General features: G+C 39.6%; 3 protein-coding genes across 4 annotated transcripts; all 3 read left to right on the top strand.

Moving 5' to 3' along the window:
- Positions 1 to 10,817: 10,817 nt before the first annotated feature.
- Positions 10,818 to 15,745, top strand: htatip2 (HIV-1 Tat interactive protein 2). Its single transcript, XM_023815960.2, has 6 exons — positions 10,818 to 11,062; positions 11,395 to 11,584; positions 12,620 to 12,727; positions 14,223 to 14,360; positions 14,479 to 14,540; positions 14,741 to 15,745. Exons 1-6 carry the CDS (start codon positions 10,947 to 10,949, stop codon positions 14,952 to 14,954), a joined length of 828 nt encoding a protein of 275 aa, XP_023671728.1. The 5' UTR covers positions 10,818 to 10,946; the 3' UTR covers positions 14,955 to 15,745.
- Positions 15,746 to 20,369: 4,624 nt separating this feature from the next.
- On the top strand, positions 20,370 to 91,083 carry prmt3 (protein arginine methyltransferase 3). Its single transcript, XM_023818817.2, has 16 exons — positions 20,370 to 20,478; positions 20,769 to 20,892; positions 21,795 to 21,877; positions 21,968 to 22,017; positions 23,300 to 23,405; positions 23,500 to 23,659; positions 24,413 to 24,575; positions 40,961 to 41,026; positions 41,442 to 41,563; positions 48,595 to 48,694; positions 67,136 to 67,214; positions 75,616 to 75,803; positions 77,112 to 77,198; positions 81,714 to 81,764; positions 81,967 to 82,054; positions 90,621 to 91,083. Exons 1-16 carry the CDS (start codon positions 20,436 to 20,438, stop codon positions 90,728 to 90,730), a joined length of 1,620 nt encoding a protein of 539 aa, XP_023674585.2. The 5' UTR covers positions 20,370 to 20,435; the 3' UTR covers positions 90,731 to 91,083.
- Positions 91,084 to 93,521: 2,438 nt separating this feature from the next.
- On the top strand, positions 93,522 to 113,187 carry slc6a5 (solute carrier family 6 member 5). 2 transcript variants are annotated; one of them, XM_023819160.2, is made up of 16 exons: positions 93,522 to 93,795; positions 94,755 to 95,237; positions 96,180 to 96,324; positions 97,296 to 97,427; positions 97,640 to 97,813; positions 98,555 to 98,702; positions 99,044 to 99,176; positions 99,608 to 99,742; positions 100,322 to 100,425; positions 101,324 to 101,448; positions 101,749 to 101,861; positions 102,741 to 102,872; positions 103,932 to 104,031; positions 104,178 to 104,278; positions 105,136 to 105,303; positions 109,659 to 113,187. In XM_023819160.2, the coding sequence occupies exons 1-16, from the start codon at positions 93,793 to 93,795 to the stop codon at positions 109,815 to 109,817; spliced, it is 2,355 nt and encodes a 784-aa protein (XP_023674928.1). In that variant the 5' UTR covers positions 93,522 to 93,792; the 3' UTR covers positions 109,818 to 113,187. The 2 variants fall into 2 exon arrangements, with proteins under 2 accessions (XP_023674928.1, XP_023674938.1); XM_023819170.2 differs by lacking the exon at positions 93,522 to 93,795 and adding an exon at positions 94,269 to 94,570.
- The last annotated feature ends 8,709 nt before the right edge of the window (positions 113,188 to 121,896 follow it).

The raw sequence follows: 121,896 nt of genomic DNA, 5'->3' as shown, positions 1-121,896 counted from the left end.
ATCACACATGCTGGGACAGAAATATCATAGTTTACTCCAGCTGTACAAATAACAAAATGCATTGCTATTAAGATTATGCGGTCTCAGGGAAAGCCTTCCCATAATTCCTTTCTCTTTATGCTGAATCTAAAACATTTCAATTTTCCTTTAAGTAGCTTTCGGCACATCTGATGCCTGGATTCCAAAAGCAGAGAATTAATAAAATAAGAAAGAGGCTTCCAAGGTGTTTATAAATTTCAATTATCTCTTGCTTTCGGGCCACAGATTGAGTGTGGTCTGATTGGACTGCCCCTTAAGTAGCACTTGAAACTTTTACTGCATTTTTTGCAACAGTGTCCACCCTCCTAAGTCTTGGAGGCATTTTCTTTGTAGTAGAATCTACTTAGCTTGGTAAGTATACAGAGGTGCTGAGGGTTAGGTCCTGGGACAAAGACATATCCCCCCACTTTTACAAAAGTAGTAGGGCCCAAAGAAGGAACAAAATTGGAAAACTGAGCTGCCCGACTCCTGAGCAAACAGACCAAGCTAATGGATCAGCCATCTTCTCCACCCCTCCAATTACCCAGATCCAGTAGGAAGAATATGGTTGCATTGGTTCACACCAATTCTAATTCTTTTAATCCCTTACACACATATAAACCTCACATTCACTAACATTACTTCATTACACAGCCACCCAGGCAGTGCAAGTGGAGGAATGAAGCCTGCCAGCTGTGAAAACCTGCATCCTTCAGGTCTTAATAAGCTAATGAGGAATATGCAAATGCTGGGGGCTTATGGGATTACTACTTGTCTGACAGCAGTCCACCCCACCGTGATAGCGCACTAATACAGGTGTTAGTAAACCGGCATTAAGCATTGACTCATTTAGGCCTATTCATACTGTGATTGTCCTCTCAACACTGCCATTTGTAACTGCTTTTGCACACCAGTAGGGAGGCTGGTTTGTGCTGTGGTGGGTCTGCCACGACCCCATTCCAGTTCCCCTGGACCAGTCCTGCTTGGATCCATTTTAATGAAGCTCCTAGGGGTTTCTACTGGGCAGATGCCAGGTGCCATGCTGACCAAGCCCTCTCTGCATTCTGTGCCCTGCTCTCATTTCCAGTGACATATAACGGACTTATTCTTGTTAAATATGCTTTAACTATTCCCTAATTTATGTCTTTTTGTCTTTTGTAAAAAATTTAATTGACCATAAATTATTATCACATTAATACCATATGTTATGCCATAAAACTATAATATTGTCCATATGTCATAAATGTCAACTTACTGGATTGCAAAATATATGTACTGTAGAGTGTAAGTAATGTAACACGCAAAAGTAATGGTCAGTTCGGTTATTTAAAATGTATTAATATTTGCAACTAGGATAAAAAGAAACCTTTACACTGTTCCCAGAAAGCAACAAAAGGATGATTTAAAACAGCAAAAATCACAATAAAGTTGCAGGAATAACCAACTACAAATATTGATTAAGATGCTTTTATGTGCAGAGTGTCCCATTCGACACAGAAGAGAAACAGACTTTCTTTCACTCTTTCCTGGGAAAATTACTGCTCTCGTTTGCATGTCCTGTCATTTTTCCAAGTTGCATTTTTCTGACTACACAGCTCGGTACCTATGCTATCACATGAAAATGAAATTTTAAGAACACAAAAAGGATTACACTGCAAATGGTATTAGTCCTGCTGCACAGTTAGAATTGTAGGGCAGGGCATTACGAAAATCTTGCTTTTAAAATCCCATCATGTTAATAGGTGCTGTGCACACTAGTGAGAGCTGCCTCAGATTTCACACACCACACTATGCAATTATACACAGGCAGTGGAGAAGATAACAACCTTACGTCATGACAGTGTGGAAGGTATAGACTATCTACAAGAAGCTACCGAGAAATCCCTAAGGAAGTCATTTAAATATTTTAGAATATAATTGAGTGGTCAACCACAAGTGCAATCTACACCAAAGCACCACTGGGTTGAAGTTCAAATCCCACTTTGATGTGCTTTTATTCATTTTGGATAACGTCATAGAAGAGCTGGTAAGACATTTGTTTCTTATTTTAGCATTACCTTATCTGTCCTGTGTCCCCAAAACATGATTTTCTATTACGTGTAACTCAAGATCTATGAGCGTATAGTTCTACATGCTAAATAGTTGTCATCGAAAGTGTCAAGTTATGAGATACAACCATTTTACAACTGTAACCAATTAATTTCCACATAGAAGAAGTCTAAAGCAATTAATAAGAACATAAATGTATTTCATTTATGAAAACAATGCAAGTTAATCCACTGTAGTGTCCCATATTCTGATCACTGGGATTATCTCTGGCTTCTCTGGTTGATTGTTCAGGGTAAAGCATCACAGGAGCATGATAATAAAGGCAATTGAATAAGCGTTTTGGAAAACAGAGGGATGAATAATGTATAATAATTAGAACAATTGATGGGTTTTTCACCTTTCTAATGTATTTAGGACCGATTGAAAATTAACTGAGAAAAATATCAAAGATGTCAGATTTGTATATACCTTCCTATTTTCCAAACCAAATAGATAATTTGGGTTTAGTTAGGAATTTACTTCAATTACAGACTAGACTGACATAAAGTAATTTTATCCACAAGAAAGACTTGTTGATCAGTGGGACCAAACACAGCACAATAAATCAACACCTGGTTATACATACTCCAGGACTTCTAAATACAATAACCATGATAATATGCTTATCTATTTTGTTTTTATTATCTAGCAATAAATAAGTGTAATACTAATACCTCTGGTCAACAAATATTTTTTCACAGAACAATAAAGGGTGTCTTTTATGTGTTTTTAATGCTGATTTAAGAATTGCAGCTTTAAGACTTTACAGAATGGTGCAAAGTGTTGTAAGTTTGTTTTGCCAGAGTTCACAGGCTGTAATATGTTCAGACTTTTTGAGACAGGATCCTGCTGTCTCTCTGATATGGAAACATGATGTCAAGGTAAGTGGAATCCCAGTATGCTTGCTGACTTCTGCTGGACCCTTAACAGGGATGTTCCTGAGGCCCAGTATAGCAGAAAATTGTACACTAATAACTTTTAGATGAGTCACTCAAAATCCTTGTGTGATAGGGAAACTCCAATTAGATATTTGAATTCAGCAAAAATAATACTGTAATACTAACCTATTTTTATCTGTGTGACAAAAACAAAGTAAGCATTTGTTGACAAGTGTACATATATTGATAAACTGACAGGATTAATTAAAAGCTGACTTAGTGAATTGTTGATGTGTTGATTAATTACCTCCAGTACTTAGATGTCCCAAATCATCGCAAAATACCAAACTGGAACCAGGAATGTTTGTTTTGACTGATATGCAAAAGTATACTGACATTTGTCAAATTTTTCATCAGAAATTTAACTGCATAGATTTAACAAGGAGTCTGTTGAGTGTGTGTGTTTGTATGTGTATATGTGGGTATATGAGTATTTAACCATTGTGTGGCACATGTGGTGCAGAATTGAAACAGAGATTATATCAAAGCAGAAGTGAATGATGAAAATTCTACTGTGTGAGCAAACATGGAGTCCTGAATGGTGATTCAGGTTTGCCATTTGCAAAGAAATGGATGGTCTCACCGAGTTGACTGCATAAAGGGAATGACCGGGTGGACAGATGTGCCACACATTATGTTATTAATAGTTATACCTGCTGAGAAGTTCTTTTAGTAAGGCATATGCCCATAAAGAGCCTGAGTAATCTGTTTGTTGTTTAAGGAGTCTATTGTTCTAACTTGGTGCCAGACTACAAAGCAGGTCTCATTGCTGCTTAACAGTAGGCTTTGCCAAAAAGCTCATTTGACCTGGATTAATAGTTGGGAAGGTCTTTCTCCAACTGTGCTGGTTTTTGATCTGATCTGTCTTAAACAAAAACAGTTAGGAAGGAAGTGTCCTTCAAAATCTTTCAATGAGCTGTATTGTTTTACAAACTCCCTTTTTCTCCGGTTTAATTTAGTAAAAGGATAGGTTCTCTTTTATTCCCTTTAATGAGAAAGCTAAATTCCCCAGTCACCAGTAGATGGTCATTTTAACTTACACCCTGAACCACAGCGTTATATGTTAACACATTGAATCATACAATTTGGCCAATTATGCCTTAGTGTCCTGCCGCAATTATACAATATGACGACAATATTTGAAAAATTACTCAAAAGGGACAACTGCCAATGTTAACTAAATGCAAATGGAATGGGTCACAATCAAGGCTACAAAAAGTCACGTGATATATTCTTTTCTTCTCTTTTTGATGCCAGTGCCCAGATGACTGGGGAAAGATAGGTATTAATGACATATCATTGGACAATCAAACTGTATTTGACAGTTGCTTTTGATGGCAAGAGACCAGGCTTAATTGAGCAAATACAAACAATAGGATCAGCTGTGTGGAATCTCACCCAAGGGGCTTAAGGTTCCCCAGTCTGTCTCCTCTCACCTACAATGTCCATGAATGTGACAGTAATTCTGCCATTAGGAAACAATGACCAGCAGATTGTCCTGTCAGACTCAATTAATTGCCATCATTAGCATCAGATTTTTAAGGTAACAGTGTGGCCCGCTTCAGTCAGTAAAACGACATGGAGTGGAAACGCTGTATCTGTGTAACAGTAGCATTCAAAAGCTGAAGGGAACAGGGAATAATCTTAATTATTAATAATCTTTTTGTTATAACTATTTAAATTCAGTACTTAAAAATGTTAACATGTTCTGTATAATTAAACTGCATTATGTATACATGGATAATGTTGTTTCAGTTGACCTACTGTTGTTTTTTTTTTTTTTTTTTAATAAATGGTGATATTAGAGTAACAACTAATTAGCTAGTTGTGTGTAAGAAGCCTTTTTAGAAATTCAAATCACACAAGGTTCTTTTGGAGACTGAATTAACCACCCTATGACAGTATATTAAAAATCACCCAAATTGCTATTTATTAGAAAACCAATATTGTCTGACATTTTGAGACAAGTGTATTAGAAAAGAATGAAACATAAAGTAACCGGAAATCCAATCTGGTTTTAAACAGAAGCCATCCATATCCTGGCTGATCAATGAATGACAATGAATCAACATGTGCAACTGACAGAAACTCAACGTCAGCCCCTTACCCGCTGCTGGCTGCAATTAATACCTACTGCTAAGAACAATGAGGCGACATTTCCTTTTCATAGAGGGGCAATTAGAGTCTTCTCTGTCAGCAGCTCCAAAGATCAAGGCTTGGGACGTAGGAAGCTGTCAGTCAGCCTATGTTGAACGAAATTGACGATCTAAATTAATAAGCTAAAGACGGCTTTTTTCTATCTTCATTTTATCGTGTCAGAATTTATAGGCAAGTATAGTCATCGAATAGATGATTTTCCTTTACATGATTTTAGGCGTTACTAACTTAAGGTGCATGACTGGTTTATATGGAGATCAAATTTATCTGTAGATTAGACAGATTTCAGATTTACTTTTCAGCACCCCTTATTAGTTCAAAAGGACAAAGGGATATAAACTTAATTTATATTTTTTGTATTTTTTACGGGATCACAACACAAGAATTAATGAAAAGTACAAAAACTTGCCTGCCTTTGAAAATATAATTGTGCGCTAATTTTATTTGATGCTATTAAAATAATCGATTAATCATAGAAACAAAATAACAGTTCTATCGGCTATGTTTCAATACCGGGCTGCGTTCAGGCGCTGCGATATTTTAGGACTGAGCTGTTTGACTGCAGGGACAACGACGACCTCTGCTGTAAAACACGAGCTACAAACGCGATTAAGCCTGGAATATCATCAAACATGACACCGAATCCTTGTACATTAAAACCATTTGCCTACACACACCAGAAGCTTGTATCACAAAACTGGTTTAACAAACTCAGGGTTAGTACATAAGTTTCATCTTAAGAAAACCAAATAAATTCAATCCGAGATAAACAATATCACAACGCTGACTATCAGCAATCCACGTCGAGTCAGGTATTCTTACTGAAACCATGATTACTTCTCAAGCAAGTGCATACAAAGGCGTAAAATCAGCCAATCGCTTAAGCATGGATCGCAACAGGGCTGTGTACTTCGCTGTAGCGGAATTATTATAGTAAAAAGCGAAGAGTTATGAAGTACAATAACGGCGAACAGCGATATCGAGGCGTCACACAGCGGGCGGGGGACGGGGGACGCGGGGTGGTGGGGTGCTCGGTAACATTTGCCGACTCGGGGATGGGGGATTCTATGTTTTTCTTGCGAATTTTGCCGTGCACGTTATCAAAAGAGGCACTCAGCAGAATTTTCCAGCGTAAATGCGTACGTATATAGGCTGTTTGTCGTTAAGAAAATGCCAATAATTTTATTGATTTCCAAACAAGTACGTTAGCGTAATTACTCTTAGTCATGTTCATTCCTTTTTGTTATTCAGTATTAAATGAACTTGTCACCCTTCAAAAACCATTCAATATTTCTTTATCCATCACGCACAAATACATATGTTTATACTGATATCTTTGTGGGAAGGGAACTCTCTATTCATTTGTATGGACACAACCCTAGCTATCCCCAGCTATAGCAAGCTTATTAACGCATATCTAGCCCTAGCCTTAAACATTAGCAACCAAAGCAGAGCACTTTTTGATGGCATTCATGGATCTTAATAAAACTTTTTATTGTGGGAACCCTCAAGCTAAATTAATAGATTTTACACATTTGTGTAAAACCTGTGGTAACCCCCCCCCCCCCCCCCCCCCACACACACACACACACAAACACTTACAGTGTGGGTATGTGACTAGGGAAGACAACAGACTTGTTGACATATTTTTGGAGAAACATAATCTGGGGGTATTGTCCATATGCATATGCACAAGATGTCTGGGATTTCTGGGTTTTTCAAAACTGTCGTTCAGTTTGTTGTTCAACATGCCATAAGATCAAACTTGTTTGGGAGCAGGTTTGTCTAATGTAAACAGGAGTGGTAAAAATAAGTAGAAGGTATAAGTATAATATGATATAAGGCAAGCACTTCGGTATCTTGGGGGGGGCAGAGAGGGCTAGTGCTCCCTGATTAAGGTGTGCGGTGAGCAGGGAAATTTGCGAACTGTGTTGGATTCTGGCCCTCCAGGTTCAGAACTGGGGAACCCTGATGTATATAGTATTTGGGAAGTAAGAAGAGCGTTCTGAAGCGTATTTCATGTGATCATCAAGATCCTTTGGCATATATGGACAAATTGTCTTTTGAGAGTCACTGCTTTGGTTGAGATGAAATAATATACATTGGCAATTTACTATCCAAACTAGGTGATTTCGTCTTATCCATAACAGTGGTTAGGTTCTGTGTTCTCATCTGACATGTCACATGGGTCCCCATCCTGCTGCTGGGGCACTGGTAGAACTGTCAGGATATTCCCTGAGACCCCCACCACAGAAAAACACCAATGATGAAACACTTACACACATAGAGCATAAACATGTGCTATGACCTTCCTTTACGTGACAGGAATTGACCACTGCGGCATCTTGCCAGTGGCTCTGAGGATGAGCTTCCCCTTCTGTGCCCCTTAAATTGGGCCAATGGGCATTTTGCTGGATGGGCAGCTGGAGTGAAATCTGCCACAGCTGGCCCTCCCCAGTTTTTTTAAGCTCAGCCTTCTTCCAGTTTGCTTTAAAAGGAAAGGAAATTAATTGACCTGTAGCTAATACTATTCATATTTAGGTTAGTAGTAATACATACCAGTTTGAAGAATATTTTGTGTTTCACTTGAACTTGTCCCCAGGTCCTTGCTGTGCTGGTACTTATGGTGAATATGACGGAAAAAATGATTAATATAGGCAGTGGAAATGCTACGGTTGATAAAGAGATAAAAATTTCCCACTGTGGCCCTATCAAATCTGGCATTCCCTATATCCAATTGGTGAATTCTCTCCTGCCCTTTCACTACCTTAGCTACTGTGTGGTGAGCATACTGGCACAGAATGGATGCTGTCGCATTATCAAAGTGGGTGCTGCACAGTGGTGGTGGTTCCCCAATGGTTCTGTAAAGGGCTTTGGGTATCTGGAAAAAGCACAATATAAATGTAACTTTCATTCATCCTCAGTTATTCTCTATTTTGCCCCTGTAGCCTCTGGGATAGGCTCCAGACGCTTATGAACCTGAATTGGACAAGAGGGTACAGAAAATGAATGAATACTCAGACTTCAGCCAACTCAATCCCCAAAGGTGTAATCAGTGTTTCTGGAACCTGTTAATTATGTTTATATTATTTTGGGCTCATTTAAGTTGGAGTTATGGTTTAAACCCTAACTCATTTTCAGGAATACCTGCAGAACATGTTAGGCATGTAGGATGAGTTACTGTGGTGATGTACTCCACTAAGAAGTAAGCCAGTGTTGTGATATCAGAAACCCAGAGTTACTCTACTTAGCCTCACAACCAAAAAACAAAAACATGTTTAAAAAACATGCTTTTAATGTTGCCATTGTTAGTCTAGAAGAAATCCTCCATAAAGCCAGAATGAAAGTCTTTCTGTCTTTTTTAATCATAATTTCAATGTTGACATGTAAAGTCCCTAGGATGTTTTAAACCAGTTTATATCACATCTTTTGAACTCAGTTTGAACATACATTTATATTCCATTATGAATAATACAAATAACTTGTATTTCTATTGAATATTAATGTATGCATTGCTTTATAAAGCCTTCAGTCTGTTGTACATGTATTGAAAACTACTAATATACAAAGCATGACAGAAAAAAATTACAGCAAAAATCGTTTGTATGTAATTTTACCGTTTATATCCTTCCATTCATTGACGTTCAAATACAACAACAACAACAGTAACACATTATGGTGGGGCATGGCGCAAGTGGGGAAAAGATGACGATCCACGGAATGGTTCCAAGACAGAAAGGGGTTTATTAAAGATACAGAACACAGGGATAAACTACAAAATAAAGAGTCCACCAGGGGTCCAATGCAACACTAATAAAACTGAACATGAGGCAGGGAGCAAAGACAGGGAAACTACAAACACGAACAGGGGATGGTTATCATGAATCAAACAACATGGGGAAACAGCCACAATGAACCAACAAGGAACAGAACAAAAGTAGGTGCTTAAATACACCACTAACCGGACATAACGCTGGACAGGAACTATAAGGAACTGTAACTGAAAAATGCACACTTACAGACCATAAAATAATAAATGTTAAAAAAACAACAACAACTAGTTGAGGGTGGCCTCTGGTCAGCCTTGAATCCACAACAAAAAGGGGAGTGGGAACAGTGGCCAACCACTTCACCCAATAAGTCACGTGGTCCAAGAAACAAGCAAACATACTAGAAACAAGGGGCTACAAGAGAGAGGAGGGTACAGGACGGCCAATCGGTGAAGTGAACCGAAGGACAGGGATGGACGGGTGCTGAAAGTGACACAACAACAATTTAAATTTCAACTACTTATAAAATAAGTGGTAACAGAAAAATTATTATAGAAAAATATGTGTCACTCCCTTAACTTTTTCGTTAGGTCCGTTCCCACTGCCGTTGCACAGCTCAGGACTGAAACTTTTAGCTAAGATAGTAATTTACTAGTAGTGTGAGGCTCATGGCTTCTATACTTATTGTTTATTTATTTATTTAATTAGTTATTATTATTAACTAGTTCAAACTACAGTATAGAAACCATGAGCCTGGGGATACGAGAAATTTTCAAATGGCTGTTGCTGCATTGCATCACTGACTATTTGCATAAATGGTCTGCGTAAATGGTCACATGGTCTTGTCTATTTCAAACTACAGTAACCAATATGGAGCTGGTCTCTCCATTGCTGCTATAACAGTTGCCACTCTTCTAGGAAGTCTCTTCTCAAGCTTATGGAGTGTGTCTTTGGGAATTTTTGCCCATTTATCCAGAACAGCATTTGTGAGGTCCGGCACTGATGTTGGACGTAGCTACATACAAAAGTAGATAAGTTAACTTTAGTTAGCTAGCTACCCACAAATGCCAAAGCCAGTTTCAGTTGTTTGAATAAAGAATGAATACTCTAGCTAAAAAGATTCATGATTTCTTTTACAACTAGTCAGTTTGGAAAGGGTGGTATTGAGGAGTTAATAATCAGTTGTGTGCTACTATCAATTTCAACTTCTTTTTGAGTCACATTAAAACTAGCTAGAAAATTTTATCCGTAGTTAATGTTAAACCTTTGAATGACACTCAATTTCCACCAATGACAAATCAAAAGCAGCAAAAACAGCGCAGACCAATAAAATCACTACTTGTATGAATTAACATGTTACTGGCTGAATGTTACTGTTAGCTTTAATTCATTGTTTGTCACATTAAGCAAATACTTTAGGGTAAAACCCCCGCCAGCTTAATTTTTCCTTTAATAATCTGTTTTGTATGTCTGCAGACGTACAAAATATATTATGGCCAGATACTTAAAGGTCTACAGACATTGAAAATGTCTTGGCCAGACTAAGAAACTTGAGCAGCTTTTCACATCCCAAATACGTTCAGAAAGAGTTGAGGACCAACGGACGTGATGTAGACCTGATATGAGTGTCTCTGTTATGTTATACAGTATGTTTGCTGCTAAGTTATTCAGCTAAGCAAGAAATCCTGCTTCGTGATACAGGTCCCAGACCGGTCGAAGCCCACATGGCGCCGAGGGCAAGCTTAATCTCCGGCGCCCCCCGTCTGAGACAAAGTGAAACAAATAATAATATTTATTAATGTAGTAGTAGTAGTAGTAGCAGTACTTGTTGTTGTCGTCATCATCACGGCGACACAACCCTAAAAATAAGGCACCGTGCACGGCTGCCAAGTTGCGCACACTCGTTCGATTTTGAAACCGGAAGTCAACGTACACTTGTGCGCTGTTATGAGTAAAATACCTTTTACGACTTGTTATGACGTTCCTCTTATGCAAATGTGGTAAAACCGTGGGCTTTTTGAGCAGCATACTGGTTCTGATAGCAGTCGTTTTGCACTATTTGGCGTATCCAGAGACTGTAGCGTGTCCAAGGTAAGTAAGGGTGACACACACCGGCGTCGTCAAGCTGTGCACGGACAAACGTAGCCGCGGCCAGACTCGTTTTGAGGCACTTTTCTAAACACCATGTCCGTAGTCGAAATTTAATTTTGATCACAATGTCCGTAAAAATTTGTCATGGTGTTGAACCCTGGTGTAGTCGACACGATCATTTAAAACCAGGCTGTGTAATCGTGGATAGAAAGCCAAGCCTCTAACCTTTGCGTCGTGTTTTAAATTGTTTTCAGTCATAGACAAACCCTTATTAATTTTGGTTTCGGTCTAAATAAACAAAAACTAAAAATATAAAAATACATCTGTACTAGAATGGCGAGTAATATGAGGACGTTGGAGGAGGCTTTCCGGGAGAAGAATAAAACCTGTTTCGTCTTGGGCGCCTCCGGGGAAACGGGCAAGCAGCTGCTGAAAGAGCTTGTGGATCGAAAGATCTTTTCCAAGATTACCCTGATAGGGAGACGACAGCTGACCTTTGAGGACAAAGCTCATGAAAGCGTGGTAAGTCAGATACATGCCATGTCAATGTCCCTGTTAAGCCTGTGGACAGCCTACAAAGCGATCTGGCCACATTTATGGCAGGGATGTTTGAGTGTATGGCACATCTGGCTGACGTCAGTGTGTCCTCAAACCCGGAACATTCTTTGTTAATGCGTTTTTTATCGTGTGTGCAAAGCACAGATCAGATCAGCCACCCAGAGGGAAATCGGTTAAGAGCGTGTCCTTATTTATCCTTTCAGAAAACCTACTCCATTTATTTAAAAAAAATGTTTTGCATCTTTAGTTAAGTCATTTAAACTATATGTTTGTGTTTGTGTGTGTGTGTGTGTGTGTATACACACATACAGGGTGGACCAGTATTTTACAGTACTGATTGGAAAGTGTTTAGTCTCTTAGGTGTTCGGAATGTCCTTCTTCAACATTGATCAATTCCTGGAGCCTTTCCCTGTTACTGTGAGACACTTTAGCACACAAATTCAGGTTATCATCAATGTCCACAAGTACTTGCAAGATGAACTTCTTCAGTTCATCCACTGTGTGGGGCTTCTTCTTAACCTTTTCCTTTACTACGCCCCAAAAAAAGTCCATGGATGTCAGGCTGGGTGAACATATTGGCCAGTCAATGCTGCCAGATTGTTGGATCCAATGCTGTGGAAATGTGTTGTCAAGGTAGCTAATGTGTGTCACAGTATCGGGGACCAGCTCCGGGAATGTATCAGTATCGACGGAGGACATTTTGAATGTCTAAGTGAGATTGAACATGATCGAATACTTTAAAATAAAAACTGTATACCTACTTCTAAAAATAACTTTGTAAAATAAAAACTTTACTTTGTAAACTAGAACCTTTACCTTGTAAAATAAAAGCTGTATACCTACTTTTGGCCCACCGTGTGTATATGTGTGTGTGTGTGTGTGTGTGTATATATATATATATTACATATATTAAATATATACATATTTGCAATTAAAGAAAATTAAAGGGTAAATTAAATTTGCTAATTAAGTTCCACTATGTTTACATTTTTTTTACAGATCCAGGAAGTTGTAGATTTTGAGAACCTAGATAATTTTGCTTCAGCGTTTCAGGGTCACGATGTAGGATTCTGCTGCCTGGGAACCACTAAAGCCAAGTCAGGGGCTGTAAGTTCAACTAACATTTTACATTTTATAAGCCAACATGTTAAAAAAATGTTATCACACCGGATTCTACAGAAATCACTAATAGTCTGCAAAGCATCTACTCATTTATTTAATAGTTGCATCTTTATCAAATTATAAAATGATTTGTAAATGAATTTATTTTCAAAAAACAACTCAAAGGCTTATTTTACTTCTTGCTTTGTTAGTATTGTTTTTTTTAACCTAAGACGGATTTTATATTTAAAAATGTGTAATTTCCAAGAATGTGAAATACCCTTAAGTGTTTCAAGTGTTTGCTTTGGAAGCAAATATGCAGTTCATAAGTTTTTGTCAGCTTTGAGGCTACTCTTTTGCCTCAGCATCATCAGCGGAAACTTTGATTGAAAGGGCCTCCTTTTGACTAGGGGTCTAACTGCTATTTGAGCCTAGTCTCCCTTGACTGTTTGGGTACATTTCTCTGAGAAAAAGGATGTTGTGTCAACATTTCAACACTTCTCCCCCATGAACCGCCATTGTGTGTTGGAACCTGGGAAGAATATTACAGCCAGTGTATTTGAAGTTCCACAGTGCTTCAGAATAGATTCGCATACAAACTCACGCTCTTTAGAATTTACTATTGCTGTGGGTTGGGGGGGGGGGAGGGGGCACAAGACAGTCATTGTAGCTCTTTTTAAATCTCCCCTTTAACCTCTTAAAAGCTGTGGAAATTCCAGCACTTGGAAGATGTGAAGTTTCTTGAGGGGGATTCAAGTCTATTTGTTGCTCATAAAACAATATTTAGGGTGATGAGGGGCAGTGTATGTGTCACCTCAGTGAATGGGTCACATTGTTGCAAGGTGATGGGTCTAGCGTGGGGCTGTGGGGTGGTAGCGTGGGTCCCTGTGTACTAGGGAGGGGCTGTCAGTTGTTAGCAGGAATGGTGAATAATGGGGCTTTCCAGCGTCCGATGCTTGGGTTAGCATAGGGCCGATTTAACTGCATAATCGGATTGAAAGCGAGCCATGGTATTTATGTCAGTTCGCATTTCATCAGATGCTGGCTGTGAATTGGAGTCGATGGTACAGAGGGCTAATCCAGAACTAAAGCCAAAATAATTAATGGCTTGATCTAATCCACTCTTCATTCTGTGGACTGTGAATAACATTAAAATGAGGCGAGAGGCAGTTACCAACGTATCAAAATTTTAAATGCACCAATTGGAGCCTCTGCTGAATCCTGGATATTATTTAGGGGGGAAAAGTCAGACATATAAAGATGTTTATTTTTTGAGCTGAGTTGCAGGCAAGAAGACATTTTGGTAATTTAGTAGGGTCTGGGCTAGTGTTTTAAATTTTTGAAAATATGTGTTACATATGCATTAATCCTTTCAGTGTTTCTAAAATGTACCACACTTTCTATCTTCCTCAGTCATGTAATGCATTCTGTAAAGCGGACTTAAAACCGGGACCTCTTGTAACAGTAAATTAAATGGTATCATTTTACCACATGGGTACAGGATGGTTTTGTTCGAGTCGACCACGACTACGTGTTAAAATCAGCACAGCTGGCCAAGGCTGGTGGCTGTTCCCATTTCATCCTGGAGTCTTCCGCACGAGCTGACAAAACGAGTGCCTTCCTTTACACGAGAGTCAAGGTAAACTCCTTACAGCATACAAGCAGTAATCCTTCTGAAAATATTATTATGCCTTAATGTCAAATATCTAGTAATTATATGATGCTTCAGCATGTAGATTTAATGTGTTTGTTTCCAGGGTGAAGTGGAAGCAGATATTGAGGAATTGAAATTTGAAAGGTACTCCATCTTCAGACCTGCGTAAGTATTCCTTACTTTCCTAAATAAATATTCAACAATCTAAGTTTAAGGGCCAATGAAATTACTGCAGGAGATGCTTTCTGCATCATTTCTTATTTCCTATTCCACACTAGTGTGCACCCTAGATTTCTCCAAGAACATTTCAGACAGTGCAAGTCCTACCATATTTTGCCTTGATCTGATGATGTTTATTCCCTCAGAGTGCTTTTGGTTGATCGCCAGGAGTCCCGACCAGCAGAGTGGCTTGCCAGAAAGTTCTTTGGCGGATTCTCCTACGTTTCCCCCGGTTTTATGTCCATACCCATTAAGTATGTGGCCAAAGCTATGGTGGCCAACACACTCAGTGAGGAAGGAAAAAGCGTGGAGATTCTTGAGAACAAGGATATCTACAAGCTAGGAAAATGTGCAGAATAATGAAATGATTGCATTCAGTACAAGTAAAACTTTTGGTGATTTTTCTGTAAATGTAATTGCATGGAAAAGGTAATATAAAAGAGTGGACAACAAATGGAATCAACACTAAAAACGTTTCTTGATCTTTTAAAATGAATTACTCAAATTATGAGTAATTGGAAGTTATGTAAAAAGAACCAGGTTCCTGCACATTTGCTTGATCAACTTGAAAAACCTTTATTGTATATAAGGCATATTATTATTGTTATCGTGACTTTGTTGTTATAATAATTTTATATAATAACTTTGTTGTTATAATAATTTTTCTGTTTCCCTGTACCCACCAACCCACCTTCTGTGGATGCCCGCTACATAGCTTTTACACATTATAATGGCCATGGTTGCATAGTTATAAGGTGCAAATATAGGTAGTAGCCAGTCAGGTTCCTCCAGCTGGGGCATCGAACCTCACATGGGATCAGATGGGAGTGGTTCAAATGATGAATGTATTTCATTGTGTGGATTGAGACATATCTGTAACAGATATTTTATATTGTGACATTTTTAACATAAGGGAAATTAAGGGAAATTAAAGTCTAAATGAACTTTTTTGGCATATTACTGATATAATTGTTCATTTAATATACTTTTTGTTTGTACCATTTAAAGTACATTTAATAATTGCAGCCTAGTACATAATAAGCTGCACCTGTTTTCAAGCCCATAAACCAAAGATAATTAACTGTCATTTGTATTATGCTTTTGTCAATGTACCAGGACTTTGAATACAAAATGAAGCTCACATCACATGATAGACTTTTACTGAATGATCTATTACAAAAACTAATCATCAGTTAGAAACACGACAAGGTCATTATTGCTGTTATCATTGATCTGAGTCTAAGGTGTCTGAAAGCTGTTTTTTGGTGCTGTTGGAAATGACAAGTGTCACTGACAACTTTTTATTATTATTTTTTGCACACGATACATAACTCATTTATATTTACCAGATGCCTATATCCAAAAAGGCTTACAGCAGAACAGAGTTATTTCAACTAATTTAAACCCCCTGGTGGGGCATGAAGGAATTGCAGGAGGGTGCTGGTTGGAGGGAGGCCTATTTTGAAATGCCAGTCTTTAGAAAAAATAATAGGAACATGTTTTATGCATGTACACATTATTTGATGCTAACAAATATTAAAGTAATTGCATTTTATTTAATTGTGTGTTTTGACCCTGTCAAAAAAGTTTGAATACCACTGTAGTTGAGGAAAGAGGTACAATTTATGTGGGTTTTCTGTGTTTTGCACCCCTGACCTCAGCACTGTTGACACAATGCTCTATCTATTACGCTAAACGAGAGCTGCTGATGCAATAATAAATCATGTTTTAGTTTAATGTGCTCACAAAATACTCAGTGGAGGTCAAGATTGCACAGCTTAAAACTACAAGACAGATCGCGTCTGGTGTTGGTTCAAAACCAGACACAGCATTTACTTTTCAATACAGAACAATTGCACAATGCAGGTTAATCCTTACATTTTCTGAAATACATAATTGCACAGCTACACTATTTTGCAGAATAAATAACCGAACAAAGAAAGAATGTTCTTATTTACAGTGTATACATGGGATTAGCTACAATCAACAAGAACAATGCTTATAAATCAAAGTATTTTTAACTTGGCGTTTTCATTTAGAGCAGGGGTGTCCAAACATTTTTTAAAAGGGATCAAATTTGATTAAGTGAAAATACCGAAGAACCAACTACTCAGATTTGTTATAACATATGGGTTAAAATGAGGTAAAACATATTTATCAATACATTTCATTTAATATATTGTGATGTCCTACTGGCCAAGGCATGGTAAAGAGAAGAGGCTTATACAGTATTCTGAAAAGAAAATGCCCTTTTATTCACAATCCTGAGAAGGATGCAGCACAACTGACAAGCAAAAGTGGCTGCTGCAGATAAAAGGGGGAAACCAGAGAGGTCATACATCAAAGGGCTGGTCTCACAGTGGTTATGTACAGGGAGAACGGACACTTGAGGAAAAGGTAAGGACCGGGTAGACTCGCAGGTAAGTTGCATCACTTTTTTAGGGATACGGTACAACTATTTACAATAACGACAATAATTACAATAATAAGACAGGGCTCTTTACAGACTTGGAGTGGAGCATGCTGGGATGTGCAAATTTGCTACCACTCTGTTCTGCCACTGCTTATGCTTCGGGCCACTTAGTAAAGTAGTCCATGGCCATGAGCTCGTAATGCTTGCCGGAGGAGGTGGATGGGGATGAGCTGAGGACGTCCACACCAACACGCTCCATGGAACTGCCGACCTCATGGGCTACAGTGCGGCTTGGCAGCAGTCAAGGGGGCTTTTGTGGACTGTGCAGGCATCACAGCAATGAACATATAGCTCCATGCCCAAGTGACAGCCAGATTAGTAGAACCACACCTATGCAGGATTTTGCAACTCCAGAGGTTCATGCGCACAACCCAGCACTGTCTCCTTCAGTGGCTCCAAAGTACAGCAGTCTGTCATGGAGGGCCAGGCTGCTGTCAGCCCGCTGGCACTCCGTCCACCGGACCTCCTCCTGTGATGGCATCCAGGATCAAGGAAGCCATTGAGTTCATCCTCCATTGAAGCACCCAGGGCCTCAACTAGAGGGAGTGGTCCAGGTTGTGAGAGCTACTGAAGGACTTTGCTGACATTTCTGTGGCCCATGACGAGGACTGCATGCACAGCAACTTAGTCTGTCATGACATCATCAGGCATGTGGTGGTTCTGTGTTGACTACTGCAGGCTAAATGTTGTAACCAAGATGAACTGATATCCCTGCCACTGGACACCCTAATCAGTTCATGGTGGTTTTGTTTGATTTCAGTCATCACCAGAGGCAGACATCTCAGGTCCAGAAAGTAAAAATCCAGACCAAGATTTTGTTTCAACCAACCAGTTGAGTACTCTGTGACTCTTTATACTCAACTGGTTGGTTGAAACAAAATCCTGGTCTGGACCTGAAATGTCCACCTCTGGTCATCACACATACTTAATTTGGAATAATAATACAACTACAGAAATAAATCACTGTTTTATTGCTCATGGTTCGACCATGGAATTTTGTCTGTTATATTACTGCCAAATTAGGTGCTTTCACAATGAATTTCCAGAACCTGGTCCCGGTAAACAAGTCCCTGGGTATTCTTGACCAGGGACTTTGGCAGCTCCTGGCCACTTTGCTGTGTTGCTTTCTCATCACACAACAGGAATTTGGACCTTAATTCTAAATAAGCAGGGGGGATGCAAAAAGTTCATAGGCTAAACTTTGCACGTCATTTCATACGAAACTACACCAACGCACCAAAAACAATGAGAGGATAAATATGTTTATGAGTTTTAAATCTGCCAAGCAGATCGATTTTTAGTTTTCCACAGAATTAAAACAATGTAACATTATCCTGGAGAAAAGTACATTGGTTAGCAATCAAATTTTCCAATGCAAAAATATGGAGAGGCAAGCAAAAAATGTGTTAATGATGCATTAAGTGTAATTAGGGTAAAAAAAAATCCATTTGCTTAATTTTTACTCTGCTACATATATTTCTCTTCATTTCTGTGTAACTTCCAAGTGGTCAACCATTCAGTAAGCAATGGCTGTAAGCACCTCCGCAGTAGTTCATGGTTGAACGAAAAGTACGGAGACTGGAGTAAGTGGTATGGGCGTTTACATACCGGGTTCTCTGGTTTGAATCAGTTATTGTGTTTGTAAACTTGTAGCGTTTCCCACTCGGTTCGGATTGCATCCATACAGAGAAAAACCAAACCGTAGCAACAACATGAGAACATTCATGCTTATTAGTCAGATGTGTGTGTGGCGAGAGCAAGACAGTAAATACAGGAAGAAGGTTCTGTATCCTGGGCTATGCAGTTGGACATGTCTCAATTTTATGTACTGTTGCATCAGTGATTTTTTCCCTTTCACAGGGCACTGTTCAATCGACGGGTCAAATCCTCTCTCCTTCAGCTGTTGACTAAACATTTTAAAAAGTTTTTAAGTGTTGCGTTTAGGAGATGACAAATGTAATCATCTGCCCAGATTTCAAGAAGGCAACATACCTTGCTGCTAGACCAAGTAAGGCCTCACTTCATATCTCCGCTTAGCTGCTGCTACTGGTATGCAAAAGAATCCGGCTGCAGAACACTAGGCAACCTCCGTTAGGAGGACCTTGTGTTCTGCAGCCAGACCCTTCCTCGGCCGCATCCCAGAATGCAAAGCACTCCTGGCTCCTTGTTTAGCTCAAACTCTTAGAGTGCACCTGGAAGTCAAGTCCAATTTTGGTCGGCTCGCGTTCACACCCTCTCAAGGGTCTCAGTACGGTTCTTTTGGTCTGCACCCGAGTGTGATTACTGTGTTCACACCTGCCCAAACAAATAACACAATAGGGGAAATTAAAAGTGCTGGTACGAAAACCCTATAAAAAGGGTTCCACAACTCTTGTTGGGCCGAGTACCTGTGGTGTGAACACGATAAAAAGTCTCTGGTTCCAGAAAAAGGTACTGGTGGTGTAAAAGGGCTTATATTTTTTCAGAAATTTAAGGCACCAGTCACACCTAAAGAATGTGTTGTAGTTTGTAAAGAATTGTCATCTGACATTATCTCTGAACACATTATTATTGGAGATATTGATATTTGGAACAAACTGTAGAGTAAAAGGCACAACAGACAGAATTGCTTTGAACTGCGTTACGCCCCCTGCAGCAAAGTTCTTTTGGTCTGATGTCCAGGTGGGAAGTACTTGTTGTATTCTAAAAAAATATTGTATTATTAATAAACTAAAAGAAGTTTCCTTCAAGATTTTACATCAAATTTACCCTGTTAAAGAGGTTTTGTACAAATTTAAGTTAAACATTTAATATACCTGTGTTTTTGGCAATTCAGATAGGGAAACAATATTTAATTTGCTTTTTCACTGTGATCAGTCAAATTTATTTTGGAATGATATGCTAAACTTTGTAAACAGAAATCTGGTACTAATGTAAAGATTGATATATTTAATGTGATGCTGTACTTTGTGTTTCATCGGCTGGATAATGATAACAAATGTAATTAAACTCTTAATCATTCTTGCCATATTCTACATCCACAAAGTGAAATAGTCGACTCTAAACCTTGCTTCAATCGACTGATAAATATGGAACTTTAATATTTATCGAATATGTGAAGAACCAAAAAAGTTTCAAACCTTTTAACGTTAAAGGAACGACATTTTATTTGAAATCTAAAGATTAGTCATGCTGAACGGATTGCATACTCCTCCTCTGTTTTTGACTTTAAAATATTTGTATGACAATTGTGAATACAGTACCTCTTTGTTTGAAATAAATTTCCCGGGGGGAAAAAAACTTCCATAAAGAAAGTTATCACTGTTCAGATGACACAGCGACCTCATGTGGTCAAAACGTAATCGTGTAATGTTATACATGACCCGGAAATGAACGTATTAACGGAAGGAGGTATCATGGCGCAGTACACAGGTACACGTGAAATATTGAATGAATCTTAGCGTTTTCATTTTTTTTGTTGATGCAGAATAAAATATAAAAAATCTAGTAGTAAGCGGCATGTGACGGATAGTTCAGCGTATAAGTTGCAACACATGGGTATCTCAGTTAAGATCCATAAATCGGTTGCCTTTTACTGTAACTCGTTAATATTTTCATAATTGCGGACCAGAAACACGAAGTATTCCAAGTGGTTTAGTTGCATTATGTGTATATGTGTTCTTAGATAGTTTCACATTGTTGCACGTGCTTCTTTTTAAAAGAGGGCAGTGCTTCGGCTGCAGACGAAGTGCCAGATCTGTCAGATAGCGACGATGACGATGACCAGTGGCAGTGCATGGACGAGGATCCTAACAATGTGACCATCACATGCTTGTTTTGTGATCGGTAAGCATCTGCAAACTAAACTTCAGAGGGTTTGCCTCGCAGTAATTTGCTGTTGTAATTGTTATAGTTTATAACAATTTGATAAAGTAATATAGGGCAATTTTTAAACTACACTGGAGTTTCCACAACTTACACAACCACAGTGCTGTAGAATACATCCCCTGTGAATCTGCATCTTAAGGTTATCTACATTAGTGTAAAATGGAATTAAAATGTTTGGATTAGATTTTAGAAAAACACATTGAACATGATGTATGTAAATGCAGTCATGAAAAAGAGATTGTACACGCCATATTATTTCCACGCTGTTCTGGATTTCTGTTACCTTCTGCAGTTTAGCAACATTATTAACCATTAAACCAATAATTCACTCCATACAAAAAACACAGCATGTAGCATAATAATAATAATAATAAACTTAATTATTAAGGTATGTAAAATATATGTAAAAGAAACTGACTCATTATAGCAAATGTGCCCAAATAAGTCCAAAGTTTTGGGTACAAATGAACATATATCCTTTCGGTAACTGTGCATTTCTGAACTCAGTTCACAACAAATACAAACAAAATTATGGCCGATAAAACTGGTTGTGTTACCACCTGTTGCATGAGCAATATCTTTGCAGAGTTTGCAAATTGCAGTAGACTGGTCCATGTTAGATTTCACAAATATAAACCATTTCCATGCAATCAAAATAGAACCCTTTTTGGAACCAATTCTTCCTCAGCAGCCATGCTGCACAGTGCAGTATCTGTAGCAATCTGAAGGTATATAAAGTTTTTCTTAGCATGATAGGTGCTTGCTGTTTTGTTCTATTTGAAATACCCACTAGTAACTTAAAGTGGTTGACAGATGTATGTTCTTGTCTTGTATGTGTTGTGTGTTCTGTTGTTTTTTAGGTTACTGTATTCTGTACAAGAGACATTCTTGCACTGTCAATCCAACCATCATGTGGACATTCCAAGTTATGTAAAGAGACACAGTACGTTTTTTAATCATTGACAAATACTGTCTGAGTTCAAGGATGCTGAAATTATGAACACATTATTTTAACTATTAAATGTCTTTGCAGAACTGGATGACTATGGCTATATAAAGCTCATAAACTACATACGATCCGCAGTAAGTATTTGCTGTGATGGAGAAAAAGATTTGGACTTTATGCACTGTATGGAACTATCTAATATCTTGAAGACATTAATATTTATTTATTGTTAGTGAATGCTGTATTTATGTCCTCTAAAGCCTTTTAAAATGTCATGCAAAATTCCATACATTTAGTCTGTAAAATTCAAAAAGGAATTTTTGAAAAAATAATGTTTAAGCCCTTTCAGTGCTGTGAGCTTAACGGCCGCCTCACAGGATGAAAAAATAGTCATTGTGATGAAGTTATAAGGCTGACATGGTGGTAAAGTGTAGATAAGTTGTCCTCAGAGTGTACAAATTTCACATGTTGATTGGAGTACCGTGGATCTAGGCAGTGCTATGACAGTGTGACCCACAGAGCTATGCGAACCTCTTACTGCTGAGTTGAGGCACTTGTATAATTTCTTTTGGCTGCTTTTTTCCAAGAAAGTTGGCTCTTCTAATTAAGCCTCAGAATTTTTATTATCCACTCTGTGGGCTACCCAGAACTGTGGAACCTGTCAGCAGGTATGTTGTATACCTGTTTGCCTTGGGTGTCCACCCTGGGAAAGATCTTTTCTGATCATCTGTTAAAAGCCACATGCATTTGTCACACTGTCCTCATGCACGATTAATGCATGATACATTAAATATTTACAAAGGAGTCACTGGAAATGGGATTTATTATTGCTATTGAGTCATTCTATTTCAATTCAACAAATGGCCTTTGCATCACAATTTTAGGTTTTTATGAAATTTGGCATATGAATTAACTATACCTATCCATTCTTTATTATTATTTTATTAATTTCCCTTTGAGATATAGCATCTGTTCTACATCACAGGTAGCAAAGAAATGATAATTCAGAATGTTGTTTTATTAACTGTAAGTCTGTAACTGTAACTTTTTTACAATTACAGCTACATGACTGAGCTGGAGCTTGTTGGAAAGTTCAGAATGACTACTTTTGCATAAATCTGTTACTTTGTTCAGGGTCAAAGTTCTTGTGAACTGCATTTTTTACACTACATTTGGCCATTAAAAACAGTGAGGTGCTTGGAGTAACAAGTCAGAATTTTATAATGGAAAAACATGTGTACTTTATGTGAACTACTTGTATATAAAAGTTGGTGCTGTCCATGAGATAAATACCCCCAAAGTGCACGTTATTTTTTAATGCTATTTTTGAGCCTCAAAACAAAGCCTTTAGATGTAGCTTAGTAAGGACCCTCAGTATGATTGATATTTAAGTTGACTCTCTGAGTGTGTCACCCATAGAAATGCAGTGCAGATGTGCTGCTTAGTTTGCCTGAAGATTCTCCTCCGTGGGATAACGACGGCTACATGAGACCAGCACTGCAGGATGACCCACTGCTTCAGATCGGTATGTGGTGTCCCTCCGGATGCCGACTGCCTGGCTGCATAGCGCCCCGCTCCGCATCACTCCACCTTGGCTTGTGTGCCGTTTGCCTTTGCAGACATCGAGGAGCTCTATGGGCTGGATGTGGACACTGAGGACCCGGACCCGGACCCTAACCCTGCCGCTGCCCTCCTCCACAGAGCCCAGTGTGCGGAAGAGAGAGCAGGTCGCACAGAGGAGGCCCTGACCAGGGCCCTAGAGGATCTTCACAGGCTGAAGTCAGTGTGCCGTCCTCTGGCTGTGCCAGCGTAGCCATAGCTCAGCAGCACGGTTTAGAAAGCCTGCCCCCTCCTTAATGGCATCAGTATTTATACACTTATGGAGATTGGAAAAGTGCAGGGGGACTTTACAAGCCAAGGTTAACATTTGTAAAATGTACGTGTTACTGTGGTTTCTAATAATGGGTCAAACTGTTACGCGGATAAGGTTCACTGTTATCTGTTTCAGTTTAAAGAAATATTACCTAATTGCACAACAAAAGTTTGTATTTTGGGAACTTCGCTCCTTATAAACTTTGTGACCTTTATTTTGTTCCTCAGTAATATTTATAATTGTCTTCCCCATTATTTATTGTTTTATGTCTGTATGCTTCAATTGCAGTAGTAAAGTTAGCAAACGTAAAGTAACCCGTAACTAAAAATCAGGGAGTATTCGTTACTTCTGGACAGGAGTAGTTTCATGTAGTGCTATATTAACCCCATGAAGTCTGAATATTTACTAGTATATTGCAAATATTGAGATATATTCTATATAAGTAGTAAGCTAGCTATATATGATATGCTTTTATGAGCTAGTTCATTGTGATGGTTTAGTCCAGTATGTTCTTTCTCCAGTGTCCAGCAGAGGGCACTCTAATGTTCAGTCTGGGGGTTCTGGTGGGAAAAATGGGGGGGAGTACCACTGCAATAGTAGCTCCCTCCTTGTGGGGCACTGTCCATTGCCTTAGGGATGTGTTTTGGATCTCCTTGCAGAGTCCTGGTGCAGAGCTTAGTGCTGAATGTGGATTCCGGCCGGGGCCCAGGGGCGGCCCCGGGGTCCTCGTCCACTGGACCCGTTGCTGAGTTGCGGGAGGACGAGGACGAGGCCTACTTCATCTCCTACGGTCACTATGGGATCCATGAGGAAATGCTGAAGGTGAGGGCTACACCGCAGAGTTGCAGGGAGCCAGTCATGGGTGACACAGTACTCCCTGGGCATCACTGCCCCCCAGTGGCAGTGCAGGGAGCTGTCTCTGCTGTGAAGAGCACGGTGTACTGAATTGGTTGTGTGTAGGCACTGCAGCGCATTCTGTGCCGCTGCCCATGCGGTGCAGTGCGTCAGGACGATGTCCGCCACGTCACCGCCGGCCATCGCATCGTTTGGTGGCCTGCCATGAGTGTGGAGCACCTTTGCAGGGCCTCCTCGGATGGACGTCAGTGTGTCACACACGGCTTGCCGTTGACGCACAGAGCCTGTACTGCAGTTTTAACCCTTTGCACTCCCCACTCCCTCATTGGCTCTTTGGCTACGTGACGCAGTCTTTATGGTGGTGCTTTGGTTTTATGTGCTGCCAGTCAGCTTCTCAGTAACATCTGCCGCAAAGTCGCTGAAAGTGATGAAATAAAAACGCTGTTTGATGTGTTTCCTGCCCAGTTTTATCAGTAATATAGTAATAGTAATAAGAGGGCTGTCACTATCGAGTATATTGATAATTGAGTCATCTATTGATTTGACGATTGAATAATTGTTTATATATAATATATACATATATAAAATTTTAAATTTATATGTTATTTCAAATGGTGTAAGGCAGGAGCCAACCTGGGACAGGGTAGCGGCCCATTATTATTATTAGTGCATAATAAAACATAAATACATACATACGTACGTACATACGAGTGCTCATACGCTCAGCCTCTCACTCACTCATACAGTCAATTGAGGCTCTCCGCTTAAGTTGCTTGTTTGTGAACTTTGGGAGGAAAGCGGCAGACCTGGTGTACTGTACATCCGCACGCACACAGGAAGAACATGAAAACCAGACAGCGGTACCCACTACACCAACATACTGCTCTCAGTCGTATACCTGCACGATATGCAAGGGTAATATAAATCGTCACATCACAAGGACTACGATAGTCATTGTTGCTTTGTCATAGGAAACGAAACTTAGCAAGCTTTGCAGTTTTACTAATGGTTACTTTTCAACATTGTCTAGTATACGTTTCAAAAAATCTGTCTAAAGTTAACTGCCTCTGCTTTGGAATGAGCTCTGCATGTGCTCTCAGAGACAAGCGTAATCATTCTTGCCGTTGCTGTTGGACTCACTCGTATATAGTGCGGCACGTTTGTGAGAAATTTAACAAAACTTACTAAGGAATAGAAAAGTGAACAATAGTTGGTCACCAAAAGACATTCATCTTCCTCTGTATGGAAATTCCATTGAGATTATATTAAGTAAAAGCAAGTGATTTGTCGGCACTGCTTTGTGTCTGTTGGCACAACTTGCAGTAACATCACTAGCTTAGTTGGCAGAAATTTAGTTAAGAAACTGTATTTGGTCACTATTCATTTTGAGTAAATTTTCAGCTCTTCCTTTTGCTTTATAAATATCGCAGTTTTTATGGCATAAATTTCGAATATTGCACTGTGAACTTCTTATAGCATAGTTCAGCCCTACTCAATATCACAATGTGTTCACAAAAATTATTATATGGTTATTATGTACTGTATAATGTAATATTATGTGGCTAAGCCTTAATTTTAGTTGAGATTATCTTGAGATACAGGAATTGTAGACAGTAAATAATTCCTAATGCATTTATAGTAAAGTAATAACAAAGACAAGCTAGTCAGCTACAAGAGGCTGATTAGTACATAGTTTGTTGTTCTTTATGGCTAACCTCCCATTATTGGAGGAGTTCCTCAAACCTGAAAGTCTTCTGAAAGTTTGCAATTCCACGTTTAACGTGAAGTGTTTCCACCTAACTGAGGTTCTCACTCTTTATTTGGATCCTCATCTCCCTTCTGCTACATTGCTGAGTAATCCAGAAGGCAAATTTGAATCGGTGCATTTTTAAAATTGAGAAATCGAGTTTAATTGAGTAATCTTGACAGCTCTAATTTATAAACACACGTTTTTTGGTGGACTTTTTTACTTTAATTTCTTTCGGAGTGCTCCATTTGAATTGTCTGTTCTTTTGGGTTATGTTGGGGTGTTTTTGCTTTTGACCCATTCAAAGTAGCATGTGAAAATATGTGAGATATTCAACTGCCTGTTACTGATGACTTGAGCTGCACTCCCTGGGAATGTGCTGGCATGGGCCTGATACTGTGTAATTAACAGGGGAGCAGAGCCACAGGCTTTGATTGGTGGATTAATTACTGGAGTCACTCTCTGGCTCAGTTATGCTCGGCTAGTGCGGCTACTGTATGTGTGTGTGATCTGTGATCTCTGTGAATGAAAATGGTGCTGTGTGTGTGCGTCAGCTTCTGGACCCAAATGGTGGTCTGATCAGAGGAAGTTCTGGCAGTAAGTCAAAATCCTGCTTTGTGTGTAAATGGAATCCTCAATGTCCTTTAAATTAATGACAAGGAACCTCGAATCGCTATTAAGAAATTTCAGATGTGTCTGGCCAATAATCGGAGACGTCACTGCATTGATGGAGAGGCGCAAGTGCAGTTGAATGTATCACTGCTGTGAAATCTACAGTGCATTTTTATTTATACACTCATTTTACAAGAGTTAATGTAGCTTATTATTCCGTGTGTACTGAGGAACTGTCCTTGACCCTTTGCAGTTTCCTGCATGTAGGAAGCCTCTCAGTTGACTCTCTGAAATGATCAGTAGTCTGCTGTAGCCCTTGCTACTGGGTGTTGTGGGTCATCATTGCTTCATGATTTTACAGGGCAGTGGCGTCGTCGGCTGGTGGCTTGGATCCTGCGTTTATTGCTTTTTTATGACTTGTAACTCAAGATAGCTTATCCGTTCAAAAAAGTAATTTTCCGGAAATGTCTCCGTTGCTGAGCACTAATTATGTTTTAAGTGGCCCATGCACAATATAGAACATAAGAAGGCAAAGGAATTAATAGTCACCCCACCCCCACCGCTCCCCCCCCCCCCCCCACCTGACTGGGAGTTTTTGCAGATAAATTACAAGCTTTTACGCGTCAGGTCACAGCTCAACGTTGCTGCTTTCCACAAAACTGTGGATTGCTGAGACGTCGTTTGTTTTTCTATGTCCTGGTTAAGCAAGATAACGGGTTGCAGTAGGATGGGAAGGGAAGGAGGCCCTAGTGATATGCGTCCTGGTGGAAGCGTTATTCCTGCCATTCACCCTTCTCCCTGCTGATGTCTTTTTGAATTCCACAGATTCTGGGAGCAGTTCAGTATTGCCACTGCAGATGCTTTGCTTGTTAGGACTATTTGATGGATATTTTTCAAATGTTGGAGAGGTATTGTATAGGTGACAAATTACAACTGATGAAATTTTGAGAAAAATCACAATCCAAAATTAAAGCAGCGCCACATAGTGATACCAAAAAAGGGTAGTTTTGACACTTGATCCCATTAAAACCATGACTTGGGAGAATCGATGGATCTTTTTCAAATTTTGCAGAGGCAGTGATTGGGTGCTGAACTGGAACTGCTTAAATATTTAGACAGATCACTCCAAAATTGAAGCAACACTGCTTAGTGGTAGCAAAAGGAATTGTGAAAACAGACATTGTGAGTATGACAAGTCAAAAATGTATTTGATGGATCTTATTCCTGCTTCACAAAAACTATGAATGAAGATCTACGCCTGATTTCATTTTCAGGCGAATGGCTCAAAACTATAGCAGCAGTGCTGCGTGGGAGCAAGGGAATGACATAGCAGTTGTAGAATACACTTGGTCTTGTAAACACAATAACTCTAAAAGTATTTTACAGATCTTTTTCCACATTGTGATGTGGCGCATGACTGTATTTTTCTAATACCGTGATATTTTCGTTTGGTCGAAATTTGTCAAGATTATAACTAACAACATCTAACGTCGGTATCGCTACCAAGCGTCGGAAAAGGACAGTTGCTCCTGAGCTTTGCTCGGTCGCCAGTCGGGGCCGGGAGGACATTTTCCACTTTTTTCCCGCTCCGGCAGTAGCCTGCTGTGAGGGGGTTTTTGTGGTTTTTCGACCTCCCAAGAGCAACTTCGATTTCGCCTTGTTTTTAGTTCATACTTGGTTCAGGCAGAAGTTCTTCTGGTAAGTAGTAGTAAGTTTATCAGGTTTAAAATTTTTAATAAAATAATAATTAAGTTCCGTTTTAACACAAGTAATAACTTATTTTAGTGTACTCCGCACGTTACTGCATTTATTGTTACGCAAATTAATCTTTATAGTTAAATACACTATATAAATTTACTGGGCTGGGAGTACGGGGTCATAGTGAGTTAGTTAATTATGGGGCCAGCTCAGTGTTGCGTTTGCAAGATGTTTGCCCTTCTGGACGTTAGTGTCCAGTCGGACTTCATCTGCGAGCGATGTAAGCTAGTGGACTCACTCATGGTCAAGGTTCGCGACCTTGAGGAGCAACTGGCTCGCATCCAATGCAACAGTGAGTTAGATGAGCTAGTTGATACGCCGTTTAGGGAGACGGTGTGTACGCCACTAACGGGGGGGAGGGAGAATGAAGAGCAGAGAGGTCGAGAGAGCTGGGTGACCGTAGGTCGTAGACGCAGGAAAAGGCGTACACACGTTACAGAGGCGGCATCACCTGAGGTGTCTGTGTCTAACAGGTTTCAGGTGCTTCCAGCTTTAGAGCCGGAAGGGACTGGGGAAGCAGGTGGGCCCTTGGGCACTGAGGAGCCCCCTCCCCCCAGAAAGAGGGAGGTTGTGGTAGTGGGGGATTCAATTATTAGGGGAGTAGACAGTTATGTGTGCACGCGTGATAGAGGGTCCCGTACGGTGTCTTGCCTGCCTGGTGCCCAGGTAGGAGACCTTCCAGATCGTGTGGACAAGCTTTTGGCCCCAGCTGGGGTGGATCCAGTTGTCGTGGTGCATGTTGGCACCAACGACATAGGCAAGGGTAGAAGGGCTGTTCTGCAGGATAAATTTATAGAAGTCGCCAATAAGCTTAGAAGCAGAACGTCCATGGTGGTATTTTCCGAAATACTCCCCGTGCCACGCGCAAGTGAGGCTAAGTTAGCTGAGATAAGGAGATTAAATGCGTGGCTAAAAGGATGGTGTAGGAAAGAGGGGTTTAGGTTTATGGGGCACTGGAGGACCTTCTGGAACAGGTGGGACCTGTTCAAGCCGGATGGGTTGCATCTGAACCGGAGGGGAACCAGTGTACTGGGAAGGCGTATTTGTAGAGTAGTTGAGGAATGTTTAAACTAGGGACTGGGGGGGCAGGGAGGTTAGTTAAGTATGTAACTGGGGGGAAACGGAAAGCCCAAAAAAATCATATAAGTAGGCACTGTAATAAGCCTACCCTTTGTTGTCTGTATTTAAACGCCAGGAGTATTAGGAATAAAATTCATGATTTAGAGGCTCTTATCTCATTGGACTCTTATGATATTATAGCAATAACTGAAACGTGGTTGAGTGATAAGGATGGACAAGAATATAATATGGATGGTTACACATTGTTCCGTAAAGACCGTATAGGTAAGAAGGGAGGTGGTGTTGCAGTATATGTAAAGGAAATCTTGCAGGCAAGGGAGCTTACTGATATAAGTAAAAGTACGGAAGCTATATGGGTAAAATTAGATGCTACAAACTCAAATAGCCTAATTGTCGGTGTTTGTTACAGAGCACCCAATGTAGCTGCTGAGGAAAGCAGATTGTTATACAGTGATATTAGGATTATGAGCAATAAAAATGATGTGGTAGTTATGGGTGATTTTAATCTACCGGGGATACAGTGGGACATTGTTGCTGGCTCTTCTGAAAATGAACTTGAGATGGTGGAATTAGTACAGGATTGTTTTTTTACTCAGTTTGTTAACACCCCTACCAGGGGAGATGCCATTCTTGATCTTGTTTTGTCTAATAACCAGGACAGGATTGGTAAATTAGATGTTTTAGAACCACTTGACAGTAGCGATCATAACATGGTTAAATTTGAGGTTAAGTTTAGTGCCCGAAGAGCAAAGTCCAAATCAAAAATATATAATGTTAGGAAGGCTAACTTCAATTGTATGAGATTAAAACTAGAAACCGTTAACTGGATGGAGTTAAATAACAAAACTGTTGAAGAGGCATGGGAATTTTTTAAAAGCACATTATTGCAAGTACAAGAGGACTTCATACCTGTTTCTAGCAAGAATAAATCTAGGAAATTGCAACCTAGGTGGTTTAATAGGGACATAAAGTATAAAGTAAGGAGGAAAAGGGCTTTGTTCCAGAGATGGAAAATAACTGATGATGACATAATAAAGCAAGAGTATCTAAATCTACAGGCTGAATTAAAAAATGACATTAGACGAGCTAAAAGGAATGTCGAAAGGAAGATCGCATTGGAGGCTAAGGATGACGTTAAAAGTTTCTTCCAGTATTTTAACTCTAAAAGAGCTCTAAAAGCTGAAATTACTAATCTGCAGGATAGTAAGGGTCTTATAATTGAAAACGACATTGACATAGTAAATGAGTTCAATGATAGTTTTGCACGGGTATTCACTGTCGAGGACACTAGTAACTTACCAGTTCTTATTACTAATTCAACATCGTCTATAACTAATATATATATAACTGAAGCTGATGTTTTGCAAAGCCTAGCTAAGCTCAAAATAAATAAATCACAGGGCCCTGATGGCATCTTACCTATAGTGTTAAAAGAGATGAGGGATATTATTTGCCGACCCTTAACATTACTGTTTCAAAAATCCTTATCTGAAGGTGTGGTACCTTCTGATTGGAAGCATGCCAACATAACGCCCATTTTCAAAAAAGGGGATAGAAGTAATTTGTCAAACTATAGGCCAATCAGTCTAACTTGTATAACTGGTAAAGTTATGGAGGCTATAATCAAAGAGAAAATGGTAGATTACCTGGACTCAAATAACATTTTGAGGGATAGCCAGCATGGATTTAGGAGAGGTAGATCCTGTTTAACAAATCTGTTGGAGTTTTTTGAGGAAGCTACTCAGGTAGTTGATGATAAGAAGGCCTATGATGTCATCTATTTAGATTTCCAAAAGGCTTTTGATGTTGTTCCCCACAAGAGGCTCTCACTTAAACTCAAAGCGACAGGTATTTTAGGAACTGTAGCGACTTGGATTGATAACTGGTTAACGGATAGGAAGCAGCGAGTAGTTATAAGAGGCTCGATGTCACAGTGGGCCTGCGTTCATAGTGGGGTACCGCAGGGTTCAATTTTAGGACCACTTTTGTTCCTAATTTACATAAATGATATAGACACCAATATATACAGTAAACTGGTGAAATTTGCAGATGACACCAAGGTGGGTGGTGTAGCAGATACTGAACTAGCGGCTCAGCAGCTACAGCGGGATCTTAATTTAATTAGTGACTGGGCTGACACCTGGCAGATGAAATTTAACATAGACAAATGTAAGGTACTCCATGTAGGGAGCAGAAATATAAAGTACAGGTATTTTATGGGACCTACTGAAATAAAGGTAGCTGATTATGAGAAAGACCTTGGTGTGTATGTTGATGCTTCCATGTCTCATTCTCGCCAGTGTGGGGAAGCAATAAAAAAGGCCAATAGGATGTTGGGGTACATCTCCAGGTGTGTGGAGTTTAAGTCAAGGGAGGTAATGCTAAGATTATACAATTCCTTGGTGAGACCTCACCTAGAATATTGTGTACAGGTTTGGTCACCATATCTTAAAAAGGACATAGCGGCCTTAGAAAAGGTGCAGCGTAGGGCCACAAGAATGATTCCTGGTCTTAGAGGAATGTCATACGAGGAAAGGTTATTTGAGCTAAATCTGTTCAGCCTCAAGCAAAGGAGACTGAGGGGGGACATGATCCAGGTCTATAAGATTCTAACAGGTTTGGATGCTGTTCAACCGAATAGTTACTTCAGCATTAGTTCAAATACAAGAACTCGTGGCCATAGGTGGAAATTAGCGGGAGAACATTTCAAACTGGATTTAAGGAAGCACTTCTTTACACAGCGTGTAGTCAGAGTATGGAATAGTCTTCCTGATAACGTAGTGCAAGCTGAATCCTTGGGTTCCTTTAAATCAGAGCTAGATAAGATTTTAACAACTCTGAGCTATTAGTTAAGTTCTCCCCAAGCGAGCTCGATGGGCCGAATGGCCTCCTCTCGTTTGTATAGTTCTTATGTTCTTATGTTCTTATGTTCTAAGAGTGAACTCCCATGACGCACTCCCATGACGCACTCCCATGACACACTCCCATGACGCACTCCCGTGTATATACTGTGAATAAGAACTTTTATTTTGTGTTCAGTTTTTTGTATTCCCGGGATACAAGGTTATACGTATGGTTTTAGCACCAGTATTTTGCCAGCTCTACTGCAGAGGCTTTAGAATGTAAGGCAATAGGTTAAAAAGTGTTTGATGGATTTTAAAAAAAACTTTATACCAGCATTGTATTGGTGAGAAATTAAGACTGAGACAAATCAACCCAAAAATGAAGCAGCGCCACGTAGTGGTAGCAAAAAGGGCAGTTTTGATACTTTTAATGGAACTTTTTCAAACTTTGCAGAGGCATTCTTTGGGGGATGAATGGGAACTGATACCTTGTGAATATGAAAAAAGTCAAAAAGTATTTGATGGTTTATATTAACATATTGGCCTGAATATAAGACAACCTCAAGTATAAGATGACTCTCCCACCTTTTTTTGACTATTTTTAGAAAAAAAAAAGGTTTTGGAATACCAAATCTTATCTTTATAAAGAACAATAATTGGTAACGCTTTACATTAAGTGCACCTTCATAATGCATTCATACAATGTTTGTTATTAATGTATATTACAGCTATTAAGGGATGTTAGGATGTTAAGGTATACATACATGATGTTTATGAATACTTAATGAATACATTATGAAGGTGTACTGAACGTTTTATGAATGCAACGTAAAAGCATTATGAAGGTGCAGTTAATGTAAAGCATTACCCAATAATTTTATTTGACAAGAACACATTAACCAGTTAACCAGCAACCACAGCAACGACAGGCAATCAGATTATAATAAGTGTATTGAAGAGCAAACATTCCAAAAAGCAAATGTTTTATGGGGGGGGGGGGGCAGTAGATAATGAATATTACAAACTCCACAACCCTTGAGGGTGCTGAATGCTTCCGATGCAGCAAACCCACATAAAGAGGATAAAAAAAATTGTATTGCTGAGAACAGTTGAGCTACATTAATAAATGATATGACGGCTCTTTTAAAATCAATGTTACTATCTATATTAACAGCCACTTTTGATTTAATACTAGCAGAGGCACAGCCAGGGAAGCCAATAATTTACATGACACTGAGGGATACGCGATAAACGCACGCATTGCCTGGGACGCCGGCTCTCACGCATCTGCTGTGACACTCAGGTTTCTTAACTCTCACGCTCACACAAGAGATCTTATGGCAAACCTATATTGCAGTAAGTCAAAACACTTGTTACAAAATATCATATTTGGTCCCATCTGTTCCCTTTTTTGACGTCTTATATTCGGGGTCTAGACATCACTTTTTCAGTTGTGTTTTGAGGAAAAAAAACCCTGTCTTATATTTGGGTCAACACCTTATTTGGTGAAGATCTATGCCTTTCATTTTCAGACAAAAGGCCCAAAACTATGAAAGCTTGTTTCCGCCACATTAACAAAAGACTTTGATTCATTTCAGCTTCATTTCTCACAATTCATGCCTTATTTATCAGAATTTTGACTATTTAATGCAATGCTGACTTTTTTTCCCTCATAATTGTGACTTTTTTCTTGTAATTCTCACTTATTTTTTGGCCAGTTAGGCAGTGTCACCTCCCCTGCAGGATGTTATTTAGGAATATATCCCAAATGCATCATTCACGTAATGTGCTCGCAAGTTGGTTTGGATTTTATTGCTAGCTCGCTACATTTTGAAACCAGTAAAATAGTGTGTCACTAGTACTGCCTCCATTGCCATGGTTTCAGTTATTCAGTTATTCTAGTGACACCAGTGTATGCAACTAGTAGCCTAACAATGGAATAAATGTCTGATATTTTTTAGTGACTGTGATTAGAACATATACTTTGTGTGATGTCATGATTGTTAAGGTCTTTTAATGCACAAAGCATTAAAGTTAGATATGCCTATATAACATCCAATTAGGTGAAAGTTAAGTTTTATCGTCCCTTTTCATTTCATACTTGGTTAACGTTTACAAGATCATTATTGTTGCAAGTTTCGATGTAGGCTGCCACTTATACACACACAATTTGAAATATGAAAATGCCTGGGCAGCGCAGATGCAGCCATTATAGCTTTTGCTGCTCTCTGGTACTGTATGTGCATTGCATTGAACCATTAAAGTTTTAGGGAGCAAAATTGATGGCTCTGACTGCCTGTTATACAAGAACTCCAAATTACAAGAAGTAAAGTAAGAATTATGAGAAATAGTCAGAGCTCAATGAAATAGACCCGCAATTGAGAGAAATGAAGTTGCAATTAAGTAAAGTTTTTTTTAATTGTGGTGGAAATAAGCTTTCATACAAAACCGAAGCAGAAGCTCTGTGTGGCAGTAAAGGAAGAAAACGTCAGTTGTAGAAGACACTTGGTCTTGTGATCAGTAACTCCAAAAGTATTTTATGTATTTTTCAAATTTTGCAGGCACATTGTATGGATGAAATACTGGAAGGGATCAAATTTTGAGACAGATTATCCAAAAATTGAAGCAACACAGCGTAATTAGTAAAGTTCAGGTATTTGATCCTATTAGCATGATAACTTGAAGTAACAATCCCTTATAATATGGGATCGTCCAATATTGGAAAATAAACTGCTCTATCGCATATTTCATGGGATGTTCCTGTTTTTTAAGGGATGGATGGCAACCCTATTGGCGACATTTATTAGTGGAGAATTTAGTCATGTCTGTTTTTTCGAGATGTTGGGAGAGTGTGTAATGTAAGCTTGTAATATCATCTTTGGACTAAAGTACTTTCATTCGGCGAAATTAATTGCAGTGTTCCAGGGTTGCTGAATAAATTGCTTTCACGTGCATACTTGGACCCCAAGGCTTACTCTCAACTGTGCGTGTTTGTGTGTGTGTGTGTGTGTCCGAGTATGTCTGAAAAGGAGAGTGATTAATGATGTTGAACCATTAAAAACACGAGTTCTGCCATCCAGAATGACAGTCTCTTTTTCTCCAATATTCCTTGTTTTGTGGGCAAAGAATTGGTATCCTCTAAGTGAAAAAGGTAAGAGTTAAAAATATTTTGATTTGTAATTACTGTTACTGATTGTATCTAAACCGACATAAATAACATTTGTTTTTTATTGTGCACAACAAACATGTTAGTGTAATTGTGCAATTAAGTCTTGAAAAATGTGAGGATTATAGTTGCACCTGTCCCGTATATTGCACGATTGCTCAGTATTGAAAAATAAAATACTATATCTATTTGAACCAGTATCGGATGCGATTTGTCTCATAGTTTTGATCTGCGCAATTGTGAGCTTGATTGAGTATTTCAGGAGCACTTTAAACTCAAACCAGATTTAGCATAGTGACGGGAACTGAACAGATAGAGCATTGCACCAACAATCCAGAGCTCATGGGTGAAAATCCTAGGAAGCACGTGTATATACATTGTATCCAGTGGTTTTGCTAGGGCAAATCATTTGGGGCACGAGACCCACATGTTTTCATTCCGTGCCTTAAATATTTTTGTCTGAAAAGATTATTTTGTGCTGCCCAGTGGTAGCAGATCATGTATCAATGCAGTAGAGTGGAACCACAGAATTTTAGTTCTTGGGGAATAAAATACTGCGCAGATATTTGATGAAGAGCCATGCAGGCGACACAACATGACAGTTAAAAATCAAGTTAGCGTTCTCTGCTGTTTCTGAAGGAGAATAAATGGCATTTGATGCAAAGACTATATTCCTCTGTCCAAGTAATACAATTTTATGTCACACCTTTCGCTGTTTTCTTCACTTTCTCACCTCTGAAATCGCCAGTGATTTATAAGCACAGAGATATTTTCTGTATAGGCCCTTTCCCACCGCAGGAACTTTTTTCTGTAACCAGGAACTTCTGTCGTGATCCCACCACAGGAACTTGGTCCCATTGTAGTTCCTCGGAGGTACTACTGTGGTGGAGCTTACGGTGAATACTTGCTGAATGGTTGATAACAAGCACCAACTTGGAAATTGCGCAGAAGTGAAAGGAAAAGAGATAAAGGTAGCAGAGCAGAAAGTGAACAGATGGAATTAATTTTGTACATGAATTATTTGATACAGTAATGAATACCTTTTTACTTGCATCTCCATATTTCTGCATTGGAAAATTCAATTAATAGCCGATATACTCTTTCACCAGTGCTGGCGGTGAAACTTGGCAGTGCTTATTAGCAAAATAATGTTACATTGTTTTTTTTATACTATGGAAATTAAACATCGATCTGCTGGCCAGATTTAATAATGAATTATAAACATGTTCTGGGTCATATAAATAAAAGGTTTTGTCCCGTTATGATCCCCGTATAATATGACCGATTCCCTTAGTAACTGACAAAACAACTTCGGGGTGGTGGTGCAAGTTCTGTGTGAGGTTTAAGCTATGAGCTTTTTGTGTCTCCCATACTTGTTTAGCTAAAGGTTCCAGTTCCTGATATGTGGTGGGACAGGTCCAGGAGCTTGGTTCCTTAATTTTGATGGGAAAATGCCTCATGAAACACTTGTAAAACACAGCCACAGCTTGAAGTATAATCTATGCAGGGACAGATGCACTGATGGAGTAGCAGCTGACCACACACCTTATGTTCACCTTTTGTACAATTTTTATTTAGTGTTTATGTTTTAAAAAGCACCATTTAACATAATGTTTTTCTCTTGAGCACTACTTCACTTTTTCCTTTAGAACATTACATTGTTATTTCTGTTAATTGTATAATTATTACCAAAGCATTTATCAGTAATACATTAAAGATGATAAATAGGAATATGTTGCATCGAGTGTTGATTAAAGTGGTGGCCTAAATTCTATGCTGGTGCTCCTGAAATTTTCAGTAAGGATTTTCAGAAAGTCCAATTTTAGTAAGCAAAAATAGGTAAAATTATCCTGGATTAATAAGCATTGTTTTTAAAACGTGTGTATTGAATGAGGGTTTTATAGTGGTCTTAAAGTGCCTCAGGTTCAGCCAGTCACACAGTACAATCTACATTATTTAGACACTGTTTACAGTATATTTACATATTTACTATAATGATAACTGGTATGACTTAATCGATCGCAGTCAAATTGTAAAAATACCAATAATTATACCAGAAAGGTGAAATGTCCAGAAAAGAAATGTCCAGGATATACTTTTGTCAGTAGACAGAGTATGTTATCTTGATGCTTTAATATGTTGATTTAATGGAAGGAAGTACAACAGAATGTTGTCAAGCAGAGCTAGAGGCTGGGGGATACTCACTGCGGTTGGGTGTGTGTGTGTGTCTGTCTGTCTGTCTGAGAGAGAGAGCTGTAATTATGAAGAAATCAGTATAATAAAGGTCAATATGATGATGTACATGTTATCATGGTCTGATGATAATGCTTATGTGTAGCTGAAATTAGAAAAAGACTTCTGACGGGGTCAGATGTCAGCCTAATCAGAAATTTGACATTTAGATATGTAAAAGTTTAATTGTAATTAATATCATTTTGATTTGGAAATCACTTTGTTCCCGGGTTCATTTACTTTATTGATACAGAATATCAGGATAAGGCATTTTACTGTATAATATTTTACTGTATATTACTTTCTGTTTGCACTATCTTTGCATTTTAGATCAGCCAGGGAAGCCAGAGGAAGAGCAGGACAGAGAGGCAGATGATTCAGGCTCTTTAGAACCAGGACCAATCTTGAAAATTATTATCTCGCCACCTTTGGAATAAAAAGAAGGTCCTTTCAGAAAAAAAATGGTTTGGGAGTTTTGAAAGACTGGAGTACTCTATCTGTTTGAATAAGTTATGCACCAAAACATATGTTAGACGTGTGACCTAGAGAGAGATGGAGACAAGGATGTGCTAATGTTTTATTTGTTCATACAGAAACTGTAGGTGGTTTAGGCTGTAATTGGTCCTCTCAAAATCCATGGATATGGGGTTTGTTGAAGTGAAATTTGTATTAAAAAACTACCTTGGACCCCACTAAAATGGCCCAAGAAGAGTCGTGGTTATTCTGGACTGTGCTCTGGATGTTTTCAAAACTTAGAAGTACCTCTGTACCTCTTACCTCAACTGAAAGCTTTTTTTGATAAAAGCATCAGTTGAACATAAATGAGTTACATGTACATCATGAAAAAACAAACTGTCCGTATCCCCTCAAGACCTCATATATACCATTACTGTATCTGTTACAGTTCTTGCTGTTATATCACTGACAATTTTGGTCATAGTGCAAAAGATAAATGGATAGAATGAATAGAAGTTCGTAAGCGTGGGACAACTACGGATTAGGAGGGAGGACCAAAGGACAAGCTGCTTCTGAAAGCACAAAACCAAATTTAATTGTGCAAAAGGAACATGTCAGTCCAGTCATGCAATGAAGTCTTTTGAGGAAATGTGAGGATTGTAGTTTTCAGTCATCCTGTGCGATTCATCCACGATTGCCCTCTATTAACAAATAAAACTGTTGCATCCGGTTTGAACCGATATGATATGCAATTTCGTGATCAGCCCCCCCCCCAAGCACATTTTAACGTTGTGGGCCTTGGAGAGATAGGCGGTGTCCTCTCTTGTTTATTAAAACCGAAAGTGGCAACCTTAGTGAGGACTGATAGGCCTATTTGATGATTGATGAAGGTGTGCATCTCCAGTTAGCCAAACACAATGACACTGTGAGGAAAACCCGTAACATTCTGAAAAGGCTAATTAATGCAATTTATTTCTTGGGTCCTCAGAAGCTGCCATTTTGGGGATACAATACGGGTGAAAACTGTGATAGCAAAGTAAATTCTAAGTGTGCTTCTTCAGCAGTATTTTAGCTTTTGTTGTTTGTTTGCGCTGCGATGTAATGCACAGAAAAAACGTATTGTAAAACTGTGTGACCTACTCATTAAAAAAAAGATGAATTTATAAAAAACTACCTGATATGCAATGGTAATTAAATGACCACAAAGAGTAGATTTTATGCAATAAAAAAGTACAGGGGGATTGAATTGAAATAGGAGACTATTACACATTATTACAAAAATATGAGGTCAAAGATGTATGCATTGTTAGTTTCTACATGCATAGTATTATGAATTAGATGACCATTATGCCTAATTTCTGCCAGAGAATTAGTTGAAGCTTTGTTTGGGCAAAAATAGAAAATTGAGAGCACAAAAAAAGTAAATCATATGCATATTTTAGGGACTACGCAAGTCCGATTTAGAAATTTCATGGGAACGTTAAAGTAAGTTGTGCGTACATCGTGCCAACGAAGAAAAAAAAAAAAAAACGTCCGTGGCCCCTTAAGGACACCATATATACCATTTAGTGCATCTGTTACAATTCTTACGGTGATGTCACAGAAAATGTTGTTCTTTGTGAAAATGAGAAATAAATAGAATATAAATATTTAGACATATGAATACTATAAATGACACTTTAAGACATGGACATTAAGACACAAATACAGCTGACCAGACTGACCACCTAATTGGTGCGGAAACATTGTGCAAATTGGCATGTAAGTGGAATGTGCAGTAAATGAATAGATATAGTTTCAGAGTTACATGTCATAACTAGGGCTCAGAGCATTCAGATTAAAACACATTTATTGCTTTCACAAATCCAGGTGACCCACTCGGTACTTCTGGCCTCTGGGGCTGTCTGTGGAATATGATCCCCCTTGCTAGTTTCATTTTATTTCTATATTACATGTTAATACTAGGGATTACTCTGGGTACAGCTCTCCTCTTTGTGGTAGAACAAAGTTTAAAAAACAAAACAACAAACCACTGACAATCTGTTTTTTTAAATGGTTATTAAGCTAATGTATGTGCATAGATAACATGTACATAGAAATGTGCAGGGGTTCTGTGTGAGTAGTAAGGGCTGTGTGTGTCTCTGCCTGTCGCAGAGTAATGTCTGTGCTGGGCCCTTGAACAAGGCCCTTAACCCCCAGTGCCGTTGGCTAATCCTACTCTCTGATGCGCAGTTCTATATTGCTGTGGACAAAAGCTTTTGTTAAATAAGGGGATTTAAATGTAAGAAAGTAGAGCAGAGCTGCCTGATATCCAAAGGCGATCCATGGGGATTCTGATGTGAAGAGGCCATTAAAATAAGTCTGGCTCAATGATATGTTTTTTTTATTGATCTGTCTTTCTGGAGTGTGTCCCCTTTCTTTTTCTTCCCGTTAATGCTTGCTTCGTATGGCCTCACAGGACAGGGTACGCACTGAAAGCTACAGGGACTTCATGTACTTCAACCCAGATGTCTTCCGGGATAAGGTGAGCCTATGGTGCTGGGCTTGGATATGTGGCCCAGCTTGGGCAGTGCCTGTGATAGACCCTGATCAAACTCGCTTGGGTTTCATTACATGCCGTGCTGTTATTTCGTGATAAAGAGGATGATCGCTCCTGCTTTCAGTACAGTAGCAATGGGGCTTTAGCACGGCCATTCGTTATGAGCTGATAATGGCTGCTGAAACTGTTTTGGGGGGGTGGGGGGGGGTCATTCGGAAGATGCCGCTTATCTCGGCCATCGGGCATCTGCCGCTTGGGGCGAGGAGTCCTCTGGGCTCAGACTGCCCTGTCAGCATGATGAATGCCTGTGGCCCCTCCCTACATGTTACTGCTGGAATGGGCGGGGTGACTCGCTGTGCCAGAATGCCTGCATAAATGTGCTGCCTTGGCTGGCCTGCAGGTGGTGCTAGACGTGGGGTGCGGCACAGGGATTCTGTCCATGTTCGCGGCCAGATCCGGGGCCAGGAAGGTGATAGGAGTGGACCAGTCGGAAATCATCTATCAGACTATGGACATTGTCAGGTGAGGATTTCCATGTGCTGGACCGCTAGCTCAAACGCTCAAGGGTGCGTGGTTTAGGCTCACGAGCTGTGTTAAGATGCCTCTCACGTGTTTGTCGAGTACTATCACACACTGTTAAATACACAGTCACTGACGTTTACCTTAATGTGAATGACGAATGAATGCAGATGCACACGTGATCAGTAATTTAATGTATTTCTGCAGCATGGGAATGATGCTTCCTTGCCTCCTTCCTGTCTACACCAGCAGACCCCTCTACCTCGTCTTGCTGTCTTTGCAGCTCTTTCTCCCTGTTCTCTAAGAACATTCCCAGCCCTGAAGCCGCTGTCAGTAAAAATGTCAGCCCCTAAATTTGCTCACCCACCCCCTACTCCTGGAAGGAACCTTCCCTGCCTCCACCAATGTGGATTATTTTTTCCCCGGCTGAATTCTTTCTCGTGGCGCACTGCGGCTCAGAGCTCGCGCCCTTAGTCACCGTCACCGTCACCGTCACTGCCACCGCCCCGTAGCTGGAGTCCTGCTGCCCATCGCTGGCTGCAGTGCACGACTCTTCGTCTGACCTCTAACCAACTTTATTTGTCCCAGGTGGTTGGCTTCAATAAAGCCTCTGTCAGTTGTGGCACTCCTGTAATTTAAAGGCCTCCTTGCAGAGCTCCTCCCCTCGACTGGCACAGTTAATACACAGTTATTGCTAGATCAGCTTCAGTCATCGTGTGCCGCATGCTGCCCCCCCCGCCCCACCACCATGCTCTATGCCATTACTTATGCCTTCGCTCTACTGTCTCATAATTTCTATATATATATATATATATATAAGGCCAAAAATGTTTTATATATATATATATATATAAGGCCAAAAATGTTTTCGAATTATGGTGATTGTTCCATAAGTTTGCAACACAGATATAAGCAAATAAATTGTATAATGAGAAAAGCTTTAATTTAACAGCCCAGTGGCTTGCTGGCAGGCCTGATGTAGGCATAGTGAATGTCTGTGTTCCTGGCTCCTCGTCTGAAGAATGCGGCAGTCAACGTTGACGCCTGTGGCCCCTCCCTGTCCGCACACCCAGTGACGCGGTGTGACGTTCCTTGCTACCCACTCCTGCGTTAGCACACATAAATGCACACGTACCCTGGATGTTTTTTAGTGTAATGAGTGGGATTAAAAGCGTAGCCCCTGGCAAAAGGAGGGAAATAATGCCAGCTGCTGAGATCTTCAAATTTTATTTTTGGAGTGATCTACTGGGGTCAGCTGCATTTCCCTGCCCTTGCATGGGTGTGTGAATCCTTTGGGCTGTGTACACCTGTGGTTGGATACAAGTCCTCCTCGTCCGGCTCGTTCTATTAAATCCTCGGGTGGGGACGCACATATCCAAGTGCCAAATGGCCTACTTGATTAGCGGCGGGACGAGCAGACTTGTGAGGTGGGCTGAAAGACCCAAGCGTAACACTGTGTTCCTGTGCCCCTGGCCATCTCACGCATTGTCCTCTAAGTTATGCTACGCTAATGAGATGACGGTGTTTTCTGTGGCACTCCACAGAGAGTGATTGTGGCATTCTGGGAGACAGAGATAGCAGGAAAAGGCCAAGATAAGGATCATTCAGCAGAAATGCATTTTACGGGTGTGAGTAATTATTCTGTCCGTGGTAACATTAGCTGTCATGATAATGGAATATTCTGAGAGATTGATACTCGAGCTCTGGGCAGAAAGGGATGATCATTAAAACTTGGGCTCTTCTGTTGTTTCCTGGCCTGCCCCGCCCCCTTGCTGCTGCCTCCCCTGGGTGTTTATGTTCATCACTGTCTATGTGAAAGGGTGGTTTGTGGGCCATGGTGTGTAAATGGTGCCAATGCGGCCTCAGGTGAAAGCATGGGTGCTTTTGTGTGTGCACACAGTGGTACCTCAGTTCTCGAACTCATTAGAACTTGGATTTCTTAAAGGTCGAACCAACCAGTTAGAAAAAAAAATACTTAGAACTTGATCTGAATCTCAGAAGTTGAACCGTGAACGCCGACCTAAGATAACTTGTACACGCCAGGAAATGAGTCACGCGGCACGTCTCTCAGCGGAAACAAAGGGTACCGCTTCAGTCTCAGCCTTGCATTCGCTGTGATTGCATTGTGCATGTTTACACTAGCTGAATACATATATATATAGACAGTAAAAATACATTTAGGCAATGATATTGTATTATTATATACCTGTAATAAAATACATTTAAAAACAAAGATTTCTTAATAAGTATTTTAATATTAATAATAAACCATGAATACATTTAATAATAATATTGTCCTGCCAGGCGGGGACGGAACGGAGACAAAGGCGCAGATGTCAGGGTATCGGGGAATACGGGGTTTACTTGCATGCAAGGCAGGCAAAACGCAGACGGACAATACAATGACCGGACTGGGGAAACAAACTGAAACGCGGAATAAATACAGAGGACTAATGACAACAACCAGAAACAGCTGATCACACGGGGATTATACACGAGGTTAACGAGGGGGCGTGGCACACGGAAGGAGTGGTCGATCAGGGCAAGACATATTGTTTTAACTTTACACATTGTTTGGATACATTTATTTTCTTACTTTACAAATTACTGTTTTGATAAATGTGCTTAGATGTGTTTAGTACAGTATATGCTCTTCTTGTTTTATGAAGTTCATTTTGTGTTTAAATGCTAAAAAAAACCAAAACATATTTAGGTGTAATTTTTTTGGGGCCGGGAACCAATTAATTGGTTTTCCATTATTTCTTATGGGGAAAATTCGATTCCAATTTTAGTCGATTACCCACAATCCCACAACGAGAGAGAGAGATAGAGAGAGAGAGAGAGAGAGAGAGAGAGAGAGAGAACCATCGGGTTAGTTGTGATTACGTGATGCTAGGCAAAGCGTATACGTAATACTTATTGCAAGACCTTGCTCGTGTATCAAGTTAAAATGTATTTAAAAATTTTAAGTTACTCACTTGTATACAGTTCATATATATATGTATTTATAAAAAACCACAAAAGCACTCAATGTTTTCACATGAGGCTGCATTGTATATGTATATATTTATCGCATACTCGTATGTATATATTTACACACATATATATATTTAAGGCACTCCTTGGGTGTCTTGTCTGTTGTCTCGGCCTATGGTCTGACCGTGGTGAGTGATGTTTTGTTGAGGGTGACTTTTTACTCGCAATTTCGCTCGGTAGTTGAAGGCTGCCCATGAGGTGACACTCCTCTGGTCATGGGTGACTTCAATGTGACCACTGGCACTGACAGGGCTGGCTGTGAGGATTGTGTCGGTCCCCATGGGTCTGGAGACTATGAAAGTGGCTCCATGTTCCTTGACTTGGCGAAAGGTCAGGGACTGCAAGTCGCTGGATCCTGGTTCCAATGCCCTGAGCCACATCGTTGGACTTGGTACTCCAATACTGATGGTGCGGTGAAGGAGATCAGTCACATCCTCATGGGCAGATGCTGGAGGCTCCTACAGAACTGCAGGGTGTACATTAGTGCCCAGTTTGTGAATCAGTTTCTGACCACAGACTTGTTGTTGCTACTCTGAAGATTCAGCTTAGATCCAGTAGGCTACCACCTACTCGGAGAATGAGGTTGGACTTATCCAAACTCCAAGATCAAGCTGTTTCTGATGAGTTTGCATGCAGTTTGTGTGAGGAACTTGCAGACTTGGGTGTGACTGCTGACTCTAATGTGATGTGGGAGACCTTCCGTAATAAGACCCTGAAGGTTGCTGAGGGCTGTGTTGGTTTTGCCAGTGTTCCGAAAAGGAGGTGTTTCATCTTGTAGGACACCCTGGATATTATCGAGAGGAGTTGCAGCGCATGACTTGGTGGCAACTCCAGTCTGTACTGGGAACTGAGAAGGATGGCTGTGAGGGCTCTGAGGGCTGATAAGGAGGTGTTTGTTAGACGAATCTGTGAGCAGGTGACACACCATCTGTGGCCTAGTGACCCACCTGCTTTCAGAGGAATCTAAGCATTACGCACATCTGAATATATTCCTCGGAGACTTGCAGTCAGGGCGGGTGATGGGACTGTCCTTACGGATGACACTGCAGTTACGACCCGCTGGGCCGGCTACTTTGAGCAGCTGTTTAAAGCTGACCCTCCAGCTAGGATGTTGGACATCTCTGGGTCTACGGTTCTCGAAGTTGATCCTCCGATCAGCTTTGAACCACCCAGTCTCTCTGAGATTGCACGGGTAGTGAACCAACTAGGGGGTGGGGAAGGCCGCAGGGATCTGTGGTGTCCGGGGTGAACTTCTCCAGGCTGGTGGTAAGGCAGTCCTCTTGGCATTGCAAGCAATCTTTGCTTCCATTTGTCAGGCATCATCCCAACTGACTGGAAAATGGGACTTGTAGTCCCTATCTGGAAAGGCAAGGGTGTTCGCCTGGATTGTGGCAACTATGGGGGGTAACATTGCTTTCAATGCCGGGTAAGGTCCTTGCTAGGGTCATCCTTAACAGGATCCAGTATCACTTGCTTGCCTGTCAGTGACCAGAGCAGTCTGGTTTTACGCCCAAGAAGCCAACATAAAGCCAACACAGGCAGATTTGTAGGGTTTCACCTGGACATTTAGGCCTAATGCCAAGAACCCTTTTCGACAGGTGCAGGTGGAATTCAAGGGGCTGCAAATATCAATAGGGTTTAGGGTTCCATCCATTGCTGGTCGTGAGGGGTTATTCACCTTCCCAATTCAAAGGTTGTGACGGAACACATAGGCTACATGTTGACCTAATCAATCAAACTTGCTAACAGGGTTTTTCAGAATTTATGAATTGGATTTTGAATTGACTTGGCCACACCCTGTAAGATGTTGAATTGGAATGACAGTAAGAAGAATTTGATTCATTTCAGTTCAATGCAATCATACAACACATTAATGTCATTTAATCTAGCAAAACATGAATAATTACATAACCGATTTCTTTCCAACATGCTAGATGTGCATATTGGCCCTATATATGTACTATATATACAGTATATACTCAGCAAAAAAAGAAACGTCCCTTTTTCTGGACTGTGTATTTCAACAATAATGTTGTAAAAATCCAAATAACTTTACAGATCTTCATTGTAAAGGGTTTAAACAATGTTTTCCATGCATGTTCAATTAACCATAATCAATTAATTAACATGCACCTGTGTAATGGTCGTTAAGACCTTAACAGCTTACAGAAAGTAGGCATTTAAGGTCACAGTTCTAAAAACGCAGGACACTAAAGAGACTTGTCTACCGACTGTGAAAAACACCCAAAGAAAGATGCCCAGGGTCCCTGCTCATCTGCATGAACGTGCATTAGGCATGTTGCAGGGAGGCATGAGGACTGCTGATGTGGCTAGGGCAATAAATTGCCATGTCCGCACTGTGAGACGCCTCAGACAGCGCTACAGGGAGACAGGAAGGACAGCTGATCATCCTCGCAGTGGAAGACCACGTGTAACAACACCTGCACAGGATCGGTACATCCGAATATCACACCTGCGTGACAGGTACAGGATGGCCACAACAACTGCCCGAGTCACACCAGGAACACACTCTCCCTGTTTTGCTATATGGCTGTGAGACATGGACACTATCAAGTGACCTGAGATGAAGACTGGACTCTTTTGATACTGTGTTTCATCAGAGAATTCTTGGGTACCACTGCTTTGACTTTATGTCATACGGCTGAATCAGGCCTGGGAGACTAAACCGATAGATGAACATTTCCGGAGGATGGGACTGTACCACTGCATGCTCCCCAGCCTGACCTGTACATCGCTTTTGACAAAACTGTCTGCTAAGTTAATGGAAAAGTAGTTCTGTATTGCAATTCTTGTGATAACTCTGGAGCCCTCATTGTGGATACAATTGCAACCAATCACAATAAATTGTCATATCACCCACCACCACATCAAGTAGATTCACTACTTAAAAATGCTGGGGTATAAATATGGTGATCAATTCAGCTTCCATCCATCCAGTACAGTCACAGCAGGGATTATTCAGACTTGTTTAACATGAATGTTCTGTGTGATGATCCATCTCAGCTGAGTCTGGACTTGCTAATTGTGTGTCTCTCGGGGATAGTATGTAACCTTGGCTTGCTGATGAATTCTCCTACAATGATTGGCTTTTACACCAAATCCAGTGCACCACTGATGGCTGTACACCAAAAGTGATCACCTCAGAATTACAGAGAATCGGTTGCTGGCACCATCAGAAGCAGCAGGATGTGCACGTAACCTAACAGTCATGAAGCTGCAGCACGTTTCTGTTTGTCTGCTGTAGTATTTTTATTTATATATGTCTCTGTTAATCTGCCTGCACACAGGAGGCTGGTCATGCAGGATTATTGAGACTTAACACTGTTCTGGACAATGCTACAATCTAGATTATTTCCTTTTCATTTTACGTGATGTTCATACACTGCTAATAGGCACATTGTGTTGTAAGGGTCAGTTAATCCCTGGGAATGCATTTCTGCCAGTGTGTATAGTTACTTAGTGCAGAATCTGATATTTTACATTTTTTTTTTATTATCTGTGATTAGTAATTGACTTGTGTTTTTGATGCTGTACTAACTCCAGTCTGTCCTTCAACAGAAATACACATTCTTATGAAATGGGTGAATGATTCCATATTTTCTGTGTCTGAAGACAGGATACAGAACTTTTAAAATCACCTTTGGCACAGCAGGAATCACTCTTTTTCCTGGCTGATGCTTCCATGTAGTAATCTAATGTGTCACAATAGCCTGTCTGTATCTTTAATGTTATTGTATCAGACTGGTTTGCTATTTCTAAGTAGATTTATTGCAGAACATTATCAGTTAGCTGCTGTAAAGTCCTTGCTGTTTTTTTTCCAGACTGGAAAGATTTCCTCTGTTAGTTTGTGGTCAAGCCTGTCAGCTTTTAGAGACCTTCGTTGTTTTTGGAGTCTAACCTGTTTCCTACATTGTGCATGCAGTGTGTAAGACTGCAAAGTGTTGATCTATATTTTCACATGCTTGGATTCCTCCCAGGTCTAACAACCTTGAAGACACTATCACTTTGATCAAAGGCAGGATCGAGGAGGTTCACCTACCAGTGGAGAAGGTGGACATTATTATTTCAGAATGGATGGTGAGTGTACTTCTGGGTGCTGGTGAATGTGTTGCTCCATATACTTTTGTACAGTGCACAAAATCATAATTACGATAATTTTATTGAGATCACAGTTAACACAATTACTCTTTGATTTTGGAAAAATGCCTTAATTGGCATTAAAAAAACCTGTCTTTTTAACTGTGGATTTCCTTGAACTCTAAATATAATTCAACTCAGAAAAGGGGGCTGGAAAAATGGGAGCATCATTGTGGAAAGTAATGCGGCACAATAATTATTTTGTGTTTATTATTTTAGCTTGATAATTGTTGGAAGCCAAAATCGTAAGTGAAATTAAAATTCGATTAATTGCCATGCCTGGTGAACAAAACTATGAATCTGTGTTTATGGCTTTAAAGAATTTTAAGAAAAATGTCCTTCGACCCATGTGGCATTTTCTGTGGTCCTTCTCAATTATCACCACCATAAGCAAAAATTACAAATAGTGAAAATATACTGTAGTATCGGATCTCATTGTTTTATGTTGTGTGGTACATGCTTGGTTGGTGGACAGGCAGACAACATCAAGCTACTTGACTCTCACTAGTGGCCAGTGACATGAGCTGCTTTATGTTCCTATAGGAAATTGAAATTCCTTGGCTGACTATTTTCTGGAAAATGAAGGATGAGGAACATAATTCCTAATGACTTAAAGGCCATGACCATTAATAAATTTGAAATCCCTGTCATGTTTGATCTCCTGGCAGAAGTGTGATGTTTTCAGGGTGTCAGGGTTCAAGAGCACCATTCTGTACATGGAGATTTGGATTTTCCTTCCATCCATCCATTGTCTATATCAGCTTGTCCCATGCAGGGCTGCTGGTTCCGGAGCCTCTCCCGGAAGCTACTGGCACATGGCAGGGAATAACCTAGGATGGGGCACCAGGCCATCGCAGGGCACCTACTCACAAATGCAGCACTCACACTTACAAACAATTTGGCAACGCCAGCGTACTCTGATTTCCTCCCATATAAATTTCTGTGGCATCTTTTAGAGCAAGATACTCCCCTTCTTTTCACATCAGCATTCTCCATGCTGGGCTAAAATTAGTCACCCAAACATATTGAATATTAAACATTTTACTACTTGGTATTTGGATCCTCCTTTACCTTAAATTGATGTTTCATAAGACAAAGAGTGCTTTTCCACCGCATCAGGTTCTGTACTTTTGGTATGGTACTTTACGTACTTTCCCTTTTCCATTGACTTCAGGTCAGGTACTGTTACCAAAAGGTTTCAGTACCTAAAGTGCCAAACAAGCTGGGGTACTTTTTTGATACTTCGGTACTTTGGGGTGGAACATGAAATCTGACTTAAAACTTGTCTTTCCTTTAGCACTGGAAGTCAATGTCTCCAAGCAGCTTGAGCACTGTGGCTATGGTCTATAGCATTGGTTCTCAATTTAGGGGTAGTGGGAGGGCATGGCCCACTAGACGGCCTTAGCGAGGGTTGGCGGGGGGGGGACGCACAATTTATTGAAAAAGTGTAGAAAAACAATATGACATTGCTAAAGCTAGGGCTGGGCGATAACGTATTTTGAATTTTTATGATATATCGAAATTTCTTTAAAAAAATATAGGATGACACAATACAGTTTATTTCAAAATACTTTAACTGTGTGTTAAAATTAGGACTTTATCAAACCAATAGTATTCCTTTCTGGTTGTAAACAGCGTGAAACCTTTGGTCGTGACAATACACAGAATCCCAGCCTTTACGACTAAAATGTAACTTTTGTAGCCTTAAACCACAGATAATAATCTGTATACTTTTACATGGAAGTGACGTAAAGCTATGGAGACGGGCCTAGAGCCCTGTATTGACAGATGAGAGAGAGAGAGAATCTCCATTGTGTGTTTCTGCATTGTTGGCTTCTGTCTGTTGAATTATAAACTTTCTTTATAATTACTGAGCTACAGGAAAGATTGAGGAAAATATATAAATCATGATTTTGGTAACGATATACTTAATCTCTAGGTCTCTTTGTGGCTTTACTTTTCAAGCTTCATGGGAAAGTGAGTGAAATACGTCCACAGCAGTAAACTTAAGGAAATGTGTTTCGCTAATGTGAAACGAGTACTGAGCTGATGGAAAAGAGCAAAAAGGTCCCAATGGATCACAAGAGAATTGCCGTTTCTAAAGACAACCGTTTCCATTATAAAAGCTCATCAATTGTCATTGTTGGACTGTTGTGAAACTGGGCAGTGATAAATCAACAGGGCTAATCTTGCAGGGCCGAGATGCTGTCTTCCTAGCATTTTGAAGAAGGACTACCTCAACCTGCAATCTTGTCATTTCATTATTTAAAAAATTGATCCACATTTAACCTTAGAAGAAGATTGTTGTGATAGAACTTTTGACATAATTTCTTCCCTGGTTCACAAGAACAAAATATTTATAAGTAACAGAAGGCTGAAACACGTGTGCTTGTCGGGCAATCCATCACTATCTGTTAGTTTGTCTGCTTCTTGGGGTCGTGTGTGAGGCAGCGGTGCTCAGCTGAGGCACGTCGCTGACAACCTGCTGCTCCCTTTTTAGCACATGTCATGCTCTGCTAAACCTCGCCAAGATCAGTGCCCCTTAAAGTCCTGCCCACAAGATCCCTGCAGGTAGGCGGGGAGACAGACTGCAGACAGCTGACACAAGCTGGACCCAGATCAGGTGCCCACTAGACCGGAGAGCGGGTTTATTTATCACACTGATTGAGGAGGAGCCCAAGGTTGATGATGTCAGAACTAAGCCGTTAGTCCTGCAGGTGTAGCTACAACGGCCACGTCCTTGGCAGGGTTAATCATGATGGTGTCCAGCTTGCAGATTGTCCTCAGTGCTGCATGAGCGTTGCTTCTCCTGCACTTTCAGCAATATGTTTTGATTTGAAATAAACATTGTTTTTTTGGATGAGCTTGGATGACTTTTTGAAATAGTAAGTGTTCAGAACCAGGAATTTCCCAGGATGGGGTCTGGTCGCATGTTCTGCCATGTCCCCTCTGGTCACCGTGTGCGGTTCACAGACAAATAAATGATGCTCCCTCTTCAGTTTCATTATCTTCTGATAAGAGTCCTATCTACTCAGCAGGAGGACCACCATAATCAGTCATTCTGTCCATTTCTTCCTGCCATTGTGCCTACCATGCTCTCACCATGCCTACCTAGAGGGAGATGTATATTTTCTGTACCATAATGCTTGTTTTATATATTTTTTCCTTATTATTTCCGGACTTGCGATCATCTGCTTTTTGTTATATATATTTTAAAGTTTCAATAATGAATGAAAAATGCAATTAAAAGCTGCCTGTTTTGATTATGCAGAGAAGAGGATTTTCACAAGCAAGTCCTTCGCCTGATTTTGGTTGGCATACTTGGTTTTCTGTCATCATAACCATTTATCGCCCCTCGAATGTAGGAATATGGTTGTAAATATAAGATTTTGTCTGCAGTGACCTTCAGGTTTATTACTTTGTGTATCACGATTTTTAAAGTCATGTAGTATTGGAAGGAGCATGCCACACCCCTGCAGGGGGCGCTCTGGAAGCTGGGACAGGCTTCCTCCGTAGCCCCAATTTACAGCATGTAGCGGTGCAGAGAGGCCAAACTCCCTCCTTCAGGGTAGGCTCCCTGGGGCCAGCATGTGATGGACGGCAGTAAGTAGAAGGTGTGCAGCAGGGGCACATGATGGCAATATGCCTGGGAGCCAGCACAAGCATATGGCTGGCAGCCCCAGCACCCTCTGTGCATTTGTCCAAACATATGTTCGAATGTAGGGAGGGGATTTCCGTATTCAGTGAACGAGAAAGGACCAAACATTGTAGCTTACAAACAGGGGTAATTGTATTCCCCAGATGGGGAATACATATGGTTTTGAGGCCAGTCTGCTGCAGATACTCTTATGTTATGCTGTAGAATACACTTGATCTTGTGAACACAGTAACTCTAAAAGTATTTGATGGATCTTTTTCAAACTTTGGAGGCATATTAAATGGGTGACAAATAGAGCTTCCACCATCGACTATTTTTATTTAGATTAATCTATCCACTAATATATCGATTAATCGATTAGTCTAAACGATTGTTTTTTTTCTCCAAAAATAAAAAACATCAACAATTTTATTGAAATTTTCTTTATTTTAACAAAACGGACAACTCCAGCAAGAAATACAAACAACAAATAAGAGCACTTATTTTAATAGCAGCAGCGCAACTCCAACTAACATCCAAAATTCCACAAAACTCTTTTTCAAAGTGCAACACTTACAGTGCAAGAGACAACCGTATCCATCTGATGGTCAAACTTCTGTGTTATAGTGTAAGAATGTCAACATGTCCACGTGTTCTGGACTTAGGCTGGCTCTTTTCTTAGCGACTATGTTTCCCGGTAAGCGAGTGTCTGCCTCGGTCCGCTCAACGCCACAGTGTTAAACTGTTGTGGCTACTTACTGTAGCATACGTAAATGAGAAATAGCTTCATAGATAAATATTATCCACGGGTACTCACACTCCGTAATTATAAAATTTAAAACCGCAATATCTGGCAACACTCAAGTTGGACGGAGCCGGAAAACGGTTGGCGCGTTTTGAGAAATTAGAACTTAATTTTAAAAAATAAGCGACGCGTCAATTAAAGATATCGATGTCAGCATTTTTTTTGCGTCGACGTCATCGACCATGTCGACTAATCACGGCAGCTCTGGTGACAAACTGAAAGTGGTCAAATATTGTTACAAATTACCCCAATATTGAAGCAGAGTGACAGCAAAAAGTATTTAACAGATGTTTTTCAGCCTTTGCAGACATGTTATAAGACATGTTTGACCTGGTCAAATTTCAAATGAGAAATGACAGAATAGAAGCAGAAGAATAGCAAAGCAAAGGCCAGCTCAGACACTTGTTTTTGTTTGCATGATTACTCAAATTATTATTAGTCCAATCTTTTTTAAACTTTCCAGGTATGTTGCATGGGAGAAGATCTGGACTTCTTCATATTTTGAGAAAAATTGCACCAAAATCGAAGCAACAGAGCTTAATGACAGCAAAGAGAAGGATGTGATGGTTAGAGGCTTATTATTGTGAACAGGATCAGTCTATTTGTTATTATTTTCCATGTATGATTTTTTAATTTAAATAAGAATGTTTACTTTTGTTCAGTTTTTTATTGTTCGAAAGGTCAGTGTAGTCGTGCAGTTTTGTCTTTGTAAACATGAGGATTAGAGTCTGTACCCATCCCATGTTTTACGTGATTACCCCATTGACAATTACCTGGTGCCCTGCCCCCAAATCTGTCTCAAGCACAGCGCCACAGAATTGCATGTTTCCTTTATGGGGACACTCAATTGAAAATTGGTGCTTGCTCTCTGAAGTATATGTTCGAGACGGTGACATGTGTAGCCAGTAGGGCTGCATGCCTTAATCCATTGCATTTGTAAGTATGGTTTTGTGACTGTTGACACAACTCTGAGCAACACCACTAACTCTTTTCATAAGTTCTATTTGACTTAACAGTAGTCTCTCCCTATCCACGGGTGATATTTTCCAAGACCTACTGTGGATAGCCAAAACAGAGGATAATAGCAAACCATCTGTGGACCCCACATATAACGTCATTTTTGTGTACTTCCACATGTTAATCGATAAATTACACATCAGTTAGACATCCCCAACATTAAATGCAGTACTAATAAAGTACTTTTTTACCTTTATTATTATTTTTACACATTTCACTTTTTTTCCAAACTACAGTAAATCAAGGAGATCAGAAGCTAGTATTAATTAATCCACAGATATGGGGGTAATTTAATCTTTTTTTTATATATATATAAATATGATATATTTACTTGCAGAAATTTCACATTTCACAATGTGATATTGTGCAGCCCAATTAGTCAAACAACTCTGACACTGAAGTTTTCAATGAACTGCGTCTGATTAATCCAGGAACTATTGTGTATGATTAATTGCTTGTTCGTGGATATGACCAAACAACTGGTGACACCCATCTGTACAACTGCAACATATGCACAGCAAACAAAACAGGAAATAATTAGCTATTAATATTAGTCATTTTTTAAATGTAGGTAGTTAATGTTTCATGAAAAATAATGTTTCAACAGTGTTTCAACTCTCAAGAATCAGCTCTATTCACCTAAACATTCCTTGTCAAAAAACATTATTTAATGGACTAAAAAAGGTTACATGCCCATTGTCATGGGCATACCTGCCATCTGTTATACATGTTTTTAATCAGTGGAAATATGGGCCGCTTCTCAGGTCATGCCATTTCTGCACCACCTTTTCAGTTTTCACCCTCATCGTGTCTCCAAAGTTTTTGCTCATTAAAAGTCAGGAGAATAAATTTGGAGTGGGAGGCATAATACATTATTATTATTGATGCACTGATAAGGACATTTCTGGCCCATACTGGCAGCCATTTATTTGAAAATCTGATACCAATTGTTTGGAAGGTTCTGCTTAAGTAAGTTTGAAGGGACAATTCACACTAATAAATTTAAAAATGATTTTCATTACAAAAATATGAAAAAGTATTTGTTTATTTTTTATAACAAAACACCAACTCTGGCATACAACAGTCCCAGAGCACTAGTGATGGACAAAAATGATGCTTCGTGAACCATTTGCTGTATTTTTTGGCACCACTAAGTGGTGCTTTCGGTTTGCTTTTGGGCATGTTTTGTTTTGTACCCTTTTTTTCTACAGTGTTAATTTTAGTGCAGGGGTGGGGAACCTGTTCCATGGAGGGCCGGTGTGGGTGTGAGATTTTTGGATGACCTCTAAATATATCAATTATAAAGCAGTGCTTCTCAGTTCCAGTCCTGGGGCCCTCTGTTATTGGCTGATTGAGAGGTCATCCCAGAAACCTGCACCCACACTGGCCCTCCATGAAGGCTCCCCACCCCTGTTCTAGTGGGGTCAAAAAATACAGCAAATGTTCACAAAGAGTCATTTTTTCCATCACTACAGAGCACTATATTTAATTACAAAATGCATTACATATTATATATTTATACATTAAACATTTATAATGGAGAAAGTGTGATCATCAAGTGTGATAAACTCCACAATTTTCCGAGTAATATCTTTTGATTCCACTCTCTCTGCACTGAATTTTCTTTTGCTATCAAACGCTTGCAGTACTGCAGGCTTTCTTATTGTAACGGATTTCTTTTTCAGAATCTCTTCATAGTCTCACCTTAAGATGATCAGTCAAATTTGTGGTGTTGAAATGTTTATTGGTGGATGCCCCTCTTGAAATTTCAACAGAGCAAGGTTTGCAAAACACATTTCTATTGATGTTAAAATAATTTCACGCAGTAGACATTTTTTTTTAACTGTTTAGTTCATGGGTTTGCAAACAAATATGGGTCACAATTTTAAAGGGAATTATTGGTAGTAAATATCGGCTCACAAGACCTAAATATCACAAGAAGGACTCAGAGCTTTCAGGTAAAAACACATTTATTAACTTTCACCTTTACAGGTATTCCATCCAGTACTTCTAGAAATTGTACAGGGTGGTGAGTTTTTGACGATTAGGGATTAGGCAGACAGGGTTGTTTGGGGAATACATTGCAGTTACAGCAGCCCTCTTTCGAGATTATACTTCTCCTTGATTAATCTCTCTGCATTTTGTCCCTCCACAAGTCGTGTAAGGAAACAATGCATTTGATTGGCCTATAGTGCATGATGGACAGGCTGAAATGAAAAAATCAGAAATAATGTGCCTTAAATTGAACAGCTTTAAAATGCCATTATCAGCCCAGAAGACATCTGTATAATGGTAAATTCAATCAGAGAGTGGGCCCCAGAGAAGCTTTATGTGTTCATTAATGTGCAATGCCTAAGATGAATACCCAGTGCCTTGGGTTCTTGCCATTTGTTCTCATTTGTCTCTTCTTTGCTTCTCAGTATGTTTTTTGAGCAGACAATTTGAATTTTTGTTTCCAAGTCTAATAATGTGGATGTTTTTTCCTCACCTTTGAGTGTAACAAGAAAAAAGATTATTGTATTCCCTGGACTTCAGACTCCTGGTAAAGAATAATTAATAAATTACGCGCATTTAAGCATTACCAACATCATATGCAGTAATATTAAAGTACATTGTAGATTATTATACAGTACTAATGTACTGTACTGTACTCCGTTGAATGAAAGGGATTCTGATGTTTTAGCCTAATTCTCAAGAGACGATAAAATGGAAAAATATCATGCATCCAGGGAAGATGGAGCAATGAAAATCATGTTTTTATACACCTTAAAGGATGAAGGAACAATGAAAAAACTTAGGTCAGGGGTGGCCAATCTTATCCGCAAAGGGCCGGTGTGTATGCAGGTTTTTGGGATAACCTGTAGGTCTGCTCTTCAAACCCAGGTATGAGGACTCTTCAGTCAATCAGTCCTCTAATTAGTATTTTAATTAGGGCTTTGCAGCAAAATCCCGCATACACACCGGCCCTTTGCGGATAAGATTGGCCACCCCTGATTTAGGCAGCTGTTGCACATTTCATAATGAAAAATATTATATCATGAACTTGTACATAACCTGTAATGAGAAAAAAGCCAACTGTGGGTACTCAGGCTTACAGCCCGTACTTGTTTGGCACATGGTTCGAAACTTCTGAAATGTTTCTGGACTTTTGAAACTTCTTCTGTTGCACCATCGTAAACCGCCGATGACTGAAACCATGGATTCAGGGGTCCCACTGTAAAAATTAGCCAATTTCATTCATGATTACTGCAATTACCTAATTTTGATAATTAGTATAACTAACCATTATGATACACAATTCTTAAAAATATGTGTAATGTATACTCATTATATGTACACAGTAATGACCTTTCACATTGTAATTTTTAACCTTTTGCATGTCTGTGCTACACGTTTATCAAAGCAAAAAATGTTTAGAAGTACATTTTCTAATGATTTATCACACATGCATATATTGCACAGCTATTTCTAGCACATTTGCACTAATTTACACTTGCGGATTACATGCCAGACTGCTTTTCTTTGTCAGATTACTTATACTTTGTGTAATGGCAATAAAGTTGAATCTTAAAAGGTGGATTTACTGCACTGCAGTAAATTCTATCACCCTTACAAAACGCCACAAAAAAAAAAAAAAAAACGTGGTCGGATCTGAAGATAGAGAGAAAGAAATGACATTGCTGAATAGTGCAGTCACTTGCCATGATTACATTTGGAAAACTGGACATAACTGCAAATGCATTTTTTGCATTTGCTTGTTCACTTACAGCGTAGGGAAACATACATTTAATGCAAAACAAACAAAGACATTAGACATAGTGTAAACAGTAAACAAATAAGTACAAATAATCTTGATGGTCCGTGAAAACTTGCTTCCATCTAATCCTTTTCGTTTTTGTTACTGAAGTGGATTTATGCATATGAATGTGACACCTAATTCACATTTTGTACAACCCATGACAATTAGTTTAATTCATGGAAAGAGGTGACAAGACATAGTATTTGAAATAACAAATTAAATTATCAAAGGCAACTGCATAGTCTTTGGCTCATATAAATAAATGGAATTAATAAAAATATTCATTAAAATACTCCCCAGTTTACATTTTTAGATTTGTATTTTTTTTTTTACGTGGAGACACAGGTTGAGAGTATGACTTGCTGGCTGGCATGCGGTCATTTTGCTGGTTTACCTACAGCTCCTTTTTAAAATGGGTATCACCAAATTGTCCAAAATGTTGTGTATGCCACAGTTTTCATAAATATGTGCATTTTTCATATGAAGTTTTGTTTGATAAATACAGGATTTTGCATGAAAAGTTGGGTACATGCATTTCGGGCGTCTTGTACATAAACATCTTTGATTAATAAGGCCCCAGGTTTTTTTGGTCAATCACACAATTGCTTTTCGCTGCCTTAAGATCACAGTCTGCCAACTGTGTGCCTGACTTCATCTAATTTTAAGACCAACACACCCATGGATGCTCAAATGGGTGCAGGTATATTTGCTATTTAAGTGACGTGGGCGCTGGACGAGAAAATCACAACTGTGTCAGGCTCCTTCTAGCAAAGACACCTGTGTAATGCCTGGTGCTGCTTCATGGTGGGTGTATGAAAGGGCCTTATATGGATGAATAGCTACACCTGAAAATGTACAATTCATAATAGCCTCAAAATTGGAAAATAGGAACTGCAAGACAGAGGGCGACCAAGAGCAGAAAATGGAGCTTGCAGCCAACATCTGGTGAATACAGCCATCTGTCATTTAAACTTATTCCGTGGGAATACAATAAATATATTTTATTATTATTTATTATATATGTTACCCCATTTTCTGAATATTCCGTATTACACTTTCTATTTATTTTTTCACCACTAGCCTCTCTGTTTCGCTAATTTTATCTGTAGTGCTCTGGTAGCAGGAATTCGCTTTGGATGAAGGGAAGACTGGTATTGGAAGGGGGAATTTACTTTGTTGGAATACCTCTTCAGTTCCCCATGGACAAAATGAGGATGCTTTTCCACTGCACCAGGTAGCAAACATTTGCTACTAAAAAGTTGGTCCTTTCCCTTTTTCACTGATTTCCAGTCAGGTACTAGTAACAAGTATTAAACCAGCTGGGGTATTTTTTTGGTACTTTGATGTGGTAATTGGCAAACGTGTTTATTGTTGATATTGTTGATTGGCTTGCAAATACAAAATATATCTGCCATCCTGAAAAAATGTACTTATGATAAGAAATGAAGTAAAAAAATATATATATATACAAGAGCTGCACAAAATTGGAAATTTTTCAAATATTGCAATGTTGTTCTACTGCAGAAATTATTGGAATATTTATAAAGCAAAAAAAGAGTTCAAAATAAATACATTTCTCACACACCCATCTAGGAATGGTTTAAATGGCAAGGATTAAAATGATTATGATTGCCTCAGAGAATTCCGTCCTACAAACATCGTAGATTATACTTCCTGAGCATTTATGCGATATTTTAATGGCATGTTGCATCTTTTTACCCTAAAATTTCCCCCTTTTTCTGAGGCAGTACTAGATATTTGAATGGTAGAAAGGCTTAACTGTGAGGGTAACGACATTGTCTTACATGCCGTCCCAGTCAGTTGCTCTGTCAGGCATCCTCAGTGAGGTTCAGTCTCCCGTTGTAGGGTTTTTACTCCTGCTGCATCTTGCCACGTCACCCTGACATCTGCTCTGCCTTCCATTCATGGATTTCCTGCCTCGTGTAATTATTGTCCCCGTGTCTTTTTGCACATTGACCTCATTAACCTTAAATCAATGGGCCTCCACAGTGCAAAGGCGAGAACAGCGTCTGGTGAGTGTCAGACTCTTTGTCACTGAAGAGAAACGACTTTCTTTGTATTTCTCCATGCTCAGTAACACATTACAGTGCTGCAGCACTTCATATATACAAGATCATTTAAAATACCTGATCACTGGATTTTATATACCTTGGATCTTACCTTGATATCATCGTGACAGCCGTGCACAGCAGGAGCATAGCAAGACGAGGTTCACGGCTTTCCTGCATGTCGTCACGGCGAGGAGGGAAGTATTACATTTTTGAATTTATATTTCTCTTGTGTCGCCTCTTTACAGATACAGAGAACAGTATGTTAGTTCTATACAAGCACAGAGGGTGTGTTCAGCAAGGCAGCTCATGGTAACTCCACCATGTTGTGGAGCCCCAGAATTGATATTCCACCCACGTGTCTGTGTAGCATGTACCGGCTTTTTCCGGTAATTAATTGTGAAGGCGTTAATGCAGGAAAGTGCACATGCACTTGCAGCGGTGCAGAGGGTGGGGCTGTGGCAGGGAATCATGGGAGACCATGTCAGGTATATTTCTCTGTCCAGATGGCTCCCCTACAGGTGAGGCAGCAGCCTGTGAAATTACATTCTAAATTACACTGCAGATGAGTGCCGTACTTTTGCTGCTCCGCCGGCCGTCCATTCCTCTCACGTTGGCTGTAAATGGCCCGGCGCTGGACCAAGGACAGAGCGCTGCTATCTCACACAGGAATGCTGCCATTGGCTGGAAGTAGGAAAGGGGAGGAGGCAGCACGGGTAATATGGTTCAGGTAGAGGACAGTGGTTGTTAAAAAGTTAAATTGAGTTGAATTGCTTTCCGGTGCTTTTTATTTTACTGTATATCAGCATGCAGGCTTGTTTGTCCTGAATTGTCTAGAGACTGGTCACACTGAGGCAGTGGATTTATCATAACTGGAAAGTAGCAAAATACCCAGTCCCCCCCCCCCATAATGGTTAGCACTGTTTCCCCTACAGGCCGAGCCTCTCACCGCCTCTTATCTGGAGCATAATCATGTAGCATGGTCATCATCATAAAGCCGACTTGCATAACACTATTTGGTCTACAGACCCATTGCCAGTAAGACCAGGTCAAACGGGATGTTTGAGAGCGTTGGACATCGACAAGGTTGGCATGTTTGTCCATTGTGCTGAGATGCTTTTCTTAAGTGCTCATTTGTTGTGATGGATGTAATTTTGCTACCATAATGGTTTTGTAAATTGCTCAGAAGAACATTGTCGGTGAAATGAAAGAGTGAATGTGAGCTAAGGTGGGAAGCATTCCTGTGGTTACTGAAATGATGAGCTTTTATGTAGTTGTTTGTGTTTGTGTGTGTGTGTGTGTGTGTGTGTGTGCATGTGTTTGTGTGTGTATAAAGTACAGGCTGTTTATGAGTTGAAGTTTACTGTGTGCTGCTGAGCATGTGAGGACCAATAGAAAAGTGTATACAAGTCAGCAATTTGGGTGGTTCACAGACGTGTTAAATGATGTAGACAAAAACTCAATTTTTAGTAATAATGAAATAATACTCTGGGTAATATGGTGTCTACTCAAGCAGAAAACTGGGTCAAGCAGAGGTCGTGTCAAGCAGAGGGGATTCTGGGTAGCAGGTGGGAAGAGAGGGGAAAACCTTGGAAACCTTGCTAGTGAGACCATGTAAGGGAGCCTGTTTTGGTGGGGGGTTGAGTCAATTCCACAGTTCATAAACATTTACTGCTGTCATTTCAATGAATACTTCATAACTCAGCCTGAGATCGTCATGTGATATTTCTTCTTTTTTTTTTTTTTGAAAGGATGTGTTTTCACTAAACAATTATATTATTGGATTAAATTAGAAAGGATGCTGTCGGAACAACAGCAATTTATTCGCTGGATAGCCGTGTCACCCTCTACAATTTCTAGAATCACTGGATGAACCAACTGGAAATGTGAAAGCCAATAAATGTGCTTTTTATCTAAATTCCCCTAGTCATGATACATAACTCTGAAACTACAGCTCTTTCTATATTGCACAATTTCCCACAAAGCCAGACAATGAAGTGAAGTGCGTGAATACTATGGGTTTTATGGTAGTATATGTTTCTTGCTCAGCTCTTTATAATGATGCAAAATTGTACAGATTGTACAGCCCCTACCTTTAAAAAATTCTTATATTAGCAAATATCTTTATTAAATTGTGCAGACAGAAAATACGAGACAAGTTTTATCCCATTTGGTTTTTCAGTATGAGGTGAACACATATTAGATGGGACGGGTAATGCTTCTAATCTTCACATTTCTCAGAAGGCGTATTGTCATGACTGCACTAACATGTTCCTCTTGCACAATAAAAAGAATGAACAAACGAATGAACAGTCTTAGGTATAGAATATAGAATTGTTTCAAATTTTATGGCACTTCTTGTCAGATATTGTGTCTGTTTTTGTTATAAAAAAAACATAAAAAAGATCCCTCTTGTTTTCCGTGTTCCTTTTCCCTTATTCCCCGCTTGTCTCGTCTTCCACTCTCCCTTTCCCTTCCCTTTCTGGCGATCCCCAACCCTAGACTGGGGATCGTAACAGGTCATTCCATATCAAATCATCAAGAGGGTCTCAGTTTCTCTGAAAATATGTACACATGCTCCTATATCAAACATATGGAGAAATTCCAAATATTAGGTCCTTATCTCCAGTAGTTTTGAAACTACAGCCCTTTGAAATTGTAAATAATTTAGTGCACTTTGCAGACTCAGCATTTCCATCCAACTTCCAACATTCATAGCTCCTTTGATATACCATGTACAGCTTTGAAACTTTGTGACTAGGGATAACTTTGTCAAATTCAACAATGTAATTAGATCTGTGTGGCAATTTTGAAACTGCGAACCATGGTTTCACCATGTAATATTGGTTTTTTGGTTGCATTTGTGCAGCAACATTAGCATGACAGCTCATTCTTTAAAACAATCATAGCTCCAAAAGGAAGCTCAGGCAACAACACCAGGTTTTTGTCAGACCACATGGTATAAGAATACATGGTAAAAATATGAAAATGATGGTAAACTGCCCAAATGCTCGAATGAGGACATGAAATTAGGCAAGTCTCAAAATTGAACACATTATTCTGACACTCCTATAACAGAAATACATATGGTTATTGCATACACCTAGCGTAATATGTCAGAAATGTCAGGAAAATACTCTGAGTGTTTTATCTGACATACTGTTTCAGTAAATAGTTATCAAAGGGGGCATCATTTTTGACCATTTTCATGACCTGCTTTTTGAATCTGCAAAGTTAGCCCTAGTCACAAAGTTTCAAAGCAGTAAGTGCCATATCAAAAGAGCTATGAATGCTGGAAGCTGGACTGAAACCATGAGTTGACAAAATGCATAAATTAATTAAAATTTTCAAAAGGTTGTACTCAAAGCTATTAGAGATACAGCCCTGATAGTTGGAATTTCTCCATAAGCTTGGTATAGGAGTACCTGTGAATGCATTTTTTAAAGGAATCTGAGAGGGTGACCTTGGAATTTTTTCTCAAACTAGGTTATTTGATATCAGATGACTCTATAGTGTAACATTGGCCTGATGGAGTTGGAGACATTATGTCTTTTTGCTGAGATACAGACTTGGTGGTATGTACATGTAAGTGTTATTACAGTGCATAGTTTTGAATGGCCATAACCTTGGATGAAACCTTGTGTGTCTACTTGTCAGATATAAAAGAAATTTCTCAAGTTGAACTGGTTACATATGATTTATTACAAAGACTTGAGCAAATTAATTTTATTATTGCAAAACCTATAGTATTAACAGACTTGTGCAGGTGGCTTGAAAGAGAGATCTGTGGGTCTGATTTAATAATGAATAATAAACATTTCATAGGCTGGCAGTTTTAGACCTTTTCATCAGCTGTGAATGATCCAGTGAAAACCCTCCTCCCCCACTATAGAAAATGGCTGATCATTCAATGGAATCATTTCCATTATTTCAGTAGTAGCTCTAGTGCTTCTAACTTTGGATACTGATAGTTTTAATAGGGGGGCAGCAATTTCGGTATGTTAACCAAAAGGCTGTATCGTGCATCTTTACACATTGTTTGTTCCATCAATAAATAATGAAAAATAATAGTAATAATAAACGAAGAAATAAACTGCTCAAGAATAGTGAGAGAAGATCTTATTTTTATCCATGTAATGTTTTTGTGAAGTGATAATAAGATCCACCAAGATCAAATGAAATAAATATAGTTAGAATAACAAATAGTTTTCCTGTTCACAAGGTTAAGCACCATCTAAAGTAGCTGCAGAGGAAAGCAGAATGTTATATGACGATATCAGGATCATGAGCAATAAAAATGATGTGGTGGTTATGGGTGATTCTAATTTACCTGGGATATAGTGGGACACAGTCTCTGGCTCTTCTGTAAATGAACTTGAGATGGTGGAATTAGTACAGCATTGTTTTTTTTGTTTGTTTTTTTTTTTATCTGTTTAATACCCCTACCAGGGGAGATGCCCTTGATCTTGTTTTATCTAAGAACCAGGATAGGATTGGAAAATTAGAGGTTTTAGAACCACTGGACAGTAGTGATCACAACATGATTTAATTTGAGGTTAATTTTAGTGTCCGAAGAGCAAAGTCCAAAACAAAAATATACAATGTGAGGAAGGCTGACTTTAATGCTATTAGACTGAAACTGTAAACTGGATGGAGTTAAATAGCAAAACTAGGGAAGATTAATGTAAGGTAATCCATGCATGGAGCAGAAATATAAAGTACAGATATTTTATGGGTTCCACTGAAATAAAGGAAGCTGATTATGAGAAGGACCTTGGTGTGTATGTTGATGCTTCCATGTCCCACTCTCACCAGTGTGGGGAAGCAATAAAAAACGCCAATAGGTTGTTGGGTTACATCTCTAGGTGTATGGAGTTTAAGTGGAGGGAAGTGATGCTACGATTTTACAATTCTTTGGTAAGACCCCACCATACCTTAAAAAGGACATTGTTGCCTTGGAAAAGGTTCAATGTAGGGCTACAAGAATGATTCCTGGTCTTAGAGGAATGTCTTATGATGAGAGGTTAGCTGAACTGAATCTGTTCAGCCTTGTGCAAAGGAGACTAAGGGGGGACATGATCCAGGTATATAACATTCTAACAGGCCTTGATGCTGTTCAGCCAAATGGCCACTTTAATATTAGTTTAATTACTTGAACTCGTGGCCATAGGTGGAAATTAGTGGGAGAACATTTTAAACTGAATTTGAGAAAACACTTCTTTATGCAGCATGTAATTAGAGTTTGGAATAGTCTTCCTGCTCACGTAGTGCAAGCTAAAACCCTGGGTTCCTTTAAATCAGAGCTAGATAAGATTTTAACAACTCTGAGCTATTAGTTAAGTTCTCCCCAAACGAGCTTGATGGACCGAATGGCCTCCTCTCGTTTGTAAATTTCATATGTTCTTGTCTTTGCTGTCACTAAGTGCCATTGCTTCGGTTTTTGTATGATTTGTCTCAATTTGAAGAGGTCTAGAGCAGTGGTTTTCAACCTGTGGGCCGCGGCCCCCTAGTGGGCCGCGACGGTATTGCAGGGGGGCCGCCAATTATTATTAATAGAAATTGTAATATTGTTAATATAATAAAAAATGTCTAGTCAAAATCAAATAAATCATAATTTGATATATAATGAAATAAATTACCAGTTTATTCAATAAAGACAATTAACAGCCTTGCTTCCGAGTACTTATTTAACCCGACACAAAAAGCGGGATCGTTTAAATTCTTTCGCAGTGGGCCGCGGAAACATATGTGTTTGGCTGTGTGGGCCGTGAGTTAAAAAAGGTTGGGAACCACTGGTCTAGAGCATCACCCATACAATTTGCCAGGAAAGCTCAGAAAAGATCGAACAAAGTATTTTTCAGTTATCATGCTGATGAGATCAAGGCTCTGAGCTGGCTTTCACTTTTCTTTTAATTGTTCTTCAATTTTGGTGCAATTCTCAAATTCTGATCAGGTCCAGATCCTTACCTGTACAAAATGTATGAAAAGGTTGAAAAAGATATATCAATTACTTATTACATATTTCAGTTATTGCACTGAGTTTCAAGCGTCTGAAACTGCTATCACTATGCAGCACTGCTTCAATTTTCTGGTGATCAGTCTCACAATTTGATCACTTCCAGTTTGTCATCCATACAATGTGTGTGCAAAGTTTGAAAAATATTTATAAAATTCTTTTCCAGCTATCTCTATTAAAGTTGTTTCTCGTTCTCATTAACGAGAAAGTGTCTGCGGCGTAGACAGACCGGTTCCAAAACCATATATGTTCACCAGGGGGTGTTTCTAGCTTTTGAAAAGATCAGGTGCTAAGTCAAGTTTACCTGGGGCCTGACTTTTTTTTTTTTTTTTTTTGAAGGTAGATTAGCATCGGGACTAAAATACTCGGGGCTCGGCTTAAAATACTCACGGCTATATCCCCGAGTGATCTCACCTAACCACGCCCATGATATTCACCATCTGAGGAATACGAATATTCCTGCCTTGTTCACCCATTCCAAGTCACACACTGTATGATTTGTTTCCAATTACGTTACCATGGAGTTGCGCTGTGTTGCATTGCATTGCATTGAGTATAGCGCAGAGGCAGCCCCCCTGACTAGCAGCGTTTTGTTGTCTGGTGTGAGGCAGAGCCCATCTGTGAAGCTCTTGTGCATAAGCAGCCTATGCGGTATTTCACTGGTCAAGCTGAGTGTGTCGCCGCACTCACTCAGCTAGCTACTGCTACCTCTGGGGTTTTTCTTCTCTGTTTAAACTACCCTGTTTGTTTGTTTGTTTGTTTTTGTTAACCTTTGTTTTAATTACCACTGCAACTTAATGATAAGTTCATATTTGAAATCATGCTGTGATAAAATTAGGCTAATATTGTTTAACCTTGATGTACCACAGTAATCTAATTTTTTTTGCAGATGATTGTGATTTTATTTGTCATAGACATATGCTTGGATGTTTTAGTGCCAATGTGAATATTCAAACAAAACAAATCTTAGCAGGTTACTTTCAATTCTTTATTCTCCCTAGAATTTTTCTGTTGACAAACCTTTTCTCTGTCCTGTAGGGCTACTTCCTCCTGTTTGAATCCATGCTGGATTCAGTGCTCTATGCACGGGACCTGTACCTGGCTGAAGGAGGATCAGGTGGGTCATGCTTGCATGTGCTCCCAGAACGCGCTGCTCACGGCTTTCTGGAAGGCCCTGATGAGATGTGCACCCCATGCTGCAGATGAAATATAGTTCCATTATCGGATGCTCCCAGGCATTCATTCGGCGTATTAGAATTCCATGTCAGTGGGGTTGGCTATCGCTTACTGCTGTTTGGTTGTTGATGTGTTTTGGGGGGCAGGGGTGCTTTTTATGGGTTTTTGAGATAGTAGCTGTTGCACTTCAAGGTCCCCGTAAGTAATTATACCAGCCTTGTGACGAGGGCACCCTTCAGAGACAGAGAGCTAGCTTGGACCTCCAGACCCATTAAGGCATATCTGAGTGTTTGGTTGGGCCCCTTCCCATGAGCCCAGCAACAGCAGCAGCCTCCTGGTCCCTGGCTGGGTGGATTTGAATGGGAAGGGGACCAGTGCGTCTTTTAGCAGGGCAGGGCTCCCTCAGTGTGCCCTAAAAGTTGCGACATAGCTGTGGGGCTCCCCAGGGCTTGCATGTGATTGCATGCGTGTGCATTGCGCTCGGTCTCAGCACTGCCGCATTACCTTGCTTGACTTAATGAAGTGCCTCTGATTAATTAACCAAGTGCTTTTAGAATCAGAATCCTTTTGTTTGTCATGTATAAAAATGTACAGTTTGTTTTGGTGGTGGCCAAAACACTGAAACAGACACACTGGAAGGGGATGTGATCAGCGTGACAGGGCTCACGCATTATTTTCATAGTCCTTTTCCTCATTCTTGTTGAGTACATTGGAAGTGTTTGTCATTGTTACACATCACACCACACAGTGCACAACAACCCCATGAGTCCTCTGCATTTAACCCATATGTGATATCGTGGCAAAGTAGTGGGCAGCTATTATTTAGCACCTGGGGAACAGTGCATGGGGACAGTACCTTGCTAGCCAGGGATTCAAACCAGCAACCTTCTGATCACAAGCACACTTCCCTAACCATTAGACTTTAGGCGCAGGGAGTTGGCAGCCAATAATCTTCTCTGCACATTGCACAGTTCACCATAGTGTCCACTTCAAGTGTGATGATACAGAGTCAAATTAAACAGAAATGTCCAAAACATTGGATGTCCAAAAACATTCTAAGGTAAATCGAAGTTGCCAATGTTTCTCATAGGCATGAATGTTGTGTGTGCCCTGCGATGGATTGGTGCCCCATCCTGGGTTATTCCCATGCAATTTTTATAAAACCACCACGTACTAAATCTGGTTGCGAGGGCGATAAGTATGAATTAATGTGACTGTGATGTCCATCTTAAATGTGGCCAGTCTGTATGTATATAAACGTGATAGCTTGTTTCAGTTAATTTGCACAAGTGTGCATTTTACTGGATGATGTCTACTTTTACTTGAGTAATATTTTGGTGTGGAGTCTGTACTTGAGTATTTTTTTCCACGACTTTTAGAACAAGCGTGCATTGTGAGGGCTTGACCATAGTATGAATGGGTCCGTGTCCATTACGCGTGTGGATGCGCAAAAGCATAGTCTGCATGCAGTGAAGTATGTCCTGCCATTTAACATGGTACATCGCCATGGTAACTCAGACTACATGCCTAACCTGCTATGTAGTAGATTATGTTTCAGACTCATGAATCACAAACAGTGCATGGACCAATCAGAGACAAAAAGTAAGTATGCTACTTGACGTAACAAATGGGCTTTCGCAAAATCTCAAAATAATTTGCCCACGAAAATCCTGTGACTGCAGTAAAGTTAGCTTTATATTCAATATTCAGCACACAGATCATTTTTGGGTTTCAAGCTCTTTCACTATGCGTGCTAAATCTTGTTAATATGTATGAAAAGAGGCAATCTCTGCTGTAACGAGATATTAGTTCATGAGTTCATAACTCTTGCACATCCCTTGAATGTCCAGAATACTTTATGGACATATTTTTATATATGAATATTTGCACATGCATTTCACATTCAATAGCTGTCACTGGTGGTAAGTGGACACAGTGCAATTTTTAATAAAGATGCATGAAATACATAATCTGAAAATAAAGTGGTGTGCATTATGCTCCATAATCCATTGCTTAATCCACATTTTACATTTAGTTTTATGGTTATTAGTCCATTTGTTTTACCCTTTGCACCCTAAATGGTGTAATTATTATTGAACATGGATGTCACTCTCATAAAATACGTCAACACCGTTGTCATCATGTCTGGCCACACACATACCCATGCTGTGTATGTGTGTGTTTGCCTAGGTCACATTTGGGGACCAGTATGCCCCCAAAGTGTGGTAAAACTTACTTACTTTTGGGGACATTTTTCAGATCCCTATTTGGGTAACCACAATTTTATTAAAAATCTGTGAATGCAATTAAAAAAAAATGCCAAAAGTCTCAAATTTTGTTGGGTTACTTATGGTTAAGGTTAGGGCTGGGTAGGGATTAAGGTCGTCATGTTGGTATTAGAGTTTTACCCATAGAAATTAATGGAGAGTCCCCACAAAGATATAATTACAAACATATGTGTGTGTGTGTGTGTGTGTGTGTGTGAGAGAGAGAGAGAGAGAGAGAGAGACAGAGACAGACGGACAGACAGATGGATAAAGAAATATTAAATGGGTTTTGAATAGTGACTAGTTAATATATTACTGAATAGTAAAACAGAATGATTATGAATAAAAAACTATTACAAAATGACATTCCAAAATAAATACAAAACCCACAAAGCAGAGTTTTGGAAATTAAGACAAATATTATCATTTTCTTAACAACGAAACGGCACACATGCATTTTCGCTGTCAGTGATTCTGTCAGCATGCCTCTCTAGCTTTGGCAGCGGCGACGGTGTTGCTCTTCGCCATAATTGTACTTTTGAATTCTTTATATTTTACCATAATAATTCTGTTCCGCTTCAGTCAAGTATGCAGTCCTGTTGCCGTCCAGGCTTACGTGATTGATTGGTTGTTGCACACGGCACGCTGTTGTGTCCATGCACTCGGGAAATAATCATGGTTTCAGTAAGAAAACCTGCCTTGATATAGATTGCTTATAGCGTTGTGATATTGTTCTTCTCAAATTGTATATGTTTGGTTCTGTTGAGCTGAATTTATGTTGTAACCTCGAGTTTGTTAAATGAGTTGAACTTGTTGGTCAGTGATGCTGATGGGAGGAGATGGAACCTTTAAAGAGAGGGAGCCTTCTGTGGGGGAGGGGGAGGTAGGCAAGGTGTCACAAGTTGGGGGGGTGGGTCACGTCAGTTCCTTGTTTTCCAGATCTTGAGTGAAAAGTGCTGAGCTGGTTTGGGTTTGCTTTAGTGAATGCTGGTTATGATTTGTAGCTGGTGATGGTACAAATTCCTTTCCATGTGGAGGAACAGTCAATAGAAGAAAAATGCTCCTATACCTTTTCCCTATATCTCTTTGTCAGCCTTGATTGCCCTGTTGAGAGTGAGCTTAGCCTTTTAATATGCAGCCTGGTCACCACTCCTATAGATTTCTTCCTTAGCAAAACATAGGCTTTTTAACTCAGCTGTAAGCCTGGGTTTGTTATTGTCATATCCAGGTACTGTATGGTCTTTGCTGGAATGCAAGTCTCCTCCAAAAAGCTGATGTAGGGGGTGACTAGCATTTAATTTCAGGCTTGGCAGCTATGATGGGATGAGATGGAAGAGTGAGTGGTTAGAATTGCCCAGTGCGTGCAGATATTTGCCTGGTATGCATCTTGATGGTACTGTAGCAGTAGTACAGGGTTTTGCCTTCCCTGATGGGGAAGTTTCAGGTTGCTGTGGTTGAATTCTCCCAAGATGATCACTGGAGAGTCTAGGTGTTTCAGCTCTACCTCTGCAACCTGGTCAGCCAGCTGCTATCGTGCTGAGTGTGCATTTGCCATAGCGTGGATGTACCACAAATTCTAATTCCTTGGGAGAGTAAAAAGGCATGCAGATACTAACATTTTCTAGCTCTGGGGAACACGTTTCCTTTAAATCAGGGATGTTACTGCACCAGTGTTTATTAATGTACAGACATATTCCTCTGCCTGGTTTTGAAATGGAGAGCAGGATCACAATCTTCTGTGAGCAGCAGAAAGCTAGTAGTTCCACCACCAATTCAGTTATGCTCTCATTTAGCAATGTTTCCTTAAAGCACCTTACGGGTGGTCGCAGTTCATCAGTTTTGCTGCAAAGTGAACGTACAATAGAAAGAAGTAAATTAGGAATTGCTGGTTGGAACCTGCATCTCTGAATTTGCTCCAGAGAGCTGCCTCTTCTTCCTCGAGTTTGCCGCTTCTTCTTCTTGTTGGAGGCATGATGAGCAAAGTTCTCCAGCGGAGTTTCCTTGTGGAATTTCTTCAGTTGTGTACAGCAATTCCGGGAGAGTTGTATGAAATTGAACCCCTAAAATGCAGGAGCTCGTCCCTGTTGTATGGGATGCATGAAGTATTGATGTGAAACCAGCACAACAAAGGAAATGGGGATGAAGATTTACCTTAATTGCCTCACAAAACATAATGTACTCTAATGTCTTAGAGCTTCTGGCCAAAGAGAAATGTTTCTTCTTTTTTACTTAAAACGTATATTATAAGCTGGACAGCATACAAGTCAAGTAATTTTATTTGTAAAGCAGATTTAAAAACACCAAGTGTTTACAAAGTGCTGTACAACACAGTAAACAGACTCTATACATAAGATTGTACCATAAAGTATATAATGGTAAATCCAATAATAGTAATCACCATACAGTACTCAAAGTCTTAGGCAGTCAAAAGAAATGTGTAGTAAGTACACATTTGCTCAGAACAAAAAACACAATTTAACATTAGAACATATGCAAATTAAGAGTAGCACAATGAAAACTAGTAAGAATTTCTTCTGTTCTCTGTCGTATGGCTAGATGAACACCGCTTCAGTTCCCAAACCTCACTACAGGGGCACCTCAGCCATTCCATGTATTTATTAAATTTCACCACCAGCTCATTTAAGAAATTAATTTTATTCAGTTAAGTCAATGAGTTGTTGATTGGCTATTTGAGGTGTGCTAGTGGATGAGTCATAAAACACATGGCTGTATAGGATGGTTGCTGCAAATTCTGGGATGATTTTAGCATTACAACTTGAAATGGCTAAGCTAACATACTTTGACAGGCATGACAGCATACTGTACTGTACTGTACATAAAATCAAACAATAAAATATAATCAAATGATGTCATGTAACACTAATATCCAAGATGCTAATGCTAATGAGTAAAAAATGAGTCTTTAATTTGAATTTAAAAACTGATTGATGGATTTTATCTGATCTGATCTGATCTGAAACGGCAGACTATGCCAAAGGAGACCATAAGTCTGACAACAGTAACTGCAAAGGCACGGTCACCCTTGGATTTTAAGCAAGACCATGGGAATGATAGAAGAAACTGATCAGAGGTGGACCTCAAGATTCTGACGGACTTGAAGGTGCAGGATATCAACAGTATAAGATGGGGCAAGCCCCTTTATGACTGAAAGCAAAAAGTAAAACCCTATACTTCACCCTAAAATTCACTGTAGGCCAATGTAAAGATGTGAGAACTGGTGTGATATGATCTCTTTTCTTTGTTTTAGTCACTATTCTTATTATTCAATGTGGCTACTGTGTGTATAATGTGCCTTTCCTGTTCCTATAGCAGTGCATGTTCAGTCTGCTTGTGTGTATGTCTCAAGGCTTCATCTCTGTGATGTGATGCAGTGCTTAGCACCTTGCCTTGCCTTGACCCCTATCAGTGACCAGTGAAAAATAGACCCTGACCCCCATAGTGGTTCCAAGTCACTGGGTTTTACAGGCTTTCAGTGACAACACAAAGGTCACCTTCTATGAATGGTGGCTGCAAAGCTGGGATTGTGCTGACAAGTGTCACACTGTAGAAGGGCTGTGAAGACAGTTGATGCAAAAGTGTATTGTCAGTCCAGTACTTCCTTGGGTCTTAAGCAGCGTTTTGCAGTGGTAAGGCAGCCCTGCTTAACAGAGTTTCCAGTCCTCTCCTTACCTTAAAGCAGCTCTCAGCTTTTCAGCTGCATGCTGCTCTTCTACTCCTTCTGCTTTAGCTTTGAAGGGGCTGCCCGCTCTCTCCTCACATTAACCTCCCTTTATCCTTTAATGTCTCACTATTTGTGAGGCATTGCAGAGAGCTAAAGCTTTTGTCCCTCTTCACGGCGACCACGTGGGCTGGACGGGGATGACAAACTGGCCCTGGGCAGTGAATCGAGAAGGACACAGATGTCAAAGCCATGAATCTCCGTAGCCGTGTTCCCGCCCTCCCACTGGCTCGTGGGGATCCAGACGATTTGCCCAATCAGCATTTCTCCCCCTCACCTGGGCCTGCATGCACTCATTCAGTTCTCTTCTAGGGGAGAAAACTAAGTGGCACATATGTGCCGTGCAGCATGCCAAGCAGCTGCGTTCATACCGGGGGTTGCTGGGCCAGTGTCTCAGCCAATCAGCAGCTGCACCCCCTGAGCACTTCCTCCACTCTTTGTACCGCCCTTTTGTTATTTAATGGGCAACTCATTTAATATGCAGTGATGGTGCTTTTAGATGGGATGAAGAAGGGAGAAAAACTCTCCGCGAGCTTCGAGTTCCTCAGCATCGTGGCCTCCCATGACACTGCTGCAGTTTCCTTATCTCAGCTGCAAGCAGAAAGAGCCTCCTTAAGCAGATTAATCATAATAAGATTTATCAACTCCCCCATTTTCTGTCTTTAGTAATAGTAATAACCCTGATAAAATACTTGTAAATGAAATAATTAGCACACATTGTGCCCTATATCCAGAATAATGGCACCTCTGAGTTCTGTCTTACTCAGCGTTTTAGTTGCTCAGTCCTCCAGTGTAAGGCATGGTGGGTCACAGCCTGGCAGCATGCGGTAAAATGCATATGCATCATGCTGGCTGCTGCACTGTACGACACCTAATGTGCAAGGTTACCTGCAGTGCAGAGGCAGAGCGACATGGCCAGCGTGAAACTAAGGAGGGCGCTTTCTCATTCCAGCGGTCAGTGGAAAAACCCAGGAGCACTAATTGTTATTCAGTGCTCACACTGGGAACTGCTTTCACATCCAAATGGTTTTTATTAGCCTGTTAATTGTTTCTCTCTGTGTGCTGTTCTCCATTCCCAGACGCCTTGCATCACCGCTTCTGTCACCCGCCATCGCATTATTGCTGCGTGTGCAAATATTTTACAAGCCGGCTGCTAATTGGATAAGCCTGCAGTTTTGTATGTGTGGTTTCCATGTTAAAGTGTGACTAAGTAAACATGCCCTTCGTGTGTTGTGTTGTGAACACAGCAGCCAATCTCCCAGGCTGGCTGGCAGTGATTCCTATCCAGCTGCATCAAGTGTGAATTAATGATTCTGAAAAACAGTGTTCAAATATTTTAAAAGGAGCTTCATTTGACTTCACTAATTTGCTATTTGTAGCTAATCAGGTTGCTTTGGAGGGCCGTGAAAGGCTAATGAATTACAAGAGCTTTATGTGTGGCTGCGATTTTTATAAATATGATTTCAAAGTGCAAAATGTTCATAAACATCCTCCTTCCGCTTTCTTGCGGAGCCTGAGATGTAGTTTACTAGCCGAGAAATGGGGCTGGTATATGTTGCTAGCTCTGAGATGCGTAGATCAGGTTTCCTGTGCAAGTATGGAAAAGTACGGAATTTGATTTTGATGTTTTCCAAGCCTGAATAAGTATGGAAAAGAATTAGGAAGCATGGGACTATTTTGGTACTTCTAGACTCTTTCCACAAGTTGGCCTACTATGTATTCTAAACAAAATGTGAATTTACTTCTAAAATATTTTGCTGAAGTCACTGATGTTTGCTTTTTGTGTTTGCCGAAATGTGCACAGTGTGCACATCAAAGAGCAGCGTCCCAAACCCTGGAGTGGAGGCGTGACTGAGGGGTGCACGCTTAATTAGTCTCTAGCAGCAATGAAGTAATCAGAGGTGTGTGGGGGGGTGGGGGGGGGTACCAGTCACGCATACACATGCCTGAAATGTCGCTTGTGGGCTGCGCTGGGGTGTGAAAACATGAGACTAGCCCACCTCAGCTTGTCTATGCTTTTGAGGAATTTCCAAAAAAAAAAACTGTTGCCTTTCCTCCCCCTCCCACCTTAGGAAAAAATAATGAGGTTTTCAGTAATGACCCACTTACAGTAGCAAGGACCCACCATGCCTAATAATAAAGATATGACCTTCAGCTAGTTAAGGGGTCATTCTACCTCAGGCTTCACCACAGTTGAATAATGAAAATTGTATTAAACTGTGAAATAAATGCAGTTCCTGAGGGACAGAGAAAAGGCCCACTCAGCGCTCTCATGCTGTTTGTGATGTTGGGGGACGCGTTTGACGGCCAGCTTTCGCCTGTTCTCCTTCCTGCAGTGTACCCCGACCGCTGCACCATCAACCTGGTGGCTGTGGGGGACCCGCAGATGCACCGCGAGAGGCTCGCGTTCTGGGACGACGTCTATGGGTTCCAGATGGCATGCATGAAGAAGGCCGTGCTGCTGGAGGCCTCTGTAGAAATGCTGAAGGCTGAGGTGCTGATTTCAGAGCCAGCTGTGATTCAGGTACGTTGTGCGAAAAAGCTGCTGTTGTATTAATGCTGGGTTCAGTCACCCTGTTTCGTATCTGTTTGTCTGTGTCTGTCCGTGTCTGTTATTCAGTTGCTACTTGAATTTAAACTCATGCATGTTTTTTCATGTGTACAATAAGACATGTGATGACACAGATTTATGGACATTTATGATAAAATATTACAAACAGGTAGCATGCGGAACTGGACATTGGCTTGTGGCCCCAGTCTGCGAATCTTGAGCTGTCTGGCTGCCTTTAGTGTCGCCTTCCCAAACGGAGACGTGAGCTTTGTTGTGCAGCCAGCAGGGGCTCTGACGCTCTGTCGAGCAGCGCAGAGATAAACACCTTGGGGCACCACTGTGCTTCTGCCACACAAGCCCTGATTGATTGTTCTAATTCTTGTTTAAGCTCTTCCTTGGTAAACTTCATTATTGCTCTCCTGCAGCTACTTGGAGCTGTAAGGCTGCTGAGGAACCTTAAGTGGCAGGCAGCTTGTCTGTGGCGGGCAGGCTTTAATAATCCCTGTGATCTCAGGCCTGCTTTTAATAACGTTTCCCACTAGATGTTCGGCGTGGCTTTTTAACCGTGGTTCAAGTGCAGGGTTTTTAATTTTTAGTTTTACTGAGCTCATACAAATCATCATTCAGAAACGTCTTTTTCTTTAATATTTGGGTTGATAAGAAATCAGCATTCTATGCATTTTGTCTTATGTATGTAAAGATCAAACACATTAAATAGCCATAACCATTCAATCACTGACGCAGGTGCCTGTTCCTTATGGGCAGGCAGGCCAGCTGCTCTGGCGGATTCACACTTGTTCTTGCTATGAACGATGTCTTGAGCATGGCCTCTTTTTCTGTTACTTCCATTTATTAGGCATGTGATCCTGAACTGTACCTTCATTGCATTTCTTAGCACTTTTCATGTTATCTTTCCTGTGGTGATGAATCACCTACAGACAGGATATAATGGAATTTGAATTTTAGATCAATACCTTGGTGAAAAATGTGCAACTTCTCTGTATTAATTAAACGATGCTTGTTTTGTGCCATTAATGCAAGAAGTTGCCATTTTAACACTAAAGCTGTTGAGAATGGAAACCACATCCAGTGGAAGACTGGATTTCGTGAGAGACAAGAAACTTTTATATGGTAACTGATGTGCAGGACATTTGTGATTTTGACATGCATGATCACTTTCTTTCACTGCTGTGGGTTAGGAAGCAGTAGAAAGCTGAAACCGAACTTTTAAAGGCATTTCATTGTTCTTTTATTCATCGCATGTTGTTTTTGCTCTGACAGACAATTGATTGCAACACAGTGAGCATCTCGGAGCTGGAGTTCACCACTGACTTCTCCCTAAAGATAACTGACAGCACACAGTGTACAGTAAGTTGGTAACCTCCCTCCGCCCCCATCCCCCCCCCCCATCCGTATCTTCCCACCTAATCAAGACTGTCAGATAAAGAGACCAACAACAGGTTTTTTTTTGACAAATGGCTGGCGAGATTGTCTGAGATGGGTCATCTCAAACTTCAAATAAATGGAACATCTGCTTGATTGATAGTGGACCTCAAGCGCTGATGGTGAAGGTAATGTTAAATATTGGGGCAATCTTTTAAAGTATATCTGCTATGTTTAGAATAATGTTTAAAGTGAAGTCGAAAATAGTATTTGAGACATTTTCTAAAACTATTATAGACTGTTCATGAGCAAAACTAATGGGAAAATGAGGTTAATGGATAAAAGATTAGGATGCTGTATTTTTGTATTTGGGGAGTTCCCAGGTTAACTATTTTTCATTATTTTATCAATATGAGATGATGGTCTGCCTTGCCCTGTAGCTGCTGGCTGTCCCGTGAATGTAATGGTGTCTGAAATGGCATTCAGTTTCCGTTTTCTGTCTAGTAATGGAAAACACCCCTTTTTGGGCTAAGGGTCCACTTTTCCCCACAATGTTTCCCACTTAATTGTACTTAGACTAAAGGGCTTTGATATATAAAATGTATATCAGACAGTCAGACTTCCAATGTATCCCCAAGGCAATGTCAGTCAGTGCTGGGGGGGAGCTCAGTACTGCCATTCCTCTGTGACCCCCCATGTGGGGATGCTGCTGTTGCACCGCTGTAAGTTCTGCCGCCCCTGTGATTGAACGCATGCTTCCTGTTTGCTGCTGACAGTCCATTCATCATATTAGCCTGCCCAACCTTGCATTAAATGAATTGTGCAGCCCTCATTTTTATTCTACAGATATGGAACAAATGATCACCATTGCATAACGCATCCTCCTACAAAAGCAGTTCTTCTGTACATCTTGGGGTATATAGGCGTTTTACCACTGAAGTTCAGGAACCTATTTCCTGGTTCTGAGTTCCTAGGCTGTCTTGACCAGGAACTTTTGTAGCTCCTGGCCATTTTCATGTTTTGCTTTCCCACTCCCACTGGAACTGTGACCTTTATGCTAAACAAGGATGGGAGATGCAAAAAGCTTGTAGGTTAAACTTCACACACAATTTCAGATGAAACTACACCGCCACCCCAAAACAATGGAGGATGAACAAGTTGTTTTGTTAGTTATTGGGTGGATTGATCACACAGTCCAAAAATATGGGGGAAATCACATTTTATTTACATTTTATTTATACAGTCCACAACATCTCTATAATTCATTGTTAAATCTGGCCAGCAGACTGATCTTTGGTTTTCCACAGGATAAAAAACAATGTAGCGTTATTCCACTAATAAATGTTGGCACCGGCGATATTAGATAGAAATCAATTTTTGCCAAAATATGTAGACTCAGTCGTAAATGTATTCATTAATATATTTAATGTAATTGCGATACAAAAATAATTCCATCTACTCAACTTTTGCTCCACTACTTTTCCCCGCAGTCCCACATAATTTGCTGGCGCTTGTGGTCAACCAATCAGCAAAGTTTATCCATTCTTTACTGAACAATAAGTATGTTCTCCTGGGTAGGGACAAAAAAAAAAGGTTTAAGAAGTCTCACGAGGTCCTGAAAAGGGTTGTGGTTCCTGGGGTAGGAAAGCACCATATGAGTCTGTCCACTTCACCTGTAATCCAAGCTTCCAGGCTGGTAGGTCTAGAAGGTCTACAGCACTTAGCTTGGTGTCAGGAGCTGGTCTGACTTCTGGCAATTCTTGAGTCCTCTTACTTTTTCAGTCTCCTGATTCACACTCGTCTGATTGCTGTCATCAAAGGGTAAATAAAGCAATAAAAGTACTGTCACTGTGAAAAAAAAACTCCGTAAATATCAACACCTCGGGCTCAAGATTGAATTTGAGCACTGCGGTGGTGCTTTGTTGGCCTGCAGTAGCACAATGGAAGCCAGTGCAGAGTTAGTGATGCGTTAGCTTGGGGCAGCCCTCGCACCCTCCCACGAGGCGTGTGACCGTGGTGTCTCCACGCTCGAATAAAGCCCATCAAAAGCGCATTACCCGCCCACTTCCACGGCCATCTGCACAAATGTATCTGGCTTAGCCATACGCTGCTCCAACACGATACCAGTAAAAGAAAAATGATGAATTACTCCCAGCTGATGCAAGGAATGATGATGATTATTAATTTTCCTCTTCCCTGGTATCAGAACTCCATTTTCTTGGCCCCATTCAAGCCTTTGTGAGTTTATAGAATTTGGTTTCATTATTTATCCGTGACAGATTCTAGGTGTAGTACTAAATTTTGATTACAATATCCAGGCACTTTGTTTTTTTTCTGTGTTGCTTTTTTTTATTGGTCTGAGGGTGTGTGAATCTCTTCAGCAGCCGTCCTTTCAATGACACGCACCCTCCCATGGACGGAGAACACGAGCTTTGTGTTTTTCCCTTACACAATGGTATTGCGTTGTAGCTCGGTATGTTTTTAATTCAAAGAAATGTACGGACCGTAAATTGTTCTTTATATTTCTGTTAAGCTTAATAAATCCAGTGGAAGTTTCAATTAAATGAGCCTGAAACCTTATCTCAAGATAACTGTAACACTGCCCATGCAATACTCCATTTTATTGCTTTTGGTGTTTTTTTTTCTGGGTGAGTAATGTTTGTCGTTATTACCAGCCTGGGGTCTGGGCTCTGGACTTCCCTGTAGGGAATGGTATGTGTACTCAGTAATACTATTTTTAGAGCCCAGGATTAATTGTGCCTCTACTGGTACTGTGGACACCCTGAGCCGATGCTGCTTCTAAGATGGTCACTGGGCATATTTACCACTGCAGTCATTCATTGCTTTCAATTTGTGGCTATTTTTCAGGAAGTAGGTTTTAAATGACTCATTTGGTGGTATAGAATCCCATTAAATAGCTGTCCCCCAGTGGCAGTTAAAAGAATAAGCCATTAATGTTCCCCACTTGCCCCAAAGAAAACAGCAGGGTAGACTTTAACTGCAACCCAGATACATACATTATAAATTCCTGTTAATTTCTTGTATATTTTCACTTTCTTTGTCTTCTTTGTTGTGTTAATTGAATAGTGGACATGGTTTTTGATTATTTTCAGTGAGTTGATGACACTGTGTGTGTGATTATATTCCTCTTTTAATTTGTGGTGGGAGGTGCTTTCTGAAAGTATCTTAAGTGAATCAGCGCTCCAGATATACAAAAGCATTTTGTAATTACAAGTCCGCTAAATGTTCTGTAATGATCATTAAATTCCATAATTGCATTCTCTTGACATGGTTTTTCAATTTTGCTTTCAGTGGCTTTTCCTCTCACAACTGTCAGTAACAATAAAGGCTGATTTGCCCCCAGCCCCTCCCCCCCCCAATGCACATGCAGATCTGCAAGATTGGACTTCATTGGGGCCTATTACCAGCCACTCAGAGTGAAAGTAGAGAGATAAACATAGGTGGTTTAATGCTTTTGAACATGTGTAGAGGCTATGCAATCAAGTTTCTGTATTTGATACGTGGCAAGCATTCTGTTCTTATCTTGTTTTGACTAAATAATTGGAAGAGGGAGGTTTTCAGGATTAACAGATTTTTTGCAGAGAGATGATCAAAGAAGGTGTCGCCTGAGCTGCGAATTTGCAGTTCTTTTCATCAGAAGACCAAGGCGTTCTTTGCAGAATGTGCTTTATAGTACCGATATGTACAGATGCTTCCCTAAAATAATGGCATTTGCTTGCCTCCTTTTTCAGTCCAGTCCTCCACGGTTTGGAGTGGTAAAGTTTTCTATCCATTGGTTATTGTTCTCTTAGTCTGCAAAGGCCTGCCTCTGTGTTGTCAGCTGTGTAAGGATTAAAAGCTATTAGTTCCACATCATTGCCACTACAAGCGTGCTCTTGAGATTGATAGAGTTGCTCTTCTCCATGGGTAGAATAGGCTGCTTTTACTATGACTAAAACTGAAAGCTTGTTCTCAAGCATGTGCTACATGTGTTGTTTTGCCCCCCCTCCCCCTGTATCGTATTAAAAATAAATAGATGGACAGACAGACATCAGGGACGTAACCCCCCCCCACCCCCCTTTTTCGTTTTTCTTTCTATTGTTAGGTTTTTTTAAATGCTTCATCAGCACACTGTGCTCTGCATTGGGACTTAGGGTACAAAATGTAATTGACTTTTTGAAGGAGTAAAAATGGTTTTTCCTCTGCCTTTGGTTGATGTGGTTGAGCTTGATTTTTCCTATGAAATGGAAGTGGGCTCTACTTGGCAGAGATTTCTCAGACAGTTTCTGGTGGGATTGGGCTACATTCCTTCCCCTGATCTGATGAGAACTGCACAGTGGGTTAGTTAAAAGTGCATGGCATTACAGTGTGTGTGTTAATGTCTGTCTTATGTATACATGTATTAAATTAATTGCTCATTCATGCTTAGTATAGAGGTCTTATTTCAGGGCTGCTAACCTTGTCAGGACATATTTTCACATTGCCACTATTTTCTTTTAGGCTATAGCTGGGTATTTTGACATTTTCTTCGACAAGAACTGCAGCAACAAGGTAAGTGACAGCATTTAACTGGGAGTCAATTACACTGTGCAGTGCCCTAGAGCAGTTTCAAAGCAGGTCCCTCGCATATTGCCTAGAAGCTGACATAAGTGTTTTATCCACTCTGATGCATAACGAGTGCAAGTTTTGCACACAACTGCAGTTTGTCATCAATGCTTTTTTTCAGACTGACATAGACTTCTTTGATTTGCAGGTCATGTTCTCCACAGGACCCCACTGTGCAAAAACCCACTGGAAACAGACAGTTTTCCTCCTGGAGAAGCCCATCCATGTGCAGTCAGGTTTGTAATGATAAAACATTGACCAGTTTGTCAACCAGTCTTTTGGTCTGTTCAGCTATGTTGATATTGTTGATAATATTAAGAACAAAAACATAATCCTTAATAGAAAACAGGTGACCATGTGAATTAGTCTGTTTCGTTTAAAGTTAGCATCTATTCATAACATAACACAAGCTAGCTTTGAGATTTTTTTTTTTTTTTTTTTTTTGCTTTATCTGTTTATACTGGAAATAATATGAAACAAATATGAGATATTAAAAACATACACTATTTTGAAGGATCTTGACCAGAGCCAAAAGATAAATGTTTCTCTGTGTGTAACAGTAGCCTTGATGCTGTTCGATTTATCATAATGAAATTCTGATGTCCGGTGATGAGCCAAGGATTAAGTATGTTGGCTTTGCCTGGGCCACCTGTCCTGAGGCATGACTGTGATAGTCCACGGAGTCCACAGCTATAAGCGAGAAGAAAGTCCTTGGTGCGCAAAGTCATTTGTAAGGCCAGGTGATGATGATAAATGTTGTCTAAGAAACATCAAGATAGCATTACATAACCACCTAAGTTTCTATGAGGTAAGATTTTCTAGGTCATGAATTTTTTGATGAGCAAGGCAGTGTTCTGTTTGAGTACACCTTACTCGAGTCCAAGTTCATGTCTTTAAGAAATCGTGTCCGAGTCAAAACCAACTCCAATGGGGGCCGAGTCCATTGCTGGAGTCCAGATCCAAGTCCAGAAAAACAAAATTTCAACTATGAATTTTAATTGAAAAACTATGAATTGAAGACTAAACAGATAGCTCCAATTTTAAATAATAATATAAAAGATTAGCATTGTTAACATCATTGATTTTAAAATATGCACCAATAACGTTATTTAAGCATGTAGATAACATTGTGTAATTACCTAACACTTAATGTGTTTAGTCAGAAGGTGGATTGTAACTCTGCAGGACTCCTGTGTCTGAAAAATTGCTGGTTTGATTCCGCCCCCAGAAGATCAACCTCACCACCATCAGGTCCTTGAGGGGGAGACTGGGAACAATTGTTGGACATGGTCAATTGTTGAACAGACTTGTAATACACTTAAAAAAAGTCAAAGACATGAATTTCACACATACATAGCTCCCTTTGACATTTAAAGCACTATTTCTCATATAAGAACATAAGAAATTTACAAACGAGAGGAGGCCATTCGGCCCATCAAGCTCGTTTGGGGAGAACTTAATTAATAGCTCAGAGTTGTTAAAATCTTATCTAGCTCTGATTTAAAGGAACCCAGGGTTTTAGCTTTCAATACACTAACCGTTCCATACTCTAACTACATGCTGTGTAAAGAAGTGCTTTCTCATATCCAGTTTAAAATGTTCTCCCACTAATTTCCACCTATGTCCACGAGTTCTAGTATTTAAACTAATATTGAAGTAGCCATTTGGTTGAACACCATCCAGACCTGTTAGAATGTTATATACCTGGATCATGTCATAAGAACTTCTTAGTGTTTAAACGTGTTAAAAGTCAGTTAAAATTTTTTGCTAGGCTTGGGGTAGTATTAAGACAATACAGTATACTTTGGAATTTTGGGTTGGTTTGTTTATTGTCAAAATTTATCATGGGGGACTCCCTACCCCGGCAGATTTTATTGCCAAGATTTCGAAATACAGTGGAAACCGCTTATAGTGTAACAGTATGAAAAATTAGATATCATCCAAACCTAAACTGTTCAATCATTGACCCCAGACTCCCCCAAATCATTAAAATAAACTACTCCAGGGAAACTGAAGACTGATTGACTGTGTCTCTCTGGCAACCAAGTTTGGTGATGTGTAAAAATGAGAATGTTGGACACTGGGATTAATAAAGTACAACAATAATAATTATTATAACACGCTGGCTTGCTATACCTATTGCAAGATGACTATGTAAAATGATTTTTGGCTCGATACTTGGCCCGTCAATGCCTCTCAACAAACTGAGTTTGTTAGCAATGGTCTGCATGCCTGGCTTTACCGGGCCATTCTGTCTCTCCTGGAAATTCTGAGTGTCTCCCACAAATTCATGGGCAATGTCCCAGAAATATGTCTTTCCGTTACTCAGCGGGAATAAAATTAGCTAGTAAGAAGTTTTACCACTGCAACCTCAGCCAGAACTAGCCCTGAGGCAGTGACACGGCTGACTGGCTCACTGGTACTTTTTGCCAGTGGGGGGGTGGGGTCCATCTTAGCAAATTTTTGCAATCAGGTGCGGGATCCCCTTGGTGCATTTTCACAGAAAGGGGCACTTTGACAACAGTGCTCGAGATGGTATTTTAAAAAGCAGTGCAAATTAGTCCGTCTAAGATGGGGGAAATAAGAATGGTTAAAACTGTTCACTATTAGATGTTCCTCTGGCAGCAAGAATTTTCCTGAATCATGCTCTGCAGGATTACAATATGTAAAACATGGTTTATGGAATGGAATCCTGTTTCAGAAAAATTTTATAAAACCTTTAGGTGCTCAGGTCATATTAGGGTTAGGTTCACAGCAGCGTCTCTCATTTGATCAGGCTGCAAGCTAAGGAATCTGGACTAGAAGCTGAACAGTGCAGCGTGGAATTTATTGCACTGGTGATGTGGTTAGATTGCAGTTTATCCAACGCATTTCTGCAACTATGAAAACTGATTCTCCCATGCTGATGTGATTCCTCTGTGAAGCTATTACTTAAGAAGCTACTACTTGTGAAGGAGCAGTGACTTGCATTTCAGGATTATCCGTTTATGCTGTATGACTTGCTTATTGGGAAGCTTCCCAAGCTTGAGGTCATATGACCTGTTTAAGCTTATCCTTCATCATGTTGGGATGGTATGGATGCTTGCTTATCCATTCATAATGCCAATTTGATGACAATCTCAAAAGACAGAGTATTCTCACAGCCATAATATTCATCAAATGGAAATGCTAGTCTGCTGGAGTCATTCCCCATGCAAATTTTGGTGAATTTGGGGCTGGGTGGTGCACATAAAAAGGGACACCTTCCCGTAGCAGTAAATTGTTTTAAAGCATCGGAGTAAGAGGTTTGTTAGCTAAAAGAAGAAGATCCAGACCGGACTGATGTTGATATTAGCAGCAGTTCTGGCCTTATTGGTCTAGGTCAGGGGTGGCCAATCTTATCCGCAAAGGGCCGCTGTGTACTGTATGCGGGTTTTCGCTGCTACTCCCTAATTAGATTACTAATTAGAAGACTGATTGGCTGAAGAGTCCTCACACCTGGGTTTGAACAGCTGACCTACAGGTTATTCCAGAAACCTGCATACACACCAGCCCTTTGCGTATAAGATTGGCCACCCCTGGTCTAGCTCATCTGACTTCAAAAGTTCTGACTCTGTATTCTGCCAGCTGTTGTGTAACATTCTTACAGATGTGCACTAGCATGAATATCTGTCAGAACCACAGAGAGGGGATGATTTAAGGCTCTGGCCTTGCTCAGGCTAGTCTTCAGAAGTGATTCCCCTTTAAGGTTAAGGTTGCAAGGCAGTTGTGTTTTTAATAAATTCTCTAAGCTTAAGCCTTCAGGACCAACATTTGTTTTCAGTATGTGAGGAAAGTGAAAATGAATTACAAATACGTTAGTTTAAAACAGCACGCAAAAGTTCTAATATAACTTACAGTTCATGGATCAGAATGTTCCATCCATCCATCCATCTTTCTACTGTTTATCCAGAACAGAGTTATGGCATGAATTTTAGACTAAACAGTAACTATCGAACAGGTTCTTTTCGGTTCTCTGCGACATCAGATATCTCGATGTGGCACACCCCTAAAGGCAGCATGGGGGTACTGTTAATATTCAGATACTATAGACATAATTTTCTCTAACTGTATACATTTTATTGTGTTTTTTCATAATTGGTGCTTATCTTTACTATTTGTCTGTGACTAATTTCTTAACTGAAAATTGTTGCACATTTTTAATAATTTTCACATGGACGAAAATACGAAATTGACAACTACCAGCTGTGATCCACTCATCCACTAGCAGCTACTGTCAAACTTTAGTGCATTTCCTCTTCAAAGTATATTAATTCAAAGCATGTGTTTTCATTTAAAGTGCAGCAATGGCAAAAGTGACTTATCAGCCTTTAAGTGAAAGTCAGAATAGTGCTCAACATCAGTGTCATCCTGTGGTCAAGTGCCATTACGTGGTCATACATGCGAAGGTATTCGAAAGAGAAAAACTGCAGCAGCGTAAAGAAAGATTAAAGTACCCAGAGCCTTAGGGAAAGCAGTGAAATCTTCCAGAAGGTACTAAATCACCTTAAAGAGCTCACTTTCTTCAGCCCAACATTGCAGTGATCCTAAGGCCTCTCTTGGGGTGCTAAGGAGAGATTACATTTTAACACCCTCTGCTGGTTACTCGCCATGGTCCTGCAGACTGACCTCCTGCTCTGTAGCAGTCGGCCACACGGGACTAGAAACTGCCGCATTTGTCTCTGGAGGGAATCTACTCAAAGTCATTGTAAAGGCGACTAACTTTACATCTTGATTTCCTTTGGATAAAGTGGTGTGGGTGTGGTTTCTGAAAAATGTAAATGCAACAATGTATTTTTTAAATTAACATGTTTCAGTTATGACTCCTTGTTCATTTATTTAAGGTCGTTGTATTTTTTTTTCTATGAGTAATTTTGCAGTTTGATTTTCTACTGTTTATCAAAGCTGCAGCAGTGAAACGGTGGGATTTGCTGGCTAGCAGTATAACAAATACATTTTATTCTAATTATATAAATAATGGTGTACTGCCAATGGTAAAATGGGGGGAAGCCTTCTGGAGTTACTCTTTGCCCATCCTGTATTATTTACAGACAGAGGTGAGTTGGTGCTTATATTTACAGTTATGGACACTCAGTATTTGCTGCTGGGGTGGATGAGAGCTGTGACATAGACAAGCTTGAGTTAGACTGAAATTTTCTTGCGGAGATCAAGCGTGTCCCATGACCCTTCTACATCCCATAAATCTCCTTGACAAGTATGCCTCTAACCGATGCGAAGGTCATCGTAGCTAGTTCGTAAAAAGCCAGCGTTTTCGACTAATGGCCCTGTTAGACCCACAAGACATTTTTCTGTGCAGAGAGCAGACAGGGGGGCTGATGTCCTGGTAGTTGGGAGAAGGTGCAACACCAACCTGCTTTTTTACACCACTGCAGTGGCACTCTTCACGGAGCATACCGCCAAAATGCTCCAGAGAGTGATAAAATGACGGTATGCTTCGTGAAGAGTGCCACTGCAGTATTGTAAAAAAGCAGGTTGGTGTCACACCTTCTCCCAACTACCAGGACATCAGGACCCCTGTCTGCTCTCTGTCTGGTGTTGATTGTTGTCAGTTCAGTGGGAGATGAACACTGGTTGGCATGGGCTGGGGGGAGGAGTGTTGCCTGGGTACTGGTACCCACAGGAATCACCAGCCCTCTGGGCCATGTGACAGTGATTGATGGGGTGGGTTTGTTCCACCCACTCTTGGTCACATCAGCCTCCCTACAGCCCTGCAGAGGTAATATGAAGTGGATTCAGTGGGTTCTGGTTCATTTCATAGCCTGCTATATCTCCAAAATGATTCGAGTTGGCTATGTAGAGAGCCATGCAGATCTGATAAGTGTTTGTGAGGAAGTCATTTTTTTTTATTGGGCGTAAATTAAAGATTCAATAAAGATTTCTTTCCCTGACCTTTAGCATGTTTTGCATTGCATTCTAGGATGTTGATTTAAAGACACAACTAGGTGTGAGTCTTGATAGCGATGGCTGGGTCAGGCAAGTACTTGAGAGTTTCTCAAAGAGATGCTCTTAAATATAGAAAACTTCTGATTGACGGTCCCTCTGTAAGTAAAAAGTGGTTTTTGATTTTAGGTTCACTTTCCGTGATATACAAAGGATCCTAAAATGTGGACATAATGGGGTCTATTTTCTATGTGCATAAGTCAAAATAGCATATTCTCTCATCGACTTAAGTGTGGGGTTTAAGTCTACTTAGGCTAGATACGCATTTTGGGTGGAGAAACATGTAAATGACTCTTACACGCAGTGTTCCACTGACTTAGGTGCACTTAAGTGCATTTTTCATTATGTGCTCTGGAGGGCTGTATTAAGTCAGTTTTCAGAACGCTGAACATGTAACAAAACAAGACTTTCTAACATGCATACATTTTTAAACAAATGTTGCAGTCCAAAATTTAATGTGACTTATTTATATGATTATACATATATGAATTATTTAATGCATCAGTAGCCTATATAGAAATATATAAATATATTCAAAGCTAAGCCACAGTGCATGTATTTGAGTTGGACGAATAGAGACACCCTTATCTTGATGTACTTCAACTGACCGACACTGAATGCATCATGGTTCTGGGTGGATGGTGAACCGCTCCATTTTGAATTCCGATTCATACCGTATTTTCATACACATCCATACACGTCATACATGCACTCCGTACAGTGTTGGGGTCTCCAACAGAACTACCTAATCAGGACACTCGCATGATTTGTAGCCGTTTGTCGCTTAATGGGATAGAAGTGTGGGTTCTTAGTGTCAGTGACAAGCAATTGGGACCAGAATTAATGGTATGGAATACATTGCAGTCTATGCTGTAGTATCTAAGATTTTTTGGACTATGCAGTTGATTGCATTATTATCAACATTGCATTCTAAACTTTCAGTCCATGCTACTAATTATACTAACATTTGCACAATATCTATTGGCTAGGCATATTTGCTTGTTTACAGAACTGTTCTAAATAAAGATGGGGGACAAAGACGAAATTTTATGGATTTATTATACAACACAATGTGGGTCATTATCACAAACTTATTACCATAACATATCAATTTTCTCTAATTTTTAAAACTAGTGTGACATCAGACTCTGTTGTAGTTAGTTATTTGAAGAATTGAAGAAATGAATGTACATCTTAGTATTCTGGTTGATTGTCTGTCGTGGGTTACAAACATTTTAACTAGTTTTGTGTTTTCTGATTTTGAAACTGCAACAGTAGTGCCTGTTCGGGGAAAATGGTTGAGGGATTGTTAAATCAGAGCTGTAAATTTTAGAATTTTAAGAAGTAGACCCCAATATCCTCAGCTGATACATTCCAAGACCTACTGTGGATGGGCGAAATTGAGTATAATAGTGAACTGCAATTCCGACGTATACCATGAATTTTGTGTATATACATGTGGTAAAGTTTAACTGATAAGTTATGGCGCTTTTCCCACTGCCACCAAGAACTGGATTGTGCCAGAAATTCTTTCTCCATCTACTGAAATGTGTGCTTCACTCAGAAGTGTTTTATTACTGGTGGCCAGGGCATTGTTTTTGTTGATTTGTGGCACTTCTAAAAAAATATTTCAGCCTGTGCCATCAATTATTAAAAATACATTTTACTAAAATGTTGCAAAACCATTAATAAATGTACAATCTTGGCTGAAAGCACAAGAGCATAACTTCATGAAATTCTCATTACCCATAATATATGGGGTCTGTTTTTACATTACAGATGAATAAGGTTTATTATTTTTTCTTCTCTTTTTTTACAAATGTATGTGAGTGATTTGCAAATTTATGAAAGGTACAAATTAGAAAATAAAGTTGAACAGTGAAAACTTCCATTGTTGCTGTTTGGCAGGAAGCCTGCTTAACACACTGCATGTAGATCTCTTCTCTTTGAATTGTATTTCTCTTGACAGCATCACTGTGCCTGCTGCAGATCTGACAGTGTTAATTCTGCTTGTGGAAATGCATGTGGAGCTGCACCCCCCCCAGTGGTAAACACTGGCCTCCTGGTTTCCTTCACACAGTAGCAAGAGAGAATTGGTTGTCAAATGCTTGACAGAAAGCACACTGCCTATGTGTTGGGAAGAATCAGGATGATTTCCAGAACTCCTTTGTCATCCTTCCACCACCAACCATCAGATCAGAGAATTGCAGAGGGGGGGCAAAATTATTGTTTGTTGATTGAATTAACATTCATTTACCCTGGCAGTCACATGTGCAGTAAATCAACCTAATTATCTGCTGTATTATCTCCAGGGCCAAACGTGCATTGCATCTACTGTAATCACATGTGCAGCTGAATTCTATCTGGATGTTTCTATACGTCTATATGAGTCAGAGATTCTGCATATCAAAAAAGTGCGCACGATGGAGCCTTTGAGAGAATACTTCTCAAGGGTCAAAACACAGGCAGTGCTCAAGATTCATGTTTTTGTATCTGAAGCAGTATGTAATAAACAACCATAAAGTTTTGAGGTTTCATAAAGAGTGTGTCACGTTCTGAAGTTTTCATCATCAAAGTCCTAAGCTTTTATTCCTGTCTTCTCTCAATGTGTCTGATTTGTGGGAACAGTGCTAAGAAGTACTGGACCATCAATTAAATGCCCTAGGGCAAGGCGGCTAGTCCAGTGAAAGCATTTGAAAGGGTTGCACAGCATCACTAATAGAAGTTGTAGATGTCTACATGTTTTCTTTCAGAAGGCTGTGTTTTTTTGTAATACTGAATTATCGGAAACCTGGGGTGTCTCATTGCTTTGCCATGCTGCAGGTGAGGAGCTGCAGGGTAATATCACCGTTCGCAAGAAAAGGAAGGACCCACGTGCTCTGCTCATCACCATCAGTCTCAACAACATGAAGCACATCTACAGTCTCCAGTGAAGTGGCCCCTCATTCCAGACATATGTTTTATATAACAGACATGCCTTCAAAATGCCGGTGTTAGTTGGAACACCTAATTGAACATGGGAAGAAATAGTGGAGGATATCTTTGCCATAATGTGCAGTTTTATGAATGTTCTGGCATGATGCACTCTTTTGAACATCTGCATCATCCAGCTGTTGGTAACTGAAGAGTGTCTTATGGTTCCCATCGTGTACCAGCCCCAGCCGCATGTTCTCCATTTCCTCCTTGTGCTTAGCTGGTTTCACAGCAAAGACACGAGATGAATTACAAGTTGTGCCGCTCCCTTGGCTGCAATGTTCTTCCTGGTAATAAACGAGTGCTGAACCAATTTGGTCACATTTGATTTCTTCTCAGAATTAATTCTGGTCTCAGATTTCCATTTGCATTCAAGCATACCTCATGTCTTCTAAAGCAGAAAAACTCATTCCCTTTCCACCTTAGTGTGAGAGTAGGCATTTTTTATTATTATTATTTAATTAATTAATTAATTAATACTACTACTATTCATTTACTTACTACAACTATTACTACTTTATATATTTACTACTACTACTATTACTACTACTTTTTAATTTTTTTTTACTTTCTTCCTCCAGTTCTTCCTTGCACTGCAGCAACTGTTACCTGTGTGATTTTGATGGTGGACTTTTAGACCAACCCTTAACATTCAATTTCAAAACGTACTCCCAAGGAGTCAGCATGTTTTAGATGATCTTTCGGGCAATATTTCGTCGTTCCGCGGGGCTTCCATCTGCACGCTCAGACAAAGATCAAAAACGCTGACAAAATAATAAGAAATGCATCGTTGAACAGTCTGCTGACAATAAGAAACGTTTTACTTCTGGGTGTATTTTTACCAGCATCATAAATTATATATGTGTTTTAAGGAAGTGTAAGCTAATTTAAAGGAACGTTTCACTTTTTTTTTTTTGCTGTTTTCGTATCTCCTTTATTAATGTTTTTGTATGGTGTGCGCTGTATGTGTTTTTTCGTTTTGTGCACGTTATTCTTAATAACGCTAGTCGCCAGAGTTACTCCTTATTGAAATTGCATGAGTGGTCTTACTATGACCTTCATGGCCATTCTCTGCCGCTGTCCTATGTTCTTATCGCAGTTCTGTCAGAAAAACGGCAAAGTGATACATTAATTACAAGCGGCGCAAGTAATTAAAGCCTGTGCAATCACTGGAACTATTATTTTGGGTCAAGGTAGGTTGAGAGAGATTGTGCCTTGTAAACTGGAGGGTGAAATTCCTTCGCCTATGTTTAAAGAAAACCTCTGAATGAAGAAACCTCATACATATTCAAATATTCAGTGATAATGCTAATTTCGATTATGACACGACTGCTTTCAAGCAAATGCGTCAGATGTGCCAATGCGTCACAAAACAATATAGCCGGTTGACGTAAAACTACGTACTATAGTAATTGACGCATACATTTTTGGATAGTCTTCATTACAGATTGAGTGTGTTTGTTTTTAATTCAATTTCATGTATAACGTTTTAGAAAATGTCACTTTAAAAAGGGTTAAACAAATGGTTCATTTTTAAGCTGAGTTTATTATTGCATGTACCTAAACAACACCATATAAAGTTGCTCTATTTCCCACACACTGCCTGCGTGGTGCAGTGGTGCAAGCAATGAAGGACCTATGAGAGGAGCAGAAATCAATTACAATTATTCTTCGTTGACAAAGTAATTAAGACTGGAGTGGCCAGTTAATTTATTGCGGAAAGGCTTATCAAGCTTGTTCGCAGATTTATGACCGATGCCGCTACCGCGTTCATTTTGGGTTATTATCACACATTATCAGAGAGTGGCAATGTGGTCGTGCACAGTTCACGTTGGAGAAAACTGAATTAATTTTCATACTGTTCGTCCAATATTTAATTGGAGGCTTAATAATAATAGAATTTAATGATACAATTGTAAAACAACAAGTAGAAATATAATGTATATGTTATAACTGAACTGCAGTATACGAGACATATAAGTACCTGAAAGTGACGCATCCAAAAAATAATATATATATATATATATATATATATATATATATATATATATATATATATATATATAAAAATAAAATCCACACCCACATATAATACATGATGCACACATTCATACTATCTACAGTGCAAAAGCCGGCGAGTCAATCGATAAAATATACCTTTATTAACTTTAAGTCAATAAAGCAATAAAGTTAAGTTTAATAAACGAGTAGCTTCTGTTACTTCTGGCTCGAGTTAACATGTTCTGTTTGGCCACCATGCTTTTTTTTCTATAGTTTGTAAATTGTATTTATCATAAAATAGTAACACATTTATAATACTCATAATATTTTTTCAGTGATTACGCTCTACTCAATGAAAGCATAATATTTTTTTCTCTAAATAATTTTTATGTTAAAAACTAGCACATATGGCTTCAGATAAAAAATAATTGCTTGTTTTGCCTTAAATAGTACTGAAAACGGATAGCGCATATTTTCGTACTGTCATAGTACCTGCACCAAAACAATTTCTAGGCATATCTCCATATAAACTAATAAGCTATCGGTTACTAACGAAATAAACTAAGAAGTTCTTGAAACTGTTTGAAGAACAGCTTTTCAATAGTAGGAACCGTCCTCTACTAAGTATAAAAAGTGGATCGGGTTTTAAGAAAGTAAAATTAATATTATTGTGCCTGAAATAATGTTCAACCAATGGTAAACACCTACCTATATTCCGTCAAGACCAGTTAATTAATCAAGTACAAATGAATCAGTCCAAACACGGACGGTCAATGACGATGAGTGACAGCTAGTGCGTGCTTGCGTTGTCCCTTTAAAAATCTGAATCCAAGGCTAATGATTTATCAAACTCTTATTATCAAGAAAATGTCAGACGAAGGGCACCTTTCTAGGCACTGACGCAAACCCGATCTTTCCCACGGAGATATAGAAAGCTTTGCACTTACCGCAGCTAAATTCAGTCTGTCTATACTCTTTACAGCTGTTTCTGCTTTTTGACCGATCTTTTGCTGCTGGAGATATGGTGAGTACGGTGTTTGTTTACGGCCTTTAACAATTCGTTGTTTAAAAATATTTTGCTATTTGAACACGTATACCATCAATATTCTACATTTCGAATTGCATTTGCGTTTTTTGCTGAATGCGCACCCTCTCCATGGTGCTGAAACCTTGCTGCTGTGGTTTTCAACCACATTCATTCGCCCGAAGTAAACTTTTAAGACAGATTGGGACATTCATAATATTATTTTATTATGTTTTGATATCGTTTCAACGGCATATTGTGTCAGAAGTCGTTAAAGTTTTTTGGATGTATATATTCATGTATGTATCCCACCTTAAGAGTGAATATCCCGTGAGGTGATGACAGGTACCAGACGCTTTTGAATAATAGATTTTTGCATGATTATACTTCCGTTTTTTGCAACAATGAATGGCTTAGCGTCATTTTCCGACATCCCGTAAATGATTTGTGTTTTGCCTGGATATTCTCAACCTAGCACGGCGTGTAAGAATGCCTGCCGGGGACCCCGAAGCCACAGACAGCTCGGCAGCTTGTCTATTGCCTATAAAATCCAGTGAATGTGCCGGGCTGAATGACAGGAGGGAAATGGGGCGTAAAATTAAAGAATCTTTCTGTAATGGCGAAAGCGGGAAGCAAACACCGGCCGATCGTGAGCTGAAAACCAAAGAAGCGGAGAGAACTAGCAAGGAAGCGCCTTTTAAAAACCGCAGAATACCATATCTACGCAAAGATATCTGACTTTTCACAAAACATCTTCATTAACGATTTTACCGTGGTACTGTTGTATTGCCATATTTCGTGTATGCGTTCTTTAATTATGGTTTTTAAGTTTAAAAGACTGATGTTATCGATTTAATACTTACATATTTTTGATTGATTTTTCCCTAATATTTTACATATACACATTTCTTTGGTAAGTTCTTTGTTTTCTAAGCTAATTGTTATTTTTGGTTCTGTAGGATTCAAATATGACTAAGCACCCGACCAACATTCCTGCCAGTTTTAATACTTTACCCCAGCCTGAAGGAGATGTTGGAATTACAACAAATAAATCTGAGCATGCAAAAAATCTCCCGTCCAATGCACAGCCTGCACCGCAGCCTCCTCTTGCCAACGAGAGAAAAACTTTCTGCACGACGGAAAATAAATTGGGAGAGGTGGAGGGAAGCAAAGAGTACGGGACGTTTAAAAATGCAGCTCCTGTACCAGCGGTTAACGCTGCCTTCCGTGCGGATTGTGCGCTGCCCCAGACGGATGGTTCTGCAGTTGTTCATGGCACTTTGACACCTTCCCATTGCACAGACGCATTATCTACTCACAGTGCTTTGAAGTGTACAGTGGAGCAAAATAATGCCACGGGCAACTGGACCTCCATGAGCCAGACTACCGTTATACTGGGGACAGATGGTAACACTTCAGTTCTACCTGGCACGGTGAACCGGGTAAGTAGTTTTAAATTATTTTTTTCTGTATAACAAAGAGAACCCTTCAACTGCTGATCGCAGACTTTGAGAAAAATATTTAATCCTGTAATGAACTGGAAAATTATCTAAAGGTGTACTAAAGGTCCTACTATAATTAAGTTCTTGGAAACGTGTAGATCTGAAACATGTTCACTGGTAGAATTGACCACATCGACCTTTGTCGTGTCTTTCTTTTTAGTAGAATTATTTTAAAGTAAAATTATCCAGGAGGGATTATACCGAAAATACTGTCTGCTTTTCAGTAAGTGTAAGAAAGTTATACATCCCTGCGTTGCTGTGTCATCATCTTAACGAAAATCAGATATATAGTTGAATAAATTGAAAACATTACAAGTAATGTCTTCAAATTAGGTATGTGATTCTTTACCAACGCGGAATGATGTTTAGAATGATATATATTATAAGTTTCACATATTTGGTTCAGAATACATTCATGGATTCCTGTTCCACTCAAGAATTCCTTGGAAAAAAAAAAACCTTCTCTCCTGGGATTGGTTACTGCCGCTAGCAGCAATGCGGTCTAATCCATTACATAAGGATGCGGTTTCTGGCTATTGTTCAATCCCTCAGGGAAATTTTAACCCAAATTAAGTGGCGCTTTTACTTTTGCCTCTAGTATTCCACTGATAAGCACGATGTGATTACATAGTAGCCTAGTAGTAATAATAATATTAGAGAGATTATTATTATTATTTATTATCATTAAGAGCAACAACAGTAGTGATAATAATAATAATAATAATAATAATAATAATAATTTAGATCTTAAAATAATAAGATATAAAAATTATGGTTCATTTTATTTCATTAGAATGGTAGAAGTGAATTGGACATATATATATATACAAGTAGACTATCTTTTAGAGTAATTAAAATGTATCAAATAATTGTCTCCTTTAGGATGACGATGATGAAGAAGGGGATGAGAACAAAGTCAGGGGAAACTGGTCAAATAAACTCGATTTCATTCTCTCTATGGTTGGCTACGCTGTCGGTTTGGGTAACGTGTGGAGGTTCCCTTATCTAGCCTTCCAAAATGGAGGAGGTAAGAAAAATAACTTTCTGTTGTGTGCTGAACAACAGCAGTTCGCAAAAGTAGCTGAATGGTTACTTCGGTTATAATTGGAAAAATTAAAATATTACGTCCTCAATACTGTGAACAATATTACACATCCATCATTTTGTTTTTTTTTCCCATCAGAAGTGTTGTGCGCACAATAACGGATCCGATATATGAAAAAATAATTCAGAAACACGTTTCCGAGCAGATATGCGTGTGTATGCATGCTGCGTCAGGTGATTAAGGCTGTTTATTTCAACTAGTTTGCGAAGTAAACTGAATATGAATCAGAAAATGTTAAATTGTATTCAAATATATATTTTACTTTCTAAGAATTAGTTTGTTGTTGCGGCTTTGCTAGAAACGCAGTTATTGCTCAAAGAAGTTTGACTCAAATGCGTATATTGCTTAATATAACAGTAATAGTTTGCCATAATTTTACTGCATTTTCCGAGTTATCAATAGAAATTTTCCCTCTGGTTTATATTGTTCAAGGTAATAACGATTCTAATTATGGTATTATAACATTTATATTTCTTTGATAATTGCACTATAGGCCTACTTATGAAGTCATTGCATAAAACGTGTTTAAGTGCATGAAATTGTATAAAACCTTAATATATGTTTCATGTACATTTTTTACCGGGGAAATGTATTATTTTTCATTTAATTTTTAAAAGAATTTTCCAGACACGGAAAATGATGTCCCTTTTAGTTTTACATGTTTAAATAAAATGCCTTTGTCATGGAATTACGAAGCGAACGTCCATAAAATATACTGCAGTAATAGCCTACTTCATGTGAACATGCAGAGTATTTTTGCAACAGTGACTAATACGTTTTTAAATTGTTTAACAAGAAAAATTAATATATTAAATATTGCTGTAAATATTGTAAACTTTATGTATAATAAATTAAACGAGATGTATACGTAACTTTCTCGTCTACCCGTATAGGTGCTTTTTTAATACCTTACCTGATAATGCTGTGCCTAGCGGGAATCCCCATATTTTTACTCGAAGTGTCCCTGGGTCAATTCGCCAGCCAGGGCCCCGTGTCCGTATGGAAAGCTATCCCGTCGCTTCAAGGTACATTACGTTTACCCACAGTATGTGCCTATTTTATATTTTTGTTTTATTTATCTGTTAAAATGATACTATTGTTTCGGTAAGCGAGTGTAATAGCGAATTATTTGTTTTTAGACATAGATGTAAATGTATAAAATAGCTGGATGACACTTAACTGGTTTTGTTTCAGCATGATAATAATTTACGTATTTTGTCTCATTTATTCATTGTAGGTTGCGGGATTGCCATGTTGATTATATCAGTCTTAATAGCCATATACTATAATATAATCATGTGCTGGACATTGTACTACCTGTTCGCTTCCTTGAAGGGCTCACTACCCTGGGCTACTTGTAAGAATTCTTGGAATACCATGGACTGTAAAGACAAGGACATGCTTCTCTTAGGTAAGGACAGTGAAAATGTGGTTCTACTCACTCTAGGGTCATATGCGTGTGTGTGTGTGTGTGTGTGTGTGTGTGTGTGTTTCAAGCGTGTTATTGCTTTCTGGTTTTGAACGCATTTTTTCTTTTTCATTCTTTGTCATATGTGAATAAAGTTTTTGGAAAAGCCAATGACTAAAGGTTTTATTTCTCATTCATTTCTGTAGTATTTGAATCCAGGTTCGATGTGCGTGTGTAAATTTGTTTGCCTGTGTATTATTTACGCACCTTGTTCAAGTGAAAATGTGCTGATGATTTTATTAGCTAAAATCCACCATAGACTGCAGTTGTATATAATTACAGGTGATTTTAATTGCTTATAACATAACATATAATGATTATTTGCTTGTGAGTTTGTTGTTTGCTTGTTTAAATTTAAAACTGTACCTTGGTTGACCTTTCCTACTCAGCAGTAGCGATTAAAGCAAAAAAAAAAAATGCTGTTTTGACAAATTTTACTGTAAGGGAATTGCTGCAATGTCACAATGTTCACTGAAGAGCCCTACTGTGGCCATGCCGGAAACTGCAGCTAATTTAGCATCGTACAGTAGCTGTACTGTACGGTGTACGCAGTGTACAGAGAATGTTAACACAAAATACACAAAGAACTTTTTTTGTTAAATAAAAATATGAAAGAGCAAGATAGGACTGTATAGGGAAATGTGTGCAAATATAATCACGGAACGCTCTTTTTCATTATGACAGACTCCTGTATTCTCCGGGAGAGGAATATCACGTCAATTAGGAACACAACCTTCTGTTTGTCACCTAATGTCATTGGAAATTTGAGCAAGCTCACAAACATAACATCAGAAAACAAAACCTATGTGAGTCCCAGTGAAGAATATTTCAAGTAAGTAGTTAACTTGTTAAAATCTTGTCACCAAGTAGAATGGTTTTGAGGTGTTAGGACTTTAAAAGTTTTAAATAAAATGAATGCAGACGAATTTAGACTATATATTTCATGCCAACTATGTAGTTCAGGTTGAAATACTCATACATGGATAGGTACAACATGTATAAGCGAGGCATTTATTTCTAAGTTAAAGTTCATAACTATATTTGGGAAACTTTTATAGTAACTGACGCATAATAAATTTTGCTTTTCCTCTTCCAATACCTAACTAGACATTTCACATAATCTGACATCCAGTCCTACCGAGGTAAATAGTAGACGTGTCTTTCTCGCAACAGGTACAACGTACTCCACATTTCTAAAGGGATTGAGTATACAGGGGATATTCGTTGGCCTTTAGCTCTTTGCTTGTTCCTGGCTTGGGTCATAGTCTACGCATCTCTGGCAAAAGGAATCAAATCCTCTGGAAAGGTAAGAAGCCTTTCAAGTTTATGAGGATGGCCTTCCCGCTTATACGTTACATAATACATCATTCGAGGGAGCTCTGTGTTCTGGTTTCAATGCTCACTCTTGAAATTCTGTTGCAAGGTTTCCCTCTAGTGGAGCTGATTTTAAATTGCACATAATGTCGGATGCTAGGCGGTGTACTGAGGCGTAGCTAGAATCTTAAAACATCAGGGCTTAGCTCTGACACCTAATCTGTCCAACGATCGGTCTGCCCCGCTCTGACCCCTCTAAAGTTACGATGATCGTATCACAACGGAGGTTTTGGGAAATGCAGCCTTGGAGTAGAACCTTTATGGAATTCTCAGACTAAGAGTTTGGTTATTAAAACATTACAGATGCACCCTAACCCAGTATCACAGTGGTGTCAAACATCTTTTTTCCCCCAATTTCCTTAGGTTGTTTATTTCACAGCAACGTTCCCCTACGTGGTGCTGGTCATTCTGCTGGTGCGGGGAGTCACCCTGCCAGGGGCCGGATCCGGCATCCTCTATTTCATAACACCCAAATGGGAGAAGCTGAATGATGCAAAGGTGCCACAAGCAGAACAATAGACAATGCATGTGCAGTAGAGCAAAGGTTTTATACAACACAGTTATATGAAAATGCATGAGTTAAGGTATAAACTTAAATACTAACATCCTTAGAGAAAAATTGTGATGTACTGTTGACAGTGTTGGGGAAGTTACTTATAAAAGTAATCCAATACAGACAGAAATGGAAAGTTCAGGTCCAGAAAGTACAAATCCAGACCAAGGTTTTGTACTCTGTGACTGTGACTCTTTATGCTCAACGAGTTGCTTGAAACCTTGAAAACCTTGGTCTGGATTTGTACTTTCTGGACCTGACATTTCCACCTTGGTCTATATTGGATTGTTTTTGTGAGTAACTTCCCAACACTGACTGCTGACTACACTAATATGTTTATTTTTGCTCTTGTACATACCCGTAATTTTAGACCCTTTTGGCATATGATGGCACATATGTGAAATCTGGGTTCACTACTCTCTTCCTAAAATGCTTGATACAGTTTCTCGTCTCATCAGTCCTAGTGCCATCGTTTCTTGACTCTCTCCCCAAGTAACCTCATAATCTGTGTGTTTTATTACTAGGTCTGGAAGGATGCTGCTACTCAAATTTTCTTCTCCCTGTCTGCAGCCTGGGGTGGACTCATCACTCTGTCTTCCTACAACAAATTCCACAACAACTGTTACAGGTCAGTACTCATGTGTCACAAAGTCAAATTCTGTGTTTATTAAGTACTGCAAGTGAGTATCTGATTCGCACTTAAACGATCTCAAAAAGTATTGTAGTCCTTTAAATCTGACTTTGTTTATATAAGATATTTTAGAATATTACACTTCAAGTCGTGGGACTGATCTCCTCATGGAGGTGAAAGAGAAAGAAGGCATACTTATTTTCTTAAACTGGGGCTCTGGGCACATGACGACTTCTGATTCACATTTTTAATAATAGTGCTTACACTAATGGTCCATTAAATGACACAGACATCTTTAAACATTGACATCATTTCAATTAATTGTACAGATGCCATCTACTAAGAGCACATTTCCAAAGCTCATTCAGTTCTTGGTATACGTTTTGGAGGAAATTTAGTGAGTTTTGGAAATTTTACAGAAGTTCGTCTTTGTATTACATAAGGTCTGATTGAATTTTGGTTCTCAACACTGTAGACACTGTGTAGTTTTCACATTTCTGTGCTGAGGAAGACTGACTTTCGATCATTGGCGGTCTCAAAAACAACAAAAAATGACCTGAGTTTTGGATATGTGCTCTTCATATGCTTGAATTCATTGGTTTAAAAGCAACTATGCTCAACTGTTACTTTGACATTTTATGTACAATGGATCAGCAACATTTTAAATGGCTTTCTTGTTGAAAAGCAACATATTGTTTCATTCTAAGAAGCTGTCTGCAGAATATGTGTGATGAAATGATATGATACATGGTATATAAATAAACTTTTCGTAATGCAGGACAACTGCAAAAGCACAAAGGCATATCAAACTAAAAATCAGCGACTAACAGGAACCCTCCACTCTGTGGCTGACTTCAGCTCTTCTCACTTTTTCTTATTGTTTTCTTCCCTCTAGAGACACGATTATCGTGACTTGCACAAACAGTGCCACCAGCATATTTGCAGGATTTGTCATCTTCTCTGTGATTGGATTCATGGCACATGAGTTGAAGGTGCCTATCGAGAAGGTCGCTGATGAAGGTAAAAGAAAAAGAACGACTTTGATCTTTATTAAGATTATAAGCAACAGCATGGGAACTCATAAAAGAGCAGTCTGACTATGTGGTATAAATGAGATTCTGATTTAAGATCCTCGTCTCCTACCGGATTTTTATAATATATAATATACATTTTTAATGAGAAGTGCTGGGGGGCAGGAAAGTACATGAACTTGCACATTTTCAGTTGGCATATAAAGTATTTATTGACAAGGTGTTGTGATGAAAACATTGCTGTGTGAGTCAAGTGATCAGTCTGCATTGCTGCAATTGTGACCCACAGGTCCTGGCATCGCGTTTGTGGTGTACCCGGAGGCTCTCACCAGGCTGCCAGTCTCTCCCTTCTGGGCCATCATTTTCTTCCTCATGCTGCTCACACTAGGACTAGATACTATGGTAACCCAATTCAAACTAGCCTCTTGTTACACAGTGTGTTTCTGTTTACTCTCTGGTTCCTTTTATAGCACTAAGAGAGGGTACCTCCTCTTTATCAGAATGATAATGTACTAACCTGGCAACAACAGTACATACTATCATTAAAAACTCATCATTTTCTATGTGCTATTTCAAAATAATATTTATCTCCAAAGTAGACTGAGTTCTTGACATCAGTTCAGGTTGATTGCTTTTACACGTGTTACACTCAAAAAGCATTGCTGATATTAAATCTGTTCGGTGTGGAACTCACTAAGGAAGATGAAAGCCATTAAATAATCAGACCGAATGCCTTATAGAGGATAGTGGGGTAGGAATTGGGTCCTTCTAAGCCATAATTAGAGGGATTCACAGCACATGTGGCTCAGCTGCCTGTGAGCACGTTCTCAGCTTTAGTGATATTTGCGTGCTGTGCCCTCCACTGTACACCTGCTGGCTGTGCAAAGGAGCTGCTTCTTATAGCACTAGTTAGACCGGTGCAGTGTGAGTGTGGGGTTAGCAGCTCTATATACTCCTATGTGCAGTGTTCTCGCTCTGCCATTATGAGCTCTTTTAATTAACAATTGACTTAACTACCTGACAACCATGCCATAGTAATCAGTCCAATTTCCATGGGGTCTCTCACCAGAAAATCTAAACTGTTATGTTACCGCTTTTGTTCTTTTAAATTGGTCTAACCACCATACATAGCTAAGGTTCCCTAATAAAAAATAATCAGTATTAATATGGCTTTTTCTTCGTGTTTAGTGAACCTGTGCTTTACTTTTGATTGTTTCCTCGTGTTTTTGCTGTCCATTGATGCTTGAGTGTCCTTATGTTGGCTGCTCTTTTATTCTCAAGTTTGCTACCATCGAGACCATTGTCACATCGGTCTCCGATGAATTTCCCAAGTATCTGCGCAAACACAAGACATTCTTTACCCTGGCATGCTGTCTCTCCTTCTTCTTGCTGGGCTTCCCTATGATTACGGAGGTAAGGCTGCCATTGTGCCAGGAAGTAGACTATGCAAAGATATAATTCAGTGACTTGCAGTCCAAATACTTCATTAAGCATTAAAAAAACTAAGAAGAAATATCAACAAAACAGTAGAACACTGCATCTTCTAATGCACCAGGCCTAAAATCCCCGTTTATTAAGCCCTCTGATCCAGCTGCTACTACTCAGCTGACTATTTAAAAAAACTCCATTACAATGAAAAAGTATAATGGCTTAAATCACACACTATACAAATCAAGTATAAAGTAGATACGAAACACATTTCTATTTTTTCATATATCATATATAAAAGAAAGCATGCTCAATCTCCCATTCATTTTTGTATTAGATGAGGCGTTAATATGTCCAAATGGCCCGTCGATCTATAAACTGTAGCTGTTAATTCAATTTAGTGTGAATCTGATATATTGTAAGAAGTAAATGTAGTGATTCGTTCATGGCAGTTAGTCTCCTTTAGTGGTAAATGATACAGTATATGAAAGGAAAATCATATGGGGAAAATAATAATACAGTGCTTTTCTGGGTTGTGTATTTTCATAATACAGCATTAGTTGTATTAAATAATTCAGTTCTAAAGGTTTTTTAAAGCATAATAAAAATGTTCATTAACAATTAACAGCGGTGGAAAATTATATTCAAGTAAAATAAACGTCATCCAGTAAAATGCTACTGAAGTAAAAAATGCCTGGTTTTAAAATTACTTAAATAAAAAGTGCTATACATTCAAATCTAGTCATCTTAGAAAAATATATCTATTTAAATTCCTGAAGACAGATTTGAAAATAGCATAGCAAGATATAGTGCAACACAGTGAGGAAAACTGACTCTCATATTTTCTTTTTATTCTCTTTATTTTCTTTAACACTAAAGGTGTAACCATACAAACACACTTCTGGTTTTCATCAATAAATAACTGTTGAGTAACCAGCAGACTTGTTTGAGTGTACAAGTATACTGAAGTAATCAGGAGGTAGGCTGCAGCAGAAATCTGTGCTAGCTGTGCTGTGAGCTGATGTGCCTCTATTACCCGAACAGAGTGGGATGTATATGCTGCAGCTGGTGGACACCTTTGCCGCCTCCTACTCCCTAGTCATCATTGCTATTTTTGAATTGATTGGAGTCTCATACATCTATGGTAAGTATAATATTCCTCATTTATGTCAAAAAAATGCAGGCATTTCACACTATCACCACTAGATGCCTCTGTCACCCTATCAACCATTCTGATCATCTATGAGAATTTCCTCTTAGTAAGATGACTCCTCGTGAATGTTGTTTCAGGATTGCAGAGGTTCTGTGAAGATATTGAGATGATGATTGGATTCCAGCCAAACAAGTTCTGGCGAATCTGTTGGGCCTTTGTGACACCAACTATTCTTACAGTATGTACCATGGCTGGGTAAACACTTGGTAGATATCAATTTCCAGCTCTTTCAGCGGCAGTCACAATTGATGCAGGGCTCCAGTTTTGACAAATAGTTTTCAGCTTTATTCCTGTAATTGCTGTTCTACTCAATTGTGCCTGAATTGCTCAGACCAAAATAAAAGAAGATCCAAACTTCATGGTTTATGAAATGGCCATCAGTTATAATAAAGAGTGGCACAATAACCTCTAATTTCCCAAACAGAACTGTACTATTTCTGATGAACAGTAGAGTGGTCCTCTCATTCTGACACACCCAGGACCATTTGAGAAGGGGGCTCTACGTACACCTTGAATTTGAGACCTTGTAACGATGCATTATGTCATAATGCTGCATCATGTGATAACTTGGCAGAATGTAACAAATTGAGTGATGATAATAGTAACAGTGATGATGATGATAACAGGGTAATGTCGCAATATAAAATTCTAATATAGTCTATACACTTGTAACATTTTGTCGAGTTATTACATAATGCGGTGTTGTTACATAGTGCGCTGTTACACATGTGATGAAAATTTGTTACATTTTGTCGAGTTATTACATAATGCATTATAACACACCTACCTGTGCTACATCACACATCACAATGGAAATATAAGTACCAAACTGTACCAGTTTATACCGCTCCCTACCTCTTTGTGAAAGTCACTTTCATCTTTGGTCTGATTGGGAGACTTCTGGCTCGACATTTAACCTCAGATAATAGAAGTCTGAAGCCATAGTAATCAGTCTTATCTCAAAGACACTTATCAAGAAACCACGCTGGGGTATGGAGCATGTCCATCCACACTGTCCTTCCTTCCCCTGTGCAGTTCATTCTGGCTTTGAGTTTGTACCAGTGGAAGGTGATGACCTATGAGGACTACACCTACCCAACATGGTCTATGGTTATGGGCTGGCTGATGGTGATTTGTTCTGTCATCTGGATCCCCATCATGTTTGTCATCAAAATGCATTTGGCACCAGGAACTTTCATTGAGGTAAGAGCAAATAGGAAAGGCACCGTTGCATGATCCAATTAATGTAATCATTACTGTAGTGGCAGCAGAGGGGAAATGAGGCATATATTGAGAGAAGAGTATTGATAATCCTCAGTTAAAAGACTTCAGTGCAGTTTCAGTTCTGCTGTTTTTGTTCTGCAACTGTTTCGTAGGAGAGCTGGTGCATAATGTCAGGAGGGTGAGTTTAAAATGACTGCAATCAATTATGAAGGTGCATTCAGAAGGGGACCTGAAAGTTGTAGCATTATGGAATTCCCGGTTTTTGATAATACGCATATTTGTGTGTGTTCTCCAAATGTTTAGTTTTGATTATTGCATCACATGAAAGGATGACAAAATAGTTAGTGACAAAATATATTTTCCTGGTAGTTACATGGTATGCTTGGCTAAGTGTTGCCAGGCAACAAAAGTGTCTAGGGAGTATGTAAATGCTGCTGCAGTGTGTGAGGTGTAAACATTGCTGCAGCGTATGAGGCGGAATCGTTGCTTCAGTGTGTGACGTGGACTTGCTGCTGCAGTGTGTGAGGTGGGCATGTTGCTGCGGTGTGTGAGGTGGACTTGCTGCTGCAGTGTGTGAGGTGGGCATGTTGCTGCAGTACGTGACGTAGACATGCTTCTGCAGTGTATGAGGTGGACATGCTGCTGCAGTGTGTGAGGTGGACATGCTGTTGCAGTGTATGAGGTGGACATGCTGCTGCAGTGTGTGAGGTGGACATGCTGCTGCAGTGTGTGAGGTGGAAATGCTGCTGTATTCATAAAGCATAATAAACATGGCTATAATGTATGCCTTTTTATAAATATTTATAACTATGTATATAATGCTTAATGAATGCATTATGATATTTTACGAATGTGTTCATAGATTCTTATAGACATGGCATTCATAGAAAGTGTTACCAAAGATTCAGTTTGATTTAATGGTCTACAGTCTTCAATATACATATATTTTATTCTTATGCTCTGCGTGCACTGCAAATTGGCCTCACAATGAAAGATATGGGACGTACTCTTAATTTGTCTTATCTGTTTCATCTGTATCATGACAGAAATGTGTTAAATAGCAAAAGGCATGGTTATGAACGGCAATCGCAAAACCCAAAAATGCCGCAATAATTTTTTTCTAATATTGTTCAGCCCTAAATAGATAACCATTCATGTGACATTACTGAGGACACGGTGAAAGCTGTAGAGGGTGTAGGTCAGACTGAAGCTTCACAGAGAACCAGCCCTGATGCCAGAACCAGTTTAACTCACCAAATGTACTAGTAATTCTCCTATGACAATGTTTAAACAACAACTGACAGACACTCACAGGTGAAGCAAATGACCAAATGACTTGTCAGAACCATGGGCAGCACAACCAACATGAAGTCTCTTTTTATGTTGTACATCGTAATTCTTATTTACACAAAGAGCACACATGTAATACAAAGTCGGCGGTTGCTAAAAAAAACAAAATGTGTAAGACCTATGTTTTAATCCTAATAAGCTAAGGATCCAAACCTGACACTGATCTGTCAAAGGAGCTGAATGTCCATTTTACCATTTATTCAGATTCGGCATTAGCCTACTTTTAATATCAACATGGAATAAATTCATATCAGTTCAGCTTTTTATTTATTTTTTTTCAAAATGTATTTATTTATTTTTGGAAACATGTCTTCCCATTCGACACACCAAGCCCCCACTTGAGGCCAAACCTGCAGAGTACAAGATGTGATTTTAACTGAGAAGTAAAAGCGACAGGAAGGGGGGAGATCTGGCAATATTGGGGAAGGGGATTGTTCCCCCTGTCCCCCCATTTCCAACGGGCCTGACTGCACTACAAGTGCATTATATCCGTAAATCCTTTTGGAATTTAATCACAGGGCCTGGTCCTCGGCCTGAAGCACTGTTGGTGTCTAATACATGATGTCATCTGTGAACGAATTGCTCTTTTGAATTGGTTCTCTTCAGTGAGTCAGGTGAACTGGTTTAGAGAGTTACCTCTCTGGTCAAGATGGAATAATATACATCAGCAATTTACTAGCTGGAAATATTAGGAGCCAAACTCACAGAAATCATCTTCTCCATAACAGTGGTTAGGTTCTGTGTCCTCATCCGACACGTCACGTGAGTCCCCCTGCTGGGGCACTGGTAGAACTGTCAGGATATTCCCTGAGACCCCCACCAGAGAAAAATACCTATGATGAAACACTTACACACATAGAGCATAAATATGTGCTATGACCTTCCTTTACGTGACAGGAATTGACCACTGCGGCATCTTGCCAGTGGCTCTGAGGATGAGCTTCCCCTTCTGTGCCCCTTAAATTGGGCCAATGGGCATTTTGCTGGATGGGCAGCTGGAGTGAAATCTGCCACAGCTGGCTCTCCCCAGTTTTTTTAAGCTCAGCCTTCTTCCAATTTGCTTTAAAAGGAAAGGAAATTAATTGACCTGTAGCTAATACTATTCATATTTAGGTTAGTAGTAATACATACCAGTTTGAAGAATATTTTGTGTTTCACTTGAACTTGTCCCCAGGTCCTTGCTGTGCTGGTACTTGCTCTGAATATGACGGACAAAATAATTCATAATAGGCAGTGGAAATGCGACGGTTGCAATGGACACTTACTTTGTCAGCCATTTTTTGCCAGCCTTCCTCTCTTGTTTTGGCCGCTTTGGCTGTGTTGCCTTAGGTACGTATAACTTTCTAGAACTTCTCCTATCCCTCCAGCAAAAGCGCTTGCTCTGCTGAGGGTGAAGAATTCTGCCCTAATTTTCGCCATTTTGGACAGCCAACCACAGACTTGCCAATCGTGGTTTCAGGGAAAATATATGTAGCTAGGTGCGTGACCATTGGAGCGTGCAATTATCTTGGATGACTTAATAAGGCTTCTCTAATCCAGTTCTCTCATGGTTTTGAAGAACCGAACTAGCCAGATAACTGTATCCTGAGCTAGAAGATCCAGATGAGTTGACTGTTCTTGGATGCATTAAGCGACGTACAGAGACCCCTCAGGTCTAGCACTACCGGCAAGCTGCTGCATACATATGTTCCCGCCCGCCCAAACCTCCTCTCCCTCTCCTCCTGTGCCCTCCGCCACTATCTGTCCCATCACTCATTCAGACTCCTTCCACATTAAATTTCAGCTACTTTACAACCAACAACAAAATAGCAAAATTAAACTGTTACATTAGTTAGAATTAAAGGTTATACTCATTGATTTGCCACTGTGATCTGCATGGCTGGCATTACGTGTGCGTTTAGTGAATATTAATCAACACCCTTCAGATTCAAGAATTCCACAGTGCTGTGGTATAACTGTCACTTAAAGCAATTAAGGTATTGCTTTCACACAGTTCAGTTAAATGTAGAAGGCTGATTTGTGTTAATTAATACTACAGAATAAAATGACTTAGAAATGCACACTGTGTTGAGATTTATTAATTCTTGCTTAGACTGTGCAGATATTTTATTAGACGTTAGAATAATCTATTTGCATGGTAATTTGGGGACCTGATAATTTAGGCTTGATAATTTTTCTTCCTTTAACCTTTCTTTACTTATATAAAACCAAACTTGTTGAATTGTTTAAGAATTAATGAAGGAGCTTGTAACTGATTGATTTATTTTACAGTTTGAAGCATGTAATTTTCAGTGACAAATAACAAAGGTGCTTTGATTGTTACGGGCATGTTGTGGAAGCCCTGTCATTATAATTTTTAAAGCCTTTTGTGCATTAAGATGGGCTTGGTAATAATCTGTTGAAAAGTGCCTGCATCTAATCAGAGTGTGAGTCTTCCTGCTTTATCTGTACCACAGAAGAAGGGTGATCACTTGAGAGGAAATAGCACATAATGGGTTCTGTCTGTACTTTTTTCGGGGATGAAGATCCCTGAATGTGCAAAAGGGGGAAAGTATCACACTTGACTCATGTGTAAATGAGTTTGAATGGCTAAAAATAGGGGTAAATGAACTTATTTGAATTATAATAACATATATGAATCTACATGATGATGAAGTATTATTTGTGTTGAATGTGCTCTACTCAAAATGCGGTAGTAGATATTTATGATGGGAAAACATTATTTTGTTGACTATGAAACATTTATTTTATTAGGGTCAGGTGCTGGGCAGCACAGTGGCTGACTCTGTGTTCTCACCCCCCCCCCCAGCTCTGTGTGTTTGGAGTCAGCATGTTCAACCCGTATTATTCTGTTGTGTGTATTTGTATGCTGGTGTCCCTTTGTGTGTCTTCATCTTATTGGGACAAACTCCAGATTCACTCTGGCCCTGAACTGGGGAAGTGGTGATGGGGTTAAGCCACGTTTTGTTTGTTTGACTCTACAGCGCCTGAAGCTGGTGTGCTCCCCTCAACCAGACTGGGGCCCATTCCTGATGAAGCACCGTGGAGAGCGCTATAAGAACATGATAGATCCCCTGGGGACCAACTCACTGGGACTCAAGCTTCCGCCCAAGGATTTTGAGCTGGGCTCCCAGTACATGTAGTTGCCGCTGTGACTTGTGGGTTGCTTGAGTCTCTCTTTCTTCTCTCAAACCAATTTCCTTCTCTCTAATAGGGTTCATGATTAATTATGTCATATGGTTGAAAACACTTCCTTCCATTTGAGCATTTTCCTGTAGCAATGTTGTTCAACATATCTTCCCATGAGAGACTTAGCTAACAATATAACACCTTTGCTTAAGAAGCGAAAATGTGTTAATGTTCAAAGCACATAAATCTATCTATCTATCTATCTATCTATCTATCTATCTATCTATCTATCTATCTATCTATCTATCTATCTATCCCTGCCTGTCCATCTGTCTGCCTGTCTATCTATCTGTCTTACAATTGTTCAATTATTTTTTCCCCCACAACTAATTTTACAGGCACTGGTAGCAAAAACCCGATTACCTGACAAATTACTGAATATTTAAAAATATACCTTTAAAATCTATGGTACCTCTTTTGTTCAAATTGTGGATTAGATTAAATTAAATATCGATGCCTGAGGAATTCCTTGGGAGTCTAGCACAAAAAAAATAATGGAGAGCTCCCAGGTTGAATGGTATCTCAGTTATACTGCAATTTGTGTCTGCCTTGCGTAAAAACAGTTTTACATAATGCTGTTTTTATTGTTTTTACTTGAAACCTGTTTGTCATGGGTACTCCAGTAGAGTGTAGACACACCATTGTCTCCTCTAGGGGTAAATACTGTGCCCTTGGCCTTTTCACTTGGTGAGTAATACTCTCTGTCTCTACTTTGATAGTTTAGGATGCATTGTTGTAGCTTCATCTTTTTTTCTTTCTTTTTTTTTTTAAAGACAAAAGCAGCATTCAACTGTACGTTGCAACTTTAAATATAACCAATGGCCATATATATGTGCATAATATAGAGTCTGTTGTTCAATGGTCTATGTTGTGGTCTCTTTCTGGCATTTGTGAGTCATCTTCCCACTCATCTATGTAATGTTAGTAGGGTTAAAAAAAAAATTAAGCGAGAATGAGTATGATTCTGAATTGCAAGTCGACTGTATAATTGTATGTTGTAAAAATTTACACTTTTTAAAAAGTGTTCATGTAGTGTGTGCAGATGTACTCTCATCCTTATGAATATCTGAGCAACTGTCAGAGATAGTGAGATAGTATAGAATAGCTTAGAAAGTTTTTACTGGAACTCGCTTGGTCTGAGATACTGTTGTGGACTTTGGGGGACCGCTTTGCCATGAAATATTTGTCTGTCTTTCATGTAATAGGGTCTCAGGTAAACAGATTCATCAGCTACATCTGTAGGTGTTGAGTGTATACCATCAGCATTCAGGACAAGATGAGTGATTACACATTTTTCAAGTGTCACATTGTGTACTAATATTAAAAAAGAAAACATAAAAATTTCAAGACACAATGTTGACATGGAAAACAGACGTGTTGTGTTCTATGTGAATCAGCTTAATGTTTTTAAAATAATCTATTTAGCTTGTATATAATATCAGCATTGGCCAGCGAAATCCTGTTTTATCAGGCAAGATTGCCTGAATAGGGTCGACTTCAAGCTAAGCAGAACTGGGGAAAGTCACCCCTCAGGCCTTTGTCTTTGTGTATACTCAGAAATGAGCAATGATTCTTATCAATATTGTTCATTTTGTAGTTAAACTAGCCTATTTTTTCAATGTACATGATACCCTGTCTTCCCTAAGGAGGTTGCTGTCATTTTTTTTTCTATGGATAATGTAATTTGCTCTGATTCCTGAAATATCAAGGAGTCAGTGGTTTGAAGAGTGTGCTTGGAAGAAGTATCACAGCAGATATGACTAGTGATGAGGATGTTCTGATTGCCATATGCTGTTGTGTTAATGAAGCACTCTATAAAATATGATTTTTTTCCCTCTTATCGTGTAACACGGTAAAAAAAAAAAGAGAGGATAATAGAAAAAATGGAATCCCAGTTGTTGATGCACTTATAATGATGTGCCACCTTTATTTATGGACATGTGTTTTAACTGATTCTCTTGTGTGTCTATAAATGTTTCTTGCTGGTATTATTGTCTTTACTATCTTCCCCCAGCCTCCCAGCACTGGGAAACAAACCACTGAGTTGGAAGATAACTGAATGTGCAATGGAAGGCTGTGTGAAATATATCATTGGGATTGTTCAAATAGTCTGTCCAATGAGCAGACAATGGAGAAGTGTCCTCTATGCACAGGCACTGCTTCACAGAAGACAGGGTTCCACGCCATGCATTTTGCTAAAAAGCTCCCAAACCCTCTAACTACTTGACAAAAGTCAGTTATCTATAGAATCGGCAAAATGTTTATGGGTAGAGACAGCAAACCTTGTGTTACTGTGAATCCAATTTTTTCTTCTTTCCTGAAATTTATAGCTTACATGGAGCCACTTTCAGCACTCTTAGGCCCTCAAGTTGTCAGGCTTGAATATAAGTTGTCAGGCTTCTTTGTCATGCGGTTTATGTCACAGATGGCAAATGTATGCTTGCATTTTCACCCCCCTTCCCCCTTGCATGTGTCAATCCAGCCATTGCTCTTGTAGACATCAGTACCTCCTCAGATTACTGGCATGCAGAAAAGTTATTGTTCATCCTAGTATTTGCATTCATATAATGTGTGTTGTTTTTATGCCTATAAGTCAACTTTAGGCAGTAGATAACCAAAGAAGGAACGCTTTATGAAGGGTTTAAAGACAAAAAAAAGAGAAAATTGGCATGTCAGAAAGACTGAGATACTGCCAGTCACTTTCCATTAGTGTTTGTTGATGATTGCCAACATGCCACAATGCATCTTCAGGTAACCATTGGCCTTATAGATGTCTTCTAATTTTAGAATATTGTGTGTATTTCAATATAAAAATACAGAGTAGCCTATAGTCTGCAATATATAGCTAAATAAAAAAAATGTCACTTATCTAGTGTATGTTGTGTCTTTTGGGCACTTAATTGTGGACCTATCAGTGTATAGGTTAAATTTCTAATTACTTGCGTAATGTCATATGTGTGTTCTATGTGGGGTACTGCTGCCTATGGATATAGATATGTACCTCCTACAAACCATGACATCAACTAGTTTACCATATAGATTATCACCATATACTATAAACATACATATATATATAAATATATAAAAATATAAAGTTTTGAATCTTGTGCCAGAAAAGAGAAAAGAATCATATATTACATGTGAAATGCATTATTTCAAAATGTCATTAATTCTTGAGGCCCTACCTCAGATTTTCTATTTATGTATACAAATTGCAATTTATGTATAATATCTTTGCCTATATTATAATGTCATAAATTAGAATTTATCCTATAATGTATAACTTCTCAAATCACTAAATAAATGTCAATGTTTTCAACATCAGTACTGTGTCAAGTTGTCTGTGTAATTCAAAAACACAACTTTTGGACAAGTGTGGTTTCTCTATATATGCACAAATTTTGCTGATTGGGCCTCTACAATATGTTGGTTCCCCTGAATCTATACTTCTCCCTTGCCTTTCAGTGAAAAGGTGCAAATTATTCCCTGAAAGATTTTCATCAAGAAACTTAATGCCAAAATTCTGCTAGAAACAGGATGATTTCATTCACTTGATCTTAGTTCCCCTTCAGGCAAATTGTCCCTGAAAGTGAAGAGAAGTTTAATTTTACATGAGATAGTTGCAGAAGGACGACCTTTTGAAAGTGTGAAAGTAGCTACAACAATCATTCTTATCCAAGTAGGCAATCTAGTTATTGCAAATGTTTGATTATATTGTCAAGTTTCAGTTAAATATTGATTAGGTTTTGGAGATACTACTGTAAAAGCATTCTTTCTACTTATATCTTTTCATACATTATTCATACAACAATAACAATAAGAAAATGCTTTAAATTCTTGGAAACCAAAGTACCATGAGTCCCAGTGATCTGATGGTTAACATTCCTTTATTGAGATAAAGTAAATTAAATTGACTCTCCCCCTTCTGTGCCCCAAACTGCAGTATGTGAGTGTGCAGTTTGCATGTTCTTCCTGTGTTTGTGTGTTGGCATCTAGTCTAGGATGTCTGTTGCCTCATGGGCACTGGGTTGCAGTTTTCTAGATTTCTGCAGTTTTCTTAGATATCGTGGTCTAAGAGGAAGTCCCAGGCTGTCACAAAAGTACTTAGTTAAACAAGGCAAATGATAAAATATTTACTGCAAGTTACAATGCGATTAGGGCCAACTAACCAGGTAAAAAGACAAGTTTGAAAACTACAGTACACACAATGAATGCCAAAACTCACTTCTATTACTGCTTACATATTTTAACAGTGTCAACACAATCTGTGAAGAGTTTTAAGAACAGTTTTGTTCTGTGGTTCCACTATGTTTTTTTATGCTGTTCTGTTTCTTGTTATAAGTATAATTTGCTGTTTTCGCTATTTTAGTTTGAGAACAGTACATGCACATAAATAAATTATTAAAATAAATTAGTTTGTATTTTCTTGTTAGTGTAAGCCTCTCATAACTGCCAATATGAAAGAATCTAAACTATTTTAAATGTGGACATTATTGAGGAGATGGGCAAACTGCAGTATATGGTACAAATATCTGTGCATTTCCAGATGATTTTGCCAAGTCTGTGGAATTTGGAAGACAACCTAAATACTAAAATGAGATTTTCAGTTTAACTAGAAAGGGCATTTCCTGAAGGAATCATGAATGTGATCGCACCTGCAGGATCCGTCGGCCGTTGTATATCTTAACCTGTGTAATTATGTCGATGCTAATGCATGGCCTATGAAAGAAAGGTTTGACTTTCCGGAAAGAGGGATGAAAAAGGGATGAGTGTGGAATATCAAAAACAGAAATAAAAGTACGCTTCTCCTTAATGGGTGGAACATTTGCAAGGTGGAACTTTTGAGGTGGAGATTTGAGGTGAAAAACTGGAGGAGAAGAAAGGGCTTAAACACTCCTGAAAATGTTTCTTTCTGATGAATTGTGGTGATTTAAGTATAATTTTTATGAATCTTGATGACACGTGGATGCCATGCTGGACAAAATTGACTTCATACATGGTCAATCAACAGGTAGTTGGAAAGTAGGCAATATGCTACTAAAGCATGCTGGATTTTGTTTTCTCATCCGTGTGGGGAGCAGAACTGTCATAAAAACACATGTTGATGTCTGGATATGCCATAGTTTTTCTAACCCTAACCCTAGCCTGAGTTTGCTAACCCAAATTTGGGGCCTTAGGGTGAATCAACAGGTAGTTGGAAAGTAGGCAATATGCTACTAAAGCATGCTGGATTTTGTTTTCTCATCCGTGTGGGAAGCAGAACTGTCATAAAAACACATGTTGATGTCTGGATATGCCATAGTTTTTCTAACCCTAGCCTGAGTTTGCTAACCCTAATTTGGGGCCTTAGGGTGAATCAACAGGTAGTTGGAAAGTAGGCAATATGCTACTAAAGCATGCTGAATTTTGTTTTCTCATCCGTGTGGGGAGCAGAACTGTCATAAAAACACATGTTGATGTCTGGATATGCCATAGTTTTTCTAACCCTAGCCTGAGTTTGCTAACCCTAATTTGGGGCCTTAGGGTGAATCAACAGGTAGTTGGAAAGTAGGCAATATGCTACTAAAGCAAGCTGAATTGTGGTTTCTCATCCGTGTGGGGAGCAGATCTGTTATAAAAACACATGTTGATGTCTGGATATGCCATAGTTTTTCTAACCCTAACCCTAGCCTGAGTTTGCTAACCCTAATTTGGGGCCTTAGGGTGAATCAACAGGTAGTTGGAAAGTAGGCAATATGCTACTAAAGAAAGCTGAATTGTGGTTTCTCATCCGTGTGGGGAGCAGAACTGTCATAAAAACACATGTTGATGTCTGGATATGCCATAGTTTTTCTAACCCTAACCCTAGCCTGAGTTTGCTAACCCTAATTTGGGGCCTTAGGGTGAATCAACAGGTAGTTGGAAAGTAGGCAATATGCTACTAAAGCATGCTGAATTTTGTTTTCTCATCCGTGTGGGGAGCAGATCTGTCATAAAAACACATGTTGATGTCTGGATGTGCCATAGTTTTTCTAACCCTAACCCTAGCCTGAGTTTGCTAACCCTAATTTGGGGCCTTAGGGTGAATCAACAGGTAGTTGGAAAGTAGGCAATATGCTACTAAAGCATGCTGAATTTTGTTTTCTCATCCGTGTGGGGAGCAAAACTGTCATAAAAACACATGTTGATGTCTGGATATGCCATAGTTTTTCTAACCCTAACCCTAGCCTGAGTTTGCTAACCCTAATTTGGGGCCTTAGGGTGAGTCAACAGGTAGTTGGAAAGTAGGCAATATGCTACTAAAGCAAGCTGAATTGTGGTTTCTCATCCGTGTGGGGAACAGAACTGTCATAAAAACACATGTTGATGTCTGGATATGCCATAGTTTTTCTAACCCTAACCCTAGCCTGAGTTTGCTAACCCTAATTTGGTTTCTCATCCGTGTGGGGAACAGAACTGTCATAAAAACACATGTTGATGTCTGGATATGCCATAGTTTTTCTAACCCTAACCCTAGCCTGAGTTTGCTAACCCTAATTTGGGGCCTTAAGGTGAATCAACAGGTAGTTGGAAAGTAGGCAATATGCTACTAAAGCAAGCTGAATTGTGGTTTCTCATCCGTGTGGGGAGCAGAACTGTCATAAAAACACATGTTGATGTCTGGATATGCCATAGTTTTTCTAACCCTAACCCTAGCCTGAGTTTGCTAACCCTAATTTGGGGCCTTAGGGTGAATCAACAGGTAGTTGGAAAGTAGGCAATATGCTACTAAAGCATGCTGAATTTTGTTTTCTCATCCGTGTGGGGAGCAGAACTGTCATAAAAACACATGTTGATGTCTGGATATGCCATAGTTTTTCTAACCCTAACCCTAGCCTGAGTTTGCTAACCCTAATTTGGGGCCTTAGGGTGAATCAACAGGTAGTTGGAAAGTAGGCAATATGCTACTAAAGCAAGCTGAATTGTGGTTTCTCATCCGTGTGGGGAGCAGAACTGTCATAAAAACACATGTTGATGTCTGGATATGCCATAGTTTTTCTAACCCTAACCCTAGCCTGAGTTTACTAACCCTAATTTGGGGCCTTAGGGTGAATCAACAGGTAGTTGGAAAGTAGGCAATATGCTACTAAAGCATGCTGAATTTTGTTTTCTCATCCGTGTGGGGAGCAGAACTGTCATAAAAACACATGTTGATGTCTGGATATGCCATAGTTTTTCTAACCCTAACCCTAGCCTGAGTTTGCTAACCCTAATTTGGGGCCTTAGGGTGAATCAACAGGTAGTTGGAAAGTAGGCAATATGCTACTAAAGCAAGCTGAATTGTGGTTTCTCATCCGTGTGGGGAGCAGAACTGTCATAAAAACACATGTTGATGTCTGGAAGTGCCATAGTTTTTCTAACCCTAACCCTAGCCTGAGTTTGCTAACCCTAATTTGGGGCCTTAGGGTGAATCAACAGGTAGTTGGAAAGTAGGCAATATGCTACTAAAGCAAGCTGAATTGTGGTTTCTCATCCGTGTGGGGAACAGAACTGTCATAAAAACACATGTTGATGTCTGGATATGCCATAGTTTTTCTAACCCTAACCCTAGCCTGAGTTTGCTAACCCTAATTTGGGGCCTTAGGGTGAATCAACAGGTAGTTGGAAAGTAGGCAATATGCTACTAAAGCATGCTGAATTTTGTTTTCTCATCCGTGTGGGGAGCAGAACTGTCATAAAAACACATGTTGATGTCTGGATATGCCATAGTTTTTCTAACCCTAACCCTAGCCTGAGTTTGCTAACCCTAATTTGGGGCCTTAGGGTGAATCAACAGGTAGTTGGAAAGTAGGCAATATGCTACTAAAGCAAGCTGAATTGTGGTTTCTCATCCGTGTGGGGAGCAGAACTGTCATAAAAACACATGTTGATGTCTGGATATGCCATAGTTTTTCTAACCCTAACCCTAGCCTGAGTTTGCTAACCCTAATTTGGGGCCTTAGGGTGAATCAACAAGTAGTTGGAAAGTAGGCAATATGCTACTAAAGCATGCTGAATTTTGTTTTCTCATCCGTGTGGGGAGCAGATCTGTCATAAAAACACATGTTGATGTCTGGATATGCCATAGTTTTTCTAACCCTAACCCTAGCCTGAGTTTGCTAACCCTAATTTGGGGCCTTAGGGTGAATCAACAGGTAGTTGGAAAGTAGGCAATATGCTACTAAAGCAAGCTGAATTGTGGTTTCTCATCCGTGTGGGGAGCAGAACTGTCATAAAAACACATGTTGATGTCTGGATATGCCATAGTTTTTCTAACCCTAACCCTAGCCTGAGTTTGCTAACCCTAATTTGGGGCCTTAGGGTGAATCAACAGGTAGTTGGAAAGTAGGCAATATGCTACTAAAGCAAGCTGAATTGTGGTTTCTCATCCGTGTGGGGAGCAGAACTGTCATAAAAACACATGTTGATGTCTGGAAGTGCCATAGTTTTTCTAACCCTAACCCTAGCCTGAGTTTGCTAACCCTAATTTGGGGCCTTAGGGTGAATCAACAGGTAGTTGGAAAGTAGGCAATATGCTACTAAAGCAAGCTGAATTGTGGTTTCTCATCCGTGTGGGGAACAGAACTGTCATAAAAACACATGTTGATGTCTGGATATGCCATAGTTTTTCTAACCCTAACCCTAGCCTGAGTTTGCTAACCCTAATTTGGGGCCTTAGGGTGAATCAACAGGTAGTTGGAAAGTAGGCAATATGCTACTAAAGCAAGCTGAATTGTGGTTTCTCATCCGTGTGGGGAGCAGAACTGTCATAAAAACACATGTTGATGTCTGGAAGTGCCATAGTTTTTCTAACCCTAACCCTAGCCTGAGTTTGCTAACCCTAATTTGGGGCCTTAGGGTGAATCAACAGGTAGTTGGAAAGTAGGCAATATGCTACTAAAGCAAGCTGAATTGTGGTTTCTCATCCGTGTGGGGAACAGAACTGTCATAAAAACACATGTTGATGTCTGGATATGCCATAGTTTTTCTAACCCTAACCCTAGCCTGAGTTTGCTAACCCTAATTTGGGGCCTTAGGGTGAATCAACAGGTAGTTGGAAAGTAGGCAATATGCTACTAAAGCATGCTGAATTTTGTTTTCTCATCCGTGTGGGGAGCAGAACTGTCATAAAAACACATGTTGATGTCTGGATATGCCATAGTTTTTCTAACCCTAACCCTAGCCTGAGTTTGCTAACCCTAATTTGGGGCCTTAGGGTGAATCAACAGGTAGTTGGAAAGTAGGCAATATGCTACTAAAGCAAGCTGAATTGTGGTTTCTCATCCGTGTGGGGAGCAGAACTGTCATAAAAACACATGTTGATGTCTGGATATGCCATAGTTTTTCTAACCCTAACCCTAGCCTGAGTTTGCTAACCCTAATTTGGGGCCTTAGGGTGAATCAACAAGTAGTTGGAAAGTAGGCAATATGCTACTAAAGCATGCTGAATTTTGTTTTCTCATCCGTGTGGGGAGCAGATCTGTCATAAAAACACATGTTGATGTCTGGATATGCCATAGTTTTTCTAACCCTAACCCTAGCCTGAGTTTGCTAACCCTAATTTGGGGCCTTAGGGTGAATCAACAGGTAGTTGGAAAGTAGGCAATATGCTACTAAAGCAAGCTGAATTGTGGTTTCTCATCCGTGTGGGGAGCAGAACTGTCATAAAAACACATGTTGATGTCTGGATATGCCATAGTTTTTCTAACCCTAACCCTAGCCTAAGTTTGCTAACCCTAATTTGGGGCCTTAGGGTGAATCAACAGGTAGTTGGAAAGTAGGCAATATGCTACTAAAGCATGCTGAATTTTGTTTTCTCATCCGTGTGGGGAGCAGATCTGTCATAAAAACACATGTTGATGTCTGGATGTGCCATAGTTTTTCTAACCCTAACCCTAGCCTGAGTTTGCTAACCCTAATTTGGGGCCTTAGGGTGAATCAACAGGTAGTTGGAAAGTAGGCAATATGCTACTAAAGCATGCTGAATTTTGTTTTCTCATCCGTGTGGGGAGCAAAACTGTCATAAAAACACATGTTGATGTCTGGATATGCCATAGTTTTTCTAACCCTAACCCTAGCCTGAGTTTGCTAACCCTAATTTGGGGCCTTAGGGTGAATCAACAGGTAGTTGGAAAGTAGGCAATATGCTACTAAAGCAAGCTGAATTGTGGTTTCTCATCCGTGTGGGGAGCAGAACTGTCATAAAAACACATGTTGATGTCTGGATATGCCATAGTTTTTCTAACCCTAACCCTAGCCTGAGTTTGCTAACCCTAATTTGGGGCCTAAAGGTGAATCAACAGGTAGTTGGAAAGTAGGCAATATGCTACAAACGCAAGCTGAATTGTGGTTTCTCATCCGTGTGGGGAGCAGAACTGTCATAAAAACACATGTTGATGTCTGGATATGCCATAGTTTTTCTAACCCTAACCCTAGCCTGAGTTTGCTAACCCTAATTTGGGGCCTAAAGGTGAATCAACAGGTAGTTGGAAAGTAGGCAATATGCTACTAAAGCAAGCTGAATTGTGGTTTCTCATCCGTGTGGGGAACAGAACTGTCATAAAAACACATGTTGATGTCTGGATATGCCATAGTTTTTCTAACCCTAACCCTAGCCTGAGTTTGCTAACCCTAATTTGGGGCCTTAGGGTGAATCAACAGGTAGTTGGAAAGTAGGCAATATGCTACTAAAGCATGCTGAATTTTGTTTTCTCATCCGTGTGGGGAGCAGAACTGTCATAAAAACACATGTTGATGTCTGGATATGCCATAGTTTTTCTAACCCTAACCCTAGCCTGAGTTTGCTAACCCTAATTTGGGGCCTTAGGGTGAATCAACAGGTAGTTGGAAAGTAGGCAATATGCTACTAAAGCAAGCTGAATTGTGGTTTCTCATCCGTGTGGGGAGCAGAACTGTCATAAAAACACATGTTGATGTCTGGATATGCCATAGTTTTTCTAACCCTAACCCTAGCCTGAGTTTGCTAACCCTAATTTGGGGCCTTAGGGTGAATCAACAAGTAGTTGGAAAGTAGGCAATATGCTACTAAAGCATGCTGAATTTTGTTTTCTCATCCGTGTGGGGAGCAGATCTGTCATAAAAACACATGTTGATGTCTGGATATGCCATAGTTTTTCTAACCCTAACCCTAGCCTGAGTTTGCTAACCCTAATTTGGGGCCTTAGGGTGAATCAACAGGTAGTTGGAAAGTAGGCAATATGCTACTAAAGCAAGCTGAATTGTGGTTTCTCATCCGTGTGGGGAGCAGAACTGTCATAAAAACACATGTTGATGTCTGGATATGCCATAGTTTTTCTAACCCTAACCCTAGCCTGAGTTTGCTAACCCTAATTTGGGGCCTTAGGGTGAATCAACAGGTAGTTGGAAAGTAGGCAATATGCTACTAAAGCAAGCTGAATTGTGGTTTCTCATCCGTGTGGGGAGCAGAACTGTCATAAAAACACATGTTGATGTCTGGATATGCCATAGTTTTTCTAACCCTAACCCTAGCCTGAGTTTGCTAACCCTAATTTGGGGCCTTAGGGTGAATCAACAGGTAGTTGGAAAGTAGGCAATATGCTACTAAAGCAAGCTGAATTGTGGTTTCTCATCCGTGTGGGGAGCAGAACTGTCATAAAAACACATGTTGATGTCTGGATATGCCATAGTTTTTCTAACCCTAACCCTAGCCTGAGTTTGCTAACCCTAATTTGGGGCCTTAGGGTGAATCAACAGGTAGTTGGAAAGTAGGCAATATGCTACTAAAGCAAGCTGAATTGTGGTTTCTCATCCGTGTGGGGAACAGAACTGTCATAAAAACACATGTTGATGTCTGGATATGCCATAGTTTTTCTAACCCTAACCCTAGCCTGAGTTTGCTAACCCTAATTTGGGGCCTTAGGGTGAATCAACAGGTAGTTGGAAAGTAGGCAATATGCTACTAAAGCATGCTGAATTTTGTTTTCTCATCCGTGTGGGGAGCAGAACTGTCATAAAAACACATGTTGATGTCTGGATATGCCATAGTTTTTCTAA

Source organism: Paramormyrops kingsleyae, chromosome 11, assembly GCF_048594095.1.
Source record: "Paramormyrops kingsleyae isolate MSU_618 chromosome 11, PKINGS_0.4, whole genome shotgun sequence".
Taxonomy (NCBI): Eukaryota; Metazoa; Chordata; class Actinopteri; order Osteoglossiformes; family Mormyridae; genus Paramormyrops; species Paramormyrops kingsleyae.
This window is presented reverse-complemented; position numbering and strand designations above follow the sequence as displayed.

What these genes read in the sequence shown, in the direction of transcription:
- htatip2 (XM_023815960.2), top strand. Translation starts at nt 10,947, where the DNA reads ATGACGTTCCTCTTATGCAAATGTGGTAAAACCGTGGGCTTTTTGAGC. An exon ending in ACAAAGCTCATGAAAGCGTG is followed by an intron (nt 11,585 to 12,619) that starts GTAAGTCAGATA and finishes TTTTTTTTACAG; the next exon opens with ATCCAGGAAGTTGTAGATTT. An exon ending in TACTCCATCTTCAGACCTGC is followed by an intron (nt 14,541 to 14,740) that starts GTAAGTATTCCT and finishes TTATTCCCTCAG; the next exon opens with AGTGCTTTTGGTTGATCGCC.
- prmt3 (XM_023818817.2), top strand. Translation starts at nt 20,436, where the DNA reads ATGAACGTATTAACGGAAGGAGGTATCATGGCGCAGTACACAG. An exon ending in CAGATGTCTTCCGGGATAAG is followed by an intron (nt 41,027 to 41,441) that starts GTGAGCCTATGG and finishes GCTGGCCTGCAG; the next exon opens with GTGGTGCTAGACGTGGGGTG. An exon ending in CAGACTATGGACATTGTCAG is followed by an intron (nt 41,564 to 48,594) that starts GTGAGGATTTCC and finishes GATTCCTCCCAG; the next exon opens with GTCTAACAACCTTGAAGACA.
- slc6a5 (XM_023819160.2), top strand. An exon ending in TGGAGTCTCATACATCTATG is followed by an intron (nt 104,032 to 104,177) that starts GTAAGTATAATA and finishes ATGTTGTTTCAG; the next exon opens with GATTGCAGAGGTTCTGTGAA. An exon ending in CACCAGGAACTTTCATTGAG is followed by an intron (nt 105,304 to 109,658) that starts GTAAGAGCAAAT and finishes TTGACTCTACAG; the next exon opens with CGCCTGAAGCTGGTGTGCTC.